This window comes from Cebidichthys violaceus, unplaced genomic scaffold, assembly GCF_023349555.1.
Source record: "Cebidichthys violaceus isolate CVI_PGR_0920_01 unplaced genomic scaffold, fCebVio1.0.p SCAF_8, whole genome shotgun sequence".
NCBI classification, from domain to species: domain Eukaryota; kingdom Metazoa; phylum Chordata; class Actinopteri; order Perciformes; family Stichaeidae; genus Cebidichthys; species Cebidichthys violaceus.
This window is the reverse complement of record NW_027176964.1, coordinates 13384294-13501441: the sequence shown is the minus strand read 5'-3', so window position 1 is coordinate 13501441 and position 117148 is coordinate 13384294. Positions and strand designations below refer to the sequence as shown.

The 117148-nt window shown below is 39.5% G+C and overlaps 4 protein-coding genes across 5 annotated transcripts in view; 2 read left to right on the top strand and 2 right to left on the bottom strand.

The window, feature by feature from the left end:
* The window catches only part of LOC137892539 (guanine nucleotide-binding protein G(olf) subunit alpha), a 44666-nt gene extending 35921 nt beyond the window's left edge, over nt 1–8745 (top strand). For both annotated transcript variants that reach the window (XM_068737758.1, XM_068737759.1), the window contains exons 6-12: nt 416–470; nt 577–650; nt 2083–2141; nt 2314–2434; nt 3345–3475; nt 3566–3633; nt 6131–8745. In XM_068737758.1, coding sequence (XP_068593859.1) covers nt 416–470; nt 577–650; nt 2083–2141; nt 2314–2434; nt 3345–3475; nt 3566–3633; nt 6131–6277 — 655 coding nt within the window. In that variant the 3' untranslated portion in view covers nt 6278–8745. The remainder of the gene's footprint in view (nt 1–415; nt 471–576; nt 651–2082; nt 2142–2313; nt 2435–3344; nt 3476–3565; nt 3634–6130) is intronic.
* A 1354-nt stretch (nt 8746–10099) lies between these two features.
* mppe1 (metallophosphoesterase 1) lies at nt 10100–18882 on the bottom strand. Its single transcript, XM_068701647.1, has 9 exons — nt 18363–18882; nt 18107–18215; nt 16712–16815; nt 15619–15699; nt 14253–14361; nt 13861–13941; nt 12464–12586; nt 12104–12244; nt 10100–11309 (listed from the first exon to the last, which is right to left on the bottom strand). Exons 1-9 carry the CDS (start codon nt 18611–18613, stop codon nt 11124–11126), a joined length of 1185 nt encoding a protein of 394 aa, XP_068557748.1. The 5' UTR covers nt 18614–18882; the 3' UTR covers nt 10100–11123.
* A 3201-nt stretch (nt 18883–22083) lies between these two features.
* On the bottom strand, nt 22084–25945 carry LOC137866097 (cathepsin Z). Its single transcript, XM_068701766.1, has 6 exons — nt 25809–25945; nt 24028–24191; nt 23615–23794; nt 23132–23282; nt 22410–22575; nt 22084–22223 (listed from the first exon to the last, which is right to left on the bottom strand). Exons 1-6 carry the CDS (start codon nt 25937–25939, stop codon nt 22110–22112), a joined length of 906 nt encoding a protein of 301 aa, XP_068557867.1. The 5' UTR covers nt 25940–25945; the 3' UTR covers nt 22084–22109.
* Nucleotides 25946–32767: 6822 nt separating this feature from the next.
* LOC137892525 (piezo-type mechanosensitive ion channel component 2) lies at nt 32768–116375 on the top strand. The gene is made up of 53 exons (XM_068737733.1): nt 32768–33375; nt 39590–39685; nt 44909–45034; nt 52162–52204; nt 54914–55076; nt 56512–56776; nt 57920–58133; nt 63544–63718; nt 67250–67369; nt 69062–69179; nt 69765–69946; nt 71564–71800; nt 72310–72430; nt 73359–73552; nt 75675–75820; nt 76987–77160; nt 80619–80911; nt 83136–83296; nt 84045–84221; nt 84356–84478; nt 85208–85408; nt 85498–85702; nt 86814–86915; nt 87032–87197; nt 90766–91009; nt 91266–91386; nt 92496–92643; nt 93266–93355; nt 94949–95070; nt 95350–95418; nt 96621–96724; nt 97433–97531; nt 98364–98484; nt 98598–98675; nt 99297–99463; nt 99579–99772; nt 100434–100607; nt 102203–102937; nt 104388–104646; nt 105005–105175; nt 106484–106787; nt 107110–107242; nt 108089–108236; nt 108315–108526; nt 108931–109089; nt 110228–110375; nt 110835–111023; nt 111360–111452; nt 112089–112258; nt 113402–113521; nt 113604–113683; nt 113946–114147; nt 114642–116375. Exons 1-53 carry the CDS (start codon nt 33312–33314, stop codon nt 114892–114894), a joined length of 8973 nt encoding a protein of 2990 aa, XP_068593834.1. The 5' UTR covers nt 32768–33311; the 3' UTR covers nt 114895–116375.
* Nucleotides 116376–117148: the final 773 nt, after the last annotated feature.

Here is a 117148-nt window from a genome sequence, read left to right as displayed (position 1 = left end):
GATCAGATTTGACAATTGCAGTTGAAGAGAGAGGTTGAAATGAATAGATAAGATTGTGTTGGGATTGGTGAAAGTGCTTTCTTTCTTTGTGCTCTGGTTCCCTGTATGTTTGGTTTAGCAATCAGTATTCATGGAGACTAATGTGATTCATTTCCTAAAGGGACATTCTAGGGACATTGAATTGTTTTATGTAGTTTTTAAGGGTTCTTTTGGTGGAGTTTTTCCTGTAGCAATGTTAGGGTCCCGAGACAGAGGATGACGCATGTGTACAGATTGTAAAGCCCTCTGAGGCAAATTTGTGATTTTGGGCTGTACGAAATGAATTGAGTTGAATAGTTGAATCTTAATAACTTTCATGTTCCCGCAGCAAAATCTTAGTGCAAAATCTTATTGTGTACTGTTTCTGTCTTTGCAGTTTCCTGGACAGAATTGACTCTGTAAGACAGAATGACTACACACCAACAGACCAGGTCAGTCCATTGTTCTGCACAGTTCACAGTTTGGAAATCACTTCCAAAAGCTTGTTTGTCTGAAGTTTTACTGAATTGGATATGTCTTCATCTCCACGTTCTACAGGACCTGCTACGCTGCCGAGTGTTAACTTCAGGGATTTTCGAGACGAGGTTCCAAGTAGACAAAGTGAACTTTCAGTAAGTGTTGCTCAGATACTCGGACATCAAACACACACGATGTAAACATGTTTTCCTTTTGCTTTTTTATTGGATGTCGTTAATTCTTTATTGCAAACACATGCTCCATCCATATTGATAATTAATTGTTATGTAAAGCAAATCATATTTAAGTTTTCATTTGCCAAGTACATTGTTAGTAACTTCTATACGTTTAGACTGCCTACATACATTTGTAATCGCCTAATTGCCTCCAAAAAGGACATATCTTTTTATGGCGTAAGATTTTTTTATTTTGAGATCTTACACTAGTACTGAAAATCAGAGAAAATTAAGGCCTGTTTCCAAACACAGAAAATCAATAATATTCCAGTGCCACCCACCCAAAAACAGACACAAGAGGGTCTACCAAAATACAAAGTAGATTTCTTACAAATGTTAGTCTAGAGGGAATTTGAAATATCTCTTTGTGTCACTCCAAGCATCAGAAAATATAACCGTAAAAGTTCCTTTAATCAGGCTATGAATACTATATGAACAGGCCTCACCTTGTAAACCCTCCAGAATATAGACAGGAAGGAAACTGGAAAGTTTTTTTTTTTTTTTTAACGTGACCTTTAAAGATTCTGTCACATTCCTGAAAAGGAGGCTCTTCAGGCGTTTTCCAGTTTATGCAAATCATTTGTCGTCAAATCACTGATGAGATGACGCACTTTTTAAACCATTTGATTCCTCTTTGCATCACTGCTTTACCAATACTGCCAGTCAGGAATGCCCTCTTGGGTGTCGCCTTGGTCTTGTGTTAAATCTGAAATGTCATAAGTTATGACCGGTGTGATTTCTCAGCCAGTTGAAAGTTTTGAACATTATTTGCAGTAGAGCAACCAGTATAAGTTGAAGTAAATGTTTCATGAGTGTTGATGACCCATTTCCAAAGTTGCAGACACAACAGACGTATTCTACCATCTGAAACGGGCCTTTGTATGAAATTATATCATCCTGAATGATTGATATAAAAGCCCTGGGACATGACTCCCCCCCCCCCCCTTTCATTATTCAGCTTTGATGACTTCCAAATATCCAGCCAGGGTCACACGGTACCGAGTATGTGCAAATAATGCTGTTCTTCATATTATTTATTCATTAATTGATTATTCATGTATCCAGACTCGTCCCATTAGGAGCTACGATCTCATTTTGCAAAGCAGACCTAAGATCAGGAGCAGATTCAGCTCGAGACCGAAAACGAATATTCTGTGATCATCCAACAAACGTTTCTTCATATGAATAATCATTAAAAATACAACTAACCCGTAAACGTTCTCAAACCAGCCAACTGCAGTACAACATGTACCTGACGTCTCACTAGAAACACGAACTCTCTCTCTGATTAAGGAGGGCAACAGTGAGTGTGTTGTTGTGAGTCTGACCCAGTATTTTGTCTCCTCCATAGCATGTTTGATGTTGGAGGCCAGAGAGATGAAAGGAGAAAATGGATCCAGTGCTTTAACGGTGAGACTTTCAGCCTTTTCTGTTCTTGATCATCTTCAAATAGCCTCACTGTACAACACATTCTCCTCCTATCACATCTAGTCCGTCTCAAAAGCATCAGCGTCACGTCACCTCTTGTTGTTTGGGTTATCCCTCCACACATGTGATAGTAGTTCCTCTCCTCTCCTTCTAGACGTCACTGCTATCATCTTCGTGGTGGCCAGCAGCAGCTACAACATGGTAATAAGGGAAGACAATAACACCAACAGGCTACGGGAAGCCCTGGACCTCTTCCGCAGTATTTGGAACAACAGGTGAGTCCGGAACATGAATGAAGTTTGAGCCTAGTGGTGAATTGTCGTGTCGGGTCCTTTCCCTGCGGCGTTATCCCTTTCTTGCTTAAATTATATAATACAAGTTTTTTGGGGGGTAATTTACAAAGCTAGTTATTTTGAAATCGAAATGTTCTCAAGAAGAAAAAAATCCTATAGTAATTCAAACATAATTTGAAGGACCAGTTAGTTTGAATGTCCACACGGCAGTCACGATGCATCTTCAGTAGAGACGAGCTCACCTTCCTTCAGATGCAGGGACACAAAGTGTGTCACATTTTAAGATGTAAACAGTGACGTGGGAGACGTGCTACCCCAGTAACTGCTCTGAAGTGTGCGGCGAGAAAATATGACCCTGAATACATTGAATTTGGATTCATAATGTCAGGCAGTGATGGGTGAGGGTGAGCAGAATGTTTATTTTGGTCATTACAGCCGACAGTGGCGTAACGCATATAACACATTTATAGCCCACTTTATTTTTTCTCCTTTTTTTGTCATGTTATGTTTGTTTTTTTTCTCATTTATTTAGGACTGTGGACCTCAGACATTTTTAACAATCAGAAGTGGGCCTTAAGTTACAAAATGCTGAGAACCTCTGACATACAGCATGCTAGCATGTTGTTGTGTCAGCCAGAAAGTTGAAAATTATACAAGAATTTCTCTTTAATTGAACAGGTCATTAACGACTTCCTGTCATCTCGTTACTGTTACAATTGCTAATGATAACATAAAAACACCCCCAAAAAAGAAAAAACATACCTGTTTTCATTATCAACACTGCCGTATGTCATAGAAACTCTTGACTTTCTTTGAGCAAATTAGATAACGGTGGTCTAAGGCGGTGTATATACAACAGCGTTTCTTAAATGTTTTTTCTCTTGTTTTTCAGATGGTTACGCACTATATCGGTCATATTATTCCTGAACAAGCAGGACATGCTGGCTGAGAAAGTATTAGCTGGAAAATCCAAAATTGAAGACTACTTCCCCGAATATGCTCGCTACACCATACCAAATGAAGGTTTGTGTCCCGCTGAGATACCCGAAGTGCTAATGGAGTTCCTCTCTACGTCAAGTTAATGTTAAACTGTGATTCTGTGGTTCTTTTTAGCAACTCCTGAACCTGGTGAAGACCCAAGAGTGACGAGAGCTAAGTTCTTCATCCGAGACGAGTTTCTTGTAAGTATATGTCTGTAAGTTTAGATTGTTTCTAAAGTGAGATGAAGTCAACGGGTGTCCAACCGTGAAAAGCGTCAGCCATAATCTCAAGGCACACAGAGGGGGATTAAAACACATGTAGGCCTCTATTACTGATTTATGAGTATTGAGTAGATGGAGAACACGTTTTTAGGTGACTCGGGGGTGTTAAAAATTCCGAGGCAATTTTTTTCATAAAATAAATTGACTTTAACGATGCAGTAACCTCAAAAACGATAAATAACAACAACAACAACATAAGACTACTGTTTCAAAATACATTCAGTAATCAGAGCATTTACATAGCAGCACTAGCAGAGTGCTAGATATGTTTTGAATTTCTGAACGATTCGCTGTCAAAAATCAGCCGTTTGCGACAAGTAGAAACTCTCCGTCTCTGTAAGACAGCAGGCTAAGTAACTGAACTAAGGAACCATGTTGTGTCTTGTTTGCCTATCGATCTCCTCCGCGCCCACACGCTGCACCCTCTACACACAAATAGCGCTGTCCATGTTTCTGAAACACCGTCGTTGATAAACATTGCACCAAAAACACTTTTTTTTGGCGACAGGGATCGGGCTTTTCCCAAAAGCGAGCCCTTCTGCACCTGAGTGCTCTGTACCTGCGCCCGGAGGGCAGGAGGGTAAGGTGCTGATTGAGTGGGTGTGTGAGGTCCTTTTAACGGCCTCATTGTTTAGCTCCGTGAGGTATGCTGTGGGGAGACCAATTATCCTGGCAGCGTTGTTGGTTGTACACGCGAGTTTGGCCCGGTTAATTACTGACAACATGTTAAAGAAGTAAGTAGAGCGGTACAGTAGAATGGGCTGAATATTGCTCTGATACAGGAGGAGGAGGTGCAGCAGGCATCATCTGTGCTCCTCTTATCCAGACTGTCAAAGCAGGCGTAGAATGTGCTGAAATTCTTCTGCACAGCATTCTGGGTCGGTTACAGCACACAGCTTGGGTTTGTGTTCACACCCATTTAGGGGTTCAACTTCTGAAATGCCTGCTTGGTGTTCATATTGCCGAATTCAAGTTCCAATGTGTCTCTGGATTTCAGTTTTTCCCTGAACACCACATTTTTATTCTCCGATCTGGCATTTTGAGGCGAGCCCAGTCTTTGAGCCTAAAGGCTTTGTACCTTCTCCCTCAGGCTCTGTTTTATTTGGGGAGTAATCCAAGGTTTGGAGTTGGGATGTTTTTAACTTGAATGGTGCTGTTTATGTAGACATTTATATAATCTGTAATGATCAGATCTCCATTGAAAATGCCCCAGTCAGTGCATGCCAGGGAGCCCTGGAGTTGAATAATGGCGACCTCCGACCACTATGGGGCGATGTAACATTGTGACGTTTGATGTTTCACTTCCTGTTTGTACACAAGGACCCAATCACAGTTGACAGCCTTCTCCACACTGTGTTCATCAAGCTGGGTATATTTCACTTACTGTATGAAAGTAAACAGTTCTCAAATCAACTTCACATCCGATTAATAACTATATATGACACAAATATAAGACAAAGGGCATCGACAACTACCTTCTTCGTCACACACTTGTAATGAATTTTTTAGCAAACTGTTATGTTTGTAATCTTTCAAAAGATACCGACAAAAGAATGCTAGAAAGAGGTGAATCGATCAAAACGTTTATTTCCTGGTTAGTCAACAATTGCTCCTGAAAGGCCGCCATACGAGACATCTCTCTCACGCGTATATCACCAGATAATTTAAACACCAGTTAATCTTGCACACCGGTATCCGGCTGTTGCAGCAGAAAGTGTGTCCTCTTCTTCAGTTTAGATCCCTAGACGTCAGTGTTGAATGCCTATGTCGTAAGGTCAAGAAGGAACTCTGACACTCAAGTTGAATCACATTTGATTGAATTATGTTACTTTTTTTATTTTTACATCAAACTGGTGTTTGTCACAAGTCCCCCTTCTATCCTTTCATGAATTGTCCAGTGTTGTCATATTTTTCTTTCATATAAAAATAATGGCCCCAGTGATTTAGCTTAATAACCAACATTGGATTAATTTAGTCTAATATAGGGCTGTCGTCGTTTGGCACTGGAGGTCTGTTATCTCTTCCTTTTATGGCGATAAATCCAAGGAATCTCAGGAAGAAAGTGATGAAGTCCTAAGAAGTAATACTTCTACAATCACGGGAAAACTCTGATAGTATACATCAAAACGAGTGTCAGCTAATCTAAATGAGAAAAGTGTTTTAGTATCTGTCATCAAAGTAAAGCCACAGTCCGGACTGATGATATGCAGATATTTAGTTTTTTTGTTTAGTTTCACTTAGTATGAAAATCATAAATGACAACTCAAAGAGAAGATGAAGTTACAGGGACAGGAAGTGGTTTTATTTGGGACAGAGCAGCACACCTGAGGATTGAAGCAAGGACACCAGTTAAAGGTAGAAAGGGGTTTCAAATTCTATTTCATCGCCCTTAAAGTCCTCTGTCTCTTCTCCTCAGCGGATCAGCACTGCGAGTGGCGACGGCAGACATTACTGCTACCCCCACTTCACCTGCGCCGTGGACACAGAGAACATCCGGCGGGTGTTCAACGACTGCCGGGACATCATCCAGAGAATGCACCTGCGGCAGTACGAACTCTTGTGATGGGAGACCGCCTCCGTCAGCCTTCTGTGTTTTTCTCCATCATTCTGCATCCTTGACGAACCCTTCCTTCTCTTCCTCCTCCTCCTTCATCCTTACTCCTCCCCCCAGAGAAACCCTCAACAACCCCCTGACCACCCCTCCTGTCGAGGACTATGAAGTACTACTGAAGTGTGTCAAATCCTCTTCCTCTTCTTAACTTCTTAGCATTTTGTACTTCTTTTTTTTTCTCTCTCTCTCTCTCTCTCTCTCTGAGACCGATTCATCCCCATTTCACCGATTGTGAGAGCAAGGTTGGGGAACAAAGTTGTTGCGTGCCGCTTCTTGTTTTCTTCTTTTTCTTTTAATCCTTCCTTTTGAATGCCTTGATTTTTTTGTCATTCCACTAAGCCTTGGGCTACCTCCTTTTTTTTCTTCTTTTTTTTTTTCTTGCCCCTTTGTGTCCTTCTGTTTTTTTTTGGCTTTGTCATTGGACCTGGACTGGTGGGTGTGGATACATAAAAACACACCTACAGGACCTCAGTGTAGAGGCTGTGTGTGTGTGTGTGTGTGTGTGTGTGTGTGTGTGTGTGTGTGTGTGTGTGTGTGTGTGTGTGTGTGTGTGTGTGTGTGTGTGTGATGAAGAAATGGGGGAATGCCATGTGAGCGAGTGGGGGGTGTGTGTGTGTGTGTGTGTGTGTGTGTGTTGTTATGTTTGTGTGTCACCTGCCGGTTAAAGCTGGGATCGCCACCATCACATTTGCCCCCCCCCCCCCCCCCCCCCCCCTCTTTTTTTTTTTTTGCCCCGTCACCCCCTCTGAGCCACTTCTTCTCTCCGTGTGGGAGACGACTGGACGACTGGACGGCACCGGAGAGCAACGGGAGAGGACGGAGGGGAACCGAATGGATGAAGAGATAAATGCACTTTGCATCAGGTTCCTTAATAACTTTTTCTTTTTTTTTTTTTTGTTGTTGTTTTTTCTCCAGAGGAAGCATACACACAATGTAGCATCACAATATTTATTACCCTGTCACGATGTTAGCTTGCCGAGCTGCAGGGTGCACCGAGCGGCCGAGAGACATGCGGAGCGAAAGATTGAAGTGGGAGTAGGGCAGGAACGACACGAAGAAGGATTTAAATGAAGGAAAAGGGACTGAGATCTCTGCACCTTAGCCCTGCTGCCTCCACAGACTCGGACCGGCCTCCTTTTTCCACACAAACCATCCTTTTAGCTTAGAAATACTGATGGGAGGGGAGGGTGGTAGGGGGATGGGAGAGAAAAATGTATTGTTCTCTTATTTTATTTTTTTTTGTTAACTTGTACACTGTGCAAGGTTGAATTATCCTGTACAGACTGTAAAATGTAATATTATTTTGTACAACTTAATTGAAAGAAAAACAAATCTACTTGTAGATCTTTGTGCCTTGATTATGGCTGTACCTGTAAATGAGCTCAGATGTAAGTATGTTTTCGACTGCGCTGTACAGCTTGATGTCAATCTCTATCAGCAGCGGAAGACTGCGGGTAGGGGACTTTCTCTGTAGAGTTTAGTTTTTTCTGGTTTATAAAAAAAAGGAAATGCTGTTTAGTAAAAAATAAAAAATAGGGAAAAAATCCTAAAAACCTGTATACATTATGCAAATTAACCACTTACCTGCAGTGAAGACCAGATGTTGCAGCGCCATGCCTTTTGTTTTTCTTTTTTCTTTTTTTGGTTTTCTTTTTCCTCCTTTTTCTTTTTCTTTCTTTTGAATTTCACAGCTTTAAACAAACATTGGAAATCCATTGAAAGTGTCCAAATTGCAACCTGGTGTTGTTTTAATAGGAACCAACGTTTTTTCGATATGAAGTGTGTCTGAGATCTGTACTGATGTGCGTGCCTGTGCGCATGTGTACATAAAACAAACATAGACTCACAGACGCATTGTGTGTGTGTGTGTGTGTGTGTGTGTGCGTGTGCGTGTGCGTGTGCGTGTGCGTGTGCGTGTGTGTGTGTGTGTGTGTGTGTGTGTGTGTGTGTGTGTATGTGAGGGGTGAGTGTGCGTTGTGTGTAAAATTTTATAAATGTATGTACATGTAAATTTATAGGTCTATATAAATATATATGTACAATTATACATGTTTAATTATGTGTGTGCCTAGGTGTACATACCTATGTATGTATACGGTAAATATGTATACATACACACATAGGAAAGCATGTTTAGAATGGAGATGAATAAATGAGAGCGTGCAATATTAGTAATTCTTTGGTCCTTTGGAGCCATACCCAATGGCACAGGCACTATGAATGTGTGAGCAGCACCCAACAAGACAAGCTCTTCTCCTTGTACAAACAGCATCAGCCTTTTCTTCTGCTACAGTACACGTCTATCCCCAAAAGAGAGTGAACTGACTGGAGGTGCAAAAACCTTGTTTGGCCTGGGAGGATGATTAAATGACATTTTTATTTTCTTTAAATAAAGAGGCACATTAGAGGACTTTGCTTTATTTCCATCTTGGTGTCCAGATTTGTTTCCACTGAGTTCTTTTGTTTTTCGTGGATGCGTCAGTGGAGTGGAGGGGCTCGTATACACACACAGTAGAAGTAGTATGTGGGTGAGGAGGGCTGGGTACATGCAGTATCTTTATTGTCGTTTGAGCAGAATTGTTTTGGTATAAACATAGGACTTTTTGACATTTAGACTTGTCAGAGTAGGGAAAGCACAGGTTTTTACTAATAACATTAAAGCTGGCTCTCATTTTATTCCCTGAAAGCAGTGATAGTGAGCCAGCAGGCACAATACCAGGACCCTAAAACTGAAGCAGCCAAATGGATTCAAACTATCTTTCATTTTATTATGTTCGCCTGTGCTTTTCCTGCTGTGACAAGTGTGGTGAAAAAGGCCTTTTGACATGTCCTGATATATCACAATGTATACAATTTGGTTATTCTGATCTAAAGGCTCCTCACAGGTGTTTTGAGTTTCTCTCTGATTAGACGTCGGCACAGGTTAAAGGTGGTCGGAGCTGCTGTACGCTGGGGATTAGTCCCAGTACTTCATGTACATTATATGATAAAAGTGTAGCTTCAGGTGCACTAAAGCCAACAGGAGAGTCAGAGAGATGCCGAATCGAGCACAATAGATCACCTGTGCTGGTACCTCTGGTGTTCAGGGTCTTTTGTGCAGAATGTGGTCTGATTTAAAAAAAAAAAAAATAGGGATTATACTTTGAAAAAGGTACGGAGTTACATTTTATTTCTTCCCTCCTGATACAGGGAACGTCACTTCAGCGAAATAATGTAGAAAACTGATTGTCGAGATTAAATCTGTCACAGTCTAAAAAAAGATCAGGAGTGGACAATGTGGATCCAAGTCTTCATCCCAAATATGTCTTAACTACATGTGTCATAAATTTTCTAAAAAATAACTGAGAACTAGACAGGATTTTTTCAGTTGATTAACAGAAAATTATTTAGTGACAATTTTATTAATCAAGCTTCTCAAATGTCAGGATTCTGTTTTTATGTCACTTTTGAATTTAGTATATGTAAATATAATTTTTTCTTTTGGACAGTTGCTCAACCAGAAATTGTGACACGCATTTTTCCCAATTTGTGGATGTAGAAGAACCCTGTTATTTAAACAGCGGACAAATCAAAGTACCAAAAAACATTTCAAATCAAATATTGCTGCTCACTGACTTGCAACATTACAACATGTTACCTTAAAAACATGTTACAGTGAGCGCCACCACGTCATAAAATCCCAGATAGATACAACTGTAGTCTCTCAGTAAACGGCTTCAAATTGTCCATTCCTAAATATAAATGTAAATAGACAAATAGAAGCAGAGTCAAATGTGAACCGTGTCAGGAAGATGTCCCCAATATGTTGTACTTCTTTTACAACTGTTTTTATTTGACATGATTTTGTGTTTTGTGTTTCAATCACATTCATTTCTACAATCATAACGTTGTGTCCATCTCTGAAGTCGACCGTGTAGAGAACATCCCACGATATTTTGTATTCATCCATTGAGTGACATGGCTTCAGGTGATTAGTCATACCTCTAATAATGATTATCAACCTCTAGTTTAAACCACAACTCTCTAAAAACAGAGCTTTAGATTCTTATTTATTATTTACAGTTCATCAGAAATGTTTCAACAATTTGGCAAAGCCCCTCACAAACATTTGGCACAGAAAGTCAGCAATAAATATATTCACATATGCATCATAAAAACAGCGAGAAACCTGGATGAACGATCAGACATCAACAACAGAAACAGTGTTGGGAGTGTGAGATGATCAGTGTGTTTACATCGGATCACAGTTAACATCAGAGTGAAGAGACATAAATCTGACTTTACCACCTTCAAATCAGACCAGAGACAGTTAGTATTTAAATATGTACTTATTTTAATTGTCTTACTCAATGTCACGTGTGTGTGTGTGTGTGTGTGTGTGTGTGTGTGTGTGTGTATTTTCTAATAACTCAGCCAGTCACAGGAAAACTGTTGTAAAGTCAGTTACTTTTCTGTGAGTGAAAAGCTTCCTTTTCGTGAGCTCCATCCGTCTGGCACTCCCACGGAAGGTAAAACAAACACCAGTGATGATTTGTAACAACAATTTGGCCCAACATCTGTTTTGTCACCACAGGCTATAATCACATCATCAATATCCGAAGTGATAGTCCCTTTAAGACAATTAAAACATACACTCCTTCACAGCGCCGTAAAACATTTGGACAAACGAATCGAGGATGCACGAACAGATTTTCATCCCGCTCTGAAGAGAGGGAGAGAACGTCACATCTAGTATTTACCAAGTCCAAATGTACTCTGCTCTCGTGGCTCTGTCCTGGTGCACTCTGGGTATCGTAGTTCACATAGACTTGTGCTTCCCCAGCAGGCAGAGGCTGAGACACTGCAGCAGGCCTTTCATCCACAGACAGTGAGCCAGGAACAGCAGCAGCATGCAGGCGCCGGCCGAGCAGTAGACGCCGATCACCGTGCTCTCCTCCGGCAGGAAACACTTGGACAGAGCGTAGCTGCCGGGTGACACCGACGCCTGAGAGGAGGAGACGAGGAGACGAGGAGAGGAGGAGAGGATGAATGTGTTTGAGGTGATAATCCGTGTTCATTTTGAGGTGGCTGCTTAGGGCCCCTGTGAACTCTTTGGTTCTTTACTGCATGTTAAGATAAAACCCCTGATTTATTTTTATTTTTGTATCATCCCCACTACACAATTACATGGTGCTATTCAAAATGTTGGCATAATAACAAATTTTGTGTTTTGCGTTCACTAGAATTTATTTGAGAAGGAAATCTCACCACAAGTTCCATTTGTAGCCGTTCAGGAGCTTTTATATCACATTATCTTTATTCATTGTAGAGATTCATATTCCCCAGGTCCATCTGGGAAATATCTGGCTTACTTCTGTTTTGAAATCATATTTTGCAGTCTCGATAGGTCAAAGAAAATAATAAAGAACACTTGAGGGATGTGGAGCAAAGATCCTGGGATAGTTTAGTCCAAATATTGTTCCACAATAACAAACACGCAGCCGACAAAACAGTTAATCTAAAAATGAATAATTGTCAAGAATCAATTTGATAGCAGAGTCACTATTTCAATGTCTTCACCATTCCTGTTCAATGTTAAGGCCTAACAGCTGAATTCACTTAGTACACCTCCTTTTACATAGTCACTATACAAATATTGATTATAGCTGCTTAAATAAATTCAATTAAAAAATGAGGTGTTATTTTTCCACACAAAGAGTGATCTCACCCACACACTCGTCCACCATCCTTCGTCTCTAAATAACAGAGCAGGACTCTCCAGATGTTGATGTTACTCACCAGGATGAAGCTGGGGTTGTTTCTGTTCCTCCAGCTGAAGGACGGCACGCTGACTTCTGGGTACTTGTTGTCATGGAGAACCTCACATCCGCTGTGGGTGTGTCCACTCAGGATGAGGCGGGGCTTAAACCACTGCAGCAGCTGAGGACAGAGATCCCACATGTACCTCAGAGGCCGGTTGCTGCTCGCTTACATCACCAGTTTCATAATCATCATCATCATCATCCTCATCTGCGGTTTCTATACAGGGCTATTTCTGACAGCAGACCGCTGTGCTGTGTTTTAATTGGATGAAACCGAGATCCAGGAGAAATGAAACCCCACAATAGAGTCTGTGTGATGAGACTGCAGAGTACTCACCCTGTGTGAGGCCTCCTTGGACAGCACGTCGTACTTCTCTCTGAACAGCAGGTGTCGCTCTTCAGGCGGTGCAGCATCCTGTCCTGTGCAGCCGGCATCGCTCACTCTGAACAGAGGATAGTGCTGGAGGACCGGGAGAACATGGGAAATAATACCTTTTTATTAGTTTTAATCTAAAATGTTGTTTTAAAAAAATGAAATAAGATTAACAAGAGTTTATGAGCAACAAAGATCCTGGAGTAGTTTAGTCCAAAAAACATGCTAAAACGACACACAAGCACCCAAGAAGCTGTGTTAACACAACAGTTAAATCAAACAATAAATTAGTCCATCGACTGGTCATTTATGAAGGAAAAATAATAATGAATTTATATAATTATTGATAAATAAATGTTTTCTGGTTCAAGCTTTGTTTTTTATGGTTTATATAATTGTATATAATTTAATATCTTTGGGTTTTGGACAAATTTAGTCATTTGAACAACAGTATGATGTTTTTACACTGAGTGATGTGTTAATGGCTGTAGCTGTCAATCATGTTATGTTATAAAATAATATTTTTGATATTTTGTACATACACATTTATCCCAAATTCATGTTTGTTATCTTTAAAAAAAAAACTTCTGGATCTTCACAAAACAATTTTAAAAAGTACTGTGGGTTTTGAACAGGAGGTGGATGCACAGCATTAAGTTTGCACACAGTTTTAGTTAACGGGCAACTTTTAGTTGATTGATCTATATAATCTTTTTAGATTAATCTACTAATTATCAGAAAATAATGACGAAACCAGAAGGGATTTGATTTACAGTGATGTGAAACTGACAAATGAGTTCAAACATGAAATTAACTGCTTACATATCTGTTTAAAGGAGTAGGAATGTTTAAGTCTGTCTTCACATAATATTCTCATAAGTACGTTGAATCAGTTACTGGTCGCTGTGATCTCCCATCCTGCCCATACTGGCTGTGAAGAGATCCGGCTCATGTAAATGATGGGAGACAAAATCCACGGAGAGAAATTGAGGCTTCAGCAGAGTGGATTCAATTTAGTAGGTGTCCTTTTAGTGAGAAACTCTTTTCTTTCTGTGACTATCCCTCCTCTGACGGTCAGCGAGGAAAGATGTCTGGGAAAAAAGGGAATTTCCAACTAAGAAGTCTTTAGAAGACACCCAAAATAGTGAAAGAGTCACTTCAAGGGCAGCGAGGACAGGACGAACACATTCATCTTTAAATGTACATTTGAGTTTGTGATTATCAAGACAGACTTATCCTTCAAGCAAGTAATCAACTCAGCACTAATTCTAGAGCTTCTGATGAGGAGTGATTGTATCCTCCTCTGCTTGAAGTTTTTGGACAGGAAGAGAGAAAACACGCAGAGTGCACCTGCAGGTTACCTGTAGCATGATGGGGGGGGTGGGAGGGTAGAGCTGCGCTCCCTCGCAGCTGTCCGTCACTCCGCCGCCCGACTGTGAACTCTGCACAAAAGACGACAAAGAGTTACCGGGCTGTCTTCTCCACCAGCTCACAATATGTCCTCGAACATCATTTTTTATTTCATATCACTCCACAAGAAACGCAATCAGCCACCACGTTCAATGTCTTCCAACAATGTTTAAAAACAACAAAACACAGGCTCCAGGTACACTGAGCTTTGGATAGAAGTGTGTTTTTTTTCCCTCTTCTTCCCCACTTGATTTGAGTCTTTCACGCTACACAAGCAGCAGTGTGTTTCAGGTGCTGACAGCCTGAAAGTGAGCGAACCGACTTCCAGACATGTTCTCCCCACCTGAAGAGAACAGTTGAGGTCTCTGGAGAGTTTGATCAGCTCCTTCTCCACCGACTGGCAGATGGGGCACCCGTCGCCGTGAAGGGCCACGCTGTTCACCAGCAGAAAACTGACGAGAGAGGCAAAAATAAATAACACTCAGTAACTCTGGCATGAAGTAGGAGAGGAGACAAATGATATCGTTATGTTCTTATTCTGGGTGCTTTAAGGACATTCGGTGGAGGAGAAGCATCGCTGCACTGACCTCTTTGGGTTTAAAGAGGTCAGTGCAGCGCTGCATCACTGCTGCACAAACAAGGCTAATTGTCTGGTTACAATTTAATATGAATCAAACCACAACATTCAACATGTCTACACTCATTGCAGTGCAGCTGCAGGAAGCAAATTATGGATTTTCTTTTATATCAGGATTTAATACTAAATATTTTGATCATAAATATCCAGTTTTCATTTTAATACCTTTGTGCATGGGTTGAATATGTATAATGAAAACATAATGCATAGTTTGAAATGAAGTAACTAATATTGTAGTCTACAATGCATACAATAAATTACATAATGAATTATTCTTAGTTTAGATCTGATAACATGACTTTCTCAATATGTGTTACATTAACAAAAAGAAAACAGCTTAAAACTATATATTATTTTCATCATCTTTCATTTTAAAGTTTATGTTTTTATATTATATTCCTTTCTTTTTGTCTGTATATTCTATATATAAATATCCAATCCACTTTCAAGGTGTCTTGCTATTTTTTGCTTGTAATAGTAATCTAACTAGAAAAATCATATCAAAGGATTTCTGTCAATGCTGAAGTCCTCAAGCCATATTTTATTCAAACAAAGTGAAGAAATAATAGAAAAATAGAATAAAATATTATTTCAGCCTTAAATAAAGATTAAAAGAAATGTCTGAATCTTCAGTGGAAATTCAATAAAAAGAATAATGCAGGTCACCGAACCAGAACTGAAAAATATTCAACTTTGCTTGTGAAAATCATTGAAACTAGTTAAATATACTTCTTCTAGTCTAATATACTTCGTTTTCAGGAAAACAAGGAGAACGTTTAAGGACTTTCAGGACTCGATAACAAACTAAAACGACTTGATGAGGAGTAGATTTTTGAAGTCCTTGCTGTTCATCGGCTCACCGTGTGAAAACAGGAATGTAAAGTGCTATTTGTGCCTATCAGCAGATATCTAAGATCTCTGGCACACTTAACTCTCTGTTGTCTTATTTAAAAGCACTTTTCTTGTCAGAGACTAGCTCGGGGGGGGGGGGGATTAAACCTGTGACCTTCCGGTCTGCTGAGCCACATTCCTGCAGGGTCATCATGTGTGTTGCATCCATACTGCCACTCACTTCACTCCCTTTTTGGTGACGATCCTGGTGGAGGAAGCGTTGAAGACCTTCTCGAAGCGCTGCAGCTTGAACCAGTCCATCCTGCAGGCACACAGACAACACGCTCACCACACCGCAATAAAAATAACCAACCTGCTGCTCGGTCTGCCTCGTCTGTCTGTCATACGGGGTTACATAACAACTGTGCCATTTCCCTTCCTGCTGCACGTGTCCAATCAAAGCACATATGAGCCGCTGTGTGTCTGCATAATCCCCAAAATCATGAATCACAGAGGCATCAAATAATAAACTGCAGGAGGATTTCATGCATCTTGTTGTATTTGATTTCACTGCTTCTTCCCCTGACATTTTAAGAACAAGAGTTTCAAACAAAAACAGTGTTACGGGGGGGGGGGGGGGTGGACATGATGAACGCAACATCTCTGCAATATAATGCAATCCGATACAAACATGCAGGCTCCAAGATGAACTGACATACTGATAATGTAAGACGTCCGTGATACAAGTATATTGCATTATCTTGTACAGTGGATTCTGTCAGATCTACAGTGACTATGTTGGCTGTAATGAAGCCTTTTGTGCCTTTTGATTTGTTGACAGTATTGAAATATATCGCCTTCTCATAAAACAACACATCAGACATGAACCTTGGTGTCCTCGCAGATATCTATGTCCCTGACCTCTTTTACGGTGTCTAACCCTTGCACAGTAAAAAATTCCTCCTAATTGGCTCATAATCAAATATTTCCTCAAAGATAATGCAACATGGATAAAGTCCTTTAGTTCTTATCGTTTGCTGGCTCTGCACTGTAACAGTATGAGGCTTTTATTCACTTTTTTTTTTTGGCTGCCAATAGTCTTCTTTAGATATAAAAACTTTTCTCGTCAAAGTCTGTTACCAGATATGTCTGTAACTGAATAACATAATTAAAACAATTATCATTCTGAGGTCTAACTAGTGACAAATAGTACAATCAAAGTCCTTATTCTATCGTGAGTCATTCCCTGAACTCACGTACAGGTTTAACCTGAGCCTGATGGAGCAGCATATAGACTAAAGGTTGAACAATAAAAACAATCATGCTGTTCTTACTCATAATGGAAACCGATGTCATGATTGCCAACCAGTACAACCAGTTCGGTGTCAGGGGTGTGTCTGAACATTCTGTTGAAGCGGCGCACGTCGTCCTCCCAGTGCTGCAGAGAGAACAACACAAACACACAGCTGAGGCAGGTTTCAGCGCGGGCCTTTAATAAGAAGACTAAACTCCCCTGGGAAGCTCATGAGAGTTAATGGGATCTCTGTGGGTCACCCAGCAGACCCCATGGGTGGCTGTCTATGCCGGGTGGCTTTGATTCAGACTCCAGATTCAATTTTGCACCTGCAGGGGCCGAAGTCGTACACAGGAGACCTTTAATTACATTAGTGCTGTGGGCTTATGTGATGTTTTTCCCACTGATATGTCTCTAAATGACTCCCTGATGCTACTTTGAATTAGGGCAGATTGACAGATGCCCAAACTGTAAAAAATGGCTGGTTTGAGGTTATTTTATCCATATTATCTATATTATCCAAGAGGAAGCCTGAAACAATTACATAGTTACATACACAAAAAGGTCTGTGAATTATCTTGAGCATCCAGGTCATGATTTCTGTAATGAGACATTGCTGTTGAGTTTTTCAAATATATTTTTTTGGTGCTCTGAGCCCCGCAAGATCCACATAGTCCCATTATACTGGAGAGAAGGTAGCAATCTCAATACTCTAGGCAACTCACACCAAAACAATCTAGAATACTAAATCAAAAATATGTATTTGTGATTTGTTGGGTGAACTGTCTGTGGTTTCGAGTTTTAAAACGTGAGGATTTTCACTGTTTTCTGTACATGTAAACCAATCAGTCAAGGAAAATGATTGATACATAATGAAAAAATATCTAGCTGCAGACCTTCTTTCGGGTATTTCTCTTTCTGAAAATGTAACGTTTTGGAAACAAATCCCACAAATTACAGCGGAGATGCCAACCAAGTGTGAAAATGAATGAGGAATCCGACGAGGGGAACATAATACGATTATTAGAGATGTTACAGTCTGCAAGCTCTATCTCTTGTTTTAATGAGGCTTTCCTCCGTGCAGCACTTGCTCAACACCTCATCTTTCTTCTATCTGACGGATCACATTTGACGATCCAGTAATAGATGTGTGAGATTTCCCCGGGGGGACGGTTTTTTTCTTTTTCCTGAAGCAGGATGGATGTACCACGGAGGGCTGAGAAGACGCAGGTTGCTGCTGTTGGTGTTTTTCTTCAAAAAACCTGCAGCCTCTGGTGCCTGGATGGTACAACATGCTGCTGATGATGATGACCGGAGAGTACCGGCCTCTGCTCAGCATCCACATACTGTTCTTCCACCACCATCATCATCATCATCATAAGCACTGTGGGGTTTGCAGACAAAGCAAGAAGGGAAAAAGGGAGCTCTACGTTACCTTCGGCGAGCTCCACTTGCCTTCGTCGAAGATATCCCCGAGAATAAACACTATTTCGGGCCTGAGCAGCCACAGAGCGGTCTGGAAAGCCCTCTCCATCTGCCATTCCCTGTGCGTTTGGAGACAACAAGTAAGCGTTATTTGTTGTTGTTTACAGTCCTGCAGAGCCCGGAGCACAGACGGGTGGGAAGAGGAGGAGAGTGATGGATTACTTAAAAAAAAATAAAAAAAATGAAAATAAATAAAAAGACATTACCTCCTCAGCTTGTCGAACCAGTGTCCTCCGACGGCTCCGAGGAGGTGGGTGTCCGACAGCACCATAGCGCGGACCGTTGAGTCCATCGGCCGGCCGTCAATGCCCTCTCCACCCCGTGCATGGCTGATCTTCGGCCAGGCGCACTTGAGGATGGTCGGGAAGTAGATCAGATACTCGCAAAAAAAGAAAGCGCCGCCGACTAGGAGAATCAGCACCACCGCAACCATCCATCTGACGCTAAACCTCGGCATTTCTTTGTTATTCGGCGTTCGGGATGCCCTGAACTGGCGCACTGGCGGTGATGGAGCGGTCCATGAGGCATCTTCCCCTCTTCCAGACCCGACTGTTTAGGTCTCCTGCCGTGGGATGCTCATGACAAGTTGCTCTGAGGCTGCGCTGGATACAATGAAAAGCTCCGGGGATTCAAAATATTAAATAAAAAGTAAAAAAAAAAAATGCCCTCTGCTTGTAGAGAGACAGTCGAGAGGAGCGGCAGCCTGCCGCTGATGCGCAACTGAGTCGCTCCTCTCAGCTTTTAACTGTCAAGCTAGAAATAACATTTCCTATGGTCGTTTTTCAAAATAAAACTGCAACCGCAATACTTTACGATCATATCTATTTATACAATTAAGTGATTTCAGATGGAAGATGTGATGGATGAAGTACTCAGATATTTTACCTAAGTGAAAGTAGCAATATCACAGTGTGCAAATTCTGGCAATTAAGTAAGCTAGGCGTTTTCCTTTTATTTCTTCCACCACTTGTTTGGGACCTTTGAAGATGAAACTACAAACAACTATAACCTATAGAGCATAAGAGTAATATGTAGAGGACATCAAAATAATCAAAACTGTAATATAACATTTGTTGTGAGTGACCAGAGGTTGAGGAAGTATTCAAGCAAAAGTCCTGCATTCAAAATCTTATCTAAAGAACAAAAGTAATAACATCAAAGTATACTTTAAGTACAAAAAGTAAATTATTCAGAATGGCACATTTTAGAATGATGTATACATGATGTTAATTATTGGTGTATTAATGTGCAAGCATCACTAATGTTGCAGCATAACAAAACATTATGTTATGTTTGTAAATATCTTTGAACAGGATATTTTACTTTTTTGTTTATCTCACTAAGAACCACTTTTTCTTTTTAAACGTGGCAAATCAAACTTAATTAAAAAAAAAAAAGATCGGCCAACTTCCGGTATTTTTCTTGCTAACACCTGCTGACTTGACTGTGTGTTGGAGGCGCGGTGGAGGAATGTTTGGCAAGACAGAGAGACAAAAGGACACTTGAAACGAAAGTTAATAAGAAGCCACTTCATCATTCTGTGAACAAGAGGACTATTGATAAACCTGATCAATGGTCACAAAATCTGGCATCTGTCCACACAAACACTAACAGATGGAAAGGAGCCAACAACTAGGGACAAATGAGATTAAGTGATTAAGAGCAGAAATCTAATCAGCAGGAGACCGCTTGTGTGTGCAGTTATGAAACTACAACCGCAGAGACGTTTGAGCCACACAGGAACCTGCTATAGCGAAACTGTTCTAATTATGGCCTTCAGCTCCCCGCTAAACCAGTCGGTTTGCATTCACGAGTCATGCATGTTCTGTTATCCTCTGCTTATGCATGCAGAGGGGGGGAGGGGGCCCTATACTCACATCCTGTCTTCACACTGACCCTAAAACATTTGTTGAAACACATGTTCAGTGCAAGATTTGAGTCCTGCAGAATGAGGAAGCTGCAGAAGTGAGAAGTAGAGCGTTGCAACAGCAGCACGGAGCGGAAACTGACACATGACAGCATGATTTCAGGGGAGAGGCTTCAGACTTGCGATTTGTTTGTGATCATGAATGATCCTTTTTGTCTCTAGAAACCCCAAAAAGAAGGGTGGAGACTCAAAACTCTGCTGCCCTCCAGATGTTCACCCTGGCTTTGTTCCACTCACAACAGTCTTAGATGACATGAAGAGTATTTGCTTTCAATGATATACTGACTTTCAAATGTACGACTTTGTTTTAAACCCTGAACTGATTAACAAAGCCTACTATCTATATCAGACCTAAAACAACTGGGCGCTGTCGCAAATGTTAATTTAACTAAACAGTAAATAGTGAATTTGTCGACCGTGAATTAGTACACATTGATGTGTTTTTGATGTAGTTTTTGGACTACACATATGGCAGAGAGGAATAAGATTAATCCGACCACATAAAGCAGGGGTGTGAAACTCATTTTCACTCTGGGCCACATTTACAACTGGTCTTTTGAGGGCGACCGTAATCGCCCTCAAAAGACCAGTTGTAAATGTAAGACTGTGTAAATGTAACTACTCCCTAACATATTGGTAAATAACTCTCTCTGCATTTCATCATTGTTTATTCAAGTAAATAAAAATATCGTACATGCAATTATATAAATGTAAAATTATATTTAAACACATTTCTGTTATTATAACTTCAATCTTTTTAATTTAGGGTTAAGAAACCCACATTATTCTATCAAACTTTTAAAGAAAATAGCAAAGACAAATATCAAACACAAGTTATTACAATAACTTTGTTCAAAGCTTAAAATCCTTTCAAGGGTGTGTTTGCACAATCCCATGTGAAGTATGTCATCTGTTATAAAGCCACGTTTAAAGTAGTCTTCAATGTACTCACAGTACATTTCTATGTCAAATGTAGGGTAACCTATGAAGAGCTGCTTCTATGACTGTTGGGTTTAACTATCTCATAATTATGACTTTCTATCTCATAACTTTGACTATGGGGATATTTTTATAATCAAGTCTAACTTTTAATTTATTTATTTTTTTGCTGGCAGATTCACGGGCCACGTAAAATGACAAAGCGGTCCGGACCCGGCCCGCGGGCCATGAGTTTGACACCCCTAACATAAAGGGCACTTGGACCGGTTAATTGTTGACAAAAAATATCACGCTATCATTAACGCAACAACTGAACAAAGAAGACATTTCCACAAGTCAAGTTTGCGTGTCAGGAAAAATGACACCTAGCTCATTTTATAGGGAAGTGGTTATCTGCTGGTTCTCTGTGTCCAAACCAGTTTTGATTGATGTTAACTCTGGATGGTCAGCCTCCAGACTCTCATTATCAGATGTTTGTGCAGTTGTTATGCAGCGTGAGTCAAAAGAGAAGTGGAACTGTAAGCTCTCCTTTCCTGAGACCTGCCAACACTGTTTCACAACAGCTGAATATAAATAAGCTCGGCCGTCATTTAAAGGAGTGAAGAACCAGCAGTTTTTGCACACCGTGTTATTTTCTGGGAATGAGACATTTTGAGCTAAAAAATTAATTCAGAAAGAACAGGTCATGTATTTAGGTTGCATTTTCTGGCCTTGCAGGGCATAAAAAATGAGTTGTGTTAGAATATGTATTTAAATTCAGTGTCTAAATGTGGTTAAGCTTGTAAAAGAGAGCTGGAGTTAGATGAGAAGACTGATACCACTCTGTACGGTAAATATGTAGCTGGAGCCAGCAGCCGGTTAGCTTAGCTTAGCACAAAGACTGGAAACAGTGGGAAACAGCTAGCCTGGCTCTGTCCAAAGGTAACTACATTCTTTGAAGATCACTATTTAATGTTGCAACACAAATATAAAGAAATACATGTATTTCCTAACACAATTCCTTTCCAAATGATACAAATTTGTTTAAATGTTTCAAAAAACAGAGCCATGACAAAATGAAAGTCTTTCTATCAGTTTATTAAGACACCTATGTTACAACAGGGTCTCCATATGCACAGTTCTTCTCAATACCCAGGTTGAACCAATTGCCTTTTCCTCCTTTATAGGCACTGGTGACTATTCTTGCCCAGCCGTGTTCTCCCTGAAAACAAAACAAAACAACATTTTTTTTATTCTGCATGCAGGAAACCAGAGTCAGTGAAACCACCGGCCCGCAACCTAATGGATAAAAGAGTGAATTAATGACGTGTAAAGTAGTGAGGTGTGCAGGGTGGGGTGCAGAGAGAGAGAGAGAGAGAGAGAGAGAGAGAGAGAGAGAGAGACCAACCCAAAACTCTCCCCAGGAGTTCCTGACGATCCAGTACTCGGTCTCATCCTCCGCCACACCCCAACCAGCCACAGAGACAATGTGATTCGGCAAAGACAGGGGGTGAAACTCTGAGAAGATCCCTCCAGCGTATTCCTCCAGGCCGGCGGTGGCCATCAGGGCACAACTGAAAGACAGAGTGGAGAGTTTATGAAATGCTTTAATCTTCTTTTTGTGTTCTTTTCACGTTATTATAATCACTGGCCTGTGACGATGAGTCACAGAAACAGTGTTTCTGTGGGTTCAAATCAGGGTGAGGGCAGTGCTTTAGGGCTGTAAAAACAGGAACAAATATAATATGTTTACAAATTGAATATGGACATTATCATCCCCCCCCCCCCCCCCCATACACACAACTAGACATCTTTTATACTCATTGTCAAACTTAAATTTATCATCTTGTTTTATATTCTTCATGTCAGAATATTACTAGCCCATACATTATAAATGACAACTCATGAAAAAGTTTTTAGACTTAATCTGCGGGTATTAGAAAAGCATTTTACACTCCTGCTGCTGCTTTTCTCAAAGGTTTTAAAATGATAAGTAATGTATCTACTAATAAAAACCTCACTATAATGAAGAATGGCAGTGAAAAGTTCAGGCTGAATCTCTTTACTTCACACAGAGTGTGTAGGCGGATGGATAATTAGAAGACGACTGGGGAGGAGGACTTACTCTACCTGATGGGCCCATTGGTGTAAATTTCCGCTTTTATCTTGTCTCTTCCAGAAACTTCCCCATAGTCGCCCACTTTCCACATCGTGTAGTTCTTCACGACGGCACACGATTCGAAGAAGGAGCAGGTGCCACACTGGTTGAATTGCTCACACTCTAAAACAAATGAGATCATCTATAATGATTTACGGCGCAGTGCGACGCTTACTCTGCAATTCCATACAATCTCCATGAAGTTAAATTTGAAAGCTTCCACTATACTGTTACAGTGTGATGTCAAAATGCAATATCGCAAATGTGTTTAGTTTGAGACTCAGAGCAGCTGCTTTGATGCCCAACTGCAACCAACAATGCTGCTTACACTTCCTCAATAATATCCTCTCTATCATTTTTTTGTCCACATACTTCTGGCCATATAGCGTAAATTCATCAACAGACAGAATGATCAGAGTAAAAAAGAAGAAGATAGAAATCCTATATTGTTGTACTTTGGTTTTTGGCCTGGTAGTTGTTGCAGGTTTCATCAGGAATGCCTCTCTCGTGTGCGTAGGCGTAGACTCTCAGGTGATCTCCTCCGTAACAAGAGCCTGCCCTCCCACAGTCTATCACGTTCTGGACTGACAGGTAGGCCGATGGCCACGCCCCTCCACGCTTGACGTTGATACGGTCTTGGAGAAAAGAACGACAATGACAAATGTTTAAATGGTCAAATTCACTTGGGTGGACGCTGCTCTCCATGCTCACTATGCTACAGCTGCCACGCTAACATGATACTGTACAATCCAAAATAACACGTGACAATATGCATACTGTATAGAACACATGTTACATCAGTCCCAGCTTCTGTCTGTCCCTCTATTCCCATCTTGTTTCCTCCCCTCCTCCATCCCCACATGGTTACCAGCTAGTGCACTGGTGGCTCCCATGGCCCAGCAGGACCCACAGTACTGGGGGATGTGCTGGTTCCGTGTGACGCTCACATAATTCTTCCCCTCGATGTTCCTCCAGTCCCAGGACGGAGGAAGGTCCGACACCTTCACATACTCATGTGGGCGGGGCCGTGTCCTGAAATAAGTAAAAAAGGATGAGGCTCATATCCAGTTTGTTAATATCCTCAATAGCAATCACAACAAACCACAGTCATCTTGTAGGAATGTAGACACATACAGTATATATGTGGTCTGATGGAGAAACACATGATATCACAGAAAAGTCACGTTTCAATTGGAATTTCCTGATGCCTCTCCCGCCGTCTTGGAGGCTGTCCTCGCCGACCTCAGCAGCCAGTCGGCTGACATGGGAGGGTCGTTAGCTTGATTAGGACAACCTGGGCCTTCAAGGCTATAAAAGCTGCTCCATGCGCTCAGCCGGCCTCTTCTTTGCTACAGCACATGACCGACCTGCACTGGCTTTCGTTTGTGCACCTGTGACGCTCCACAGCACACATCCATCCATGCATGGCTTCCATTACTGACTCCGCACGCTCCATTGTTTGTTTGGTGGTAACTGCAGTTTCATTATTTCTGTTGGTATAAGTGTAACTTTGCGTGGACTTCCTCCTCGTCACATTCCCTGAGCCAGTTTGTGACAAACGGGGGCTCGTCCGGGATGCCAACCCATTTGGTAAATCTAGCCTTAATGTGACAAACGAGGCTTGATTTTTGGTGCCAATCCAGTTTGTGACCCTTGAGGTTTGTTCATGCTAAACTGAGTTTAAGCACTTTTTTCACGAGTAAATATTTAAGTGCCTCAGCATTGTGACTGAGATTTTTGGGAACAAGAATTTTGTTGCGTTACTTTTGTGGAGGTAGTTAATCTCTGGATGTTTATAGGGAGCAGAATCTGTCCCCACTTCCTCTGGTTAACATTCTTTTATTGCAATTTCAGTACTGGTGCTTGTAATTGGGTGCGCATGGTCACGTCTTGGTTGGTAGAAGCCATGCTTCCAGCCAGCACCTGTAGGCTAAAGTGGTTGTTCCCAACGTCTTGGGAGCACATCCCTTTGTTTTTTTCCTGCCACCATCTGGTTGTCTTTTGGTTCCGGTGGACTCTGTTCATAAGTGTCTTATGAAGCATCTGTCCAGGGTTGAGACTAGTTGGCTGAGTTACCAGTTAGATGGGTCCGGGGAACCTGGACTCTATGGCGGCTTTGATATTTTTAATCGTATTTGTTTCAGTTAGAAACCTTAGACACTCAGGGGTTGAACCTCATTTGCTGTTACTAGTTTGTTAAATATTTCTCACTTTCACGTGTTCCTGCAAAAACACAGTTCTGTGTTTGTGTCTTGTTTTTTTTTTAAGAAAATACGTAACTATCATTTATTCGTCGTGTTACTTTTCACTCCACAATCTTATCTTTGCTAGTTTATTAACATTGAGTTGCTCCCCGTAGATAAAAGGGTTGATGAGTTGATGAATGAAAAGAACATTTACCTCCAAATGTAGCAAAATAAAGCAAAAAGTAGCATAAATTTAACTCATTCAAGTACAAGCTCCTTGGAATTTGTGCTTAGAGACGTAAAAGTGTTAAGTTATTTAGTGTCAACCGATTATTATGCTAACGTTGAACCTAACGTCAAATCTCAACTGATAACCGTCAACTTTAACGTTGGCTCACTCGGGAGATAAGAGTCCATATTAAACTGTCGGTCACAATAAAATGTACATTTTCTCGTCACTTACTTGACCGACTGTGGTCTGTCGTCTGTGATGGGTTTATAGCAAGGCTCAGATAACAGTCTGGAGGAGCTGATTTGCAAAGAAAGTGAAGCTATGCAAAACAGCAGCGGTACGTTTGTTATTGTAGACGCCATGTTGGATCTCCTCCTTCCCTTATTGCCTTCATTTGACGCACACACAGCGCCCTCTGCCGGCACCTGGGAAGACCGCCAATATAACAGTAAATACAGGTGTACTGCATATAGAATTTATTTTTAAACTGTTGAACAACATCCTACAGAACAGGGATCTTTACTTGTGTAAAAGTAGCAATGATGTTATGTAGAAATAGTTTAACAAGTGAAATTCCTGCATTCAAAGTTTAACTGGAATAAAGTTTTAAGCATCAAACTATACTTAAATACCAACAATTTCCCATATGCAGAATTTTTTTCTCACAGAAAAAAAACTTTTACATTAATGTGCTATTTTTTTGCAACTATGGTCTTATAATACACCATAAATTATTTAATGGTTGCATTTTCATTCATAATTTGGTTCTGCAAAGTAACCAGTGACTAAAGATGTCAAATGTAGAAGAGAAAAAAGGTAAAAGGTTTTCCCTCTAAATCTTAGTGGCGTACATGTATAAAGTAGCAGGAAATGGAAACACTTAATATAAGATATCTCAAAATTGTACTTCAGTACAGTAGCCTATGTTTGAGTGTACTTGGTTACTTTCCAACACTGACAGATCCAATATCAGTTGACCAAAGAAGTCTGCACAAATCATAAAGACCTATTAGCTACAGGCCCATAATTAAAGTGTAAAATAAATAAAACTAAACGGGTGACAATGTCAATTGTCCTCCACAATGTGCTAAAGAAGTCATATTATTAAGATAGCTTTAACATTAGGAGCATTGTTTTGTTGTTCTGGATTACATTTTTTCCTTAAAGATGAATAAGTTTGCTTGTATCTGCTGACTCCTTTGTGCTTTTTCACCACACTGATCAATAAATGAACGTTGTCAGAATAAAAAGAGATGTTGGAGCAGTGCAGGTTTTGCAGGATCAGCAGGAAACTTTTAAATAACACTCAGTTCCCAGTTAGGATCACATTAAACCTAATGCAGGGCCTGCTGATTGGTTGGGTTTTTAAGGATATTCTGAAGCTCTTAACAAGGTTAGTATATCACAGGATGAGGCGCAACTTCAATCACGGTCTGTTTTTGTGAGGAGGAAGCAGTATTGTTTGTGCTTTTAATGATTCAACTTGAATCAGATTATATGTGCATTAGGCACCTAATGAACCCTCAGCAGAAACATAAGATAAATCACCAGTTATTTGTTGTGATCCATCTTCAGATTGTGATGATGATGATGATGATGCTGAGCATCTCATGTAAAAGCTGTTCAGTAGTAAGAGGAAAGGAGATTCATGTGTTGATGTTGGTGTGAACTGTAGATGTTGGGCTCTAAAAATGAATTAGCTGCTTCCTGCTGGGTCCCAAAAAAGGTTGAACGGATATGAAGGCAACAATGTACACGTTTCTGAATACATTTGACACTTTCGGTACATTTGTGGGCCAGTTTTGTTGTTAATTGATGTTTCTATTATTTACATTGGTGGTCTAACAATGAAGAATTGCATTGAGACACTTCAAAAGTGTTAAGGGGATAAAATGATCATAGAAATAAAGGAAAATATTATTCATGTACTCCAATACATTTATTCCACAGCTTATTCAATAACTGCTAGTTTAAGTTTGCAGATAAAGATTTTACACACAATTTGATCAGTTCATAAAATAATGCAGTTCATATTTAACACAGTTAAAATACTGTTTGTAGTGCAACAATAATAATTCTGTAGTGTATATCTGGATAGGGAGTTTATTTTTAAGTAAGTAAACAAATGAACCAGTGGCTCTTATTATGGTGCTTCTTTGCTGCTGTCCTTTCCAGCTCCACATGTAACCCACACTGCTGAAAACAACGTATTCAGGGAAATATTGAAGGTAATTCTGAGAAATGTAGGAAATCATTGGTTGCAGTACAAGTCGTTGAGAGAGGCTGAGGTAAAGTAGGTGAACATAAACAGCACTTCATCACAGAGCAAACACTGAAAAATGACTCTGAACATCGGAAAATTATGACAAATGTGACATTAAGGACGGGGAGGTTGAGCGTTCCCAGAAGGAGTCGCCAACCTCAAATAATTTATTAGTCTGCATTTAAAGCTTCTGAAAGCATAACCAAACAAACCTAACCCTGGCTGCTATGAAAAGTTAAGATAATACAGTAAACAGCTATAATTCTGGGCTGAAAATTATAACTATTTACTAGAACTGAATCTTATATACTTTATTTCCCCCCTCATCAAGTCACTTGCTGCTTGTTTTCTCTGAGAGCAGACGCCGCCTACTCCTAAGGAGTCCATAGTGTCGTGAAACACAGATACATGGACCAGAGGAATGACGTCTCTATGACCTATTACCTCTTAGGTAATCATACAAACAGTCCTCAATAACACACAGCCTCACGGCAGAAGGCTGCTCTTCAAATTTTGAGCGTTGTCACTCTTTCAACATATAAATGTAATGTTTCAAACAACCCAGCAGTAATACAAGAGCCTCCAACATATCTTTATGATAAGGCTGACATCCTGGATATGTGCATTAACATGAACATCTTCCTGTCTGCTAATGCTGAGGCGATAGAAGCCTTGATGACACCACTAAACAGACGTTCAATCATCAGCCATTACCCTTCATCAATTCACAATATGAACCAGCTTCTAATGCTGGTTTCTTACATCCAGACAGACATGCAGTCGTGGCAAATAAATACTCTAAAAGGCACCTGTCACGTCTGTATTCGATGCAGAGACTGCTCTTTGTGATTGGAATGAATCTCAAGAGAGGACAGTTTAATAGTGAGGAGTTGAAGCTTTTAAACTAGCAGCCTGGCTCTTTGGATGGTCCTGTCCGTCTGTCCAGACTAAAATATCTCAACAATACTGGATGAATAGCTGTTAAATGTAAAAACATTCATGCTTCAGAGGGGGACTCACACTGACTTTAGTGATTCCGAACTTTTTCACGAACGCCACCATGAGGTTGTGATTTTGAGTGAAATGTCTAAACTATTGGATGGATTACCATGACATTTGGTATAAACATTCACGCCCCCTTCAGGATGGATTGTAATCTCTTTGGTGATCCTCTGACTTTTCATTTAGCGCCACCATCAGATCAAAATTTCAATTTCTTTCTAAAAAATTGAATTAAAAACTGTAAAATTATATTTTAAACAAGTGCAGCATAGTTGACACATTTATTTTAAGCGTGCAAAGATCGCTGATTAAACCAACAAGATGTTAATCCACATGTTTGCAGTACAAACATCTGCATACAACAATAAACGTTATTTCTATCTAAATTCCAAAAGAGGGGATCTGCCCACAGCCACCACAGAAAGACACTAAAAAGCCCACTTAAGCAGACGCACCTTTAGAGTGCATGGAAAGTGCATCCATGTAAATATTGAATACACACACAGTTTGAATTTCACTGGCGGATCAATATTGAAGCAATCTGGACGTTAATCTCATTTGCACTTCTGTTTTCTTCTTGGCAAAAGCTGCTGCAGACTGACAGTGTGGGATCAGTGTGGGAAATTACAAGAAATTCAGCATTCATAAAAATGTTAGGCTGGCAGGGTTTCTGTGACAGACTAGACAGCAAGGACCCTTTAGAAAAAAAGAAGATAGGAGATAATAATGAAAGTCTGCTGTTGAGGACAGTGTGATGTAGCTGAACGCTAATAAATTGACCTTCAGTTGAGATTTGTCAACTGTAAAGTTTAAAGAATATTTTTTGCACTGTTCAAGCAAATAATGACTCATGAGACCTACATCATCTACTCAATAAACCCTCACCCAAACATGTGCGCTATTCATCCAAAAGTATGCAGACATCCAGACATTGAACCGATGTGATTGTGAACATCATCTCCTGGTTTCAGGCTTTCCAACAGATTCTGGATCCTGGCTGCAGGGATTTGCTCCCATTGAGCAACACGAGGTCCGACACTGATGTTGAGTGATACGCTCTGGTTTTGGGTCATTCTGGTTCATCCCAAAAGTGTTAGATGGGGTTGAGGTTAGAGCTCTGTGCAGGCCAGTCAACTTCTTTGGCACCAAACAGGAAAGGGACTTCCTCAAACTATTGCCACAAAGATGGAGGCCCACTATTGTCTAAACTGTATGCTGCAGCATTAAAATTATCTCTTTTTAAAACTCAGGGTCTCAAACCTCTTAGTTTCCCCAAAACAGCCCCAAAAATGACATGCACTTTTCAACACAATGCCCGTGAAGGCCTCAAACGAACAAGGATCCAATATAAAGCATGCAAATAATTCCTGTTGCTGTTATGATAATTCTGACGTCAACGTGAGGAAGGTCAGCCAGGAACAACTGACCTGGATGTTCACTAAACCTTCACTGTGTAAAACTGGTCGCTGATTTATCAATAACTCCCTCTTAGAGAGAATCGGATGAATAATGGATCAAAGACAAACGTTATTTAAGATTCACATCCATCTGAGGGATTAGATCAGCAGGTTCCGACTTCAAACAGCAGAAACAAATCAAGGGCTGCCATGTTCTGAGGGTGGTTATTGATCATGGCTGGCTGTAGTTCAGGGCCTCATGAGTGACTCTGACTGCTCCCACGCGAGAGTAACCAGGCGGTCTGGATTTCCAGGGGAAAGTGAGTCTTCAGGGCAGAGAGGTTGGCAGCTAGCATGTTGATGATCTCCCAAAGGCAGCCTTTCCCTCAGCAGCATTTAGCTGTTTATTTTTCTTATTTTCATGAACTAAATCCATTTTGGTGAGTCGGCCAAATGGTGATTCATCACATCCCAAGCAGGGCCTTTGCTGCTTTAAGTGCCCTGTTTCTTAGAGGTAGAGGAGGATCATTTGGCCCGGTCCTGATGACTCCCATCATGCCTTGCTTTCCTCCTGCCTAATGCACTTCAGAGGAACCGACATGGATCAATCTATCGATATTGTCATTAAACATATCAAATCATGCACAATGGATTGGTTTTAATAATATGTTAATGCTCCAGTTAAAACTGGGCGACTGTTCTCTCTAGTATACACAACAAGCAAACATGAGGTCAGCACTCTTTGGTGTGTTCTTGAATGCAGCTTCTGTTAGTAGCTGTAATAATTAAATAATTAATTTAAGCTGAGTTTTACGTGTTTTTGATATCTGCGAAATAAGGGGAAACCCAGTTACAGTAATATCAACATTTCTATATTCACATTGCTTCATTGTTTTCAGTTGAAATTTAGCACTGCTCCTTTTATACGCTTTACAACAATCAGGACAAAAACATGATTTTTTTCTTAAATCAGATCATTTTGTAAGTAGGAAAATGAATGTGCGTCCCATTAGACAATAAGCATAAACATATCTGTGACGTCATTCTTACATAAAGCTTTGATAAAAATTGACTTTAGAAATGAAGAGAAAATAAAAATTCAGCGTAAGTTAGCAGATATTTCTTATTTTAAAACTGAGCTCAAATAAATGTCATATGACTCAACACAAGTTCTCAGTACAGTGGAGGCATCTTCCTCGATGGATGGCATTTCACCACAGACTTCAAAAAATAAAATAAGCATACTCAAGAAAGGCCAAGGGGTCACCAGAGAAATACGGATTCATCATTTGGGGGCCATGAACTTCTGTGCAAAAGTTTGTACCAATATCTCAAGTGAATGTGGAGACATTTCACTGAATAAGTAAAAAAAATGTACCTTCTTGTGGTAAAAAACATCAGAGCATCACCAAAGTCATTAGGATTCATCCTGTCTGCATCATGCATGTAACCAATCAGTTTAGACAATTCAGCTTAGGATGTGTTTGTAGGCATATTTATTAACTTTGAAGGGAGCTAAGCTAACTGATTCCCCCTGTCTTTATGCTAAGCTAGGCTAATCACCTCCTGGACCTAATGCACAAACAGAACATTCTTGGAAAAGAAAGCGAATAGACATATTTAAGTAATGGATAATTAAAAGCAAGTTGCTTTTAACAGAAGATATATAAAAAAGCAATGGCTCTACATTGTGATGGTCAACATATTAAAGTCATATTTTGATCAATATTGTTCTTCTCAGAGGCAGAGCAGAAGGAGCCATGTAGCAGAAAGGCGATTCAGTTTCTTTCTTGCTCAAGGACATATCAGCAGCTGTCACAGGGATTAAACCTCTGCACGTTATCCCACTGACAACATCACAATGATGCAAATCAACTTACATGTCCACAATATTTTGATGGGCACAAACAGATCCCTTTTGGGGTTGGAGGTTTGAGTCATGATACATGTCTGTTTACTGACTACTAACTGGATTAAATGTAATCAGAGAAAATGTTTGTGCTACGATGCTCTTAATTATTTCAAGAACTGAAAACATCTTTGGTAAAAAAAAAAAATAACTTTCCTGCCTACAAGCAGAAACTGATAGGCCTGTTTTGCGGTACCAAGGATTAGACTGAAGTGGAAGTGCTGCTTCGGTGCAGACTGGTTTCAAACCAGTAGGCGTCGCTGTTTCTCACTAATGAACCGCTAGACAGAGGACCTGAAGAGATGATGATCCGTGAAAGTCTCATGACATTTATAAAACCTTCCTTGGATGATCGTACTTATTTAATGTCCATAGACTTAAAGATTGAATACAAAAACACCAGAACATATTTTATTGATTATCAAACAAAAGCTGTGTATTTGGGACATGTTATCTTTTAATACTTGTGGTATTTGCATCCACCTCCGCGTCCCACCTCTTGCTTCCAATTATCACAAGGGGCTGGACCGATTACCAGACGAAGACTTGTGATTGGCCAAGTCAGGTGTCAATCACAGGCTCGTCCTGTAGCCTCCTGTTGGAGAATACAGTCCACACACCAGAAGTCAGAAGTCAAATTTCACCAAGGGGACAGAGAAAGGAAGAGTGAACTACCCGATTATTCAGAGTGTTTCTGTCACGCTTGACACTTAACAAGTGTTATTAGACTTTCTTATATTGTAAACGTTCCTCGTTAATGTGGGTTTGTGCTAAAAAAGAAGAAGAAAGGAGGTTAATTGGACTTGAGGACTTGTTGGCTCATTTCTCCGGCGTTTCCACGCGCTGTGTCAGCGCAGCTGTTTGGCGCACCTGAGTCTCAACATGACTCCGATGCATCTGAGCAACTAAACCACCATGGTGACATTACTTACCAGTGACATGTCTGCTGTGTTGAAGCTGGCTAAATGCGCAATTATTCACTGTGGAATTACCACCGGAGTCCAGGTGTCCTCGGGGAGAGCTGATGTGGCCGTTTGGAGGAGCGCATCAGTTTGATGTCAGCTGGGGTTTGACAGAGCGCAGGAGTTGGGGATGCGAGAGAGACCTTAGAGAGACAATCCCCGGCTACTTTTTCCCGGATTCAACACGGGCTGCCCGGAGCCATGGCCTCTGAGGTGGTGTGCGGGCTGGTCTTCAGGTTGCTGCTGCCAATGTGTCTTGCAGCTGGTGAGTTTAAAAAAATAAATAAATGAATCCACACGTTCTACGCATCTTAATTGGCACACAGTGTTGTGTGTGCGCCAGGTGGGGTTGGGGGATTGATACATGTATGATACTTTATCTGATATTATCTTATAAATCACTTCATCATTCTTAAATGTAACTTTTAAGGAAGGCTTTAGCTTATTATTTAAAAATTCCCACTTTTTTTAACACTCGTATGAAAATCTGAGGTAGACCAGTACCGACCGCCTACCTGAAGTGTGCAAAACCCTGACAGCAAAAATAAAAAAGGATGAATAGATTTGTATGATGATTTGTGATTGACCTCATGATGCTGGAGGTCACAGTTTATTCATCAATGCTGCTGAGGTACGTGCGTTTACTAAAACTAAATCAATAGACTCACTGCACACTGTCACACATGGCTATTGTATATAAATAAAAACCTGGCACCTTTTATTGGATTTAATAAAGGAAACACAGCCGGCAACAGAACATCCAGTCACTGCAGAAACACTCTGCACAGTGTTTATGTCACAGTTTATGTGTATAGAAATGTATGATATTAAAAAAACCAAAACATATCAAGTGGATGTTTTTTTATTTTCAAAGTTTGAAAAATCAATTTACTGTAATAGTTTATTCTACTCAGAGTAAAAGCAGAAAAGCAGAAGAAGTTAGGTTGTCTATGTGGCTCAAACTATTACAATGTGTAGTTTAACTGTGTTATGTACATTTTGTTACATTATAAACTAATTTCAAGTGTGGTTTCTGTTTAGCTTTTTGCCTATTAATCAATCATCAGTATTGTTATTGATTGTTTAGCTGCTGACTGGACATTCAGTACACGCCTGTAGTGTTGATCCTGTTTATTAACATTTAGATTGCCTTGACAGTGTTAAAGCTACATGTCTCGTGTCATTTCACATTCCTCTGAGTTTTAGTCAGTGGTGCATTGGGGTTTTTGGATTGTTTACAGCATTTGTAACTTTGTTAAGAAAGGCGCTCTCCGCAGATGAAGTTATTGTTGCTGTGCTAGTGAATGTTTTGTTTGATTCACTCGTTCGCTATGCAGATTTAGAAGATGACTCACTGTCAAACGTGGCAGCTTTATTTGGATTTAAGGGGGACTTTTAGCAGCTTTAAACAGGCTGGAAAAGTCTCAGGTATTACTAGTTTCTCTGAAGACACTTAAACGCTGATTTAGAGTTTGTGGGCATGAAGCTCGAGGCCTGATCACACCTCGCAGACTCTATTAAATGCAGTTTACTTTGTGTTTTAAGCTGTAATTCTGTGGTAGGCCACAAGTGAAAAATGATTAGTGTCTAACTGCCACTGAGGTTCCAGTGTGGTGTCTGTGTAGGACTTATGGGGCTGTGGTACTTTTAAAGCTAACAGCATGCTTTCTATAGATAAGACCCACTCAGTACCACCATAATGCATCACTTGACAGCCCGACGGCTCCTTTATTTCCAAAAGCAATTGTGAGGCCACGCATTGTCTCCATTAATTCGTGGAAAGTCGTTTTAACAGTATGAATTAATAATGCGGTTGGGAGGGAGGAAAGAATTGCCTTTCCCTCTTATCGTAAACATACCTTTTAATATTTTATGTTTTTTCAAAGTGCAAATGAGCACTTGTCATTCACTGCAGCTTTGCACTGTAACTGACAGGATGAAGGAAAAGTAGAGTGGAAAGAAGGGAAGGTGTACAGGAACCGACTGCGTACGGGGATGAGAGAAGTTATTTCTGCCATCAGCATCACCTGATCAGCAGCTTACTTTCCTTCATTGTTTTGTTTGACAGTCAAAGATCTCATCTTAATTTAAACTGAATGGATCTGCTGTGAATCAATAACCGTCAACCCATCAGCTATTGTTTTTTTCTGTATCATTTGTAACACCCGTAGCTGGAAGAAAATTGTAGGTTTCATTTCTTTTCTGCCTCTTGCTTTGATCCATACTGTATGTTCAGATTTCTGGCTTTAATGCAAAGTATTTTTTGGCCTCCTAGAACACACTGCAGCAGAACAGATGTTATCTGACTCCAAACATCTGCATTACCCTTACTGTATATGCTCTAGTGTAATACATGTATATGCACAACGTCTCTGTCTCATGTCCTAGTGAAAGACTTATCTGCTGACATAACATAGTCTGTGTTTCCTGTTGGCCATCTGACAGCACCTCTATTGAAAAGCACAGAACTGCTGGGCCCATGTGTACTCAGTCTCCTCTACCACCACCGAACACACACACACACACACACACACACACACACACACACACACACACACACACACACACACACACACACACACATTTGCACACAGCTACAGTTTAGCTGATCAAACAGGCCGCTGTTTACGTGTTTGGAGTGTGAACATGATTATGTGCTTGCGCTTTTCCAAGTGTCTGATCTGATATCAAACTTGTGCTGTGAATGTACAGACGGAGCTGCAGGTCAGATGTGCTGAGTCGGGCCGGTTGCAGCAGGGTAAAGCATTGAAAGCTGGAGCAAACTGAGTTGGGGAAGTGACGTGCAGATGCTGGGAGCATCACTGGAATCATGACGGTTTTTAGGTTTTAATTTGGACAAAGAAAATGTGTGTATCTATGGATGTCGTGTTGTTGCGTCACAAATCTTCAGGCAGACAGTTGGCACCATCATGATGCTCCAGAGGAGAAGTGGTTGTAACAAAAACAATTCTGCTCTATAAACTCAAACAAACAAAAAACCTTTTTTAATCTAATTGTAATCATAATTGTATCATTCCTAGACAAAATAATCAGAAAACTGTAAATAAATGCTTCATTTAAATTCACTATGTTAGTTCAGTCAGTAAACCAACATGGTGAATGGTGTTGGAGGTAAAAAAACAAACAAAACCAGCAAGCCAGTGACTGTTTAGCTAACAAGTCAGACAATTTATCTTTCAAATTGAATTAAATTGAAGTTAATGCTGCATTTAATACATGTTTTATTGATTATTAAAGCGATGGAAAATACATTTTCAAGCTAAAAGGCCCAAAATCCACAGTTTCCAACTCATCAAATGTGAATGCTTGTTTTTTTTATAGCCCAAACAATAGTCAATATCAATAATCAATACTGTGAATAGATGTCAGTTACAGCCCTGAATACAATTAGCTTCTCCAAGAAGACATGTCATGTCATCTGAAAGGCTTATATTTTTACCCAGTAACTAGTTTTTGCTTGTTAAACTTTTCTCAGGAACACAGTAAAGTTCTGCACAATAGTGCTCTAGACCTGATGTGGTATGCTCCTCATTATGTTCTTCAGAGGGGCTTAAATTCCTCTGTTATCACCCAGTACTCGGTCCGGCCAGGCACCGCACCACCATATCTTCCATCATGACATTTATGTTTTTGGGCTCAAACTCTTAAGTCTGCTGGCCCTTATTTCACATTTAAGACTGACTTGCTTCTCTTGTGTTTAGCCTTTGTGTGGCGGTAATAATAGCTTTTACTGGGAGAGACAAAAGCCTGATTCAGACATGAATGGGGAGGTTTTGCAGTAATCTGATGTCTGAAAACAACAGCAGTTTATTTTCATTCCCTGCATAAAAATCCTCAAATGGTGAGTCATACAGCGAAGGCAAATGTCAGGAAGACTGCGGTCAAGTGTCTGCAGGCAACAGTGGGAGTATAGAGTCATGTAGTTACAGATAGATTATCTGTATAGATACAAAATTTCTCTTTTAGATTTGAGCAGATGAATAATGTGGGCGGCAGGCTCGGGACTACCAACTTGGCCAGGTTTAGAGTTTATTTAATGCTACATTAAATTAAGATAAAAGTGGGTGTGGCTAGAAGTTGTGCTGTGTGTTAGGCCAATTAGGAAAGATTATGAGTCATTCACTCCAAAGATTTCTCAAAGATGACAACCCCCCCCCCCCCCCCCCCCCCCCCCCCCCACAACATTTATTAACTTTTGTTAGTTTTCATTGGTCCGTATCTGAGCACAGGGAAAACCAGGACGTTCACTTACTGTCGAGCTCCACCAAGGGAAAAGTCAGAGTCAAGTCAAATGTCAATGAATAGGTCCATTGAGTGCGCAAAGATAAATAAAAGCACCATTTTCAGCAATGAAATGTCATTTTTCAGTAGTTCAAGCCCAGTAGCTACCTAGACGAGAACATCTCTGAGACTTAGACGGTAACTCATGCAGCCGACCTGGTTGTAAACCTTGTGCTTGTTGATATAACCGCTAAGAAAAAATTTAGGAGGTCAGACTGTGTGTCCACATTTTGTACGGGGTTACTGTTTACTTCACTCAGTTCCCTCACTTCCTCCTGGCCTAGAAATGTTAGACGGGAAGAGGCTAATCACATATTTAGTGCATACTTAAGGAAAACCTGAAAAACAGCGAGTTGTAAACGTTGTGTGGAATATTGTTTGAGCTGATTTTACAGCCACGGTTGTTAAAAAAAGTCAAGCTGTGCTTCATGCGGGCTTCAGGGGTGAAATGGGTAAGTGTTTGCTACGGCGAGGTTCACATTGGACGCTTTAGTTGACGTTCAGTCAGCAGGTTATGTGAGCCGTTTAACTGGTAAAAGCCACCAATCAGGGCAGATGGTCAGCCTGGCTGGGAAATGAGGTGCGTTACTGATCGATACATCAATTAATGGTTTTTGGAAGTCATGTTTGCACTTAGGCGTTTTAACTTTCATCATGAGCTCAAAAGACTTCCTTCATGTGTCTCTAGGGGTGTGTATGTGTGTGTGTGTGTGTGTGTGTGTGTGTGTGTGTGTGTGTGTGTGTGTGTGTGTGTGTGTGTGTGTGTGTTCGGTAAAAGGTGAGTGTGTGGATTTACATAATTTAGTGTGTCAAGTTTAGTGACACATCCTAAATGCTGAAACAGTGCATTGCATTCAAGCATGGGTTGCAACTAACAATTATTTTCATCAGAGATTAATCTGTTGATTATTTTCTTGGTTAATTGGTCAGGTCAATCGTTTCGTCTATAAAATCTGAGAACAGAGAAAAATGTCAAATTTCACTGTCTAAACGCCAAAGATATTGAGTTTACAATTAGATAAAAGAGAGAAAAGTGGCATATTCTCACATTTGATGCATTGGAACCAGCTGGTGATTAATCAACTATTAGTTGCAGTTTTAGAGGAAGGAAAATGCTATAAGGTTAAAAATAATAAATAAATAATAATTACTAAAGAACTTGGGAAACTGTTTGTTTCAGTGTCTTTTCTTATGAAAAAATTAACAATGGTTTTTCATTTGACTGATTGCCATATATCCTTTACATTTAGCACTGGAATAAATGAAATGATATGAAACGAAACTGAACAAATTATGGAAATATAGGAAATAAAAAAAAATATAAAGTTATATTGGTTCCTGAATCTCATTTGAGGCCTCGATCAAAAAGACAAAAACCAAACACTGACATATATCCGGTCATGACATTTCACACTCTTCACGTTCCATGTGGCGGTGTTTCATTTGATGTTTTGCCAACCAAAACTTGCTTTCCTGTTTTCAAAACTCAGCGGTCCATCGTGTATTTTAAGGACATCTGGTGCGTGACGCAACTTGGCTGCAACACTTCGAGAGATTTCTTTTGTATAGTTTTGTCAGGAAAAAAAGGATCCAGTTTTTCAATAATGCTCACAGTCGATGAAATATTCTGAGATTGTTGCAAAAAGAAATCTTCACATATGATATAAAGCTGTCCTTTTGTGAGGCACTGTACAGCAGGGAGAAGCTGAGCTGACCGCATGCTGCTCAGTTAATTGTCTCTCTTAACACCCAAGGACTATCGGGTGATTATTGTACTTCAAAACACACGTCAATACCCTGAATGGCTAAATTAAGCCCAGGGTCTTTTTGAGATGCAGGCCAGATGAACAGATGATGTGGTTTGTGATTGTTAAGTTTGGTTAGAGGAATGTTCTGGCTTTTTATGACTATGAGCAGCTTTTCTACATCAGGAACATTTTAATGAGTTTCACCACATGTTTCTCTCAAATCGGTGTTCAGTTGATCTCAATGACGACTCCTGATCAGGCAGCTCATTGCCACTGCCAGCTTCTGCACTTTCTTTACTGTTAAACGGTATGTGATGCACACAAAGCAATAAAGATGGTAAATTCGTGGTCTTTAAATGGATTGTTGTTTATTGTGATCAAGAGGTGGATTTGCTGTTCAATCTGCATTTGTGTCTTGTGTTTCTGCAGCTTGCCTGTTCAGGTACAATGCCCTGTCCTTCGTCTACCTCATCTATCTCCTACTTATCCCACTCTTCGCAGAGCCCACAAGCACAACAATGCAAGGTAAGATCTACGCTGTCACTCTCTTTGATCCTTCACGCGTTCGATGGCTTTGGCTCGGTCCATTGCCTGGAGAATCTTGACTGTTTCCCAAAAGCCTCCAGTTTGAACCGCAATATTGTTCCCTGTAATGTAAACCATCCCTTCTTCTCCAGGGGACTTGAATTTCCTTGAAATGAGGATGGATTTGGCACATAGTTAAGCCTATGAAAGGTAATATCAGTTTGTACGGGCATGAGTCCATCTGTGATAATAAAAATGATCCACGGCCAGACAGATCTGAGATGACGTGAAAGACTTGATCCTTCAGGAACCAGATCTAACCTCCACTTGATGAAAATTAACATTTTAGGCTTAAGTTTGGTTTATTTGCTCAGATACTGTCCATATAGATGATAAAAACTGAACACACACGCTGTGCTGTTGAGAAAACAAACCCGAAAGAGCCTGTAAAATGCCATTCAGAGAAAAAAAAAAAAAGAACTTTGAGATGAGGGCTGTTTTTGATAATGGCTAACCACTTTAATTACGAAGGAGGATATAAAAGTTGCTCCTAAGGCTCCACTGATTCCTGAGATGGGTTTCCTTTCGTCATACCATGATCGGTGTGCATTTGACAAGTGTTATTAGTTAATTCAGCCGATGGGAGGGTTGGTATTTAGGCTCTTTGGTATTTGGGTTTCAGAATGAGTTCAAGAAAGGAAATAGACATCACAGTGAACCTATGAGGCTGACTGAGGTGACTGTTCTCCTTGCGGGTGGTGAATGTGGGTTTGCGGTCGCCAACTTCAGCTGCGCCTTCATGCGCTCCCCTCACTGCAAAACACTACACGTAATATGGGTTATCTTTAAGAGACCACATGCAGTGTTTAATAATACATACACCCATATTGGTGGAGGAAACAACATCCAGTCCGAGAGTCGTCTCTGCTCGTCTCCAGCTGAAATAACAATCAGGAAGTAAAGGAGTAAGGAGGGAGCAGAGAAAGTGGACCACTTACACTCTCATCAATAGTTAAAGAGAGAAGTCTTCTAGTAAAGTCCAGCGTTCATGTATCCGATAGCTACTGACTTCAACCGTGGGTCAACTCCTAATTGAGACAAATACATGAGAGACACTTCAACACCAACAAGACGTGACAAATCAAACTTGAAGCAGATCTTTTTTTAAGATGTTTTGCAGCCTCTATAATACAGCTTTTTTTTCTTGGTTATAAGACATGTTATATTTCACATAAAAGTTAATTCAGTGTATATTCAGATGTGAAAGTAGTTTAGATATCCCACTCTTTCTCCCATTGGAAGGCAATTCCTCCGTGAGGTTTTACTCCTTGGGTACATTTCATTGTCTTAAGACTACAGCTGCACGATATTGTAACAAACTGACATTGCAATATTTTTTTTATTATCGCAATAGATATTTAGATAATAAAATATAGAGACATTTTCCCTTAGTCTTTGGTGAACATTGTCCTTTCTATAGCCAAAATGTACAACAACAAATGGTAAATGGACTTGTACTTGTACAAGGTGCCACACCATGAGCCACAGTGAGGCAGACCAAGATGTCTGTAGAATATGATGTTTAGACCAGGACATCTCTGCAGCACGACAATATATTTAATTTAAAATGGTACTCAAAATGAGGACGATGAAAGTTTTCCTTTTGTGTTAAGCAGCAAAAAAGTTGCAGCATGACGTGTTTGAGTTAATTTGCCTTACTTGACTTCGCACAAGTTACAAACATTCTTAGAAAAATGTTTTAGCACTCTTTAAAACGGCCACTGGTGATGTTATTTACATATCTGGTCCCAATTTGTTGCTTTTGTTTCATGGTTTATTTATCTTATTTTCAAATAACCAGTTTATGTTATAATATTACATCATGTAATATCAAGGTGTTACATTTTGAAAAAGGGAAATAAGAGACTCACTTTTGTCTCTCAACAGCAAGTAGTTCATTTACAGACCGATCTCTTTACACACTGTTTACTGTAGAAGGATCATAGAAGCAAAGCACAAAAGAAGTGAATATTACACTTTTAAGTTGCCACAGGCGCACATGGTATCAGATGTTCTTCCAATGTAACACCTGCCAGAACATCTTTGTGCCTCACCTGTCTGTCATCAGGGAGGGAAACTGCCGTCGGAGAGAGCGACAGTATGAGGGTGTTTCAGTGAGCACGGTCTTAGTAACAGGTCTGCTTTTGACTGGTTATGAAATGATTGGAAACTTTAATCATTTTCAGAATTATTTTTTCTTCTGATTGTTGAAGGAAAAATGGATTTAGTCTAGGAGCCACGCCAGTTTATAGAATTTAAAATAACAGCTGGTTGTGGTTGAGGATAATTGTGACAGCATTGCCAACATTTAATGTCCCTTTTTGTAGTTATAACGTAATTACTACACTGTGATGATTTTGATCTTGAGCAGATAATCAGAAACTGTAGACTTACAACGTGACAGTTATCTCCTCCCTCCTGGCAATTCAAATTGTATGAAAACCATCCAGAATACACACTGACGGTGCAAACGTAAACAATACACATCTCACCGTGTAGAAAAGAGGCACACTCTACCTTTTTGATTGTTTTAAGAGGGAGTTAATCGAGGGATTGAGTGTAATTCAGTGCTTTGTTTTGATGGTCTGTTTCATTTTGTCTGTTGAATCTTAAAGGACATGCGGCAGTTAAATCTGGAAAGTTAATTTAAACCAAATGTTTGACATGAATAATTCATCAGGTGTAATTTGCTTGAAGAAGCCACAGCAGTGTGATGTGCCCAAGGATATATCGGTGCACGAGAGGAGACAAACAATATCTTATGCAACTTGTTGTTGTTGTTTGGAATTTACTCTCTAATGTCGTAATTGCACTATTTGGCTCCACATCCCCTTGAAGGCATTCAATTCTCAGTGGAGGTGAACAAAATCTAAACTGTTGCTCTGATATGGGCAGCAGACATTTTAAGAGCCTTTACAGTAGGTGCTATACGCCTTGTTGAATGGGCACCAACATGACAATTTCCCTTTGGGGAGTCTTTTAGTACTGTTGCATGAATTTGTATAAATATTTGATGTTATGGATGATTTATCAGGTTTATGTTTTAGCTAGTAGACTTCTAAAAGAGGATGTCTGGTGTTAACACTTATCCTAGTTTGGCTTTTTTTCTAAATCCGTCATTTGTCATACTTTTGTGTTGTCAGGAAGGCAGTGGTGGAGGAAGTACTCAGATATTTACTTAAGTAAAAGCAATATCACAGTGTTGAAATACTGTGTGACAAGTAAAAGTCCTGCTTTCAAAAGCATTGGAATCAAAATAGACTTAAACTAAAATGACTAATTATGCCGAAAACAGACCATTAGAGAATAATTTATCGTCACTGGATTATAATTATTGATGTATTTATGTGTACGCATCACCAATGTTGCAGCTGGTAAAGGTGAAGCTAATTGCAATTACTTTATATGCTGCTGGTTAGCTTAATCCTTAATAATACAAATAAATACATTTTGTATTAACAATCTACAAAAGTAACTAGTAAATAACTATGTAAAGGATAATATTGGCTTAAAATGTAGAGGAGTAGACGTATAAAATGGAAATACTCAGGTTAAGTACTTCAAACTTTTGCTCAAGTACAGTATAGTGAGTAAATGTACTTTGTTATATTTCATCACTGCTGGCAGAGACTTCTCAAAAAGATCAAATAATTGCATTGAAAACATTTTATTTCCCCCTCTGACGCCATGATTTGGCAAAACTATGTGGTTAAATCAGGCCTTAATGTCGTCAAATGGACACTGTTCTCTGATTGATAAGGGAAAAAGCAGCAATTGTTAAAACTGAACAATGCCCTCTGTTTTGTAAAGCTTTTAAACATACTCTTTGAGACTAAATAATGAAGCAAGGCGAAATACAAATTTAAGATGACAGTCAGGCAACCAAAACAGATGGCCGTCCCACAACAAAAATGCTGTATTACAAATAGGAAAAAAAAATGGGGACAGAACCAAAGCCATTGCGTTATCCACAACCTTTGGACCAATTTGGATGAGGAAGTTCGCTAACAGTCCTCATACCTCTGTATTTACAAGCATTTTTTTCCTTCTTTGTGAAAGCACAGGGAGTTACAATGGGAAATTAGCACAATTTATTTACACTTCTACATTTAATTTGCCTGCCATGGTCTGTTGCTCCACACATCTGATAAGGTTGGCCCTCGATGGCCTGAGGCTCAGCAGTAGTGCGTCACCTTGGCCAGGATATTGTGCAATACACTACTGAAAAACTATTACATGTTCCCCGCAAGGATGCAGTAAATTTAATGAGATGGAGATGTTGTCCTGGGAAGAACCAGTGGACAAAACCGTGCAGATATGTGGGACAATTTAAAGGCTGATAATAGATGCAGTATGGCCTTACTGTAAGGGCCATTACTATCATTCCCTCATCAAAGAACAAGAGTCCAATCAAGCTTGTTCTTCCCTATGGGTGATCATTTTCATTTTCACTAACAAGAAGGGGTCTGAGAAATCCTACTGTAAAGAATTATCACCATAACAACTCCTGAAATGATCCCAAATACCTGTAGGTGCACAGTAAAATAGCCATGTGTTGGACAGCTGTGGCAGACTGCTTTCATCCTTCCCTCCCAGGAACAGTAATGTCCACTGACAGCTGTGTTCTTTACCTAACTTAAAGAAAGACAACCAAAGAACACCAAAGCCAAGAAACCAAAGTATCAAATCGGGTATAAAAGCTGGTTTGGCTCCTTCTGCGATGAATTCGATGAAGTTAAAGGTCTTGTGGTCCACCAGAATGTTTATTTGACCTTTTAACAGATATAAGCTTTGCTGTATCATAGTGTTGCCAGCTCTTAACCAGGGTGTGTATTATGATCCACAAAAAATCCCTCTTGGTTGCGCTCCCAGTCACCTTCAACTTTTTTTTTTTTTACTAATTCATTCAAAACAGCTCCAGACTTCCCAGCTGATCACATGAACATTGCTTGTTGTTTTCTCAAAAATACCAGGCACTTCTTAATGCTGCTCACAAAGTATTTCCCTCTCGTGTCAAGTTTCTGTGCCTTGAAAAAAAACAACCGTTAAAGAGACCTTTTCTGTGTTCCAGTGCATGAGCGGCAGAAATAACATGTGGAAATCCTTAAACTGAGTGGTGTTGGTGTTGGTGGTGAACTCACTGTAGCTGCTCTCCTTCTCCAGGCCACACAGGGCGTCTGCTGCAGTCCCTCTGCTTCACCAGTATGTCCTTCCTGCTGCTCCACATCATCTATCAGATTACCGTCAACAGCCTCCTGGCCGGGGAGTCCATCACATCTAACTTCAACTGTGAGTACAGTACACTGCAGCCTTTATGGTCAAGGCTCTGAAGGTAGTGATGTTTGTTGTGTATGTTGAAATCAAAGCGACTTGCAGGTCAAGAATCCACGAAGAAGGGGCGGAATGGATTTGATTGATTTCAGCTTTTGCTGTGTGCAAACCTTTTGAAAGACATACAAGAGGACACTTTGTTTTAGAAAAGACAACAGACAAATAAACCCTTTTAACTCATTTTGGTTAAACTGTGACAGTTGCAATCTTGCCTCCCAAAAATTATGTTTATATACAACAAAAGGGTTTTGACAAATGTTTTTTAAATTTTTTTTATTTACAGTTCAAAGTCCGATGTCTCGCGTTCATTGCACCCATGCAACACTAGCTTTAATAGTGCTTTCATTATATTCCACATAGTCGCTGTCTTTCATTTATTTTGTGGTACTAACAATGGTTGTGCTGGTCCGCCTTGTTTAATTTCTGAATATGAGAGTATTCCGTGCGGTTGCTGTATGCACGTTGTTTCATTCACTGTGAAAGAAAGCAACAATAGCGGTGAGCAGAAGGTTTGCTGTGGAGGAAATGTCTTCTCTAGATGTTTTCTACTGAAAAGAAGAAGATAGGTGACCTTTTTTTCAACTTGCTTCATGTTGCCTTCACAGTTTACAACCTCTACTGGCATCAGAAAAAACACCAGCAGCCCAAACTGATCCGTCACAGTTCTCTCTATTCCCCTGTGGTATCTCTGTAGCCACCATAGTCCCAAGAGTGTGGTAAAATCTTTTAGGAGGTGGACACCAGCTACGATGCAGCCCTATCTCCTCAATGCAGAAATATACATGAAGCTTAAACATACCCGTAAAATGCTGACCATGCTTTAGTTTCCATTAGTGGTTTTATTTCCTCATTATGTCAACACGAGACATAATCCATGTGACAACACATTTCATATACGTGTCTTAATTTGTAGGAGACAGGGTCGGATAGTTGAGTATATACATTTTCAGGTGGTTCTAACGAGAATCAACACATGATTCCTTCACAAATCACTCACTCTGAGATCTCATGTCAGACCAAAATTGTGAGATCTCTACTTGTTGGGCCACATGTTCATGACAGACTGTGTGCACACGTGTGTCCTATCCATCACACTGACCGTTTTGTGCTTAAACTCTGACCTGACCTGTTGATGCAGTGTCACAGCGTTGTATATCACCAGAGAATGTATCCAGGGAAAGTTTCCAGTGAAGACATGCTCCATTTACAGCAGAAGGTAAAATATATTCACTAATCACGATTCAAAATTTCTACAAATATCCTCACTCTTTATGAATGTAACACATTCCTCAATGTAATTAGCTTCCTTCTGCCATATGGCCAGTAAAGCAAACACTGTACGCTACTGACTCCGTGTTGGGGAGGTGTTAATAGTTGGCCTCGGGCTTCTCATGAAACTGTATCAAACTGTAAAATTTGAATGTGTCTAGACGGGACAGAGCCTGACCTTGTGTTCTAATGACTTGTTCTTTCTAATGGAGGTAATCCGCTTTCCACCGTCCAAGTCCAGCCAACTTTGCTCAGAGGGCAGAACGGACCTTATCGCCTCAGGCAGAAACACACAGAACCGTTCAGAGAGGGTAGACTAAATATTCACTCAAGTAACTCTTTATTACTAAAGGGAGGCAGTTTTTGGCAGCTCAGACCGTGGTGTGATGAGACCATCATTTCTATCCATCTGCTGTATTTATCTATTTATTATCTGTGTAAGTCTGTCTATTGATTTACACAATACTTACTTGCATTAACAGGATTGTAAATTGTGAAACAAATGAACGTATTTTGTGAATCTTTGCAACATAATTTGTTCTTTGAAAAGCTTGATTGGGTGATTGGTTGGTAGACTAATATTCATGCGTAGATCAGGAAACTTCAATATGTTAACATGAGGGTTCATTTTGTCAATGTCAATTTTGAAGAGAAGCATGTGTTGACGTCATTTTAATTTTGTGACTAATTTGTAATGACCATTATGCCCTGACGAATAAAGGCGAGATAAAATAGTTGGCTCTGTTCGGGCGGAAAAGGAATGATAATTTAGATTGCTAATCCCCGTTAACCGATACCTTAACAGATAAAATTATAGATTACTCTTAGTCACAGTCATTGTCAGACCTGCTTGGTTTTAGAGGGGCTGTAGCGAATAGTTAGATGTAATGAGTTCCAAAATTCACAACATGTTTTTATCTCATGAAATATTCTGCTTCAATCCATAATTGTTGGCATTTAGCCTCTCAAAAGCAATATTTTCACTGCGGTCAAAATGCTGTTTGCTCATCTGGTTGTCACAAACAAAGGGAGGCACGCAAATCAGCTACACTCCCATAAAATAGAATAGGAAGATAATGATAATGCTTGTATCTGAGTTCTACTAAGTGAAACATGACACTGAATTTAGCAAAAGACTAGATCAATAAACACGTAGTTCAAAGTATGCTTACATATTTATTTATTTTTTAAGATCTATCTAGACTATCTAGACTATCACTCCAAATAAATACCCATAAATACCATAGCACTAACAAACTTTATTTTTATGACTAAAATACTGCTTTACCAGCCTATGGTTATCTGTGATTCAAAGTATTCAGAGTTTCGTTTCAGACTATATATCATGAAGTGTCATTGGCACTTGAATGAATTCCATCTTGAGTAATTATCTGCAACATTTAACAGTAAAGTCCCTGTATAAGCACTGGGCTCACTAACATGAGCAGCTGGTGGATCCTGGCTGTCATATGACAATTAATAAGGCACCGGGTGGAGAAATAATATAACGTCACACACTCATGATGAAAAACTTCACATGGAGCTAAAGAGACACTTAGAAGAAAGAAGTTGAATAACATTTGCTGACATCCCCACTGTGATTATTTGAGACTTGTTGTTGGACTTCTACCTCCTGAAGTCAGTGTCATCCTATTCCTATTTTTGTTTCTGGGCTACATATGCAACAGGAAGTCAGACATTACTCTTTGTCCCCTTGATGCGCCGCCTACATTCTGAGAAAATTCCTTATCTCAGATTTCTATATCTGGCATCTTACCCCTTAACACCCTTTTCCTTTTGGCAGCCAAGTATAAACAAGGAGTCCTCCTTTGCGGTGAGTTGAGGTGGTTATCCTCCCTCCAGATATCTTTATATAATTTCCCCTATTCACAGTCGCCAAATACACCATTAGAGCAGTAAACTGAGTTGAGTTTGAAATTCCAACAAGGCTAACACCTCCAGCTGTTAGATCAGGTCAGTGACTGGTCACCAGATGAGCTGGGGCTGGCTTCCTTTGGAGTCGTCTGTCTTTCCTCTGTTTATAAATGCAGTTCCCACCATGTTGAGTCAGCACAGTCACAAGTATTTGCATTAACTGTCAAAGACCACCAGATACCAAATGCTTTCCTGTGATTGTCTAAACTCTTTGGCAGTCATTGTACAAAGTGGCAACGCCCACCCATCTGGAGATTAAGAAGGTTAAAACAAACCATAAAAAAGGATTTGCAAGTTTGATTTGGCTCGTATCTGATGGCAATGGATATTTCCCCAGCTCATAAAGAATAAACGGGCTGTTGAATGGCTGTTTTGTGACCAGTTCCTCAGAGGTAGTCTTCATTAAGTCTCGTAGACGCCATTGTTGACCTTTACCGCCCTCCGTATCCACGCATATCCTGCCCACCATTCACCAAATGTGAAACATTTACTGAATTCTCCCTCCGCATACCGATTGCCTGATCACAGTCGTGACGTGCCGAAATGTTGACGCTGCATATCACCAGTCTCTGCAGAAAAGGCCAACAGGCATTAGGCCCCGGTGATCGAAGAGAAAGTGAAAAGAAATGCTGTGCTGAGAGTTTAACGGCCCAGCAAGTACAAAGGGTGTTTTATGATATTCACATAAAGTCTGAGGACAGGTATTTTTGGTGTTCAGCTGGGGTGGAAAGCGGCCTCGCCTCGATGAGCAGAAAGCCTCACACACTTTTCCAGAAAGCTCCATGCTGAGTTCAGGCTGTATTACACAATGTTCCTCTCCTCATCCTATGGATCACACTGGCCTGACTTTACCTCTGGCATTCCTCATGTATGACATTGGTTTCCTCTTTTTTCACCTGGGAGCTCAGTTTGGGCTGGGTGAAGTTGGGTGTTGCAGATGTTTGGACTCTGGAGTTACTGAAACAGAATCTGTTTTGCCTGTGGTCACTGGGCTGACATTTTACGCAGAAGAGTTTTTATTTGAAGCTTTAAATGGGGCATTAAGTTATCTATGATCTTCATAAACCTTCGTGGGTGACTATTTGGCATTACAACAACATCAGTGAACCATATTTCCTGTGCATCACGTCCACTTAAAGTTCTTTGACTTGTAAATAACACAAACTGTAAAGTAGCTAGTTTAATAGACCAGAAGCCCAAAAACCGTAAAGTGACATAATATATGCAAGTGGCTGGCATTACATGTATTGACACTGATGCTTTAACCTCCACCAGTCCAGTTTGTTTATGACGGTGTGTTCTATATAAGTTTTAATTTTTGTTTGTTCTTAAAAGAACGCTAAAAAAGTCGCGACGCCAAATCGGGCCAGTGGCGTGAAGTGTGGGTGCTCGGAACACACGCGTCCCCGAACTCGGCCTTCATCACACATCTGTAATGTTTTAGGACTGCATGTTGCACGGTAGCGATGCTGTCGTGGTGCCAAAATCTGTCCACAGTCCCGCTCAGTCATCTTCAACTAACATGTTAGCAAACGGTTAACTACTGAAACACCCAGCAGACGCAGAGCAATATGACCATTTCATTGGAGTCATATTTGTGGCGAACCTTCTGGTCCCCCCCCCCCTCCTGAGAAAAGTCCTGAGAGTCTTTAGCTTGCCAGCTAAATGTTTGACTTCCCACACCACCAGGTTGTATCTATTTGCCTTATCTGGTATTGTTTACTGCCTATGGTTTAATTTGGGGTTGAGGATTAGTGAGACCCAACCAGGTAGTCTGTGCGGAAGCTGTAAAACTAAAATAATGAGGTTAAAGCAGCTAAATAATAATAAGTTTGTAGATGCCAAGTTGGCTGTTAATTCCCACGGGTTCGGGATTACTAACGACTTGATTAGATGGAGTCATTTAACACAATGTTAATATTGATAATATCAGTTAGTAAACCTTTCAGCTTCAGCAAGAATTTTGGCTTAACATCGAGTAGGTTGAGTTGGACTTTTCTCTAAAACATGCTTCTTACAGGTGGTGCTCTGGATCTAAGGTAGTACAACAGAAGAAAGCAGTCATTTAGTATGCGTCTTAACCACTAGGCCCAAAATAAGTTTGTAAAAATTATCATTTTCATTGAGCATTGTTTTTAATATGTGGAGATATGATAAGATGATTTAAAATTTAGAATCATTTATAATATATCATTAGTTTTTAGCTAATAATCCAATGCAACCTATTATCAATATGCAATAATAGCCCGTGATGTTAGAAAAGAAGTGGCACCAATGCTCAAAGAAAACTGTAAATTTCTGAAATGATTGTGATAATATACCACAATGCATACAGAATAATAACTGATTTGTACACGTTGTTTTGACTTTTTAGGCTTTACAGTTTGTGATGTGTTGCATCACAGTTCGGTCACTGAGCACTTTAAAATGGGAGTAGACGTGTGGAGGCTTTCTTAACAGTTCAGCCGGAGGACGACTGTGGGTGTTGGATGTCAGAGGTCAGGGGTTAGTCATATGGGCTCCTCCCGTCACATATGGTTTCCTAATTTATTTTTTAAGTTTCATGAACCAACTGACCTCCACACTCTTCTCCTCTACTCCAACCACACAACACATAACATCTGAGATATGGAAGCTATTTATTCACTGATGAGTAATAAAGAAACACCAAGGTTTGCACCGACAGTCCATTACCGTTTTATTCACCTTGAGTGGAATTCAGAGTTTCCTGTTTCTGACAAAGTGCCTTTAACAGTGTGACTCATTCCTTTACGGGATACTTAGGGTGTGTGTTGGAGTGCGTGTGTGTCATTTATTTTTTTTATCTTTTGTTGTTTTCTGCTTTTAGCTGTATCTATTGTCATCCATCCTGAATCCAAAGTGACCTTTACGCTTCAATTGAAAATACTTTTCCCACTTAAAATGAAAAATATTTGTCCTTTTAAGAATCCTTTTAAGATACTGTATATTCATCATCCTGAATTAATGGTTGAGTTTTCTTTCTTTTCTTTTTACCTTGGAATTGAACATTTCATATTCTATTCTAGTTGCAGCAAAAACACGTTTTTAAGCTTAACAACCTCCTGAAAGTAGTTTGCACACAGGTGAGAGAGCAGATACAGTAATTCTGATTCAGCGCTTTCTCAGCAGTCTGTTTTGAGTTACTGTCACTAAAGTGTGTTTTAACATCCTCACTCTCCTCACTGCGCTCCATAAACCAGAAACTTCAGCACCGCAGCAGTTCAGCACCTAATTAGTTGCCTAATACACTGTTCAAAACAGCCGGATATGTCGATATGTCATTGAGTCGAGATCCTCAAGTCACAAGCTGATGTTATGTTTTCTCTGGCTGGAGAACAAAGGCCTGTCAAACTTCGGCAGTTCTTCTCAGTACGCCGGTTGAATACCTGGAAATCTCCCTTTGAGCGCTGGAGTGACGTTCAGGAACACTTCAGCCAGTCCGAGCTTTGGAAACAAAGCTTGCATGAAATGTTTTTATTTTCTGCGTGAGCACAGAGAGGATTATTTTCCTCCTTCCCCTGAAAATGAAATATCAACTGAAATTAAAAAAATATTCTGACTATTATAAATGATGATTTCAAGCAGGTGTTTTAAAGGTTTATTTTATCATTATTAAAGGTTTTTGGAGGCAAAAAAACTACTTTTACAGACTAGATCTCAATTCTTTATACTTTAGTAATAGTGAATAATAAACAGCAGTTATTAGCAGTATCTATAATGGGTACAGTAATTGAAATACATCTATTTTTGCTTGTTTGAAAATTTTGTATGAAAGCTGCTTGTCCATGTTTTTAATGACTATTATCTATAAGTCTACTTTAAAAGACTATTATATTCACTAACTCGCTGTTTTTGTCCAGGTTCCAATTGGGAGAAATCCATAAGACAAATTGGCTTTGAGAGGTAAGAAAATAATTAATTCAACACTTTCACAACAAATGCATTCACTTGAGTAACATGTAGAACACTTGGTGAGACCCAGAATATGAATCCCTGTAAAGAGAAACTATTTCAAAAATCACATTTTCCTGACAATCATGCATCATAAAATATAGAAAGTGCGGATTTTGTTTAACTGCGCATGAATCTTTCTCACAGTTGGGCAATGCTTTTTAAGTCATCAAATCAACAGCCTAAGTCATTAATATTGAAATATCTATCACCAGATCAGACATGTGGTTCTCTTCCACTATAGAAGGTTGCATCATTTGTGCAAAGTGTCCTAAATATAGCAACCCCACAATAACATTAAACACCACTTTTTGCATTTAGCCGCGCTTGCCCGTCATCTGACGAGGTTTATAAACGCTCCTAACCTGTCCCTGTGTGGATTCTTGATGAACGCTAAACCCAGTTACGTCTGACAATCGGTTGACGGGCCTATTTTTCAAAGCTTTTGCCGCTGTGTCTGTCTCCTCACACCCCCATGATCGTGTTAGATGTGGTTTCCTAAGTACGGGAATGTCCAAACTCAGCCACATCCTTTTTCCAGTACTCAACAGCCCTCGGTGGATAGTATACTGTAAGTGGCGGAAGTAGAGCCATAAACATTTTATCCCGCCTGCATTTACCTGTTTGTGTTGGCGATCATATACAGTATATACAATATTTACAGCTGCATAGGCGGATGCTTTCTCCCTTTTTACGGCCAGTGTGGAGGAAAATGCAGTTGATGTCAGATCTATGGAGTCTAAAGAGAATTCACAGCTGTTGTGTCTTTTCACCTAGACAGATCCTTCAGTTTCCTCAAGCTTGACCTTTTCAAATCCTTTATAAATATCAAATATTTATATGGATTAGAACATATTTTATGGTCTCTATATTTGTCGTTTTTCACCGCCGTCTCATGAACCTCTGCAGCCTGAGGCAGTGAGGAAAGGTCTTAGTACTGCAAATGTTATTGCAATATTCTCACATGATAAAAGTAGTAATCATTAAAGTTGCTGGCTCTCTTAACCTTTTCTGGTTCTGATAGTTTCCACCTCTTTCCTCCACGTGAGGATGCACGAAGCTTCACAACAATAAAGCACTTGGTGTTTTCCATCGTGTTGATTAGCTCTCCGTTTTTTAACTTGCTAACTTTTACAAGCTTAATATCCTTTCAAGGCCAGAATGAGATTGCTTTTGTTTGAAATGACCAGTTGCTTTAGAACTTGATCCAAACATTTGGTCGGCTTTTTCTCCGCAGCCTGCACCGCAGAATCATCAGTATTTTTTTGTTTATTGTAAACAGTTTAATTAAACTCCAAGCTCAGCATGAAATGTTAAGAAAACCCTTTGGTGGCCAAACACAGGATGTAGGTGGGATTGTTGTAAAACTGAAATAGAAATTGTTTTGGATGGTGAGCTTTAAAGATTTTGAAACCTGCTAGCCATTTCAAGGACAATTTTCATTTGCTTTAATTGCACACGCAATCATGACACCTCATAAATCTTGTCCTTAGGCAGCATGAATACATCTTAGTGGATTGAATCCTGGCGTTTCTGTAGCTGTCTTGGCAACAGTTGTCCGCCACTGTTTAGCTTCCTGTTTGAACAAACCTTTCAGTATTTAGTTAGAGGTGAGCAGACTAATCAAATAACAAATGTTACAAAAGCTTTGTTTGCTCACAGCGATATAACCACAAAGCATCAAACAATGTCAGTCAATTCAGTCAATTCATGAAAAACACACACTGCGTAGACCAGACCTGGAGTAAATATTATTTGGTTATAAATTATTATTATTATCTATAAACAGTGTTTGGTGTGAGAATAGCATCACGTAAGATGTGTATGAGCATCAACATAACTTAATTAACACATTAAATCTGGAAAATCTAAAGTAGTTTCAAACCCTCTCACTTTGTTTGAAGAAGTTTAATGAGGGGAAAAAAAGAACGTATTGTTCGCACCACGTTATTGTGAACAAAGGATGCCATTTCATTTTCAAAGGAGTAAACATGTTTTTCACACGTTGGTTAAAAATAAAACCCACGCTCTCTCATGGCCTTTTTGTTTGAATGGAATTTCACTCACTTTTTAACGGCAACACGTTTAAAACAGGCAAGCCTGATTTCATTAAAGTGGGTGGTACTCCATATAAAAGCTGAAGAATTCAACACAGAACATATTAAAAGAGCAGCTGAGTAATGGAAAAAAGCATCCAGATTCCCATGTGAACAGATGGTGTTTTCTGAAAGATGAAATTTCTGCAATAATACCCATACTCACGAGTTTGAGAACAGTTCCAGTCTACGTGAACACAGATTGTAGGAAATGAATGCCCAGTGACAACTACTGCAAGCTTTTTAAAGATTGTTGAACCATTTTTTTTTTTTTAATAATCAGAGAGACATGAAAGATTGAGAGAGACAGAGGGTGGTGAAATGTGACAAATATCAGGCCAGATTCAAACTCACGCAGCACAGTTATTTGTGGGCCTTATCCAAGTGAAGGAAATGTCCCAGTCTTAGGAAAAACGGTTTCATATTAAAAGTGATCGTCCGTGGACAGTTAAGTTTGTCGTACTCTGCCCCATTTTCCATCATTTGGTTACTAGCCTGCAATAATGTTCCAAAATCACAGTTTCTGGGAGACATTAGGAACCATTGAGCGTCTGCTTTCTGCCAGTGTGATTGGTGCAGATGCAGGGAACGGCATCCGAGTGTTCATCCCTGACATCGGCATGTTCGTGGCCGGCTTGGCCATCTGGCTGCTGTGTCGCAGTCTGGTCCAGAAGAGGCCGCCTGAGGACATGGCCCAGTACAACGCCGACTTCGAAGCCGAGGAACAAGTGGGTTTCATTTGTGGTGACAAGCAGTGTCCTGAAAACAATGTCTGACTTTTACATCCATCCATCATTCTATCTATCTGAATTAATTAATTAATTTATTAGTAATATAGTAAAGCAAGTTGTCTTTAATGTAGGGCTGCCTCTGTTTACCTCTGCAAATCCTCACATTTTGTATGATATAGTTTTTGTCTTTGATAAAATAAAACATTTTTGACAAAGTAATGTGCCTTTAGGATGGGTGGATAACTTTTGACCACATATACGTAAACAACTATGAAGTAACATTTTCTTACATTAGCTAGACTTTTACTGTGTGACCGCTGTGTGCAGGGGTCTTTTTAGACATGAATGCCACAATAAGATAAAACCAAATAACTTAAATTAAGAAGTAAAACATTGAATTACAAATACGACAAATTTGTTTTAAAATGCTTTAGAAGCAGAAGCTCATAGAAATCTACATTTCAGTAAATAGTGCCATGGGTGAGTATAAACAAGGCTTTAGATCGTGTATTGGGATAAACATCTTAAAAAAACTGTGTCCAAGCAGACTTTTATGTCCATACAACTAAACAGAAGAAGTAAAAAATGTCTTAATTACAAAGTTCTTATAAATATAAAAATGGAAATGTGTCAAACCTCACGTGTGCTTAAATCCCAATGTAATCATCTTTACACAAACTTTTAGATTTCTGGACCAGAATAAGGATTCTTTTTCGCTCTGTGAGCTTGTCAACATTTCCAGACTGCAGTTCAGGTCTCTGACTGTTTATCTCGGTAATGGATGACATCTACGTGTTTTCTCTTGCACTTTGAGTGTTGATGACTTGTAGTCCCCCCCCCCCCATCCCCTGGCAAGTTCTACCTTGTCTTTATGACTCAGTGTTAATTAAATCCACAATCACTTTGACTGCGCTGCTCACGCCGGCATAGCTGGCAGCTCTCGCCATTACTGAGAAACAACAGGAATTCATCTATGGAGCTGGCGTTGTCTTCACACTTTTAATTCCGTCAGCGAGCAATCTGAGCTGAAATTATTGTTTGATTCAAAACTGGCTTTGTACCACCTGCTACTTTCTTTGTCTAGTGCCTTATGTGTTCTATATGAATCACGGTGAATGGCTCACTTGTTATTATGTCTCTATTTTATTGAGACTGTAGGAACAGAGCGACACATGGTTGGTTAGATACAGCAGCCAAGGAAGAAGTGACTGGATGAGATTCAAGCCACAGGTTGCTAATCATGTCTCAAGCAGCCAAACAGACCACATATATCTTTAGAAATGTTAAAATAGAGTTTACATATGGGATTGTGAAGCAAGCACTACCTGTAAGAAAGTGTTTTCAGCACCTTGGAGAGCTCTGACCTCCAAACTGCACCATTAATCATTTTATACTGAAATGTAATGAGTCGCTATAATCCCACTCCCCAAAGGAAGAAGAGGAGAAGCTGAGCCTGGAAGACAACATCCTGCTAGAGGAGGACTTTGAAGCGGGGTACGAGGCCGAGGAGGATGAAGAGGAGGAGGAGCTGGACGAGGAGGAAAATGAAGAAGAGGAGGAGGAGGAAGCAAAGGAGAGCACCAAGATGAAGATCCTACGGCTTGTGGCGGGGGTTGCGTCCAAAGTGAAGGAGATTATCGGGAACTTGATCACGACTGCAGGGAAGGTGGTGGTCACCATTTTGTTGGGCATTACAGGTGAGCAGCGTTGGATGCTGTGCAGTGAATCTGTGTCTTGGTCTCATAGCATCACTGCCTGAATAGCCAAGTGTTACAGTGATTGCTTGGCACCTTTTTTTCAATGACTGTACTGTTGGTTTTTATTCTGTAGTAACGTTTTGAAAGCAGAGAGTTTTTAAAAGAATTCATTTAGAATATGAAAGTCAGAACATTTTTAAGAGAGAACTGAACATCACACTATCCTATTCACAAAGTCTGCTTCTTATTTGTCGTGTGGGTTTGATTCAGACTGTAGTTGAGAAATATATAAATATATTTTTTCACACAACTTTCAACAATCTGTTGAACACAACACAGTTTGTTCTTAAAACATAACCTGTGCTATGAAATGATAAAGATAAAAAACTATTTTCTATGAAATAAAATAAATAAATAAAACATGCTTTGCAGTGATTCCCAAACTTTTTGATTTGAAACAAGGCAAAGTGTTAGACCTGTACCGAAGGTCCTTCAACAATATCCTGAATTTGAACAAAGTGATTCATAAGATTAAATGAGTAATTTTTATTAAATGGACTATATTTGATGATTACTCTTATTTATTATATCTTATTTTATCTATAGTTATTGGTAATGTTTGGATCACACGAGTCGGCAACAATCCTATGTAGCCTCCACTGCATTCTAATTCTACAGATGGTATACTGTAATACTGATAATATTAGTCTAGCTAATCCTGATCTGTAAGTGCAGAAATACCAGATTTAAACAGAATCAATTTTTTTTAAACTGTGCTTTTAAATATAATGATTGTAGTAAGGGTGCAGAAGTGCAAAGTATATTTGATTTTTAGTAAATAGGATAAATCATGCAAAACCAGCTCAATGGCTAACAAACAAATTTGAGCCAAACAGTATTTGCAGATCATTTGTCACTGCTGTTTGAACTTGCTTCTTGAACTATATGTGTGAGGTTTTAGGGTTTAGGAAATTAAGGAAGAAAATCAGTTAATATTTCTCAGATTTTATAATTTACCCCCAACAACAACTGAAGTATTGTGGTCTATTTGGGTCAAAACAAAAGCTGATAATTAATAAGCATTCTAATCAGATAAGTAAACTACAACTCTGACTATTTATTCCTTTTCTTTTGTGTTTTCAGGTGTCACGCTGCCCTCGTTGACCTCGGCTGTCTACTTCTTCATCTTCCTGTTCCTGTGCACCTGGTGGTCCCTCTGCCGGACCTTCGACACACTCATCTTCAGCTGCATGTGTGTCCTGATGGCCATCTTTAGCGCTGGACACCTCATTGTACTGTACCTCTACCAGTTCCAGTTCTTCCAGGAGTCCATACCACCAGACGATTATTACATCAGGTGATACACATGCACGTTTATGATCCCGAAAAAAAGGGACTCAGAATCCAAACACTGTCTAGAATCCTGTATGTTTACGTTAAATCTGTAATTTTGTGACAGACTCAAAGTTCGAACATATTTCATCAGTCCAAATCAAAACACTTATTAATTTACAATATCTCTGCTTATTAGGATGTATTAGATTGGATACAGAAAGAGATGAATTGAACCTTGAGAACAAAATGCCTTCGAAACAGCAGTGAGTGATGGCTCAAGCTAGAGAAAATGTACTAGCATTAGATCTCATGTCTGTATGATGAATTGTTGAAATGGTATTTCTCTAGTTAAACAGCACAAAGCCCATACATATGCCGTCTGGCTCCTCACTAATGTTAAAGTAACATAACGTGATGACAGCGCTCAGCGGCAAGAGCTCCTTTTGACTTAACAATATTTATTGAGCCCAAGGCAGGTTTGTTTAAATGATAATAAATATTTACCATCGTTACAAACAAGAAGGCAAAGGAAAAGGCAAACCCAGCTGGAGGGAAGATATATCAAACTCGTTCTCACAGCACATCAATATCCGAAGCAGAGCTTTTAGGCTCTTCAGTACAACCAGTGTTGTTTTATTATGCATGAGAGAAGAGACAATCAGCTGTCTGTGGCTGCAGCGGTGAAACGGTGTGGTTGGAGTAAAGCCACATCGTTGCACACCTTGCCAACATACGTTAGACACAGTTGTGATGAATACAAAGTCTGTAGCAGAAAGTACCTTTAGTCACTAAACTCTCTGTTTGACTGACAACTGAATGCAAAGAATGCAGTTTATTTGCTGATTACTAAAAAATACACACAAAAGACCGAGATGTTTGACAAAGAAAAGTGATTTTCTGCTACACCAAGAAAGGAGGAACATTTAACTATAGGAGATGTTACCCAGTTCTAATCATTTCAAGTAATAAATTCCTTATTGGTACTGATCCGTTTTGTTAACTTTTATTTGACCATAAAAAGTCTCACTGAGACGAAATGGTGCCAAAATCTCACATAAAACCTAAAAAATAAAAATTACAATCCTCTAATTTTTATATTCTAACTGTGGACATTGATCATATTTAATCTTCATTTGGGTTCTGAATATGCATCAAAACACACACAGTTATAATCAATAATGAAAAACATTTTCAATATGTTGATGAGGAAATTGTAATAATGTAAAACATGCCCCATCTCACAATATTATAACATTTATTTCCTAACGGCATTTCCACTTTATTTTGAAAGGAAGATGGTACAGGAAGTCAAATCCAATAGAGAGGTAAAGTCTCTTCTCTTCTGGTCCTGCCCCATGGGAATTTCTTTTGGAAAACATATATACTGTAGTCAGCGCGACAAGACAAATACATTTTGTTGAATATAATATAGAAACCAGTATGTATGATAATCATAATATACACCATCTGTCTCATTATAGCTGTTGTCTCAGTCTAGCTGTTGTCTCATTGTAGATGTTGTCTCATGTTATCTCAGTGCCCTTGGTGTTACAGGGTTTTATTGATCTCACGGTTCCTCATTTGAAAGCTGTGCTGCTGGGTCTCAGGACCGAGGCTATTTACAGCTATGTATAGAGGAAGCTGCCTTGGACAAACCTTGTGTCCTCACCATCCTTCTTCTGGTTCAGGTGGCAGATAAGGTGTGATTACAGTGCTGTATTGACGGACTTCTTGTTAGAAAACTCATCAATAGTCTGTTTAAACCGTGAATGAACTATTCAGTAGGAGTCGCATCTAAATCAGTGGTCTTCAGGCCAAAACTCCCTGAAGTCTCTCTAAATTATTAAAAGGATTAAAACAGTTCTATGAAAAAAATACAATATATAATATAATATTTGTCTCCAGGACCATATTTAGCCAGGATGACACAAAATCACAAGGTGTAAAAAATACCATCTTAAATTATCACCAAAAATGACTTAACTTCAATACTGACTTGTAAATTTGCTTCATTTAATTCCCAGCAGTAAATAAGGGAGAGTGGGTGTAACTTTTTTTGATCAGCTCTTTATTTGATAATTGAAGCCTTAAATTTGGAAAGTTTACAATGACTCTAATTCTTCTTTGATAGCTCTTTACATGAACAGGCCAACTATTTCATCATCTGCCGTGTCTTTGTGCGTTTATGTTGACTTTCCACAGCGCTGAGGTATTTCTGTCTGCCGCTGCGTAAAAAAAACACTAAGGCCCAATGTGATGATAAAAGTAACACGCTCTTCTGCGATCCGGCCTGTTACCTCTCTGCTCACCCTCACGCCGTTTGAGGGAAACTTACAAACGTAAATACGTTCAGCTCCCATTGGACAAAAGAAAGGCTACCTCAGTGCTTGCCCTAATTGTGCTTGTTGACAGTTGAGTCGGCCTTGCCGTCAGCCCGGTGTTGAGTGAGACTGTTGAGAGGCCTGGCTTCCACTCCACTTCCTGCCATCCCTTCTTACAATGGAAGTCCCCAGTCATGTGACTAGCGGGCTTTCCCCCAGCTGCAAGAAGAGACCGTTCAGGAAGTGTGACGGGGTCAGAGGGGGGTATTCGCTCCTCCACATGGCAGAGACTCAGGAGACCTCTAAATCTGTGTGGTTGTCACTGGGATACGTCAGTGCTCTTCCTGTTGAGCAGATGATCTTTGTTCTGCTCAGAGGAAGAGTGAATCAAACGGAGTCCTTTGTGGTACAACCAGATTTTTAGCCTCCGTGCATTTTTTAGATTCCAAGAGTGTGGAAGGAAATTGTCTTTGCTGGAATGTCATCTAACAGAAAGTCTACACTTCATTTCTGAAGCTGTTTAAATGAGGGCCAGTCAACTGTTCCTTGACATTGTATTTTCCCTGTTGATTACAAGTGGATATCATGGTAATGTACCACCTATTACGAACATCAGGACCTGTATTTATAAAACTAAGAATTACGCTGAAGAAGGACCCCTTGAGGCAACACCTCCTTCAGATTATAAAAACAAATTTGGACTCACCAATAGCTCCATCCCTCCACTTCCTGCCATATATCCAGGGTGCTTGTCGTGGTGGCAGCAGGCTCAGTCAGTTTAATTTATATAGCCCAATATCACAAATCACAAACATGCCTCAAGGGGCTTTACAATCAGTACGGCATACGACCGCCTCAGTCCTTTCAGATAAGAAAAAACGAAACCTTTTAAAGGGGAAGAAATGGAAGAAACATCAGGAAGAGCAACTAAGGAGGAGTCGTCTCCCTGGACTGACTTGCATACAATAAATGTGTGTACAGATTGAGCAAAATACTAAAAAAAAAAAGTAAAGTGTGTGCGTGGGGGGGCCCTTCCCCACTTCCTACCCCACTACTTCTGGCGCTCTTGGTCAAACCACACCCATCTTCGAACAAGGTTTTCATTTTGATCTCAACTACGCACCGACTGCGACGCTATAGTAGTGACTTAGTTTGTCCACATCCGGACATACAAGACAAAGAAATATAAACACTGCCTCTGTGGTAGTTCCCACTACAGTAGGTGTCTCCAGGACCACATTTTGCCATGATAATAATAATATATTTTATTTGTATAGCGCTTGAAAAGGTACTCAAAGGCAGTTTACATGTTAAATACAGAAACAATAAAAGCAATAACAATATAAATCAGGTAGAAAAATTACATTATAAGAGTAAGAAACAAAAACATACATAACTAGCATCACAGGTTAAAAGCAGATTTAAATAGTTAAATGCATTTTTGAAAGTGGCGAGTGACGGAGAATGTCTGAGGTGCTGAGGGAGGGAGTTCCAGAGGGAGGGGGCAGCAACGGAGAAGGCCCTGACTCCCCAGGTGCAGTGCTTGGACAGAGTAGGGAGGGTTAGGAGGTTGGCGTCGGCGGATCTGAGGTTGCGGTTGGGAGTGTGTCGGTGCAGGTCAGAAAGGTATGAAGGGGCGAGGTTGTAAAGGGCTTTGTATGTAATGAATTTTGAACTGTATTCCTTGCTGTACAGGCAGCCAGTGGAGGTTTTGAAGGACTGGTGTGATGTGATCTCTGGTGCGGGAGTGGGAGAGCAGACGATTTGTGATGTCATTGACGTGGTTTTTGAATGAGAGGGTTTGATCAAAAATGATAGCAACTTTACGAATGTGTGGAAGCAGGAACAGTGTTGTTAGGGAGAAGTTGTTGTGGGATTTGTTTAGTGAATGATGACACACTCCCAGACTCACAAGGTGAAAACAATACCGTTACTGTTGAGGCTTCTTTTGGCCTGAAGAAGAGAAAGTACCCAATATTAAAGTCAAAAATTAAAAATGAAATAGATAGAAATAAAACATAATTTTTAAAATACATTGTTTTCTTTCCTCGTCCCTTTTAATCATCCTGGCACTTCTCAAATTAGGTCCCGGCCCCCAGGTTGTGAGCCACTGATGTTTAGTGTATGGGCCGTCCAGCACAGACAGCATGACTCTGCAGTCCTTTCAGTCTTTTGTAACGTTTGCATCCATTCAACCATCCTGGCTTTGTTTCTGAAATCGATAATTAGTTTTAAAGATGGAGAACCCAGGGCCTGAATTGAATGTAATAAATTAAACAATACACTTATCTCAATGAGAACCGTCCAATCTGCTGATTGATCATTTGGGCAAGTTCGCAAAAGATTTAAGGATGAGTATTCATGCATTTGCTTCTTCTCCAGGCCGTTGAGGAAGGACACAAGTCAAGAAAACTGAATCAACGATTGTAGAATTACAAAGAGTTTAAGTTCAATTATAAACTTGCCTTCAAGGACAAATTAATGGAATAAAGGTTGTATTTTTTTGTCGGGTATAAATCTAAAGCATCTTCATTAGCTATCTTCAGGACTAAAACTGTGGGAGCCAAACAGAGAACAGGCTGCAAATAACAGTTATTCTGCTCATTATTTATTCAATTAATCGATAAATCGTCTTGTCTGGGCATTTGTAACTGGTTTCTGTTTCACAATAAAATGTCATCTAATTTCCTGGTGTGTCCAACCAACAGTCCAAACCACACAAATATTCAATTTGTTGTAATATAAGAACCTGGAACCATCAAATATTTGGCATTTTTGCAAGAAATATTACTTGAACCGTTAATCGATTATCAAAATAGTCGATGTAAATTCATTTTCTGTCAACTAAATGAGTAATCAACAAATTGTTGCAGATCTTAAACGGAGACATATTTTCTGGGAATAATAAAGTTGTATGATCTTGCTTAGAAATCACATTCTTAAGACAGAATTCCTTTTTATGTTGACCTCCATTAAAATAAAATTCCAAGCAACACAACGTCGTCTCTTCCTAATTCAAACTCAAAGTTCCTGATTTTCCTAAAGTCAAATCCATGTCAATGTTCCTGTTCTCATATACCTGTCTGTCTGTCTGTCTGTCTGTCTCTGCAGTATATTTGGCATCTCCCCCATTGTTCAGAGCAACTGCTCCTACACATGGAAGCTCATTGTGCACCCGGAGCTTAAGTGGAACCACTTTGTCAATCCCATCATCCTGCTGATTCTCTACTACACCCTGGCCACGCTCATCCGCCTCTGGCTGCAGGAACCCATCGACCAGCTGACGGTGAGGACAGCAGACAGAAAAGCAAAGAAAGCCCATGAGAGTAGACCTTTTTAGTTCACAGCTTTGTAATAATTTGTCCGTACAGGCTCATTATATTAGGTGAGCAATCATTGTATACCGTGAAGATTTAGTCAGAGTTTCATAAAGGTGGGGGAACTTTGACTTTATTTAACAAAGGTGTTTTTGAAGATTTGTGATTTACTGTGCAATTTGATGATGCTTTTTCTGTTTCAGCCATCAAAAACAGTTTTGTATTGCTTTAAAATCATAGCTTAAGTGCTTCCGTCTAGATTTTGCAGTGATTCAATCAATCATAGAGAAAGAAATATACAGGTGGATGAGGCAGAGCCTCGATAGACAAGTAGGCAATGCAGCGTCAAGACATCCTTTATGATTTGCCATTCAGTTTTCACTATCGCTATCTTCAACTCAGCTGAATGCACCAAGTTCACACCTCCTTCTGGGCATTATGCATTATTCTGGAAGATGCAACAATGTAATTAAGTGACCAGACAATCAAATACAAGACAAAGAGTTTATCAAAGAGTAAATTACAACTCTTCATCACAAAATCACAGCTACATTTAATAAGAGTGAGAGCAACTCAGGGTGGATTTGTATATAATTACCACCCTCAAGTGAAACAGAAAAATGAAATGGACCTAGATTATTGCCTCCAGATAATACAACTTTTCTTTTTTTCCCATCAAACTGTATGATTTAACAATTATTTGTGATGTTAAACATGAATGAGTTCCTGCTTGGAGAAAGCTGGATTTGCAGTTTATGTAAATCTTGGTGGATGCAGGCAGTCAGCCTGAATTTTCGTTGAATTTAACACACACAACACCTCCATGCGGCTCCTCAGTAAATTCCAGACAGTGAACTGAAATAGAACCAAATTGAATTAAATGGGCAGCCAGGTGGCCTCGTGATCAGAGAAACTGTATTGATGGAAGATTCCAGGACGATCGATCGTTGGCTGGATCTGTCCGCTGGAGCGCAGGTGTTATCTGAGACACTGACGGTCTAATTCTGACAAAGCGTGAAGGGAGGATGCATCTGGGTACCATGTTCTAGTGTTCCAGTGCTCTATAGGGGTAAATGTTACACATAACATATAACAACAATGGTCCAAATGTGATCGACTTATGAAGCCATAATGCATTTTTGGTACAAATGTTTACAAAATCTAAAACATGATGCCATATTTTTAATTTTAGTTTATACTAGAAAGTCGTCATCAGATTGTAAACTCTGACTCATGAAAGATCTCACACACTGTGGATCACTTGTAGTCAGTTTGATAACAATACTTATAGGTACATTTCATCCCGATGAAGCTCTGAGGACCAAAACATTCAAAAAATAGGACATTATGTTCCAAGTCTGTTTTCATACAATATGCAGGTGTTCATATGTACATTGACGTCTGTTCATTCTGGCAATTAAAAGATCCCCTCCTATCAAGCTCTCAAAGAAACAGAAGGAGGACAAAATCTACAGTCCTTGAAAGAAATACTATGACTTGATGAACTGACTCAATTAGGGAGTTATAATTAAAAGTCCAAATTTTAAACTCTGAATAGGGGTGTCACAATATACCGGTATTGACGATAACCTTAGTTTTTAGAAAATAAAATATTGACATCATGTTAACGATACACATATCATTATATTGTGTCAATAATCCAGCACTTCTTAAATCACACTTTTGTACATGTTATGTTTACAGACTCTCTCTACACCTTCCTACACTATAAAAGAGACAAATCGCACAATAAACAACGTACAAATATAATTTGATTGATAGAATTATAAGAAAAAATAAAATAAATGACCACTTGATTTTGATTGAACTTAAAGGGTCAGTTTACACAAAACAAAACACGGCATCAAACGTTTTCATAGGAACTGTTTCTTTGACTTCAGTGTGTTTATTATGTCGAGTAACTGGGACATTGTTTGTTAAAAGACAATTTGCTTTAACAATATATAGAGATATATGTTTTAAGATGACTTAATGTATTTCCATTCACCTCCACTGTATGTGGGTGAAACCAAAACTATTTGAATGACTAAATACCAAAATCAAAAAATGTGCTTTGGGTGAATTGACCCTTTAAAAATTAGTTTTTTCTCATAACTGATTGGCCCAAGAACTATCTAATGGTTATTGAAGAATTCACCTTTTTTATATTGTCTTCTCAACTCCCACTACTGAAGTGGAACTACTGCAGGTCTCAATGTAAGTTCATGTAACGTTGGAAACGTCATGGAGACCCTCACTCCTATATTCAAGCCGTCTTCCTTCATCTCAGACCTCGAGGCTCAGCTCTACTGTCCTGTAATGGAGTTATAGATTAGTGTTTTTATAGAGGGGTCAATACTTCCCTGTAAACCTGCAGGGCTGTATGCATTATTGATCTCTCCACAGAGGGGTGCGAGTGTGTGTGTGTGTGTGTGTGTGTATGTGTACGTTTTCACCTACTCTTACACTTTAGACAACGCTAATAATAAAACATGATTACGACATAAATCATCAGCTGACAGGTTTGTTCGATAGTGGAGATGCCAGATTATGAAGCGATATCTGACTGCAGACTGAAAACAAAGAAATACAAAAAATGACAATCACACAACAGTGTCAGCATAATCATTTATTTATAGAGCAAACATTTCAATTGTGCAGTCTGGATTTCATATTGGTTTCATTAACAAGTGTCCAATTGCCATTTTTTTACACAGACACAGACCTCTGCCCAGGCCATGCTCTATATCGCAGTTTTAACGAAAGTAAAGAATAGTATGTGTATCCGTGAATCAGATCTGCTCAAACATTTAATGGCTTCTTCCTTGGCCCATGCTACACTCTTCCACCAAGTTTCATGAAAATCGGGCTCGTAGTTTTTCCGTAATCCTGCTGACAAACAAACAAAATTTAAAACATGACCTCCTTGGCAGCAGTAATTATATGCTTAAACCACAGACTTATTAACAAATGTGTTTATCTGTTATTTAGCTTCATATTTTACATCCTGTTTCAGTATTGTTTTGGATCAAGTTTTTTAGTACAGCATTATTTTGTTTTTCTAACATACTGATGCTCAAAATTCATGAAACACGGGAAACTGAGAACAAGTGGAATTTTCTTTCTAATGTGAATTTAAAAAAAAGAAAATATGTCTGAAAGGCTGAAGAGCCTGCTCATGAATAGCCTTTTGTGCAGTTTTATTTTCTGTATTTTGTGATATTTGAGCCACCTGGACACTTTCTAGATGGTACTATTTGTTGTAAATACAATACAGAAAATCAATGGTAAGAAATACGGTAAAACTACATCATTTCCTCTCTAAAAGGTCACCCATCTCCTCATCAGATAACCACTCCTACACTGTAAAACAGTCTCCAATGGAAGCTGATTAAAACGGATTCTTGACAGTATCGTCTCAGTTGCACAATAGTGGACTGAGCTCAAAGTCCAGTGGTGAAGATATATATCATCCAAACTGTCTATCTTTGTTTTTTCAGGACGACAAGGACGGCAGTATGTGCGAGGAGGAAGATCTGGATGGAAACAGAACAAATAACTCCGCTAACAGGAAGAGGCAGCTGTGGTGGGAATCCCGCCAATGCACAGATGAGAAAAACGTACGTCAGGGTTGACACACGCAGGACTAACAAAGCATTGATTATTGGACAGGTCATGAAGTAATCATCCTTTGGTTAGGATACCATTGTACAACACATATACACAATCCCATTGTTAAAACAAACAAACATCAATACATGCTCAAGAATTTATTTTTCTACAGCCTTGAAAAATAATGAAGATCTGTTGAGAATCAACAAGCTTGGCTGCTAAAAACCCAAATAGCACAACTGATAACTGATGTTGACTAGGAACAAATTGATTCAGCTGTAACATAATAAAGTTGAACGGAAAAATTCTGTAATGTTTTAGTGCAATAATGGTAAAAATAAACATGAAACCTACTTTGTTAAACTGTGAAGTCAAGCTGTTCCATTACATCTTGTTTTACCCGAGCGTTCACCTTCTTAATAGACTTATCCCTGGAAAGATTTCAGCTGGAAATGCGCGCACACACACACACACACACACACACACACACACACACACACACACACACACACACACACACACACACACACACACACACACACACACACACATTCTGACCTTGTTCCCATATCAAGGTCCGTAGTCTGTCTCCACCGGCCACCTCCTGAGGTTTAAAAGCTTTTAGGGTGTGCAGACACAGATGAGTGATGGGCTCGATTTACAGAGTAGTGCTGCTCGACTTTGTTCCTGCTTATCAGCGACTATAAAGAACAAGGAGGCCTTTGACTTCAGCAGCTCATCGATAACGCACCTTGCCTTGTATGCTCTTTTCTCTTCCTAGCTCATCTCCACCCTGGATGGCTACAGTACAACTGAGGTGGGGGCTGCTTTGGATGTGTCTTAAATCTGTGCATCTTACCCCCCTTCAACCCTCAGTCCTGCTGCAAGAAAAGAAATCACTGCAAAGTGCTTTTCACACTGCACCCTCATAGAACAGAGTTATCCTTAACCTGTGTTTCAAAGTTTATGTTTAGCTCCTGTATAGACTGCAGTACACCTCAGTTGTCACGCTGTCATCAAAAAGCCACTGTGCTAAAGTGCCTTCTGAGTTGGCAACATGGAAGATGTATAAAAAGCTGTTTGTGATGTTTAAAGTTGTGCAGGGATGACGTATTTTTGTAGGCCAACCTGGAAGTTTGCATCGCACCGGTTCCCTCGACAAAAAGCCAATGGGACTTTCCTTTGGATCATTGCTGAAAATATGCTCTGTGGCAAAAAAAAAAGTATAATACTTACTCAAGTTTTCAGCGAGAGAACCTTCACAAATGAACACCACTTTTATGATTTTTGAAATTGAAATTAAATCGTCAGAGGTAAAAAGCTAACTTTAAACTAGAAACGAACTACACAAGGGTCACATGACTTTATGTAAACACCACGAAGCTAAAGGCGGACTAGTGTTTGCCGAGATGAAAGAATGTGCAGTGTGAAAAGTAGAAGAAATCCCTGTACTGCCCTACAAAGCCAAAGTGTGGTAACTAAGCTGCCAACAAACTAACTGAAACCAACAAAAAGCCACATCTACAATCTGCTTATTTTTGGCAAATGAATAAAATATCCTGCTGGTGAATGATTTGATTACACAAAAGCAGTTATACCTGTTTGCGTTTGTGGGGCAGGAAGCAGTACAGTAGTGTGATCCCATAACAAACCTGTTCCTCAGTTACTTTTTTATTGTAATTTGTGATGATGATCTACAGGCTGTGCCCACCTCAAACGGGACGTCCTTTGACTTTGTCACAACGGAGAACGGACCAGTCTGTGTGGACTTGTATTCCACCCCTCAGTATAAAATGGACCAGCCCAGTGACGTAACAGGTGAGCTGGTTACCGCCTGCGTCTTCTCTCTAAATGTCCTTGAAAAGATCAAACTGAATGAAATGAATATTAACAACACATATTTACTTTTAATCCAGTTCACAACGTAACATAGTGTGACAAGAATGCCTTTTTTATTCACCACGGGTGCTGAAACAATTTCCGGAAAGCATACACCTGTGCATCCTCTCTCATACCTCCTCTGGATGCATGGAGGAATTGAGACGTCCTTTCATGAGATTGATTTACGGGTCACAGGAAGGAGTACGGGGGAGAGAGGAGACGAGGAGGCACGAAATAAAAATATAAGAGTGGCTAGTCTATAGTTGCATCCTAAACTAGCACTGCTGCCACATGGTAATGATGTAATGCATAATCAATGATCACAGTAAGCTAACTTCTTAAAAGGGCTATGTGGTTGAGACAAACTGTGAGACTCATGTTTAGAAACAACTTCTAAAACCAGATTGATAAAACTCACATTTTGTCAGCAACTTTTTCTAAAATGAGGCACAAGGGTTATCTCAATAATGAAACGGAGTACCGTAACTATTCTAACTGAGTTGTGTTTCTGTGTCCATCCAGAGAAGAAGGAAGAGTGTGTGTATGAGGTGCGTTTTCCCCCGGAGGATTCTGCGTTGGAGGAAGGAGAGGAGAAGTCTGAGGAAGGAGAGGATGGGATAAAGAAGAGAGGAGTCAGTGCAATGGTCAAAATCTTCCACTTCATCTTGAAACAGAGCTATATCTGTGCTCTCATAGCCATGATGGTAAGTAATACAGCCCGCAGGTGGTGAAACCTGGGAGCCACAGAGAGGCTCATGCTGCATTTGTGTCATGTGTCTGGATGTCAGAAAGGAAATCATCCAAAACCACTTTCATTTGCAAATTTAAAATTTACCATATACTACTCTCTTTAAGTGGTGTTGGCTGTGTTAGTTTGAATGAAATTTACAAAAAATATAATCCCCAAAGAACTGATTTTTCGTTTTTCAGCTTGTCGTTTATATTTACAATTTAATATGACATATATAGCAACGAAATAACACTTTCATGGCTGAATATGTGGCAGGATGTTACTAAAAAAAAGGAGCATCTGTTTATACCTTTAGACATAGACTAGACACAATTCCCTGCACAATTTAAATTCCCTGATTTACACATTTAGATCTTCATTTTGAGAAATATAACGATCACATTTTAGTTTTAATTATTTAATAATTTCCTTATGAAGCTCCCTGGAAATAACTGATAAATATGGTAGCAATTACAGGAAAAGTAGAATGTTCTAAGACTTTTTTTAGTTAGCTATAAAAATATAGCAAATAATCCATTTTAGTTTTAGGTGATAGGTGTCTGTCCATTCATAGTTGCAGTGTTAACAGCTAACTGCCTTGGCAAATTCAATTTCACTCAAAGCATGATGGGAATTGTAGTTCTACACTACATATACATGTGGAGATAATTGCAACAAACCCAAACTATTGTAGAAAACTTGATTTAATTAATTAAAAGTGTCCAAGTACCACACACGTGCCAAATAAGACCATTTCTAGGTTGCTTAACTTGCTGACATACAACGTGGAATGTAACTAATTGCATTTACTCAAGTACTGTACTTAAGTATAAATTAGAGGTACTTGAATATTTCCCTTTTATGCAACTTTATACTTCCACTCCACTACATCTCAAACACAAAAATATTGTACTTTTTACTCCACTACATTTATTAGACAGCTTTAGTTTCTTTTTTCATTACAGTTTTTCATCCTTTTCCTGTTCAGTGAAAACCCTGTATTTCTAGATGTGTGGAATTTGAATATTTGTGATAAACTGAAGGATCAAGTGTTTCTTTATGTGTTGTGGAAACCTTCTTACTACTTAAGCTGAATAAACTATTTCAAAAGCCTCTCAGATCAGCTGGGAAATGTATTGTCACAAAGCTGAAAACAGGGATATTTTTCTAAACTCATGAAAAGTAGACTTTTTAGAGATATGCTCTCACAGGACAGCGACGCTACAAACATATGATGTTCTCTTAGTAGGAAAATGCAACAAACACATTAATGCAGCAGTAATATTAATCCAAGAACAGTATATATAATAGTAAAACACTGACAGGGAACATTATACTGCACAATGAGTACTTTTACTTTTCATACTTCAAGTAATTTTTCCTAATACTGCCTCTATAGTTTAACTTAAGTAAGGTTCTGAGTGTAGGACCTTTGAACACTTCTTCCACCACTACTAACATATATGACATATCCAGTTATGTCTGGAGTCATGCAGTGCCTCTGTAAATGATCTTTGTATTTTACCTTCATTAGCCCCATTAGCAGAGTTTCAGCATTTATTTTCAGTGTTCTGTGATTTGTTCTCCTCAGACGTGGAGCATCACATACGTCAGCTGGCTGACGTTTGTCTTCCTCATCTGGTCTTGCACGCTGTGGATGGTGAGGGACAGGAGGCGTTACGCCATGCTGTCCTCTCCCTTCATGGTGGCCTACGGCAACCTGGTGATAGTTCTGCAGTACATTTGGAGTTTTGAGATCATAGATCATTCCAAATTCCCTGGGTTCTTTGTCAAAAAGAACAACCCTTTCCACTCGCTTTCATCCAAGGTTTGGGAGTTAAAGCATTTTCTCAATTTTGACATTGCCATGTCTTTCTGTCTACTATAAATCAATGAAATCATTTAAACGGACCTTGATTGAGTGACAACCTGTGATCTGTAATATGTGCAAGGACTTCTGATGCAACAGATGTACTTTGTATGCAGCTAATGGAATATACTGTCAAACTGTGTCTCTTTTATAGTCAATTAATACATTATTTCTGAATTGCTCAAAGACCTTACTGTGTCTAGAATAAGATTTTATACGCCAGTTGATCCCCACAGACTTGCAATGGTGTGTTTGTTATGACTCATACTACAGATGTATTAATCTACTCCTTCTACTTCACACCTGGGTCAAATTGTTTTTTTAAAGTTTGTTTTAAGTGTTAGATGAATGCAACATATGCTGGAAAGTTTGGAAACTCACCTACAGTCTGCTCAACTAAATGTAAATGATTTCTTAGTTCATCTTTTCTTTTCTGTTTATCTACACATTGTATTTATTGTGTGTAGGTTCTGTGTCTGCTGAGCTTCTGGCTGCTACTAAGACAAACGCTTACAGAAAGAGAGGAAAAACTAAAGGATGACAGCGCTGGTCTCTCAGATGTTCATGTGGAGGATCACAAAAAGAAGGGTAAGCCCTGGGCTCTTATTTTATTTAGATTATAGTAGAAATAATATAATATATGTTGCAGTATAAGCTGCTAGCACCTCCCATACGTGTGAAAAGATACTAACCAAACAGTAACGTTTGCCTTTGTTTGGAAGCCTTCAGCTTTATTCATCATTTTGTACTCTTTAGTTTATTTTCGAGGGAGGGATGCTGAGGCTGTTCTACAGGCCATCCAGATTTCTACCCTCCCTGAGGGCTAAAAGTTTGACTATTGCCCCTCCAAGATCAAATAAAGCTTTTCAGTATTTCTTTCAAAACAAATTCAGTTATGCAATGACTCATAATTCATTACCTACCAGGCAGTTATGCATTTTCACCTTACAATATGTTCCAAAAACAAATCAAAATTTCTGAAATTTTAAGTTTTCTCTTTTTTTTTTATTACTTTAATGTTTATTGCGTTTTCAACTCTGGACAGAACATCATGAGCATCCATCCATCACATCACCAAACAATACAACATTGAACAAATACAGCAAAAGCAGTTGACAAGGCAGTTCAGACACATAAACCTTCTCATTTATTTCATAACTTAACAGTTTAGTCACTTGTTGGCATCATGTTTCATGTAAATGATCCATTTGTTGCAGCTCATGTCAAAGATATCGCCTTTAATTTTGAGTGGGTATGTCTGCTTTTTCATCAAATAGATATCCCGGACAATCTCAAACCATTGTTTTTTTCCTCGGAGGTTGTAACAACAAATGTGGTTTAATACTTCAGTTCTCAGAATCCTGGTACCTGCGAAAACAAACTATTGACGTTTTGATAAAGAAGTCAGGCAATAATTGCCCTTTTTCCATCACTCAGTGAGCAATTGTGATCTGTGAGTCTGTGAAAGTGAATGTAGTCGGTGCAGAGTTTTCTGATTCGCTGCTGTGTTTTATAGAGGAAGAGGACTCTGAGGAGGGAGGGGAGCAGGACATCATGCAGGTTCTGGGCAACATGGTCATGGCTCTGCTGGTGAAATACTGGATCTACATCTGTGGTGGCATGTTCTTCTTCGTCAGCTTCGAGGGAACAATCGTCATGTACAAGATCATCTACATGATGATGTTCCTCTCCTGTGTGGCGCTCTACCAGGTAACAAAACACCTGTGATTGTGATAGCTTTGTACACATACTTTATGTAGCTCCATATTACCAATCTCAAATTCCCCCTCGGTTATCTTAATATTTAAAACAAAAATTCACATTCTTTAAATATGTTCTTCTGTATCTTCTTAATCAAGCGCATGATTGAAGACACACACAATGTTGATGGAAATCTTACCACTTTTTATTACTGCTCTGTTGTGTCAAACCTATGCACATTTAAAAATGCACAGTACCTGTTTATTAACAATTCAGACAGACATATTTTGTATCTATGGAATATTTTGGGTCTTGACTTTTCATAAAATTTAATAAATTACCGTATTTTTCGGACTATAAGACGCACCGGATTATAAGGCGCACTGTGAATTAACGTGTCTATGTTCACACATAAACCGCACCGGATTATAAGGCGCATTAAGCAAAACAACACAGTCCGGTAAATCAAACTTTATTCAACTCAGTTGTAACAACAAATACCGGTACAGAAAAATACACTCACTTATCGATTCATTCCTCTTCCACAAATCCATCGAATTCTTCATCTTCAGTGTCTGAGTGAAACAGCTGTGCGATTTCGGCATCAAGAATGCCCGAATCCATTTTCCGAGTCAGTCTTGTTGCCGTTATCGGTACTTGGCTGTTCAGTGATGATTCCAGCTTTCGTGAAAGCTCGGACGACGGTTGCGGCCGACACCTCAGCCCACGCGTCAGCAATCCAGTGGCAGATAGTGGCGTAACTAGCCCGGCGTTGCCTCCCGTGCGTACCGTAATGCTCCGAATATCCATTGCGCGGAGCGGCTTCGTTGCTCGCCAAAGTCGTACTTACATATTTCGACAGATTTTTGAGCGCATTGTACCACATAAAATCGATCAATAAGCACAACAAGTAACCGTACATAAGGCGCGCTGGATTATAAGGCGCACTGTCAATTTTTGAGAAAATTTAAGGATTTTAAGTGCGCCTTATAGTCCGAAAAATACGGTAATATTTATTTGCACAAATCTCCAGACTAAAACCGTTTGACCTCTTTTGCTTATAAAGCCCTTTGAAACCAAATTGGATGCATTCAAAAATGTACTTTCATCCTTTAAATGCTGTTTACTAAGTAGTACTGTGTTTATTCCAAACTTAGCATATGGGTAGGGTGCTTTAAGGTTACCAAATTCAATTTCCCAAAGACAGAAGGTTCTGACAATGTTAGTATATCATAAAGTTTGTATACAGAAGGCTCATAATCCACAGTGTATTCTCAACTGTTTTATAACCCCTACTTTATTTATTTATTTATTTACCTGTAATCCCCATTAGTTACTACCTGGTCTCCATACGAAAATACTCAGCACACAAATATGTAATAAAATCTACATCCAAAACAACAACAAAGAAAACAATTATCAAACAACAATAAAATATTGTTATTTGCCGTATTTAAAGAGGTGCTCTTGTTATTTGCCATCAGGTATTTCCTTCAACTCTCTTTACTCATTTGAAACAGTTTAACTTGTTGATGGCAACAGTACGTTGCCTTACATTAGTTTTTGAAACAGGAAGTGAATAACAACCTCTTAATACATGCCTAGTATAAACGTTATGGCCATTACTACTATATGAAAATGGATACCTGTGCTGTGGCTTATATTTAAGCCTGAAATCTGATCCACAAAACAATACTTTTGTTTTTTAGAAAAATAAGAACTAACTTTTTTACTCCATTTCCCACATTGCAGCCGATTGTAAATCCCTATCCAATGCAATAGACAGTTCTCCAATTGATAATGCTGGTAAATATAGCGTTGTATCATCTGCATACATAACTGCTCTTGCTTGATTGAGAACAAGAGGAAGGTTTTTGGTGAATAAAGAAAATAGTAATGGTCCCAACCAGCTTCCTTGTGGTACACCACATCGTAACTCCTTCACATTTGAGAAACTACCATTATGAAATACATATTATAATACATATTCCTGTTAGAAAAATAATTGTTACCATAGTAAACTAAATCCAGATGTCCTCTGTTCTCTTTGATTAATTTAATAGATTGTAGCTGTTAATGTCAGATAACTTGTAACCCCTGAAATGCAATTATCCCAATTATTCTTATCTAGGTGCACTATGAGTGGTGGCGAAGGATCCTGAAGTACTTCTGGATGTCGGTGGTGATGTACACCATGCTGGTCCTCATCCTGGTCTACACCTACCAGTTTGAGAGCAATACCTTCTGGAGCAAAACATTGAATATGACCCAAGAGAGGTGAACTTCTCTGAATCACCTGCATTATAGGAATACAGATTTTTTTATACGTAATAATACAATGCAATTACATTTGTTGATGAAAGTTCAGGGAGTTTTAATACTGGTAGTTACAGAAGCCCTGAGAAGCAAGTGAGATCCATTTTGAAGTCTGATCCAAACTGTTTTCTCCCCGGTGTCTATGACACTATGAATTTGGCAGGTGAAAATTAATTTGGCAGGTGAAAACATAATTTGTTGTTGTAATACTCATTTTAGCCACAAGGGGTTGAGGTGCACCACTACCTAATGTGCTGAATAAGACTAAAAGCATTCATATTTTCTTCCAGGTGAGTTTTAATTTCCCCATGCAGTCTAAAACAAGGAACATAATATTGTTTGTTATGCAAGTCATGACTTCTTTTGGCTAGAATGTAGTTTAATTAGCGTTAATGTGCTGTTAGGGAAAACATTAATGCTTTTAGTCCGATTAAGAAAATGGGGGTAGCGGTGCACCTTCACCTTTTGTGGCCGAAATAAGTATTACAACAGCAAAAACTTAAAAACATTTTTTTTACCTATTGTCAAAGATGGAAAAAAGTGACTTAGAAAAATTATCCTGGCAAAACTTTGTTTTTCACATCTGTTTCACAGAATTTCTATTGTGGAACTTAAAATTATTATCCTGGCAAAACCTTTTTTTCATTTGTTCTTTAGTCAAAAACAGTCTGGACCAGACTTAGAAAATGGATCACCAGAATTCCTTTTTTTTTATCATCTGCCTCTCAGGTAGTTGCTCCGACACACAACATTTTTAAGACTCTCCCCTGCAGCCAAATGAAAATGTAAAATTTTTGACTTGAAGAAGAGCTTGATAGTTTTAAAACATTTTTACTAAACATGCTTATGTTTTTTTAGCAATTGAGAACAGAAACATGCAATATTGAAAAAAACGTACATTATACAGTTACAATTTGTTCAAGGGAATGTGTGATCGTATATTACAATAATGATATTACATAAACCATAACTGTATAACAACCAGCAATGACAGAATAGCCTTTCTTACCTTTGATTATTAAAAAAAAATCTATTGACCTTCTTTTGTTCACCTCACTCACAGGTACCTCAAAAAAAGATGTGAGCTCAAGTCTCATGTTTTTCCTCTTTTTTCCACATCTATGCAGCTTGGAAGACCTGGGCCTGAAGAGGTTTAATGTCGCCGAGCTGTTTACCAGGATTTTCATTCCCACGTCTTTCCTGTTGGTGTGTATTCTCCACCTGCACTACTTCCACGACCGCTTCCTCCAGCTCACCGATCTCCAGGCTGTAGTGGCCAAAGAGGAGAGCACTATCTACAGGTGAGACGCGTTCTGTTTATTGTCTTTGGTTCAAATCATAATTGAGAAGTTGACTTTTTGTTCTTTTTTATCTGGTTTGGGTAAATTCATACAGCTGAATTACAAACTGCGTAACAACAAAAGGTTGTTCGTAAACAACCAGATCTAATTACTTTACTTTTTGCTTAGCAAAGTTTGTTTACAGTCTTTGGTGTCTTGATTACCAATGTTGAATGCACTTATTGTAAGTCGCTTTGGATAAAAGCGTCTGCTAAATGACTGTAATGTAATGTAATGTAATGTTAAAAATCCTGAGAAACATTTGAACTTCAGTAACTTGTAGGTTATTGGTTTGATCCCTTGCTGTCTATTATGATGTCACACCCCAACATCCTGTTTCAAAATGAAATACATCATATTGAGGAAGTAATATATTATTTCATTGGATCTTTAAAAACATACGGCTGAATATGGACCAGACTACAGTTATCCATTGGTTATGTTTGTATTGTAAGGCACTAGGGACAGTTCACCCCAAAATACATTTTCCTCTTACCTGTAGTGCTTTTTATCAATCTAGGTTGTTTTGGTATTGTTTAGCCAAATGTTAGAGATATCGGCTGTAAAGATGTCTGCCTTCTCTTGAATATAATGAAGCTAGATGACACTCGGCTTGTGGTGCTCAAAGCGTAAAAAAACAAAACATTTGTAAAACTCAACAGCAATGTCTCTTACCAGGAATCATGACCCAGTTACTTAAGATAATCCACAGACCTTGGTGTGAGCAGTTTCATGTCAGCACTATTATCAATTTTCAAACTACACCTGCCAACAGTATCCCCGTGAAGAAGGAAGCGTGCATCTACTCGTCGACAAGAGGCTCATGCCCTTGACAGCGATGTAAACATGAACGCCGTCCTCCTCGGCTGAGCTGTAACATTAACTAGCTCAGTGGTGCTTGGTGAGCTAGCAGTATCAAGTATAGATGCACTGTGTCAAGAAATGTAATACACTGCAAAAAGTCAGCTCTCAAAAACAAGAAAAAAAAGAGGAATTAAATAAAGCAAAAATATCTGCCAACAGTACAGGAAAATTTCACTTGCCAAGATTTATTTAAAACAAGTAAAAATACGTAGTCTTTAATAATCCACAGATCTCTTAAAACTAGTGCGGCCAGACTAAAAACAAGTACATTTGTCTGGATACAAAGAAAAGATTGAAGATGTAGGAAAATGTGGAATGCATGCAAACTCAATCACCACATGATAAAACTGAACGCTGATAAACAGTATTACTGAAGAATGCCCCTTACTCAAGAATACTTACTGACAATGTATGCACGATAACAGACCTTTGTTGAGCGTGAGATGAAAACATTCATCCCTTTTCATCTCGTACTATTCTGGATAATCACACTTAACACACCCTGTTAAACACCCATTATAACCACTGTTCCCATCACACATCTGTCGTTGTGTGCTTTGTTGTGCTCTCCGTGTTAGAACACTCAAATTTCCACGGTCTGTGTTGTGGTGTGTGTTTAACTTTACGGCGGTGTTGTTGCGGATTTTCCATTGTTTTTGCTGCTGCTTGCTTAGCTCGTCTCTGCTCTGCTGCTCTCTGTGACCTGCTGCCATCTCTCCTCTGCCACCCTTTCTACACAGCCACGCTAAAGTCAATGGTCGTGTCTATCTGATCATGAATAGGTGGGTATCTGCTCGCTTTCTGTGGCATCCCTCAACATCCCAGTTCACCTCTGAGCCTCGACTTCCTCTTCCTGTTGTAATACATCCATATCCCCCCCACGCCGACTTGTCTGAGTTACCCTATTTTTGTCAATGATGATACATTGATGATCTTCTGAAATATCTTACTCCTGGAGTTTAGGTATTTGACTGACATGAATGCTGTTCGTTTTCAGGTTTTTCGTATTATTATTTTGCCTGTAGCCTTCTCTTTTTGGGTTCACTATTATCTTTCTGGATCTTTAACACCCCTCCAAACCCAGCCCAGCCTTTTCCACCATAAAACCACTCCTCTCTAAGAGTTTCACAGACTGTCAAACAAGCATGTTTGAATTTTAAAGAACTGTTCTTCCCTTCCAGTATCTTGCCACACCCACCTCTCTGCACTGACTCCCAGAAACTTACCCCCCTTCCTGATAAAAGCTCGCCTACCCCAAACCACAGGAGCCTTTTGGCCAGTTTTCATGCATTTGAATAAAACTATGTGGATATTTTCAAGTGATTTCAAGTGTCGGTGTCAGCCTGCCTTTGTCGGTGTCTCTCCTCTCTGTTCATCTTGACTTCTGTGTAACTTTATTGTTCTGAGCAGCATCAAGCAAAAAATTCCCACTCAACAGAGCAAGTAAGTGTGACCACTGGATAAGGAAAATGTTTGCCTTGATATGCGGCCGGTTCATGCAAGCCAAACCCGACCTTTCCCCATTGCCTGAGAAGAATTTAAAGGGTTAATGCCTCCCTTCAGATGCTACCATTATTCTGCTGCAAGAAGAAAAATTCCTCAAACACCGTAAAAAAAGAAAAATCAACCAACATAGATTGTTTTAACAAATGCAGAAGGAATGTGCACTGCTTATTGATAGGCTTCATGCCTGATGAAATGCTGCTCTGTTGTTCAGTTAGTGGACACAGCTGGTGATTCCCATTTAAACATTTGCATCAGAGCCTTTTGACAATCGCCTGGAGTCATATGTATGAATTTGTGTTGTATTTATATACTTATGAGGACAGAATGCCTTCAAAAGATAGGAATGTGAGGAAGTTAGACATGATAAATTATGTGGAAACAATAGGTGGATTATTTTCCCTGCCTTGATTTCTTTAAATTGCTGTGAGCATTAAGATCAGATTCAGATTACTTTCTAATAGGTTCAAGTTAAGGTCACTTTAGTTGGAGTAGGTCACATATTACATGTAAAAAAAAAGCACAAAACCTAACTTCGATATTTTATTTTATTTTTTTTTATTTTATTGATGACAGGGTCAGATGTTTATTGTCAATAAGTATAAAATATTTTCCTACCCAAGGCCGACTGCGAATGCATCCCCATGTTCTATGATCATGTGGCAGCTATTGAGCCTTTCATCAAGTGCAGACCACATTTTAATGATATGACGCCTTGACTCCTCTTTTTAGCCTGAAGTTAGAGATTAGAAGGCATCGCCAACACCAATCATTGCACCAGTTCTTATTTTAGTTCATTTATTACTGGAAGATTCTGTGATTTGATCGAAGGCTCCAGAAAAGCTTCTAAATGGACCTGTGTGGTGAGACTTTTGTCAACTGCTACTTAGTAGTTCCAAATATTGCCCCTAAAGAAAGACTCCTAAAAATACACCAAAATAGAACATCAGGTCATTTAAGGTCCTCATAAGTATAGAGATACAGATGTGTGTGTGTGTGTGTCTGTCTGCATGCATGCATGTGTCTGTAATAGCTTATTCGCATGTCTTCAGACTGGTGCACCAGGATGGCAGCCTGGCAGACCTCACCATGCTCAGCGCCAACTCGGTGGAGACCACGCTGTCCAGGGAGGAACAGGAGCCGCAGGAGAAGCAGGAGGAGCAGGGCGAGTGGGGGAAGGAGAAGGAGAAGGAGCAGGAGCAGGCCCTGGTGGTGATGATGTATGACACTGACGTGACTGGAGAGAAGCCCAGGAGTATCTCTGACCCGCGGCAGTCCAGCACAGAGGAGAGCCAACCCTGCAGCGCGGGGACGGATCCAGAGCCGAGCACCGAGCAGAGCTCAGGTACTGAGCAGCTGCAACACAGCAGGTCCACAAACTCCAACAAGACACTGAATATGCAGTGAATCATGTTAGGGCTGCAAGTCACAATTGTTTTATATATTATTATTATTATTTATAAGTTAATGTGTTGAGCATTGTCTTTGTTAATCAGACCATCTATTAATATCTTGTAGACAAGACATCAGTTTGATACTAACGTTTATAACTTTTATTTACGGCAAAGAGTGGCATTTAAAGCTACAGGGTTTAATTTGCTCACCCTACCTTACTCCTCATCAGTTTATATAACGTCATGCCCAAAACCTTTCTCAGTCACTGTTTGATGAAGAAGCAGATGGTGAATGAAGTCAGACTGGAATAACAAAAACACTACACTCAACTCGTGCATTGTTGTTTTTGAATGGGAACCTGCTGCACTTTTAGCTTTGCTGTCTGAGTGGTGACTGAGCTTTCTGGGATAAAAAAAAACAATCAAATGATGTCCTTCAGTGCGGTACTATACTAATTAGTGTGCCTTTTACTATAGTATTATCGTACAAAGCTGGATTAAAATGCTTTTTACCATTTCTGACATGGGCGTCATGGAAACTGCTATGAAAGTGCTTAATGTGCCTGAGAACAAACAAATTCATATGATAATAAAAATGCTCATCTAGAGGCTGTGTTGCTGATCACGTTTCAGACTTGTATTTAAATACTTCAGCATCTCATTTGGTTTCCCTCCAAAGTACATTTAAAGCATGTTTCTCCTCTCACTGTGTTCTGTAGCAGCTACAGAGCACTTTTAGTCATGAGCACAGAGACTTTTTCTCTCAGATCCCTCTCAGCCTGCAGCTCTTCAGTCTGCTGAAAAGACATATGTTGCATACAGACTTTAAAGGCCAAAACTCTCTGAGAGTAGCTCAGCCTGCCGTCCAAGTATCTGCTGCCTGCACTCTCACCAGCCAGCCATTAATCATCTGGAGTAAAGCTGTAAAAATCTGTTGTATTGAAGATTTTTGGGTTCAGTAAGATTTACCTCTGGTTGTCTGTTCTGTCTCAGAGTGTAGCTCAAGTGGTCACTTTCACCCATTACATCGTCCTGCTAAAGCCAACCAACGCAGCACTATTAGCATATTTACGCGTACAGTCACACTGGTCTTAAGTTGAAATGTTGTTTATATACACAGAAAATAAAATAGGTGATAAAACACAACACTGCAGGGCCTCTCAGTTTATAATGAGCTGCAAGCTATATGAGCTATATGCCCTCACAGAGTTTTCTTATCCAAACAATGGGGCCTCTATTAAAACCTAAGATTCTGTGAAAACACACACCCACCAAACTGTGTCTGGAGGTTTTATATCCTTTGTGAGAATATAAAACCAAATATTAGGTTGTCATTCTCGGGTAATTAAAGCAACACTTTTGAATGTGCTTGTTAATACAGATTTTAGCCATGCTTTTATACATCTTGTCACAATGCATACCGGGAAAATATTACATTAACAATCATTTTACAGTTCCTGAGTACATGTAAAACACATGTTCAGCTGTTAAGTTGACCCCATAAAATTGTTTACATATTGAAATTTCTCTTTCCCTCACCAACATGCAGATTGTCTCACACGTCACTCCCATTTTAATCTTCGAACACACACTATAAAATCTTCACTGATTTTAGACGATTACTTATTATCTTTTGATGGACTAATCAGTACTTTGTTTATTGGATTTGCAACGTAACTAGCAAATACAAAATAATTGCACTTGTAAGTTTTTTTAGTTGTAGTAAAGAACAACAAATCAAAAACAACAATACAACTAAAGAGGATAGTCCTGGAGGGGAAACAAAATTTCAAAACAAAAGTGAATATATAGATATACTTGCTGATAAAAAAAATGAAAACTAGAAAAACAGAATAAAAAATATATGTGCCTGATTATCTAAAAGATTTTCAATGTCATGGCTGAATATTTAGTGAATGCCGTATGCGGCGCACTCCCTCAATACTGGACCAATTAAAAAAATCGTTGTCCCCATTAGTTATGACACAAAAAAGAGAATCATATTATCAGTCTGCTCCAGCTTGAGAAGACATCAAAGCAAAGGAATAATGGTGTTCAAACTGATGACATACTGCTGTAATTAAGATATAAAACACTTTCCATTTGCACTTCTTCAGTGCTTCTGTTTTTCCATTTAAGTGTATCTGTTTTGTTTTTTTATCTCTGCTTCTTCAGATCTGAAGAATAAATGGCACTTGGTGGTCGACCGTCTGACTGTGCTCTTCCTCAAGTTCCTGGAGTATTTCCACAAACTGCAGCTGTTCATCTGGTGGTTACTGGAGATGCACATCATCAAGATTGTGTCCTGCTACATTGTCCTAGTCTCTGTCAAAGAGGTACGAAAGCTTGAGGTTATAATGTGGAACAAGGATCGATATCTGCAACAACAGGGAATCACACCATCAATCAATTTGATTGACTGATTTGACTGCTCAGCTTCTCGGAAGCGTGCACGTCATCCCACGTGTTGTATAAGGCTTCCAGATGGTCCTGCAATTCATATTCTCGGTCATGGTTCTACCGAATGATATATCGTTAACCGTTTTTAACCGTTTTTAAACTCCCAAGTATCGGCCTCAAAAATCCAGTGTCGGCCTCATACACTCTATAAAATAACTTGGCCTCTTGCAACACTGTGCCAACTTGAACCAATTTGAAATAAACCAGGATTTTCTGTTACATCGCAGACTTGCCAGATAATAGTCTGGGGGTATTGGGGCGAACTGTAATAGCTGTTTTCTTGCCATCAGGGCTCTTTGAGTTTGGCACAAACTGACTGAGAGGTTTAGTCTGGATAAGCTGCGAAGGCTTTTAGATTCTTATTAAAACTCACTTTTATGGATTTAGATTTATGTAATGTCATGCTATTTTATTTATGGTTCTTGACCTATTTTATTTGCTTCACAGTATTCTTCACTTTACATAAAGTGCTGTGTCAAAGTGTTTAGAAACTTGTTACACAAAAAAGGAATAATACTAGTTGTTGTAGTTGGCTGAGGAGGAAGAAACAGAGAATATCAGTGGATTTTTTTTTAATGTGAGCTGTTCTTTCTGTCCTCATCGCCTATATTGTCTCCTGTGCAGGTGTCTTTGTTCAACTATGTGTTCCTGGCATCCTGGGCCTTTGCACTGCCCTACAGCCAGTATCGTCCCCTTGCCTCCAATGTTTGCACTGTCTGGACATGTGTCATCATCGTATGTAAAATGTTGTACCAGCTGAAGTCTGTAGACCCGCCTACCTACTCGAAGACCTGCTCTATGGTGAATATAGTCAGAACATGCTCCTTGACCCTCGTTATAGACGCTACATACTGCTAAACATTATCTTTACTATCCTTAGTTGAAGTAATATTATATTTGTATTATATTCATACAATTATATTTTCTGTCCACAGCCATTAAACTACTCAGAATACCAGATTACGATGGTGAATAAGTCTCTGCTGTATAAAGGACCAGTGGATCCAGCCAACTGGGTCGGCCTGGAGAAGTCTGATGACCTTCTGGGCTATCTCAGGGTGAGGAGTGGAAACCTTCCTCAGCTGAATGTTTGCAGCATACACATATCACAGCAAGAGAAGAACAATTCATGAAACTATGATAAAAAAAAAAAAAAAAAAGGAATTTGTCAAAGGAATAGTAAATGTGTTCTCTGGAGCCAGCAGCTGGTTAGCTTATTTTAGCACAAAGACTGGAAACGGGGAGAAGCAGCTAGTCTGGCTCCATCCAAAGGTAACAAAATCTGCCTATCGGCATCTCTAAAGCTCACTAAATAACACGTTGTATCTTCTTTTGTTTAATCCAAAGTGTAAAAATGTCAATTCGTTTTTCTACAGGGTGGTTGTGACTCCAGGAAGTCACTGCTCCTTTAACAGTTGCAAAACAAGTATTTTCTTTATCAACAGGGCCTCAAGTGTTATGTTAAAGGAATACTTCACCTCCAAATTGATCATTTGTACATCAATTACTCAACTCGTGTTTCACTGAATGCTTGATGTTAAGATAAAGAGCACGTCTGATGAACTTAAGTTATAGTATGTTCAAACTTTTGGGTATAAAATGTCAGAAAATATGACAGGTAAAAAAACGGTAAAAAAACTGTAAAAAAAAAAGAAGGTAAAAAAACGCTCCTAAGTCTTTTTTTTCTTTTTTTGATAAATGACCAATCGGTTAATAAAATTTGTTTTAGTCAATATATATTTAATATATACATACTACATATTTAATGATATTCTCCATCTGTGCAGAACAACCTCTTGATGCTGGCTCTGTTAGCATTCGAGGTGACCATTTATCGCCATCAGAAATACTTCAGGCTGAGAAACAAACTGTCGCCTCCCGCTGCCAGGATTATCTTCCATGACGTCACACGGCAGCATCTGGACATCGGCATCATCAGCTTCGTCAAATACTTCATCAACTACTTCTTCTACAAGTTTGGACTTGAGGTCGAGACAAGTGAAAAGAGCTAAAAAAAACGGATGATTTTCTCTGAAAACATCACTTCATGTTTGTATTCCTTGTGTGTTTCTCTCAGACGTGCCTGCTGTTGGGGGTCAATGTTATCGGGCAGCGTATGGACTTCTTCGCCATGCTTCAGGCCTTCGCCTTGATTGCAGTCATGTATAGACGCAGGAGGAAAGCCATCGCTGAGATCTGGCCCAAGTACTGCTTCTTCCTGGCCTGCATGCTGACGTTCCAGTACTTTATCTGCATCGGGATCCCACCAGCAGCCTGTAAAGGTATGTGTGACCAACTCGGACAGTTTGTACTTATTGCTGTGATTTCAAGCCTCAATCAATGACTATTGTCATTGATTAATCGAGAATTTATTTCTATAGTCAATTGCGTTATCATCTAGTGTATAAAATGTCAAACATTTGTGGCAAATGCTCATTTTGAGTTCCCTAAGACGTCTTTGAATTTCTTGTTTTGTTCGATTTATAGACCCAAGCCCATAATATTGAAAGCTGACAATGACAAACGTGTCATATTTTAATAGATTATCCAAAGTGTTTTCAGTTAATGTTATTATTTTGTATCACAGTATTATGATTGATATCTTTGATGAAACTGTTATTGTGCCCCCAGACTCATCATCTACTGTATGTATTACTTTAAATTATGGTATAGGAGCAAAACATGTTTATTCACAAAATGCATATCTGTGTAAACTTGGACATATTGACCCAGAAGAACATTGAGAACCTAAATTGTTTAAAAAATTACAAAAATACATCATACAAGAATGAAAGCTGTTGCTCCTCTGTGTTTTTGATTTTTTATTTGTTACTATGTCAAGACTCTTATCAGCCTGGTCTCCTAAAAACTGCATCGTCAATTCCGTTTCGAGGGAACGTACTTTTTCCCAGATTAAGGATTTGACGTATCACAAATATGTTAAATCAGAGTCTGCGTAAATCCACGTAGAAAAGAGGTTGAGTTGGATTGCAGTGGATAGATGGGTCAAATAAACACAGGACTTTTTAACTTTTTTGTGTCCCGTGTGAAACCAAATGTAATACACATAATTTAACCGAAAACATGATCTTTTACTAAATTGACCTAAGTGGTTTTGTTGCCTAAACCTAAACCTAATTGAGAATTGGTGAAAGTGTCACGATAACACTGATATACACGTACGTAGAAATGTTGCTATGAAATGTGTTTTTGGTTTAGACATGTCCAGATTCAACATATCTGTAGTTTGTAGAATTGTACAACGTCAACATTTTATTCTGGCGACTGGGTTGCTGCTTTTTTTAGTCCTGTGCTCCACAATAGACCTGACCTTTTTATGGTGTTTTCATATACATGTGTGTCCAATGATAGTGGTGCATGTTTTCATTTCAGACTATCCCTGGAGGTTTTACAACTCTACTACAGAATCCAATGTGGTCAAGTGGCTCTATATTCCAGATTTCCTGACCCAACCCAAGCCATCGTTCCTCATCTGTATGTTTTCCAATTAATATGTATTTGGTGGTTATTATACTGATGATTGTCCAGTTTTTAGTATTGGCAAGATTTTTGCTCAGCACAAGTTAGATTTCTCCTCTCTTCTTTTCTAGATGACTTCATGTTGCTGCTGTGTGCCTCTCTCCAGAGGCAGGTCTTTGATGATGAAAACAAGGCGGCAGTTCGCATCATGGCTGGAGACAACGTGGAGATCTGCAGAGACCTGGACGCAGCCTCTTTCAGCGTCCACAACCCCGTCCCCGACTTCATCCACTGCAGGTACAGCAACTTACACTAAAGTTATGCTAGTATTACACTGCAGCAAAAAAAGGGCCCGGTTATGTTTAAAAAAAAAAAAAAATGCATACAGCAAATGACACTGAATCCCAGACTTGTATTTCAACACATACATTAGATTTTACAGTAGACTCACTTGAATCATAACAGATCAGAGGCAGTTATCATTTTGGTGCCATTGGAGCTCGACTGAACCGGCATTAACATGGAGGACAACAGGACACAGAAATGGAAAGGAAGTGAAGTAGCCAGCTTAATTGATGCTTAATGATGTTAGATGCCTACAATTAAGTCAACAGCGAAATGATCAGAACAAGCAGCACTATTAAAAACGGTTTATATTTGTATCACGTATGGGTTACATCCCACAATATGGAGCAGCAGTTTGGATTTCAGCATGAAGTCTTGCAGTGTCTACGTAGAGTTAAAGCTTTGTTTCTACCTTGTTAAGTATAAAACATTAACAACCATTGTTGTGATATAGTGTAGATATTCCTGTTTAGGTCCATGGTTTACTGGATAGTACACAGGTATGTAGTTGTAATGCAGCAAAGGGAATTCATTATTTTAAAACCACCCTTGGTAGATGTTAAAGACCTGTTATTCGGTATTTGACGCCCTGGGATTGAGAACGGACTGGTTTGCCATATGAGCATAAACGGTGATGATATGTCAACTTGTTTCTGCCGCCCCCCCAAGTGGCCAACAAATCAATTAATGCATGTTCAAAACAAAAAGGGTGCCGCTATTGTGCCAAGTTACCAAATAGAGCTTTGAATTCAGCGATGGGCTAAAAGGCGGTGGAGCAGGCCGGTAACAGAAGGTTGCAGGTTTAAGATTTAGAAACGTAAAACAAAGGTATCATTCTCAGCAGGTACAGTTGAGTGAGACGCTTGCTTGCTTTGTACCCCGGCCTGTCCAGTCGAGCTGCTCAGAGGCCAACTCAGTAGAAAACTGTTGTTGTACTTGGCAGCTAACTGTGTAACTGAAGAAATCTTAAGTGGAGTGGTGCTGAATAAGAACATACTCGCTCAGCAAATCCCTTATCCTAGATAAATAAAGATAAGACAGATGACAGTAGCTTAGAGAGAGATATTATTGAATACCCAGTGTATATACATAATTCTGAATCCCGAATCGTCCAATATTTTAATCTAGAGCTAGATACTGATTTTGCACATAAAAAATAGTGAAGAGAGGCAAGGAAATACAGAGCGAGTAAGAAAGACAGCGAGAGCATCCTGACCTGTCCACAGTCATTGATTATGTGCTCTCCACATTCCACTGTTTTGATGCGCAAAGTGGACAAGTCTTTTATTAACGCACTCTGCGTCCATCAACAAGCCCTAGTAGAACGAAAGAGAGCTGTACAGCCCGTCTGTCCACGCCACAGCAGCTCTGCACTTATTCCATCGTTTCCCTCCAGGATCGAATTACGGATACAGGGGGGCGGGGGGGGTGATCCATAATCCACAAAAACACTCTGTCCGTCACTCCGCGACTCAGACGCTTTTGCCCTGTACTCTAACTCAATAAATAGCTTTTAAGTATGGAAAAAGGTATTCTCTCCCGTGATGAAGAAGGACACTCACTCAGCTATTCCGGCCCATCAACGTGTTGTCCGCTCCAAACCCACTTCATCAGAGCTGCTTCCTAAACAGTGCAGCTGTTGTTGTGGTGCCGTGTTTTCCCCAGGTCCATCAAATGAATGCACGTTGCTTCCTATGTTTTCACTCCACACATCATATTAATGGTCTCTCACATGAGAACACAGGTTCTACACACATGTTTTTAGCATGTTAGACACACGCAGGTACATGAAATGTACATATAGTATCTGTGCTGAGTGACAGGTGTCGGGTTTCAGCTCTGGCTCACGTTCATTGATCAAACTCTTACCGGTGTCCTGACACTAAGTGATACACTAAGTGTGATTGATGGGCGGATTATGCACACAGCAACCGAATGAACTGAAATGTTGTTTTGACTTTTATGATGTGGTAAGCATGCTCCCTTAATAGCGATTTAGCTCAGCTGGCCCAAATCCATGCCGTTTACTTCCAGCTTCATGTGTCTAAAATCAGCTCATGAACTTTGCCCCATCAGCAGAATTTTTTATTTAACAAAAACAATGAAGCCAGATTTGGGTTAAATGATTTTGTAAATATATGTAAGAGAGAGTGGGCGTGAAAGTTAATTTCTGACCTTAGGAAGTGTAGTTTCTTTTTATATCAAGGTTCACTTTCTTGCTTTTTTTCTGGAACTTTCAAGCACATCTAACACTCTTCATCATCAGTTGGAGTTTGCTCCGGCGTTATGGATTTGGTTCTGTCGTCACCAGGTGATAACAAGTGATTAACATGGCTCTGGAAAAGCAATTGAGATGCTATAAGATATAACTTAAATTCAGCAAGTGTTGGAAGAGGTACTCCGATCTTTTATTTAAGATAAAATATAAAAGTGTAGAAAGTCTGTTACAAGTAAAAGTGCTGTATTCAAAATTAAAATTTAGTAGAAGTATAAAGTAGTAACATCAAAATATACTTAAAGTACCAAAAGCTGTCAAATATATGTAGTGGAGTAAAAAGTACGATATTACCCTGTGAAATGTAGTGGAGTAGAAGTATAAGTAGCATAAAATGTAAATAGTAACGTACACTACCTCAAAATTGTACTTATGTTGAGTTAATATCCTTTCACCATGGAAAAAACCCAACTAAGATCAAAATTAAAACTTTCTGAATAGCAACAATTGAGAGCTTCATCTTTACATAACAAACCAGCTGAGTTGGTAAACGTGACGCTGTGTTCACGTTGAGTCACTCAGACCTCATTGACTGGTTGGAAAACACGTATAAGTCAATGGGGAAATTCTGATTTCAAATTTTTCCGAGAAGAAGAACCACATTTGTGTTACAGCAACATCGCTGACAGTTAAATGTAAACCTAATATTCATACAGGCAAGGCTAATTTATTTCTATAGAATATTCCAGCGACAACGCAATTCAAAGCCCTTCAAATAAAACATTAGAGCACAAAAAAAGACAAAAGTCTAAAAAACACAATATAATAGTACATTCAAATGCATTTACAACAGTCATTACAGAGCCAAGAGAATAGAAAATAAAAACAAGCTAAATTAGAATAAGACTAAGAAGAATAAAACAGTGCAGTGTAAGAAATGATTTAATACATGGCAGCCTTGATTTAAAAGAAGTGAGAGCTGCAGCTGACCAGCAGTTTTTGGGGTATTTGTTCCAGATAATACAGGCAATACAGCTATTTTAGAAGGAGCTACATATAATACACAGTATGTTTTGGAGTATGTGTGAACACCGTTTCTGCTGCAGCTTGAGGATGCTCTGTATGTTGTGTTTACTGATTTCAGATCAACTCTGGGTATTGAAGTGAAATTGCTTTCCCGACTGTAACCTTTACCTGACATTTGGAGCAGCCAAAGCATCCGCATTTTTTTATTTATCTGTTGAATTTGTATTTTTTTGGGGGAAAAAATACCGCTGACGTATCGTTTTCACTTCTGTCTTCTAGGTCCTACCTGGACATGCTGAAGGTCATCATGTTTAGCTATCTGTTCTGGTTTGTCCTCACCATCATCTTCTTCACGGGGACCACGCGGATCAGCATCTTCTGTATGGGCTACCTGGTGGCCTGCTTCTACTTCCTGCTCTTTGGTGGTGAGCTGTTGCTCAAACCAATCAAAAAGATCCTCCACTACTGGGACTTCCTGATTGCCTACAACATCTTTGTAATCACCATGAAGAATGTTTTGTCTGTGAGTAGTCAATCTCAAATTGTATATCAAGATCAGTGAGAAAATCCTTCATAAAGTACATATGAGTCGATATAATGTTTAGATTTGAAAAGCTCTGCCTGCCTGAATGTAAAAGAACAACATATTTATTATAAACTTCTTTGTGCTCAATATTTGGTTCATACCAACACTACCTGTGTGTTATGTGAAATCAAAGACATAATATTTTAAATAAGTCATTGTATTCAAGTATATGATAAAGTATTCCTGTTCTTAGATCCTGGCTTGTGGCTACATCAACTCTCTGATTGAGAACCAGTGCAAATTGATCCAGTTCTTAAGTCTGCGCTGTACCATTAAAGATGACTACTTCTTTGACGTAAAAAGAGCAAAAGAGAGTGAGTGGTCTCAACATTTTCCTTCTTTGTGCATCTCATGAATGCCAATAAATTTCACAAGCAGGTAGGAGCAGCACAAACCCTCATTTTTGGCTACAACTACGGGTCATGGTGAGTTGCTGCTTCAGATTGTGTGTCCAAGAGTGTTTCCCAAGAAGATGAAATTCAACCCACACCCTTGTTTGTTTCTCAGGCTTATCTTTCAGGGCCAATTTAGTTGAGTGCAGTATTTATGTTAATCGTTCTGAATTTACAGTGAATACCAAAGACTGCCACGATACTCAGTGAAACAGTAACATGTATGTACATTTAGAAATTACAGATAACTACTGAAGCACTGAGAGGTGAAAAAAAAGAGAGAAAAAAAACAAATCTGATCTAAATTAATTTCTCTCTTGCGTGTATTATTGTGAAAAAAAGGTTTTGCCAAAATAATCTTTCTAAAATCCTTACTTTTTTTCATCTGTGAAACAGGTGGGAAAAAGAAGTTTTGCAAGGATCAAATTTACTTTTTTTGGATCTGTGAATTTTTTTTTTGTCAGGATTGTTTTGACAAGGGTTTGTTGTTCTAGTTCTCATTTCAGCCACAAGAGGCTATGGTGCACCACTACCCCATGTTCTTAATAGGACTAAAAGCAAAGCCAAAAGAAAGACATGACAGTAATCTTACATAACTTACACACAATATTATGTACCTTGTGTTTAAAGTGCATGAAGAAATTTAAACTCACCTGGAAGAAAACATGATTGCTTTTAGTGCTATTTAGAACATGAGCTAGTGGTGCACTTCAGCCTCTTGTGGCCAAAATGAGGTTTAAAATAACAAACAATTAATGAAATGATCCTGACAAAACAAAATGACCTTCCAAAACTGACAGATGAAAAGAAAAAGTAACTTATGAATTTGTTCCTGGCCACATTTCTTTTTTCCCCACCTGTTTCACAGATGATGTTTTTGAACTCAAACTTTTTTGCAAAAAAAAAAAAAAAATGGATCACCAAAATTGTTTTGTTCTCACCTGCATCTCAGGACTCCCGTAGGAAACAGTCTACATTAACGTTTTTGATAATTAACCCTCATAAATGTCCTCACTTTCACCAATCATTAGAGAACTGTGATCTGCCCGAAAACGAGGCCGGGATCATCTGGGACAGTATCTGCTTTGCCTTCCTGCTGCTGCAGAGACGAGTCTTCATGAGCTACTACTTCCTCCACGTGGTGGCTGACATCAGAGCGTCGCAGATCCTCGCGTGCCGGTACGCAGATGATGCTGAGCCGGCCTGCTGCATAGAGGCGCTGTGGTTTTTACTGCCATGACATGTTAAAAAGTCTGCTGTGAAAAAGGTCTACGAATCTGATTTATTTGATAGACACAAGAGCGCTCCGATGCTATAAGGCCTATGGTTTGCAAGAATTATTGAATAAGCAAACAACATGTAACGAACAAGATGGACAGACTCTTGACAGGGAAGAAAAGACAAAAACTGGTGATGGGTATTAAGAAAACACGTCTGCCAAATCCAAAATTCAGAGTTCTATGTCAGTATAATTGGAAAGATATGCGTCTTGTGAATGTTCAGAATTTTTAATAACAACAACAGAAACTACAGTAATTACAAACATGCGTGAGAGAAAATGTTCAATTCATTACAAAGGTATTTCAGTGAAATTCAACTTGGCTCCTTTTGTAGCTGATTTGCTCAATATAGTGACGTTATAATTGGATAATTATGGAATCAATGAACCCATTGAAGGGTTGTGTGACATTGTTTCAGCTTCCAAAGAAAGGGAATATACTTTTGGTCAGTAAATAGTAAAGCAGGATCAAGCCTTCACACTCTGACTCTGACTGTTTTTGAACATCTGATTGTGTTTCAGAGGGGCGGAGCTTTTCCAGGCCACGATAGTGAAGGCGGTGAGAGCGAGACTGGAGGAAGAGCGCAAATCTGTGGAGCAGCTGAAGAGACAGTGAGACTCTAACTGTTTGACTTACTCCATGTGGTGTAGTGCTGTGGGTTGGTGTTGAGATGCACTATGTGCAATACTAGGGGAAGTTTTGAAATAGCAATATACCAGCACTCACCATATTTGAAAACAAATGTTAATAACACACATAATGATATAAATATAATTTTGTGTAAATAATCCATCTTTAAATCACACTTTTGTATGTGTGTTATGGCTACAGACTCTCTCCACCTCCCTACACTCGTATTTTGGGTGTAACTCATTTGCCAAAAAAGACACAAAACGCACAATAAACAAAGTAAAAGATTCATTTCACTGATAACATTATGATTTTCTTTTTTTTTCAAATTTTCTATAGATATAGCAATAATATTGTTATTGTGATTTCTTTTGCCAAAATAATCATGTAGTGAAAATCTGATATTGTGACAGTGATTGGTTGCTTTTCTTTTATCTGAAGGATGCGACTTCCATTATTCTGTAGCCGTCATTTTCTCAACAAATCCCTTGAAAAGACCAAAACCAACAACGTATAAGTCTCTGTCTCAGTGCTTTTAGTCTGTCTATGTCACTCAGTCCCAAGCCCATCCATTTCTACTGGAGATGTAAATCTTAAAGACATAATGATTAGAATTTGTCTGTTGGAGTTTGTCAACACAACATTCAAAGTTGGCCCATCCTTCCCCGCTCAACCATGATTAGGGGGCTCGTGTGGGAAAACCAACTCCAGATTCGTGCTCGTTTTGGAACGAACTTGGCGTTTTGTCTCACTATTTTTGTGCGTGTTTTTTGCGCTGTGTCTGCCATTTTTATAGCTTCCTCTTGGATGTGTGATTATGATTTGGCACCCGGTCGCTACGTTTTTATTGAGGTTGACACCCAGTTGACAGCCTTTAAAAAACAAAAAACCTTCACACATAATTTCATTATTTAAAAAGGCTTGGTAATTTCCCAAACAGCTGGACACTGTAGTTCATAGCAAATATTCATTCTAATTACGAAGTGATTATGTCACCCAGTGCAACAATGTTGTTCTTTGATGTGTTTTTAATCATTTTTTTTACAATAATGGAGCTCCATGGCACAGCTCAACAAGATCTATTAGACTTCTGCCGCACACGCAAAACTTGTAAAAATACATTTGTTTAGTTTTTGGTCTTTTCATGGAATTTCTTGACGATAGAATATAATTACTAAAAAATCAAGCACGGTTATGTCTATATCATGTCTTTCAATATCTTTGATGAGTCTCAATTTAGTCCATGAGTAAACATGATTAAGAAAGCCATTTCAAATCTATTCTGTGTTAAAAGCAACTCCTGCCTTGATCTTTACCGTTTCCGGGAAGCCATAGCTCAGTATATCATACTACAGAGAGTCAAAGTATTCCCACCACTTACAGTTATCTCAGGAGTTACTCATAAGCTCAGATAATATCCACTCACCCGCTCTAATGAGCACTCCACTGTTTCATAACGTACACTAATTTGTATATGAGGCCTGGAGATGTTTATGGTCAGTCTGTTAGGCCGTCAGTGATGTTCCTCTGTGTCGATACTTCGTGTCTCTTCACTGCCTCTCTGATCTAATCAGGATGGAGCGCATTAAGGTGAGGCAGCAAAAGTTTAAGAGGGGCAAGGAGAGGATGCTGAGCATTGCACAGGAGTCTGGAGAAGGACAGACCCTCGTCCAGCCCGAGGAGGATGATGATGACGGTATGACGACGGCTGACTCTGTCTGCGCAGTCAATGTTAGAAAAGTTGGTGTTGAGGTTAAATGTTTGCTAGTGGTGCACAAGGAAGATGGGTGAGAGTGTATCAATACCTTAATGCCAACCTAATTCATTAACTTATGTTGTACAATGATGTATTTACATTCGTATTTGATCTTAAAAAAAGCAGCTTAATAGAGTAAAAAAAAAAAAATGCCTTGAAGTTTGCCGAAGAATTAATTTTCTTATGAAATGATGCATTGATGTATTTGTGAAATTTTAGGAGCACAGCGAACGAAAGCCAAGACCAAAAAAAAGCAGTGGTGGAGGCCGTGGGTTGACCATGCTTCCAGTAGGTTGACCCCCCAACCCCCTTTTTTCTCTTCCTCCACTCTGATTGGCCCTTGTGTCCTTGACCAGAACGCTGAGGATTCCCATACTGCCCCTGGGCTCTGAAGGCACCAACACACAGTAGTCTTGCTCCATTCAGACTTTAGTCCTTTTCTGTCTCTATTTAAGGGCCCTTGTTACTACCTGCAGCTCTCGTGTACACCATGTGTGGAGAGGCTCTTCAGTTTCAAGATGATCTATTAAACCGTGTCGGTCCAGAGCAGGGTTGCCCTAAATAGACACGATGAGACTTTTGCAAGAGAAAATGACTAATGTTTGGAGGTTTGTACTTGACATTGTTTAAAACATAATCCTCGGTCTCACCTGAAGAGCCCACAGTAGAGAATCACTCTGTTATAAAACATTTTCATGCAAAGATATGAAGTCGACTCGCCTTTATTCTCAGTACTGGAATAAAGGATGAAAGGGTTTGTTCATTCTTTGCCTGTGGACATGGTCACCAAACAGGAGAAAATAAAAAGGGAACGATTGGACCAGTGATTATATAAAATGACGACCTTTACTGTCTCTCTTTGTGGTAAATAAAAAAAATACCAGTATCTTTGTGAGTCAATACAGTGGTCGCCTGTTTGGTTTGAACTCATGTCTCCTGTCGTTCTACACCCACACATGACATTTTCAAATTATTTCTCCATTTCATCTCTTTGTCATTTGATATTTCATCTTCATATCCCAGCATCCTCCCTCACCTCCCGCCCACTGCGGTTCTGTTCAAGGACATAAGTCAGCCTTGTCTATCCCACTTAACTGCTGTAGACAGGAGTCACTTGCTCTGTCGAGTAGCTTAAAGGCGACTGTGCTTACTGGAATAATTTGTAATTTAATAGACAACCTTCATTGTGCTTTGTGCTCATAGTTCTATCAATACTAACATTGTGTGTTTTCTGCATTTTCTGTTTCATCCTTACATATCTCTGATGTTTTTTTAATGTGTGTCTATATCACGACTTACTGTAGACTCAGTTAAATGTTTTAAAAGTTGTGAAATCCTTAGAATTTTACGGTAAGTGGTTTGATTTTCCTGCATCTTCCCTTCAGCAAGGGAACCCTTTCTGAACCTCATTTCAATGTTGTTGAAAAAAGATGACTGAATAGCATCTGTTTGACTGAATATAACTGCACTTTACCCTCTGCCCCCTTCAGTGGTTAGAAGTGGAGACTATTACTTGTTTGAAACTGACAGTGAGGAGGAGGAGGAAGAGGAGGAGAAAAAAGACGATGAACAGCCAAAGAAGTCGGCGTTTCAGGTGACTTCCACTAGTGGCTAATCAGTTTCAGTGTGAAACAAGATTTTAATTCTGTCTCTGTCACAGTTATTTAATCCAATTACATGTTTTATTATTGATGAGGATGTTGCATTCAGCTGAGGTAAATAATAAAGTATGTTTACTCAAGTACTTAACAGTTCGAAGTAAGGAAATATTGTATTTTTTACTGTAAAATCTTAATCTGAAAATAACTGCATCGCTCCATAAAGTGGAGTAAGAAGTACAATATTTACCTCTGAAATGGAGTGAAGTAAAAGTATAAAGTGAGACTTTTGTCACTTTCTATCCCTTCACTGTATCCACTGGTTGTTCAAGCAGATTGAGATTTGATATGCAAAACATTCAATAAACTAAAATAATAGGATGCATTGCTTGCAGAGTTGAAAATAGCCTAGTGCACAATGTATACATTTCTTGTGTGAACTTTGCTTTTTATATTTTACTCTTAATTCTTTTCTTGGATACAGCTTAGAAACAGAATGATGTTTACTTTGTTGTATATATATTTTTGAAGGATCCAAGTGTTTTGAATACTAACATTTAATAGATGGGATAAAATATGTACATTTACCTGCACAGTATCAAAATCCTCCTTTGTTCACTGTCTCCTAACACAGTTAACCTCTGTTATTTCAAATAATATGAAATCATTTTCTACTAATCCTCTCTCACTCTGTCTCTTTTTAGCGAGCTATTGGAAAGTTTGTCTCTGCTGTTCTGGCCTTGCCCAAGTCTATCATTAAGCTGCCTAAAACTATACTGCAGTATGTAGTCAAGGCAGGCAAGGTACTCACCACCAGCACTAATCAACACAGCTTGCTTTCTGTATGAACGTCCCTTAAAGTAACAACTAACGCCACAGCAAACGGCCTTTCCAGCTCATGTTTGGTGTTCTGCTTCTGCAGTTTATTCATATCAAAAGCAAATGCTAATTTGGCATAAATCATCCAACATAAACTGGAATAGAAATGCTTTGGCCTTTGCTCTTTTGCATGTTGTTTTGACTTGAAGTGGGCTGCATGAACTGGAGCATTATTCTGACATTCTATTGGTAATATCCTGTCTGTTTTGACCTTTTCATTTGGTCTACTGCTGTGAGCTATGCGTTTGTGAGTTGTTATGGTCTGTGAGTCTGTATCAGCGGTTAGTGTTTGGGCCTCGCCTCTGTGTTTGTGCATGTTTCCGCGCATTAACAGAAAAAGTGTTAATTCTTGACAATGTCTGACCATAAATTCTAACAATGCAGAGTATAAAAACTTGCTTGAGTTAGGCAGTAGATCACCAGGAATATTAGATATGTGTTTTTTATTTAAGTTCTACTTTTGAATGGACTGTTTTTAAAAAAAGATTTCTTTTAGAGAAGCGATGTGAGAATTGGCTACTGAGAAGAATTGTGGGCTATATGTTGAAATGTTATGTTGGAATCATCAGTATTGTTTCAAAAATTGTCTTTAAAATGTACATGATTTGTAATTGAGATACTAAAACGTGCAAAACCACCTTAAATTGGTGTTTAATTTGACCTTTTGCTTGTTATTGCTCTTGCATAATTTGCCTCAGTGACTCCTATTCTTCATGTCCTTTCATCGATACTAAACTCCCTCTCTCTGTTCTCTAGTTTCTTTATCACGCCTGGATCACAGACCCCAAAGCGGCCCTGAGGGCTCGAGCGAAAGAGAAACACAAATTTTGGAAGAAATACACCAAAGGAGTTAGACACAGAAAAAGCAAGAAAGATGGTAAGCAAGTCTACTCACATGAAACAAACTTTAACTTTAGTCATGAGTATGAATGAATTTCACTTTCAATTTCCTTCTTTCGACCATAATGAGGTGTCCTTACTGTACTTCAGCAGGTAATGTGACCATAGAGGTTGGTGAGCTCTCAGATGGGCAAGAAAAGGAAGATGAGAACAAGTCTGGTGGTCCAGGTTGGTTTCTCCTCAAGAAAATTGTTTTATGAATCTTCAAAGAATGAATAAACTTGATTTTGTACTGTTAAGTTTCTCCTTCTGTGTCTGAACCTGAGTGGATTAGATCACTAATGTGTTTTAGTCTTTTATCCCTTTTCTTTGACTGTTAATAGGGGTGTTGATAGGTGATTATCTAATGAGTTAGGCATCTTATTATACAATTATAGAATGGAAAGAATCACTCACTAAGTTGTTATCTGCAAAAAAGTAAATGGCTTTTTATTTTCCCTAATTTAGCTTCCCCTGATTCACCCTCTTGTCTAAATTAAATTCTGGTTTTGGATAAGGACGCCACTTTACATGAAGTGTGTTGGTGAAATATCACAAACTTCCAACATTCCATCTCTTTCATGTTATTTTACCTTGTGATAATCTTTGATGGTCATTCCTTCTACAGACCAATCAGGAGGATAATTATTGATATGCTCTGTAAAGTTTAGTAATGTCAGTTTGCATAATTTCTTCATATTAGCATTAAAAAAAGCAGCTATTTCTTACTGCCACTAAAAGCCATCAATTTGCAATTCTTTACTGCACCTTGAACAGTTGACTTAATGTGAGCGTTTTGTTTTGTGCTAGACAACATCATCAAGAGAGTGTTCAACATCATAAAGTTCACCTGGGTGCTCTTCCAGACAACGGTGGACAGCTTCACCAAGTGGATGAACGACATGTGCAGGGAGTACATCGACATCTCCACTGTACTGCGTATAGAGCGCTGCATGCTGACCAGAGAGGTCAAAAAGGTTTGTTTTTTAATTGGAATTTGTCTTGTTTTTTTAAAAAATAATTTCTAAGCCAATTGAAGGACTTTGGCGTAATTAAGAACCAGTAATAGATTAACTCCTCTTCTCCCACCAGGGTAACGTGCCATCTAGAGAGAGCATCCACGTGTACTACCAGAAGGCCATGAGGCTCAACATGTCCAGGCAGGCCAGTTTGGATCAGCTAAGTGACGACGAGTCGGCCTCGGGCTCCACCAGGGTCCACAGAAGGCGAAGAGGCTACCCCATGGAGAGCCAGGACTCCACAGCCTCCAGGGACAGCATATCCAGGTACACAGAGCCTCAGCAATGCAACATGGGAGACCAAATGAGTCCCGATCATGAAATGTTTTAGGGAGTGTTCACCAGTGGTGAGAGAGACAGCAAAATAATAGATTCTTGCTTCAGGGATGGGACATTTAGGTTTTCTTTTTGAGGTCTTAAGATTAAGCAAGTGAAAAATAAGCAATTCAAAATTATTTGTTCAGGTTTTGAGATATGACATTTAAAATTACATTTAAAGATTTTTAACAACAACATTTGTGATTTGTAGAAATAGTCCCTATAGCGTGTGTTGTGTGGATTATCCAGGGTAACCGGGATGTTGTTTCTGGAATAAGATGTTGTTTACTTTTTTTTTTTTTACAAAATCTCTGAGATGGATATCTCAAACCCTTATCCAATAAAACCGAAACTGTCTGCATGGGCAGCCATTAACAGCTGTGAGGTTGTGCAATATCATGACATTGAGCCATTTCATCCTCCTTCTTTGCCACATCTCAGGATTTTTGTGGTCATGTGACAAAGTAAACACGAAGATCATATTCCTGTTAAGTTTGGATGCTTTCATTACACACTATATGGGAATCCCCCATCTTTATAACCTAACATAGATCCCATCTCATCCTTCTCATCACTAATCATTCCATGTGTCACTCTCACCATCTCTCAGTGCCTTCACTGAGGCCACCACACTGTTTTCTCGCCAATCCACCCTGGAAGACCTGGATGGAATGCCAGAGTGCATTCCCAAAACCAGCGAGCGAGCCAGGCCCAAACTGCGTAAGATGTGCGGCCTGGACGTGTCCAATTCGTCAATGGACAGCTGCAGCAGCTTCATGTCCAGGTGCCTGGTCTCTGCATCATCCATTTACACACATGTGTTACTTCTCATTGTCACGGACATGAAGAAGATCATCACGTCTCTTGACTTCTGTTTTATCAAAAGACTTCTCCAGATCATTGTTTGTTGATTTTTGACGTCAGCAGAACCATTGCATGGCATTTTTTTTTTTTAACCCTGTATATTACATCCTGTCAAAAATGCATGTAATTTTATATGCAATAGAAGTTTTTCACCCAATAACAGTGATATGAAAAGCAATTTTACAGCTCTTGGATTGTTTCCTTTCAGCAATTGCCTGTCTGTAATTTAGGATTGGAACACCAATTTTCTTATTTCAGTGATCATTGAGACATACAGTATTCATACAACAACAAAAACACTGTAATTATTACGGTCAACAACCGTAACAAAATAGATAGAAAAGTGCACTCCATAGAGTGCAGATCTCTTCCAGGTGTGTCTGCAACGACCACTGCTGTAATGTTTGATTGAATCAATACAAACTACAATTGCCTAGTCTAGACCGCAAGTGTGTCAGGCATGTTTTTTCACTTGCACGTCTCAAGCCAGAGATACGCTCTCATTTTAACCTATGCAGCTGTCTGCAACTGCTCCAGGCAGCTAAACTGCAGTTCACCGTGTAACGGTTCATGCTGACTGATTAATGCTTCCTCTGAGCAGAAACCGTCAATCCTGCTGTGTGTTTAGTTCTGTTAACTGTTAGCTCTGTTAGCCAAACAAACTGCAGTACTTCCACCGACTGCTAACAACTAACTAGCTCTCCTCCTTCTGACGTGAGAAGATACACTACGTTGTAGTCAGTGCTCAGTTTAGTTTGTTATTTGCAAAGTGATAGTTATACATACATATATACACAGGCTACAAGCAATTGTCTTAAGAAATCAAGATGGGAACAGTTTTAATCCAGAGTCCAAACTGAGGACTGCGGCCCTTACTACCGGCCGGTTGGAAAAGTGAGGAGTCAGCAGTCAATGATGATTAAAACAGTCAATAAAATATCTGGTCATTTAAATATGTTTTCAAAAAGTGTTAATCACTCTAACCATGCACAAAATAAATAAGCTGATGGTAGTATGTGGGATTGGCTGTGGACAGATGTGGACAAAAAACACACACAAGGCAGAATACATGGTATCCTGACGGAGATGATAGTGAACGACAACATAGTATTGTAAAATACAGAAATAATATAAAATATGTCTTTAAAGGTGATGTTATACTTGTTACAAATACTGTTCACTAAAAACACTTAAAATGGTCATATCAGATTATAACTAAATTATAGTTTATTAAATGTTTTTTATGTAAATAAATGTTCTCCTTTTCAGAAAAAGAAAATAGTGGATAGTTAGAAATGAAAAGGCTTTAATAAATATTGGTTGGTACGTTTTAATCAGTACACCTGGCACCTGCTGAGGATGTGCAATTGAGCAGATATACTGTATATTTTTCATTTATTCTGTGTAAATTAGGTGGCTGATTCTTTTTCAAACATCCAGTTTTTTTTATTTCCATGTGAGCGGATAGACTTGAGTGTAGATTTACACAATCCCTGCTGCTTTTGTCCCCTGCAGTGAGGCGACCCAGTGCATCACGCTCTACTCCAGACAGGGCACCACAGACACCATAGAAGAAGTGGAGGATGAGCAGGATCAAGGGGAAGACAAAAGGCAGCAGCAGGTTCCCTGGGAATCCCAACAGCTAGATGAGAGTGAGGGGGCCGAGGGCAGTGGCTGGAGTGATGCAGAACCCAAGGACAAAGAGGAGGAGGAGGAGGATGAGGGCCAGGAGGGCCAGGAGGGCCAGGAGGGCCAGGAGGGCCAGGAGGGACTGGAGGGACTGGAGGGACTGGAGGGACTGGAGGGACTGGAGGGACTGGAGGGTGAGGAGGTACCAAGAGACCAGAACAGAGAAGCGAGAGAAGAGGCTCCCTGGGAATCCTTAGGCCCAGATGAGGGCCCCTCTCTCAGGCTGGTGGAGACAGAATCTGCCCCTTCTGCCCAGGAGAAAGACTTCACCACTGAGAGTGAGGATGGAGGAGAACAGCAGGACTTCATGCCGACAGAGGGGCGAGTAGGGCTGGTCTACACTCCCGATACAGATGCTTCTAAAACGTATGACGCTGACGTGCCTCCCAGTTACAGCAAGGCCGTCAGCTTCGACCGTCTGGAAGTTAGCGATGACGAGAGTGACATGGACAGGAAGAGGCGCATGGTGATGACCTCTGACAGCCACTCAGACAGCAGGTCAGACATCATGTTGCCCTCCATGACCACTGAGCTGACCGCCAGCGAACTGCTGCTCAACAAGTAAGTCCAAAAACGACCAAAACCTGTTCAGCATGAAGCCTCACAGGAAGCACAATCCGCAGTTATTTGTCTCAGACCTTTTGCTGTAAATTCATCTTTTTCATTTTAGAAATAGCATCTAGTTTGTCCTGTAAGTTGTAAGTTTGTGTCGTCCATAGGTCTTGGTATTGACCTATACACTTGCTGAGTACTTTCTGAAGTATTTCTGTATCACAGAATACCAAAAACTTTCCATTGAATGCTTAATCCTGTCGAAGCTGGTATTGTGAATTTTCAAATGATCCCAGCTACGCCAATCATGTAAATTGGTGTCGTTGCCTCTTGCACTGCAGATTTCAGATTTTCACTAGAGTACCAGATTGTATTATACTAAAACAAACTGCTGGACATCCCAACAACAACAACAAAAAATAACTGCAATATGAGCCAGACTTTAAGGTCCTCTTCGCTGAGGCAGTATGTGATTGAAGAGTACTTGTGAAACTGATTATGAGACGGTGGGCCCCTGGGCACAAATATGTTATGGACCCATCCCTCCTCCTACATAGGAACAACACGCACAGACTGAAAGTGTCATTCTGAGTCATTTTGCATCTCTTTTTGGTCATGTTGTGTCTCTTTGTCGTCATTTTGCATCTCAATGTAGTCGTTTGGTGTCTCTTTGTGGCCCTTCACGCCATGCATCAAAATGTGTTTTGGGTGATCGAATTGCATTCGAATCATGTTTGACCACATGAAAGTAAACGTGTGAATGCGCCCAAAACACATTGAGGATGGATTGTGATCCAATCGACAAACCACCTCCGGGTTGGTCAGAGACGCATTGTGACCACACTGAAGACAAGTGTAAATGCAAACGCGTTTTTAATGCACATACAACAACTACGAGCTCTGAGGCTTTGGTTGTAATATTCTAAACTTGTGTGTGTGTTTTAAACCGAGTTATCAGATCTCAATCAGATGTCATTGTAAATTCTGGAGACACATGTTAATAACAGGTGTAAATGCAGGTTGAATCATATCTAGATACAATCTGGACATGATCTATAATATTTGTGGTATATTTGTGTCATCTGCTTATAGTTGTTTTGAGTGTTTGTGGTTATTTTACATCTGTTTGTAGTTGTTTTGTATCTTTTTGTTGCCGTTGTGTGTCTCTTTGTGGTCATTCTGCATCTCTTTTTTTAGTTGTTTTGTGTCTTTCTGTAGTCATGTGTTTTTTTACGTGTCTTTGTGTTCTTTTTGTATCTCTTTGTAGTTGTTTGTGTCTCTTTAAGTGGCATTTTACCAGTGAAGCCCAGGGGCTCGTTCAGTAATCCACCCATGATTGCAGGCATTTATATGAATCAAGAATAACCCAGATAAATACAAATATTTATGTTTCTGTAATCTTTTAGAATCCGAAAAACAATCAAACACCAAATCAATCCATCTCTTTTTGTCTGTCTAGGATGTTTTATGATGAGGAGCTGGAGCAGTCAGATACATTCTACCAGAAACAGCCTCTGATCCTCCAGCTCTGCTACGCCCTCTACAACATGCTGGTGGCCAACTCAGAGATGGTGTGCTACCTGGTCATCATCATCAACCACATGGTATCAGCCTCCTGCATCTCCCTGGTCCTTCCCACCACCATCTTCCTCTGGGCCATGCTGTCAGTTCCCCGGCCCAGCAAGCGCTACTGGATGACTGCCATCGTCTACACGGAGGTACAGTCAGATACGGATGGACATTTTGTATTAGTATTGGTGAGAATATGTTGATATCTCAATTGAGAATAAAGCTCCGGTATGGAGAATTGGCCCGTATTGTTTCTGCTGGCACAAAATTAAGACAAGCTCAGAGAGCTTATTATATTTTTAAACACTTTTTGACAATAACATCCAACAGGTAGGAGTAAAAAGATTAATCTGTTGCATTGATTACAAATATTTATGCACAGATAAAATAGGAAAAAGATAATGACGTTATAGTCTAAGAGTAAGAATTCACTTATTGTGTTTCTATTATGTTTCATTGGAAAACCTCGTGACAGCTTCACTGACACACACTTTGTTTCCCCTCCAGGTCACCATCGTCATCAAGTACTTTTTCCAGTTTCCCTTCCCCTTCAACGACGGTTCAAAGAAGAAACCATATCATCCTCCCAACATCATTGGAGTGGAGAAGAAAGAGGGCTACGTCCACTACGACCTGGTCCAATTACTGGCTCTCTTCTTCCACAGATCCATTCTGAAGGTTGCTGCAAACACAGAATATTTGGACAATGTTAACCTGAATATGTGCATCATAGTAAATGATAAAAATGGTGATATTATACTTTTTTTAACAAAAAGACCCAAACCAACAGCAAACACGGAACATTGTAGTTTATCTTTAGTCAACCCCACATACTTCGTCATGCTGCCATAAAAATTCACCAGAGCAACAAATGTATTAGCGGCCAAAAATAGTCCATTATTGTGAAACAACAGTGACGCGATAATCTTGGCCAATCATTTTGTTGTTTTTACTATTTTTCTACATGAAAAATATTATATTAAACACAAAAAACAACATGACTTTACGATCAGTTGATGATAGGCAAGACTTAACCAGTCCGATTTGACTATGTAAATTCTTAGTTGGGGACAATAGTATTTAGTGATATTTACAAAAACCTACAGTGCCCAGCTGTTTTTATTTATTTAAAAGAAAAAGAAGCAGGCTCTTTGTGCTTCCCATAGATATAACTGTGCTGTATAGGCTTCCCTTGAAAGGAATTGACAAATACTAAGCTGGAACCCTTCAGGGCTCCAATGTCGGCTCATTTATTACAATTAGGAGACATTTCGAGCACAACTGCTCTTCACCAGACTAAAGTTGACAGTGTACAGCGCCATCTTAAATATACACGCGCTACAGTTATATGATGCAATCACGTGAACAGAGTGTCTGAAATGACAAAAGCATTCGTTGCGTAGACAAAACACAGAAGCACCTCTTCAGTGTTTTCACTTACTTTATGATGACCTACAAGCCTGGCGGGGGCCTCTTAATATTTATGTGTGTGTGTGTGTATATATATATATATATGTATATATATTTATATATAATGTGTTTTGACTATGCAATGTATGCTTTCTCTATATCACTTCAGACAGTTCATGTGTGATTGCATCATGTGACTCTGTCAGGTTCATATCTAAGATGGCACCTTGCACGGCAGTCATGGAGGATTAGCTTTTAGCAACACGAGCTGGCTGATATTCAGTCTTAAATAAAAGGCCACTATTGACCCAATTTAGATGAATTGAATCTTGCCAGAACATTTCTCTCCATCTGTTTCTCACAGTCTTCCTTCTTTCTCAACAAATGAAAGAAACTCTGTAGACTGCACTGTGAGCTCTTTATGATACAAACACTGTAACTGTGATTGTTTGGGATGTACTGTGAAATGTTTGAATGCAACTGCACTCCCTGTACCAGACCCTCAATTAATCTGGGCATAAAATATGACACAGCCTTTACAAATCCCGGCCTTTTCCCTCTTCTTTTCATTTCCAGTGCCACGGTCTTTGGGACGATGACGACCCCAAAGAAAAGAGAGCGCCCTCTCGTCAGAGCGAGTCGGAGGACGAGGGGAAAGACAAGGAGAGTGAGATGGGGTCTGAACACGCCTCCTCGCTGATGAGTGAGACGAGAGGCTCCACTCACACCTTGAGATCCATAAACTTTGGGGCCTCCATTGATTCAGGACATGTCCAGGTGCACTACTCGCAACAGCAGACCTACCAGCGTCGCAAGAGCTCCAGCGGAGGCTCACACATTTCTCACCGATCACTCCACTCTTCTGCAAGGTCCAAGAGAGGTGAGGATCTTTGTCTATTGTCTATTTCATACTACCAACTAGAAAACATGAGGCTGAATGTGGGACAGTTAACTAAAAATAGCCCTGAGGGCGATGTGTCATTTTGCAGTAAGCATAACTGTTACTCTTCTAACAATAATAATCATAACAGCAATAAATAGAAGGAATCCTCTGGGCATGTGCCACAAAAAAAACAATGTCTTGTGGTCTCTAGTCTTCACCCTTGGATTAAGTTTTTGTGTTTATGGATCTTAGGCTTTATCAGTGACTCAACGCCTAGTCATGGCTCATTTGCAGCTCGAAATGTAAATTGTTTCCACAGGAAGTACGACTTCCCACAACAGCAGCCACAAGGACGGCAGCGAGGCCAGCGTCCATCAGAAGACCCGCAAGCAGATGATCATGGAGAAGCTGAGGGAGCAGCTCCTCAGAGGAAAAGCTTGCGTCATAAAGTGGTACAATGAAGCACAGCTGGTTCACAAAAGTTGTTTCTTTTCTCTCCACCCACGGCTGCTTACTGGCCAACAGTCCTCACTGTAATTGTACAAGAAATTTATAATTTGTAACTTTATGAGGGCAGTGATGAGAACTGTGCTCAGCAAGTATTCTGCACGAATAATGGAAAATCATATCAGTGAGACAGCAGCTAAAACCTTTCAAAGGTCTAAATTTAGACCTTTAATTACAGCATTCCCGTTAGACCAGTCAGTGTAATTTTGGTAAGTGCTGCAACAGACAATCAAAACATGTTACTGTTCTAAATGCAATCACAAGCGGTTTCTGAGATATTACGTCTGCAGCAGTAGTTGAAACACATAGATAAAATACTTATATTGCATTTGTTTTCTCTCAAAATAAGACCTAGTGGTGTCTGACATGTATTTCTTTAACCTATTAAACCTGTCGTGGCCAAGATAAGCAGCATTAACAAAGAGTTACATGTAACATCAGACAAAATATGCAATAAAATCCTAATTAATCTAATTAAATAACCACAAATAGCATTTCTAATATGATAAGATTACTCTTAAAAATGTGCCTTAGGCTTTTGTGAGCCATGCGGATAACTGAGAATAAACCAAAATCATAGATTTGTGAATATTTGTCATAGGAGCACGACTCCTATGACAGGCCTGGTCTACTGGGAAATTGTTTTTGTACCTAAGTGAAATTTCAAAATACGAGAAAATTGGTGAATGCAGCGAGTTCTCTTAAATCATTCTAACAAGCCACTTAAAAATGAATCCGTTGTACGAGGGGTTCTTGCATGAGGCCCAATGTTTCTTTTTCATTCTTCATAGGTTCCTGGAAATCTACCTTCCCATGAGGCAGTTCTTCTATAACTTGATCCACCCAGAGTACAGCGCAGTCACAGACGTCTATGTGCTGATGTTCCTCGCTGACACAGTCGACTTCATCATCATTGTGTTTGGATTCTGGGCGTTTGGTGTAAGTTTTAGAACCAGATTTAAATCCATAAACAAAATCACTTCTGACAAAGTTAACATTTATTTTCATCCCTTCTAGAAACACTCGGCTGCAGACATCACATCGTCCCTGTCAGAGGATCAGGTGCCGGGACCTTTCTTGGTCATGGTCCTGATCCAGTTTGGGACCATGGTGGTCGACCGGGCCCTCTACCTCAGAAAGTCTGTCATGGGAAAAGTTGTCTTCCAGGTCATCCTGGTCTTTGGCATCCACTTCTGGATGTTCTTTATCCTACCAGGAATCACAGAAAAGTAAGAACTCAATCCTCCGTCATATTAGATGTGATTTGTATTTAATCCCAAATCATTAAGTGTCCTGATTAATGATCAATATTCTGAGGTACTTTGGTGACAATATTCTTGGTTTAAAATCCTGCTCAGTGTCTGTGGCGTATGCTTTTCATCTCTCTTGTATGTCTGTTACTATTCAAATAAAGAAAAACATCTCAAATTGTTTGATTATGAATGTTTTACAGCTGAAAGGAATTTGTTCAGTCCTACTTTTCTTTGCAATCGCGTTTTTTTGTTTTCAAAGCCTTGAAAAAAACTGAATATTTGAGTCTTTGTGCTGTCTATAAATGAAAAAAAAGATCCAGTTTGTAAGATCTACTTTACTTTCAATCTTACAAACTGTTTTGCTTCTCTGTCCCTCGTAGGCGTTTCAGCGAGAACACAGTCGCTCAGATGTGGTATTTTGTCAAGTGCATCTACTTCGGGCTGTCAGCCTATCAGATCCGCTGTGGTTATCCCACCCGCGTTTTGGGAAACTTCCTCACCAAAAGCCACAATTATGTCAACCTCTTCCTGTTTCAAGGGTGAGTTACTCCAGGAAAGTATCATTTCTTCCAGCTGGGCAAACAGGTCCAAGGCTCCGGTCATGTCAGAGGTTGACAACTAGCTGATGTTGCAAGAATGGAGGGAGACAGACAGGATTACACCTGGAGTTGTTTGTTTCAAAAATGTGGAAACAAGATATATTTGGGAATGTTTTATTGTATATTTCAGTATTTACGTCTTTAATGTTACTTCAAGCAAAAATACTGAACAATTGCTGTTTTTCTTTTTAATTTTCTAACATTTAATTGATTAATAGATAATAAAAATCAATCATTAGTTGCAACCCTAGTCATACCAGTCTGTTTTTTTTTTTTATGCTTACTATTAATTTAACGACACCTCCAGTTACTAGATTCTCCAGTACTAGCTTTTGTTAGACTAAAAGGCAGTTAATATATTATTTTATGGTTTTATGAACACCACAGTCAGACGATTGAGTTTTCCACCAGTTTTAACCAACTTCTCCAGACTATTTGTGCACTAGAGGTCTGGCTATGTTTGAGTTTGTCTTTTACTTAACCAAAAGTATCAATACGTCAATGTAAAATACTCCATTTCAAATAAAAATCCTACTTTTAGCAGCAAAATGTAGTTGAAGTTCGAAATACTTTATATACAGTTTGTTATAGAGAGACACCAGATATATCTGAGGGGTCGTGAGATAATTATTGGGATGAGAAAAAAGAAAAAACAGTTATAGTTCTGATACACACATCTGCTTTTGGACTTTTGGATATTGGATATTGGATGTCAATTTCTATTGACATGAAACCATAACCAAACCAAATATTAATGTAAAAATGTGTCGTGGTCTTTCAGTGCTGTCCAGTCATATTACTCTTAAATCATTTTAATTGAGATCATTTATTGTTGTTTTGGTCTTTTAGTGGAACCACCCCAAAAAAACACTATACAGAATATAAGTGCTCATAAACACACAAAATGTTTTTACTATTGTTGGCACTAAATCATTATGTCAAAACATGCATAGCAATGACCACAGTCGTGGGTGAGAGCCATTGCTTATTATGCCTGTCTTACACTTGTACAAAATGAACAAATTTCTGAGCGTGAAAAATTTTGCCTAAATAATTAAGATTTGTCTGTTGTTTGTAGTTTCCGTCTGGTGCCGTTCCTAACAGAGCTGCGAGCCGTGATGGACTGGGTTTGGACCGACACCTCACTGTCTCTGTCCAGCTGGATCTGCGTGGAGGACATCTATGCGCACATCTTTATCCTCAAATGCTGGAGAGAGTCTGAGAAGGTGTTTATCACTGGGGCTTCAGTGTACTGAGAGAAAGTGAATCACGTTCAGAGCCAAAGTCTGCCATGTTGGAATTCATGCTGAAATTTACTTTTGTGATTTGCGGAAGTGGATCTTTTTTTTTTTTTTTTTAATCAGTTGGGCTGTCACTTTCTGCACTGAGCTGTATATTAGTTAACAAGGGTATATTTGTTCTGTGGTGCCTAATATTCCCAAAAGTGCACTAAAATATGTTTATTCTACACCTCACTAAAGTAAATAATGCACTCTTGCAGTCCTTCCTGGCTCAGTCTGCAAGTACCTCCTCTCCTGAAAGTTTTTTTTAATCCTGGTCCAATTAATTGCCGAATTCTAATGGATATACAAAAAGTAGTCCAGGCATCAGGTCTGCACAGCTGTTTTGCCTTGTATCCAGGTCAAATATAACATCTCACTGTCCTTTATCGCATCCTTCCGCAGAGGTATCCCCAGCCACGAGGCCAGAAGAAGAAGAAGGTGGTGAAGTACGGGATGGGAGGGATGATCATAGTGCTGCTGATCTGTATCGTCTGGTTCCCGCTGCTCTTCATGTCCCTTGTTAAGTCTGTAGCTGGAGTCTCCAACCCACCGGTGGATGTGTCGTTTGAAATCACCCTGGCTGGCTTTCAGGTGTGAACACAGTTTCTTTTATCAAATCATTTGAGCCAAAACAAGCTTTGCCTAGTGCTTTACTGAGCTACAATCCTTCTCAAATGAAATGAAATCCTGCCTCCTTTGAGAAGTAGATAAGATAGTAAATAAGTCTGTGATTCATTCTAAGGTAAGTCTTTATTTGAATGGCTTGAACTGGCACTTTTTGATCAGATGTGAAAGAGAAGCCAGAGGATTGTGATCATATTTTCTAAGTTGTGTAAGTATTCTGTCTGCAGGGTTTAATGTTTGATTGTGTATCTGGGATACACTCACAATTACTAAAAACAAACAAACAATTTCTTCTTCTCACAGCCCATCTTCACCATGAGCGCTCAGCAAAAACAGCTGCAGAATGTGACAGAAGCAGAATATAGAAAGTTTGTGCAGACTTATTCGAGAGATCATGTAAGTATAAGACATATAAAACAAATACAAGATGTCAGATGTTGTGTTTGTTGTTGTATAAGTCAATGTATTGAAAAAGACATGCACTGGGTTGCACATCGAGAAGAAAATCTTTTCTTCTCGATGAATTAATCATTATATAATTATTATCCTAAAGCCCAAGGAGATGCAACGAGACGCTTGCTTTTTCCTATCAACAGACCAAAAAAGGTTTTTAGTTTATTATCACATTATGAACAGCATCAAATCCTCACAATTGAGAAGCTGTAATCGGGGGACACTCAGCATTTCTGCTCGAAAAACTTGATTGATTCATTGATTATCAAGATAGTTGCTGGTAGTTGTCTACTCAGTCACTTGACTAACTTATTCTGCTCAAATTAAACACATGAAAATAAATATTTGGACAAATAGAAAAGTTATTAAAGTTCATCCTCTGAGGAACATGAAGGCCTGTACCAAATTGAATGCCAATCCACCCAATAGCTGTTGAGATATTTCACTCTGAACCAAAGCGGGAGACCGACCAACATTGCCCTGCGTAGAGTCACTCCGCTATGCGGTTGGCTAAGAATTCCACACATTGCACCTTTTAAATAATGTTCCCACTATGTTATTTTTTTTTTCCGCGGTTAGGACGCCTTGCAGTGGCTGGAGGGCTACTTGGCAGAGGACCTGATCATTGCAGAGCTGAAAGGTAACTCCAACTCTCTGTGGACCATCAGTCCACCCAGCAGAAGCAACCTGATAGAAATGTTGGGCACTAGCGAGGATTTCCCCATCACTGTGTCCTGGTCCGTGCAAAGGTACACCTCCCTCATGTTGTCCATTCACCATGTCTGCATGTATCTTAACTATGTGACAAGAAAGTGGATGAATTATGATGTATAGTAAGAGATAATCCCAAAGTACAACCACAAAAAGGGAAACATGTAACTATAGTCGTGCACTGTTCACTGTATAGTCTGTTAACTTCTAGTACCAGGGCATGCCAAACATTTGGCTCATGGGATTACAAGACATTTCAAAATCCAGTAACACACAATCAGGCGGTCCCACAGGAATATGAAAAAAATCCCTCAGGATTATATTTCAATCGTGAGCTGATGTTGTGAAGATGTTGTGTTTTTTATAAGGGTCTACTTGCACAGACTGGTGTCTGGCCAAATCAAACAATCATATGCATATAAACACAAAACAGATTCACACAAAGTTATTGGAAGGGGTGCGGCTTGGCTGCTGACCCTGTGCTTCTCTCTGCCATTTTAAGTACTCGGGCACAATTATTGATCAGACCCTAATTTTTAATGAGAATTGAGAGGGCATTTTTAAGAGAGCCAATCACGGATTGTTTTTAATCAGGGAGCTGAAGAGCTTTGTTAGCCAACACTGACCTGAAATAGCATGCAGAAGCATTGTTGAAAGCATTTTAACCTACCAGCATGGTACGGCAGCTCGAGTGCAAAGATCTCTCCGAGATTGTTCGTATTGCGGTGAAGGTGATTCTCAAGTCACAGAAACAACTTTGCAATGTATTTGACAGTGCTGCACAGGGGAAGGCTGCAGATACCTCACATCCACTAATCTCAGAGTGTGAGCTGCTTCCGTCTGGCCGTCGATTGAGAGCCAGCTGAAACATTTCTAAGAAGTGTTTTATTCCCTATGCCATACGGGCATTTAAACCAAAATGACCGCATCAGGGAACTCTTGTTATTTTATAAGATGTGCTCTCTTTTACTATTCATATAACATATTCGCCACAAACTGCCCATTTGCACTTTTGTATATTATGTGTATTTTATGTACCTTTCTATGTTATCTAATCTAAATAATCAATTCATATTTCGAATAAAAGATGTGCGCTGACAAGCAGCTGCAGTTTCATGAGGTGATAAATCCTTAAATGAATTACTATGTACTATGTTGTGTTTCTGTTGTTGTGATCTCAGAAACCTCACTTTCGGTGCCAAGGCTGAAATAGCGTCAGGAAAACGGGTGACAACTCTAGACACGGACACAAAGAAGAAGCTTATAGAGGTCCTAAATGGGACAGGAGGAATCTCACAAGTGTGAGTATATCAGCAGCTCCTCCTTTTGTTGTCATGTGATAAAGTGTGTTTTGCTGCACTAACAGCCTCTCTTCCTCTGCAGGACCCTGAAAGAGATCTTCCCTCGTTTTATGCGAGCCCCCAGTGACTCAGATGCCAAGTCTGTTGATCAACTTTATAAAGGTGAACATCACGATTTAAATATCACATTAGACCAAAAAATAGTTAAATTTAGAAAATTGCGGTTTTATTCCTCCAAAAAGGATACATCATGTTTGTTAGTAAAGTAGAAATCTGACATTATTAATATATTTAAGTTTTCTCAGAAGTTCTTTCTGAGAACATTTTTGTAAATGTGTATTTTTTGAAAGTAACAAAACATTGTTTGCATTTTTAGAAGTTTTATTCTGATGAAATAACATAATTGTATTCCTCATCTTTGTAGATAAAACGATGTTGGACATAATCTTGACCTTGAATAGAGCTTCGAACGCCGGGGATCAGGTCCAGGAATGGTGGATTGTCAGCCAGACGGTGCCGGGCCCGATAACCAAGAGGGTTTCCAGCAAGTCTGAATCAGGCCTGGAGTTCTACGTATTTAGCGACAAAGTCAGCCCGCCCAGTTTGGGATTTCTGGCGGGATATGGGTATGTGGTGATATGTGGTGTTTTTAAAATAGAGAGAAAGATTTGTCCTGCTTTGGAGCATGGACAAAGCAGGACATGTCAGGGTCTGGTGATTATTCACCTTATTCGCATGGTGATTTCAACTTAAACTTGTTATTAGAAACAGAAAACAGTGATTCTTAACCAAGGGATCGGAAAGCAGCTAGAGATGCACCGATTACAATTGCCTTGGCTGAAAAAGAAGTCTGACCTGCCTATTCTGATTTGTCTCTCTTTCTAAGAATCGTAATTGACAGCATACACAAACGTTTGTGTAACTTTTCTCGACATGATGCGTGTGTGTTGTTGTGCCGCTCTGTGTGCCGACATAAAAGCATCTGTATAAATTTAAACTGGGAGCAGACGAGGCACCAACAATTTTCCCCACAATATAACCTTATGTTATGTACCGGGACTGTGATACAAAAGAGTCAAAGAGCACAATGTCTTATTTCTTTTCTCTATTTCCTGTCTAGGATCATGGGCCTGTATGCCTCTGTGGTTCTGGTCATCGGCAAGTTTGTGCGCGAGTTTTTTAGCGGCATCTCCCACACCATCATGTTCGAGGAGCTGCCCAACGTGGACCGCATCCACAAGCTGTGCACAGACATCTTCCTGGTCCGAGAGACGGGGGAGCTGGACCTGGAGGAGGACATGTACGCCAAACTTATCTTCCTCTACCGCTCTCCAGAGACTATGATCAAGTGGACCAGAGAGAAAACTGAGTGAAACACAGCAAGGAGACGTAGACTAATGGTCTAAAGGTCGGAGCTCATTCGGAAAGAGATCGCTCTGATGGTGCGAGCAGCTATTTCAGCCGATTCATCTGCTGAGGGAGCGCAAAGTCAGCTGAGGACCAACCCTGTCCTGTTCTACTGAGCTCTGATGGAAGCGATACAGCGTTAGCGCCACACTTGAGTTATAAACTGGTATTTTATACTATTAACTGATGAAAATTGCAGTCATATTATTAACAAATGAGGACAGATTTGCCGGTGCTGTATTTATCACGCGAAACCTGGCTCAGTTTGGCATCCAGTGGAGAAAACAAGCAGCTGGCGTCCAGTTGGAGACGGAGAAATCTTAAGTTATTTAAAGTCTTATCCCTAACATAAAGGTTTGTTTTTAAACACAAATGCCCAGAACCCTCATCGCTCTTCATGCCTGTCTCTAACATTTTCACAGTTGCATGGTAGGCGGAGAGAATCGGGCTGCAACAGTTATCTTTAAGGGCTTCCCATCAACAAATAAGTGCACAATAATGACCACATGAGCACAATCTCATATTTTCTCCCAAAGGAAGCGCTTGGACTGTGGACTGTGCAATATTGAGCTCCCATTCCTCCCAAGTTGTTGAAGGAAGTGGGCCGAGGGAAAAGGCTGGTTCTGACGAAGAAACATGAACATAAAAACCACCTTTTTTTTTTTTTTTTTGTAAAGGTCAGAGGTCACATGGGAGCCTCCTGAGAGACACAATGCAGAACACATTATCAGACTTATCTTTTCTTGCCTTATTTTGTTTTGTATGAGGAGAACTGTTATCTACTACATGCATATCTTTCTCAGGAAGAGCTCTTTTCACAGATATTCATTGTATGAGTTATATGTTACAATATGTAGGCTTTGATGGATCTAAAAGAATATGAGATTGTAGAAAAGATGGGAACTATTTAAATGGCATGAATTTTAATGTGGATATTGTTTAGAAGGACTGACACTGAGTATGTTTAACGCTGTGGACTGTTTTCCTTGAAGAGATTAATTGCCAATAATCCATGTTCGGAGTCATCTACCGGTTGGCAAGAGTCAAGACCAGCAGAGGGCTGTTTTTGAATCAGGGTAACATGCATTAGGTGGTAGATTCTTGCACATCACTTGTGAACCTCTCGCTGTTTTTAACATTCATACTCATGAACACTGGTGTGTCGTGTGCATTCAGTCATCAAAGAAGAAACGAGCAGACACAAAAAAAGGATTCCTCACATGAAGGGCTGAAACACGAAGCCCTTTGGTCCAAACTATGCATTAGAGGACATTGTAGCATGATAGAAAAACTTCATTATTGCCATGACTAATTTTCATTACATGTACATACAAGTTTAAGGGGGACAGGTCATGGTGGAATGAAATGTGAAATTGTACCTGTATGTTTAAGGCGATGTGGTATGATAGAGGTCCAGAGATCTGCAAATAAAATATCTGGAAAGGTTGTTGAGTTTTGCATTCAGCTGCTGTGGGACTGTAGAGTGAGCAGGCGGAGAGTCTGTGTGTTGGTCAACAGAGTTTCAACCGGATTTTAAAGGAAAACAACTGCAGCTGACTGAACCCGAGACCCTCTGGTTTGAAGATGGCCACCATCACTAAAACCTTTGTCGCAGCTTGTGAGAGTCTGCGTCTTCTCCTGCATCTGTGTGTGCCAAAGGAGAGCTATGCCATCTGCAAAGCCAAGGTAATGTAGCTGCTCCCACATTGTGCACTGAATTCCATTTCTTTTCCCCTCAGTTGTTTCAGTCTTGATGCAGTCAGTTGCCAGGAGGAACAGGAATGTGACGACTCTTCTTGACGCCCGTTGTGACGTTAAAGCTCTGAGAAAGCAAGCATGACTTTGCATGAGGTTCCATAAATTGAGTTGTTGATTAAGTTTATAATCTTGGTGGGAATGCCATAGTGGTCCTTTAGGCGCCATTGTGTTGTCTTGTCTCAGGTGTCAAATGGTATCTCAACGTATCACACTCAGCAGACTGTTCAGTGGTGATGTGTAGCGTTGCTGTGGTCTGTGCATGAATCCGGCTGGCTGGCCCGTTAGGTCTACAGCTGTGGACAAGAGCGGCTATACAGCTAATAAATAGATACCTTCACATTTTGTCTTGCCATACCAGGAACAGTACAGGTGGGATTGATACCAGTAAAAAAAAAAAAAAAAAAGCAACTGCATTTCATTCAGGTGAGTCAGTTCCTTACTGAGTTCCTAATTGGAACGGAA

What these genes read in the sequence shown, in the direction of transcription:
- LOC137892525 (XM_068737733.1), top strand. Translation starts at nt 33,312, where the DNA reads ATGGCCTCTGAGGTGGTGTGCGGGCTGGTCTTCAGGTTGCTGCTGCCA. An exon ending in TTGAATATGACCCAAGAGAG is followed by an intron (nt 75,821 to 76,986) that starts GTGAACTTCTCT and finishes ACATCTATGCAG; the next exon opens with CTTGGAAGACCTGGGCCTGA. An exon ending in ATGTAGTCAAGGCAGGCAAG is followed by an intron (nt 97,532 to 98,363) that starts GTACTCACCACC and finishes TCTGTTCTCTAG; the next exon opens with TTTCTTTATCACGCCTGGAT.
- mppe1 (XM_068701647.1), bottom strand. Translation starts at nt 18,613, where the DNA reads ATGCCGAGGTTTAGCGTCAGATGGATGGTTGCGGTGGTGCTGATTCTC. An exon ending in GTCACCAAAAAGGGAGTGAA is followed by an intron (nt 14,362 to 15,618) that starts GTGAGTGGCAGT and finishes CTCTCTCGTCAG; the next exon opens with TTTTCTGCTGGTGAACAGCG. An exon ending in CCAAGGAGGCCTCACACAGG is followed by an intron (nt 12,245 to 12,463) that starts GTGAGTACTCTG and finishes CTCTGTCCTCAG; the next exon opens with CTGCTGCAGTGGTTTAAGCC.
- LOC137866097 (XM_068701766.1), bottom strand. Translation starts at nt 25,939, where the DNA reads ATGGCGTCTACAATAACAAACGTACCGCTGCTGTTTTGCATAGCTTCA. An exon ending in GACAGACCACAGTCGGTCAA is followed by an intron (nt 24,192 to 25,808) that starts GTAAGTGACGAG and finishes TACTTATTTCAG; the next exon opens with GACACGGCCCCGCCCACATG. An exon ending in CTACCAGGCCAAAAACCAAA is followed by an intron (nt 23,283 to 23,614) that starts GTACAACAATAT and finishes CATTTGTTTTAG; the next exon opens with AGTGTGAGCAATTCAACCAG.